The sequence below is a fragment of the Passer montanus genome, unplaced genomic scaffold (assembly GCF_014805655.1).
Source record: "Passer montanus isolate IOZ18808 unplaced genomic scaffold, ASM1480565v1 scaffold29, whole genome shotgun sequence".
NCBI classification, from domain to species: domain Eukaryota; kingdom Metazoa; phylum Chordata; class Aves; order Passeriformes; family Passeridae; genus Passer; species Passer montanus.
The window spans coordinates 8,327,567-8,454,147 of record NW_024367596.1 but is presented as its reverse complement, the minus strand read 5'-3'; the positions used below and the strand labels follow the sequence as shown (position 1 = coordinate 8,454,147).

The window sequence follows — 126,581 nt, the reverse complement described above, 5'->3', positions numbered from 1 at the left end:
GGTTTTGAGTGCCCATGTCTCTGGCAGAGTGGTGATGAAGAGTTATCTGAGTGGAATGCCAGAGTGCAAGTTTGGCATGAATGACAAGATTGTCATTGAAAAACAGGGCAAAGGGACTGCGGATGAAACGGGGAAAAGGTAAGAGGTTGGGACCTGGTGACCACTTGCCACCAAGGACTTAGGAAAGGGCAGCCCTTAATAGCTTTTCTGATCTGACAGACTAAAAGCTAGGTTTTTCCTGCCCTTCAGATGGTACTGCTAACTTTGGATAGATAGTTGTCATGCAAGCTACCATCCTGAAGGCCTCAATACAGAGGGCTTCTCTACAGCTCTTTGAGTATTAAGATTCAAACATAGTTTTAAGTGTAGAGTTCTTGCACCTGGAAACACTTCCCCAAGATGGATTTTCCTAGAATCTGTATCTTTAGCAGTTTTGCTCAGTGCAGTTTTTAATCATAAAAGCAGTAGCAGTGCTCCCAAGAAATAGTGAAAGAATCCCTCTGCCTGCTTTACCTGGACTGTTCCCACAAAGTAGAACAAAGACTGGGGAAGCCACTCCTGCTGATTACAGGTGATCAGTGGTTGTGTGAGTAGGAGGCACATCCTTTCTGAGAGCCCAGCTACCCTCCCTCCCAGCTTCACCTCAGTCAGTACCCACATTATAACTAAAAACAGCTTTTAATGCCTTCTCCAGCTTTCCTGCTTGGGGTCAAGAGATAAAGCAATGGGACTGCCACTTTCGTCTCACTAACCATTTGCAACTCATCTGTATTTCTCTTGGTTGGCTTTTTTTTTTTTTTTTTTTTTTTTGCTGACCCCCAGTGAATTGGGAAGGTAGATAATCTGCTTCAGCTTTGTGTGCACTCTGCTCTCCCTCTGTCTCTTGCTTTGTGTGACTTGTGCATGATATAACTTGGATCTCAGACACTTTCCGTGATGGTTCCTGTAAATGGAGCTGAGCTGCTCTTTGCCTTTTCTCTCAGAACCAAGCCAAGAGCTATTGCTTCACTGTCACCTTTAAGCCATCTTTCCTGTACCTGAATTGAGCTGGTAAAATGGATGAGCCTGAGATGGCTGATGGACCCAGTGAGGATTTACTCTAGTGAAAATATCAACTGCACAGGTCTTGAAGAATCAGTGCACTGTCCCAAAGCTCCTGTGCCAACTGCCTTTGCCAGTAAATATGCTAGTTTTTTGAGTTACAGAAGTAAGATGAACGAGGATTCTTGGTAGGTGGTTCTGTGATTATCCAGTGGGCATCTTCAGCTTGGAGACATTACTCTCCAGAAGCATTCAGTTATGAGGTGACCAAAAGGACAGTTGCTATCATTTGCTTTTTGGGATCTAGCTTGTGGCAAGGCCAACCCTGAGTAATGCTGCCTGAGACCTGGAGCAATCTTAGGTAGAGGGCTTTCTCAGCTGTTTTGCAAAGAAATAGAAATCAGTTGACTAAGATTGGTTGTCATCTGGGCAGCAGATTAGGAAAGACTAACTCCTCCTTTTGAAGCACAAACCAGACCACTGGTGGTTGTGTAACTAGACAGCCAGTCAGCCTGGGGTCAGTCTGCTTCCCCTTTGTGTGGGTAGTGGTGGTTCCTAGGAGAGCTAAACCTGCTGTAGTTCTCACACTATGTTAGCATATTGGCATGGTTGTCCTGTTGCTTCCAGCAATTGAGGCAGCCTAGATACCATAGTGATACACTGCTGCACCTGCTCTACACTGCTGCCTCTTCTATTGCTCCTGCCTCCTCTCAGTAGCTGGGGTGTTTTGGCTGGCCTAGGACCTGTATTTTCAGGAATTAGTATCTGACACAAGTTCAGTGCTGGCAGGTTTGGCTGGTGCACATACATGGACAGGTGGTAGCTCTTCAGATTTTTAGGAGAGATACAGACTTGTATGTCACAATATCATGGTTTTGGTGATTTGGTTCAGAATCAAACCACCAGCTGGCAGTGTGGAAATGAAGAGTGGTGAAGAGATTTCTGAACAGGAAGACTCTGAACCTGGCATTTCCTGGCTGTGTGGCAGTGGGATAGCTTTGTGGACAGGAAAGTGTTTTTTCTCCTTTGGACTGTGCTGTGGGAAGACTTGGGCTGGTAGAGTTGCCTTTGCAGTACTGAGTGCTGCTGGCAGGCAGACCCAAGCATTGTGTTGCTGGCTGTGACAGAAGGGTGCTCTTCTAAGTTCTCTCCTCTTTGGGGAGAGGAGGGAGAAAATTCTTTCAAACAAGCTTCCTGAAATATTATTTTTGTGGTGGTGAAACAAGGAAAGTCTGAGCCAAGAGGCTGCTGTCTCCTAAATCTCTCCCTGCCTCCCCATTTCCTGGACACCTGCAATGGCAACATGCTCTGTAGAGTAGTTTCTGCCTGGACAGATTTTGACTGCACCAAGATACGAGAGCTGCAGCTTGTGCTTCTCTAACCATGTTTTGTGTTTCTAGCGGCAAACAGTCAATTGCCATTGATGACTGCACTTTCCACCAGTGTGTGAGGCTCAGCAAGTTTGATTCCGAGAGGAGCATCAGCTTCATTCCACCAGATGGAGAATTTGAGCTCATGAGGTACTGTGGGTGGAGGGTGAACAGGCTGGTGTTGGCATCTGCTTGCTGCTACAGTAGTGTTGCTGCTCCCAGGCAGACTTGCAGCCCTTGAGCACTTAAGAAATACACACTTACCACCCCCCTTTTCAGAGTGGAATCTGTAGGGTGTCCCACAAATCCATCTGTTACAAATGTGGAAGCCCAGCTGTGTTTAGTTTTCTTTGCCACAACCATAGTGTTGGATTGGGTTTTCTTGCTTTTAAGCTTCTTGTATCTGTTGTTTTTAGTGTTTAACACTGGTGTCCTTGAACAAAGCTGTTGGCAGGAACCAGATATAAAACTTGAGACACAAGAAACCATTGCTGCCCTGGAGCAGCACAGATCTTAACTGCTATTTCCTTCTGGCGTGTCTCCCTTTCTGGCTGATATTTTTAAGCTGTTTGGCATATTCAGAGGCTATCTCTTTAGGAGGGTGATAGAGTTTGAGGCGTAAGGGAGTTAACTCCTCCTCAGAGCTGACTGTAGCTTCCATCCCTGCAGATACCGGACCACAAAGGACATTATCCTTCCCTTCCGTGTGATCCCACTGGTGCGGGAGGTGGGCCGGACCAAGCTGGAAGTGAAGGTGGTGATCAAATCAAATTTCAAACCTTCCTTGCTGGCCCAGAAGATAGAGGTAAGAGAAAAAAACAAACAAAACAAAAAAAACAAACAACTGTGGTATCTTGTGTCTGGAGGTCATGCCTCTAGTTTATGTCCACTGCGGTAGAGTCCTCACAGATGAGTCTTCAAGCTTGAACAGGGCTTAAAAAGTGAACTGATTTATCTCTTAGATGTGTGGTGCTGCTGTTTTGTGGGAAGGAGGTGCTGTAGAGTAGGGAGGTGGAAGCTGTTTTCATTTGCACAGCTGCCTTGGCAGGGGCCTCATTCCATCCCTGCAGCAATTGTTCACTTAATTCCTCAGCCACTGTGAAAATATCATGTTCTTCTGTCTGCATGATCTGATGGTATGTCAGACAGGCAGCAGGCTGTGAGCTGTGTAAGACAGGCTGGGGATGGCTTTACAGCTTAGCCCCCATCTGAGAAGGCTTACTGCTGCAAGGCTGGGCTTTCCAGAGCCTGCTGCAATGCCTGGCATCCTTCCTGAGTTCATCTTCCCAACATTAGCCAGGAGTCCTGCAGCATGGTGATCTCTGCCGTGTTCCTTACTGACTTTGTGTATTATGGAACTGTGAACCTGTGCTTCAAAGCAAGAAACTGGAGAGCTAGCCTAGGATGCCTTGTGATAGCTGATGTCCTCTGGGCCTTGAGCTGGGAGAGAGAAGGCCCAAGGGGTGCAGGGCAGACTGTGTGAGACTGCCCAGAGTGCCCAGGCTGCAGTCTCCTTGCCCCCACTTACAGACTGTGCCTTGCAGGTGCGGATCCCAACGCCCCTCAATACCAGTGGAGTGCAAGTCATCTGCATGAAAGGGAAGGCGAAGTACAAGGCCAGTGAGAATGCCATTGTCTGGAAGTAAGTGAGCGTGCTGGGGCGGGCCTGCAGGGTCTGTTTAGTGCCCTGAGATTATGTAGTGATGGGAAACATAAACTCTGGCACCTGCTCACTTCTGAGCTTTCTCCAATAGGATAAAACGTATGGCTGGAATGAAGGAATCCCAGATCAGTGCGGAGATTGAACTGCTGCCCACCAACGACAAGAAGAAGTGGGCTCGGCCTCCCATCTCCATGAACTTTGAGGTGAGTACCTGTCTGCCCTTCAGGATGCACCCAGCCTTGGAGAAGCTTTGTCAGTCCTCTTGGGAGTTGCTCAGGTTTGAGCATCCCCTCTGACAAGCTGACAGGTGAGGTCAGCCAGATGGTGAAGCTGATGGAAGCAAATTGCCCTTAGAGCCACAGGAGTGTGGCACCATGCATGCAGGGAGCAGGGAAGGGAACAGTGGCTCTTGATGTCCATTTCTAGATGCGTTGCCCGGGGGTCCTCTGGCGTTTGTGTACGGAGAGCACCTTACCCCCATTCCAATGCTCTCTGTTGCTTTTCCCTCTAGGTCCCATTTGCACCCTCTGGGCTGAAGGTGCGCTACCTGAAAGTCTTTGAGCCAAAGCTGAACTACAGTGACCACGATGTGATAAAATGGGTGAGGTACATCGGCAGGAGTGGGATCTATGAGACCAGATGCTAGCCCCAGCAGGCTGGCGGGCTCCCTCTTCTCCAAGCCATGCTCTGCCTCTCCTCGGTCTTCAGCTCCATTCAGAGATGTCTGCCTGGCCCCTCGACGCAGATTGAAAGACCCTGTGGCTCACCCCGGGAGTGGACTCGCCTGCCTGTGTTCAGTCACCACCCACGCTGCAGATGAAGTTCAGAGCCCAGTCGTGTGCAGGGTGCAGTCAGCCTCCTGCTCCCCGTCCCAGGGTGGGCAAGGGCTAGTCTAACTCCCATCCTCTCGTGATCTTTCTAGGGAATGTCCACCATTAAACTCCTCTTCTGTTGGTGTCTCACTACTTGCATCATATCCTAGTATTTTTGAAGTTCTTGTGCATATGTACTCGTAGAATAGACCTAAACATAGACTGGACAAATCTGAGTTGAAGTTACCCTGGCTTCTGTACTAGCTATTGCTGTTGTGGTAGATGTTGCTGGCCAGTCTGAGATGTCTGGGGTGGTGAGTTTGTTGGGCCCCCACCACAGGAAGATGGTGGGCTCACCAGATCTTACCACCTTATTTCTTGCAAAGTTGTCAGTATAGAGTCCTGCCGTGGGAAGGTTTGTGACCAAAAAGGATGATGAGGGTTTAGGCTCTTGCTGGTGTGTATGTGGGTGGCACAGCATTTCAGGTCCTTGGAGCATTTACCCCTACCCATTGCTGGCTGGAGCCAGTCTGTCCTTTCCAAACAAATTGGAGACGTGGCCCCGCTGTCCCAGGGAGTGTGGGCCAGCTGAGCTCTGTCAGGATGTGAGCAGGGTCTGTCCTTGGGGAATCTCAAATGCAGTTGGCAGTAAGAGCACCCTGACCCAGCCTGCCCTCTCCACACTCTACCAAATGCTTCTGGGCCATAGGAATGCTGCTGCAACCCACAATCCTGCTTCTGGTAGTGTGGTCTCCATTTTGTACACTTTGTGATTTGTCCAGCTCTGAATCTAATAAAGTATGTAGAATGGAGAAGGCTGCCTGCGCTGCTGTTTGGGACTGGTGCTGCAAGAGCCTGGGCTGTGCCCTGGGCCTGTGCCACAGAGTCTTGGGGCTTGCTTGTGCTGCTTCCCCAGCCCTGGGCTGCTTGGGGGCTAGTAGGTGAAAAGGACAAGTGATGCTTTTGTTTCCAGCTGTGCCAGTGCTGCAGCTCCCTGGAGAAATGAGGATGCTCTGGGCTTTCCTTGGGCTGCAGCTGGGATGAACTGAACTCAGTGGTGTGTCCCAGCCCCTGTAAGTCAGGCTCCTGTGCCCCAGCCAAGCTCAAGAGAATCTTGGTCGTCTTTCCTTGCACTCACCTGAAAAAACTCAAAAGCCAATTTCTCCTTTTGACTTGGCTTGTGGAGGCAGGGGCCCCAGGTGGGTGCTGTGTGGGGTAGCTGAGGGGATCAGTAACTGCTGAGCAGCTGGACCCGGCCCTTGGCTCAGCCCCTGTGCCTTCAGTCTGTGAGCAGGTGACGATGTCCGTGTGGTCATTGTTCTTCGGCGGATGAAAAAATTCAAACCCAAACCTGCAGTGTCTTGATTGTGGTTTAAAAGCAGAAACTGTTTTTAAAAGAGGGAAGAAAGAATTCCGAGTGCTCCCCAGACCCTTTCCCTGTGCAGGCAGGGGCTGGGCGGGGTTGGGCCCGTCCCGGTGCCGCCGGCAGCCCCGCTCCTGCCCCCCTACTGCGCAGGCGCGGTCGGGCCCGGGCTACAGACTACATCTCCCGGCGTCCCTCGCGCCATGGCGCCCGCCCGCCTCCTTCCCGGCAGCGCCCGCCGTCCCTTCCGGCTCCGAGCGGCGGCGGCTCCGCGGGGGGGGGGCCCCCCCCGCCATGGCGTCCTGCGCCGACATCCTCCGCTCCGAGTTCCCCGACCTGGACGGCGAGCTCTTCGCCTACGTGACGGGTGAGCGGCTCCCGCCTGCCCGCTGCGGCTCGGCCTCCCGCGGCGCCGCGTGTCGCGACGCCTCCCCGCTGTGGCGGCAGCGCCCGGACGGCGAGCGGCGGCGGGAGGGTGCGGTGCGGGAGCGGGCGGGTGCCACCTGTCGCCACGGCGGCGGGGAGTGCAGCGCCGTGTGCCCGCAGGCATCCTGCACGGCAGCGGCGCGGACTTCGAGTCGGTGGACGATCTGGAGGAGGCGGTGGGCGAGCTGCTGCGGGAGGTGTCGCAGGACACCAAGGACGACGGCGCCATCAGGGAGATCTGCCAGCGCCTCTTCAACACCCTGCAGCTGTAAGGGCACCGCGGCCCCCCGCACCCCCGCGCCCCGCTCAGCGCCTCACCCTCCTCCTCCTCTCCGCAGGGACGAGGGCCAAGCCCAGCGCTGCAGCCAGGTGCTGCTGGATGCCCCCATCCAGCTCTCCCAGATCACCGATGGATACGGTGAGTGGTGCCCCCGGCTCACTCCTGCCTTCGGGGTGCTGGGTGAGCTCTCCTGACCTTGGCGAGGGGAGCCTCAGGCTGTCCCTCACAGGCACACGTTTGTCATCGTGCAGCGGTGCCCACGGGGGAAGGTGGAGGTGGAGACATGCCCCTTGGTCCCCTCATCCTGTCGGGAGAGGGATCAGTCCTGCCTGGGCATGGGTGGTCATTAAAGCAGGGCTTTGCAGAGCCACACGTGCTCACCCAGCCCAACCCCACCGGCTCCTTGCAGGCGACGCCAGCGCGGATCTGCTGCCGGGGCTGCTGCTGAAGAGAGGCCAGACCTCGGTAAGTGAGGGCTCTGCCCTTCCCTGTGGGAGCAGCTGACACGTGGGGCTGCAGGGGCCCTGCCCTGCTCCAGTCCAGGTTGCCCTTGGAGAGCAGCCAAGGCAGGCAGCAGCCTGGCTGGGAGTATAGCTGCAGGGGGTACTGCTCCTCCTTACTGGGCTCTCTGTAATTTGGGAAACTCTTGACCTTGGTCTGGTGAAGAGGCTCCAGATGTGTTAGCAGCTTATTAATCTGACAAGATCTATTTTGCTGTAATTTCTTAGTGAACTCTGACTTTTGTGAGGACCTTTGGCTCCTACAACAAGGCCTTTGATTGAGAAAATAGGATGTCCCTGAATGACATCTTGACAGATCAGCGAGGAGTAAAGCCCTGGGTAATGGCAGGAGAGGGGGGTGGTACAGGTGGGAATTTAGCAGAGAGCTGCTGCAGGGACGTTTTAAGCTCTAGAGCCAGCTGTAGATTGTTGTGCTTTGGGAAATAAGATCAAGAGCAGAGAAGTTTGGAAGCAGTTCCACTCCACAACCTGAGGAAATATTTGATAGAATGTGTAGCTGCTCAGGAGCAGCCTGGCATGCTGTATGTGTTGGATGTGCCAAAGTCTGAGCATGGGTGAGGTGCAGGCGTACATCCACAAAGCAGGCTGGCAGTGGCTGCACAGTGTGGGCAGTGTCATTGCCAGGCTGCTCCCTTTCCTTGGGTTAATGTGTTGGGGATGAGAACCCTTCACTTGGAGGCTGAGACCTAACACAATTCCCACATGTCTGAACGGGAGTCTTAGGCAAAAACTGGCAGCTCTGGCTGGTTTTGGCACCAGAGTTGTTGCAGCTGGATTCACTTTCCAGCTCTCGTGTCTGCAATTCAAAAAAGGTTCTTCAGAAAAATTGGAGACCATTCAGAGAAAGCCTTGAGAGGCCTGTCAGGCTTTGGAGGACATGTCTTACTGGGAGATTCAGAAAGCTGGGTATGGTTTACAGAGTGACTCTGTCTGTAGGTGTGGAGTCACAGCTCTAGTAACAGCACTCTTCAGTCTGGCGTGCAGGTCTCTAACGTGCTCCAGTGCCTGCAGAGTTGCCTAGAAATACCTAGGAGTGTTCTTGGTCAGCCACAAATATTTGACTCTGTGCAGGAATAAGCTGGAGTGGGCTGAAAGCCTGGCCAAGACCAGAAGCCAGGTTTAAACACTTGGCGCCTTCTTGCCTTCAGGGTTAATTAAATGCTTTTTGTCTCTGATCCACTGCTCAAGAAGAGTTTGTTCCAAACTGGCTAACGTTTAACGTGTTGGGAAGGGAAACACCTCATGGTGCTCTTCAAGAGTGGGTGCAGGCTGTACCAGAAGAGGCACTGGGATGGCAGGTTGCTGCTGTTGAAGTGACTTGGCTGATCCCTGGAACTACAGAAACTGACTGTATGAGAGGGTCAGCCAAAACCTCTGCCTTGCTGAAGCAAAACTTGTGTATGAGCTGTTATTTAGGACTTCGTTCCTGAGGTAGCTTCCTGGCCTGGTTAACCTCCTCAAAATACGCTTGAATCTGTCCCAGTTTCCCTGTCCTTCCTCCCTCCCTTTCTTCCAGGCTTGAGAGGTTGATTGATCTTTTTTCTCCCAGAGCTGGGCTTTTGGGGATTTTGCTGAAGATGCTGTCTCTTCTTCAAACTGTGTTGTGTGTCCCAGATGGTGAATGCCAAGAAACTGGAGAAGGCGGAAGCCAGGCTGAAAGCCAAGCAGGACAAGAGGCTGGAGCGGGATTCCCTGAAGTCATCTGGCCCTGTGTGAGCTGCAGGGCACTTTGAACATGCCCATCCTGCTCTGCTGGGCATGGCTGGGATCTGGCTGTTCCAGAGCTTTCCTGTTGAGCCCCCTCTCTGTGTTCTGTCTGTCCTCAGTGTCCTTGAGGAGGCGTCTGCCAGCCAGGCTTCCAGCAAGAAGGAGACTCGCATGGAGTCATCGGGCAAGAACAAGTCGTACGACGTGCGCATCGAGAACTTCGACGTGTCCTTCGGGGAGCGGTGAGTGCGGTGGGCACGGGGGACACACCCTGCCTGGGGTTTTGGGCCATGGGGGATTGAGGCTGGATTGGAGAGCAGTTGAGGAATTACAGCGGGTGTGGCAGAGCTCAGGAAGCAAGGTGGGCACTGACCCTGTTGGCTGTGGGCAGGAGAAGCCTGTGATTTTTGCTTGGCTACAGCACAGCCTGAAATACACCAGGGGCAGGTGGCTGTCAGTTGTCCCCTCTTCATGGGACAGTCTGACCAGGGACCTCCTGTTCCCTTGCTTCAGTGTCCTGCTGACGGGAGCAGACCTGAACCTGGCCTTCGGGCGGCGCTACGGGCTGGTGGGCAGGAACGGGCTGGGGAAGACCACGCTGCTGAAGATGATCGCCAGCCAGAGCCTGCGCATCCCCTCGCACATCAGCATCCTGCACGTGGAGCAGGAGGTGGCAGGGGATGACACACCAGCGCTGCAGAGTGTGCTGGAGTGTGACACCACTCGTGAGAGCCTGCTGCGGGAGGAGAGGGACCTGACAGCCAAGATCAGTTCTGGCAGGTGAGGTGATCCCCTGGATTTCCAGCCCTTCTGTGGCCTCTTGACCACAAGGTCTCATTGTGAGGTCTGTCCCTTCCAAAGACATGCTCTGGCAGGGGTGGGCTGTATCTTGCCCACCTTAGTCCTGCCTGGGGAGATCAGCCTCCCCCAGCACTCAAACCCTGACTTGGTGAGTCCCACACACTCCTCCTTTTTCTGCCCCAGGGGAGAAGGGACAGAAGGTGCCAGGCTATCGGAGATCTATGCTAAGCTGGAGGAGATTGAGGCGGACAAGGCCCCAGCAAGGTGAGACAGCCCTGTGAGCACTGCTGTGTGTTGGCATGGCCAGGGCTGAGCAGTGGTTTGGGGTATGGAAGAGTCGTGCTGTGGCCCTGGGATCCAGCCTGTGGGGATGGGGTTTTCTCTGCTTTTCTTCTTGTCTCTTCTCTTTCACAGCTCTGCTAGTTTAGGAATAGTTGAGCTTTCTACTGAAGCTGGAGGGACTTTTTTTGCTCCAAATGGCTTGTATTGTTGCTGCTGCTGTTGTCTGACCTCCATAGGTTCTTGGTGTCTGGGAAGCATTTTTGGGATGGTAATGATGTGACTCTCTTCCTGGCCAAAGAGATGAAAACTCCTTGCAAATCTCCTGGGACTTCATGTGGAAGCCGTGCCCTGCTGGGCTGCATTTCCTAGCCACATGCTTCTCTTGGGTGTGCAGGGAAGTTTTCCTGCACCAAAATGGCTTTAAAATATGTAGCAGAGTTCCCTTGCTGTTTGTGGGTCTGAGACCTCAGACTGTGCCCTGCTGTTGGATGCTGTAGCTGGATTCCAGTTCTCTCCCCTTCTCCCCAGGGCGTCCGTCATTCTTGCTGGGCTGGGCTTTAATGCAAAGATGCAACAACAGACAACCAAGTAAGTTTCCAAACTTTGGGCACTGAGGCAGTGATGTGGCTGGGGAGATGTTCCAACTGAGCCCCCAGGCACTGCTGTGGCTGTAAGGAAAAGCAAGGGTTTATTCTTGCCCATCCAATGTGGTCTCCTTCCCTGGGGGTGCCTGTGGTCTCCTGCCACCTTCCTGCTGGACCTCAGATCTTGTGCTGTGCTTGAAATCTCTGCAGGGACAAGTTGCCTCTGGGTGACAGCAGAGCCAAAAGAGCCATGGGGGAGCAGGTCCTGCAGGCAGGCAGCCACAGTGGTTCTGTGTTGAACAGTAACCCCTCTCTGCATCTTCTCTCCTCAGAGAGTTTTCTGGAGGCTGGAGAATGAGACTGGCCTTAGCCAGAGCCCTGTTTGCCAGGTTGGTGTCCAGGCCTTCATGCTCTGGGGTTAAGCCTCCTTGCTGTCTGTGCTGCGAGGTGCAGGGGTGCTGCCTGGGGGCCCTCTCAACCCAGGCTCTTGAGGTGGGGGGTGTTGGAGGCACTGCAGCTCTGTGTGTGTGATGAGGCACTCTGCACTGACCCTGTGCTCCTTCTGATACCCATGTCTTGTTTTCCCCAGGCCAGATCTCCTTCTGCTGGATGGTAAGTTGATACTGTGAGTCCCCTTCTGACACTGCTGTGCCTGCCTGTGCCCTTCCTGGGGTTGGGAACATGCCATGGCCTTTATCTGCCTGCTCAAAATAGCCCTGTAATGGGCCGGCCTGGCAGCACAGTTGGCAGCAGTGGCACAGGGAAATCTGCCTGGGCAGCAGCTCTCACTGTGCTCAGCAGAGCCTTGCCCTGTGCTCCAACCATGTGGCCTGCATGTCATCCTGCCCCAAGTTTTGTTCCCTTTCCCTTGCTAGTCCCTGGAATGCACCCTGGCTGCCAGTTTGTGCTGGGGGAAGTCCCTTCACTGCAGAGCATGCCCAGGTTGGGTAGGGAATCTGGGTGAGATGCTGCTGTGAGGAGCCTCCCTGCCTGAGCCTGAGCCCGAGCCTGGGCCCCTGTGCACACACATCATTACACCTTACATGAATCCCCTGAGCTGGGCAGGGAAGGTCTCCACGCAGGCTCTTTCCCACAATGCACATCACTAGCCTTTCCTATGGGAAAAAAATAGAATCCAGCCATCCCCATCCCTCCTGACCTCGGTGCCTTTTCCCCTTCCCTCAGAGCCAACGAACATGCTGGATGTGAGGGCAATTTTGTGGCTGGAGAGCTACCTACAGGTAGGGGGGTAGGAGAAGACCTGGATACCAAGAAAGGGTGAGGGAGGGAGATGTCCTCACCTGCCTGGGTGGTGGGACCAGCCCCTGTGCTTGGTGGTGCTCAGGCCTCCCTCTTGCTGTCTCCTCCAGACCTGGCAGTCGACCATCCTCGTGGTGTCCCACGACAGGAACTTCCTGAACGCCGTGGCCACGGACATCATCCACCTGCACTCGCAGCGGCTGGACATGTACCGTGGGGACTTTGAGAACTTCATGAAGATCAAGGAGGAGAGGCTGAAGAACCAGCAGCGAGAGTATGAAGCCCAGCAGCAGTACCGTGAGCACATCCAGGTACTGGGAGAAGCCAGTGGAGCTGGGGCATTCTCCCAGCCTTGTCCCTTTCTCTCTGCCTTAGTGGTTGCATTGCTGTAGGTTTGGCAGTGGAGCAGGGTGCTGGTGCTGAAGGGGATTTGGGGCTCTCTGATGCTTTTCTCTCTCCCAGGTTTTCATTGACCGCTTTCGCTACAACGCCAACCGGGCGTCCCAAGTCCAGAGCAAGCTCAAGCTGCTGGAGAAGCTGTGAGTGCCTATCCTGCTCCTCTCTGGAGGTGGAAAATGGGCACTGCTCATGGGGAGAAATGGAGATTCCCAGGGTACCTGGCAGATACAGTTGTGGTTTGGGCTTTTTGGGTGCCTGTTTCTGGTCCAGAGGCTTTGGTTAGGATGAGGTGTCACAGAGCTAGAGACTCAACCTGGGCTTCTGGTGTGGGAGCAGACCCACAGTGCAGGGCACCTTGGTTATGTTTCCTCTTCTTTCAGGCCAGTGCTGAAACCTGTGGACAAGGAATCTGAGGTGATCATCAGGTAAGGGTCCCGTGAGCCATTGTTTGGAGGGCACCTGGCTCCATTTCTGACATGAACTTCTCCAGGGTGCTGTCCCAGCTGGGACAACCACCCCTTCACGTGGGCCAGTTTTATTCTGGCAGGGAGACCAGACAGGTCCCCTCATTCAGGCTGGGTTCCCTCTTGGGGCCAGGGCTGCAGATCTTTGTTGCTTTCTTCTGCCCATCCTTCCCTGAGGCCCTGCATGATAGGGAGCCCTCCTTGTCACATGGGGGTTACAGAGGTGGTTCTGGGTGGTTGGGAGTCTCTGAAGTTCCTGGCATCTCTCACCTCTTCCTGCCTTCTCAGGTTCCCTGACGGCTTTGAGAAGTTCTCCCCACCAATCCTGCAGCTGGATGAAGTGGACTTTTATTATGAGCCAAGTCACTACATCTTTCATTCCCTCTCTGTCTCTGCCGACCTGGAGTCCCGCATCTGTGTGGTATGTGGGATTGCAGAATAAGGGAGCCTGCAAGGGCCTTGGGAGGACCCTGCTCAAAGCAGGGATAGCTTTGGTTATAGGTCAGCTTGCTCAGGTCCTTGTCAGTTGAATTTTGGATATTTCCAGGGAGGACTATTTCTTCCATTCCACTGGGTCCCAATCAGAGCATTTGATCATCCTAATTTTGAGGAACACTGGGACATTTTTCCTAGTACTGTTTGGAACTTGTGATTTCATCCTTTCACTGGATACCTCTGGGAAGAGACTGCATCCATACAGGACTCCTGTTAGATGACAGCAGCATGTAGTGGGGGCCCTGCTGCATTGGATGGGGCAGCAGACACTATTGCAGATGAGGCTGGGACTGGATAATCCTTAGGCTTGAGGGTTGGGGAGGGAACATCTGGCACAGCTGCCAGTGCTGTTTGTCAATGACAGAAATGCAGCTTCCTGGTACACCATTTGTGCTCTGTCCTGTTCCCCCTCATCATCTGCAAGAGCTGAAATTCTCTGCTCATTGCCCCCCTCTCTAAAGTGCCTTCATGGATTTCACATTCTCCAATGCTGCTGCTGCTTCTGTAGGTTGGGGAAAACGGAGCTGGCAAGTCAACCATGCTAAAGATCTTAATGGGGGAGCTGGCACCAGTCAGAGGGATCAGACATGCTCACAGGTACCTGGTTGGAAGGGCTGGGGGGCTGGGAGGAATGGTGCAGCTGGGGGGCTCCTGGGCTGTGCTTTGGAGCAGTGGCTGCTTGAGTGACCAGGATGGGTCCAGCACACCCACACATGTGCCCCCTTATGGCACTGCAGCTATGAATGCTGTGGTTGTAGGGTCTGGTACCAGCTTCCAGTTGTTCTTCTCATTCTGCAGAAACCTAAAGATTGGTTATTTCAGCCAGCACCATGTGGATCAACTAGACTTGAATATCAGTGCTGTAGAGTTACTGGCAAGAAAGTTCCCAGGTGAGTATTTGTTGATCCCAGAGGTCTTCTGTGCTGTGCATGGAGGAGCATTGATTTGTCCATGCTCCTGGGCAAAAGGCTCTGTCCCATCAGTGCTTAAGGGTCATTTTCAACACTGGGATAACTCCCCTCATCCAGCCAAGTTCAGGTCATCAGCCATGAGAAGCAGGGGTAGCTGGTAGTCTGCAGATCTCAGGCTGGTGCCAAGTTTTGGGGCAGATGAGCTTCTTTCCTGCTTATAGGATAAGCACTAGATGCCCCTTTCCCAGTTGCCAAAACCTCTGGTTCCTTTCTGGTTCCTTTCTGGTTCCTTTCTCCATTACTTGACCCAGGGACTTGGGAGCAGCATCACTTGGTGTCAGTCACCAGCCCTGCAGCCCCTGTCCTGATTGTGCCAGTCAGGTTTTCCCTGCAAACCCCTCACATGGGAGGGAATTGCCTGGAAGTGCTGCTGATCTCCCATTTGCTGGTGTGGCAGAGGCTGTCCATCTGTGACCCTGTGTCACACCAGGTGTGTCACAGCTGTGTTGTGACATGATCCTGCAGGGAAGACGGAGGAGGAGTACCGGCATCAGCTGGGGAGCTACGGCATCTCCGGGGAGCTGGCCGTGCGTCCCGTGGCCAGCCTGTCCGGGGGCCAGAAGAGCCGCGTGGCCTTTGCCCAGATGACAATGTCCTGGTAATGTTCTCCCAAACGCTGGTAATTTTTGCATGCCTTCATCCCTGGAACTTGCTTCAGCAGGAGGAAGGCAGGCATCCAGGGGCTTTGTGCTACCCCACAGCAGCTTTGTCCTTGGGGGTTTTTATGGAGAGGGAGGTGTCACCCTGGGGAGACTGGAAGGAGGCAGATGGTTTTCTTCCACTGCTGTGGGCTCACAGGGATAAGAGGTGTCCCTGGGACTGGGCAGTGCCAATCCTGGGGCCAGCCACATGCCAATGGCTGTGGCTCTAAGCAGCTAAAGCAGCAGTTGGTGCAGACCCAGCCTGAGCCTGTTTCACTGCATCCTCAGAGCTGTCTTCTCTTCCAGTCCAAACTTCTACATCCTGGATGAGCCAACAAATCACCTGGACATGGAGACCATTGAGGCACTGGCAAAGGCTCTGAATAAGTTCCGGGTAAGGTTCTCCCAGCAACATCTTTGTTTTTCTAACACCTCCTGCAGCCTCCAACTCAAATTACTTGTTATCTCAGCCAGAGGTGGATGGTGAAATACCAGCAGTGACTTCAAGTCTAGGATAGAATTTGGGAAATTAGTCACATTTCTGCCTTAGCCATCCATCCTGGTGGCTTGTTTACATGATGGCTTTGGCTAGGAGTGGCTGAGAGAGGCAGTAACAGCCCAGAGAGCACCTTGTCCCATCGTCACCTACACTCTGGCTTCTCACATGCTGTGTGCAGCCAGCCTTGCCTTGAGGCCACTCAGTTCTTCCTTTGGCACGTTTTATGCCTGATCTCCAGAGACTCAGCCTCCAGATACCACTGTGATCACCCTGGATCTCACTGGTTGGGGCAGTTTTCCTATGACAGAAGAGTTTAGCTGAGGCTGCTCAGGGCCCTACCCAGGCACCTTTTCACTGTTACTGACTTTGTGTGGATTCTCCATCCTTCAAGTTGTTGGACACCTGGAGAGCCAGTAACAAACCTTGAACTTGCCTTCCGAGAGAGGAGATTAAATGTGTTACTACTGCACATGGCTCCTCCACAGGTGATCTGTCTGTCCCCCTGAAGGGAGGAAAAGCTGGGATGAGCTCCCTGCCTGTAAAATACTGTTCAGTTTTCCCTGGAGCTGATGGAAACCTGAAGTGCTGGGCACAGGCCAGAGAGAGGCACAAGATCCCCATGCCACCAGTCCTGGGCCCTGGGTTATGCTCCACTAAGTTCCCCGTTTTCCCAACTGTGTGTTGACAGGGTGGTATAATCCTGGTGTCCCACGACGAACGCTTCATCCGCCTGGTGTGCCAGGAGCTGTGGGTGTGTGAGAACGGCACCGTCACACGCATCGAGGGTGGCTTTGACCAGTACAGAGACATCCTGAAGGAGCAGTTCCGGAAGGAGGGGTTCCTATAAGGGAGGTGGGAGCCGGACTGCGCCAGGGGCTGGAGGGCAAAGCTCAGCCACCTCGGCTTCCATCCCAACTGTGCCTGGCAGAGCGCCGAGGACGCTGCTGCCCACATGGCCCGTCAGCCATGCCATCCAACTGCCACCTGAACTGCTCTCCCCTCCCGGGGCCGGCTGGAAGGACAGCGCGGGAGCAGGAGCCTGGTGTGCTGGCCAGGGGCACGCCAGGGGCTCTGTCACTGGCCAGGGCTGTGCCTGGCACCGGGCACACTGGGAAGGCTGTGCCTGGAGCTGCTGCTGTGCCGAGAGGAGGGATGGCAGAGCATCCTGACCCTCGGTTTAACTCCGTGCTCTGCAGGGCAGAAGAGCTGTTCTCCGTGTTTCTTCGCTTCACCCTCTGCCTTTTTCTTTCTTTGTTTTTTTTGTTTACTGCCTGAGCACTAGTCCAGCTCCATCACATGCCACTGTCCTCCCTGCTGCCTTGGAGGGAAACGAGGCATTTGCTGCTAAAAGTGACCCCTGCCTCTTCCCCAGCCCCCGATGCTCGGGCTTGCTTACGTCTGTAGTGCCAAGGGAGCCAGAGCCCGGTTCTGCTGGGCGTGCTCCCTGCTCCTTTCCCTGTGCTGCTGCCGGTACCTCCTCGCTGCCTGCCTTGCCTTTGAGCCGGCTCGGGGGTGGACTGCCCTGGGGTGGGCTGCCCAGCATCCCTCCCTGCCCACCCACACAGAGGCTGTGGTGTAAATAAACCCAGGACGCAGTGGGTGCAAGGCTCTCCTTTCCTTGGGGGGGCTGTGGGGCTTGATTTTGGAGGGGAGGGGGGGATTGTCCTCCTCAAGCACAAGGCTGGTGAGGAGGAGATGCTTTCCAGATTATTCTCTCTGAGTTAAATGCCAGCTCTGTGGTGCAGGTGAGGCTGGGACCTCCTGGCTGAAGTGTGCCAGTGTCCCACTGGGCAGTGGGAGGCCTTTCAGGGCATGGGGCTGGTGTGAGGCTGGGTTGGATGTCAGCCCTGGAGGGTACCGGGCCCGGTTGTGGTTTGGGGGGGAAATGGGCCCAGGGTGGGCAGGAGGAAGGGGGCAGAGCTTTAAATTACATTGAGCAGGGAATGGGGATGTATTTCTGGGTGTCAGAGAGGAACCAGGAAACATCAACACCTTAGGAAGCAACAGGGTAATACCCATAAATCGTCTCAAAAGAATTATTAGGCAGGGCTCCTCCCAAACTACAAAAATGCCCCCAGCTGAAGTGTCTCCACACCAAAGCATGCAGCATGGGTAACAAGTGAGAGGAGTCGGACACTATGGTGCAATTAAAAATCTATTATATAATTGCTATCAAAGAAACTGATGTGCCACATAACTGGAACACTACAATGGGGGCCTACAAGATGTCAGAAGAGAGGATGGGAAGGAGGGTCAGGGGCGTTGTGCTCTCCTAAGGAAGGGACAGGTAGTGCAGAGCTGCCTCTGAGTAACAGCCATGAACAGGCTGAGAGCCTGTGGGTAAAAATCAAGAAGAGGACCAGCAAAAGACATCCTGTGTTTGGCATCTACTACAGGCTGCCTGGCTGGGGGGTCTGCTGATACAGCTGCCTTGCTTCACATATGTTGGCAAACTCGGTGTATCTTCAAGTCCTGCATCCAGGTTGTTTATGAAGATTTGAAGAGCATTTGCCTTAAACTTGAGCTCTGCAGAACCCTACCAGTGACTGGTCACCAGTCTGATGCCACCCCATTCACCATAACCTGGCCCATGAGGCTATTGCTCACCCATCACATGACATATCTGTCCATCTGTGTACTGGACATTCTGTCCAGAAGAATCCTGGGAGAGACCACATTGATTGAAAGCTTTACTGAACTCCAAATTTTCTATCAAGGCTTCCCTAGATCAACTACTTGAGTCGCCTTGTCCTTAAAGGAAGTTTCTCAAGCAGAACTTTCCCCTCATGAACTTTTGCTGGCTGTGACTGATGCCTGTGTTGTCCTTCAGGTATTTTTCTGTAACTCTCAGAATAATGTTCTCCATAATTTCACCAGGCACTGAAATGTGACTGACAGGCCTATAGCGCCCAGGAGCATCCCTCTAGCCCTTTCAGGGAAAATGTTTGCCCATTTCCAGTCAAGTGGGATCTCTCCAGATTCCCATGGCAGTCCAAAAATCATGAGAGGTCTCATGATGACATCCACCAGCTCTTTTGAGTACTCTTGGATGAATTCCATAAGGCCCCGTACAGCATCCCTAGAAAGGGATTCAGCTGGAGCAGCAGATCCTGCACAAGTTTGGAGTTGAGTGGGAGTTTATCATTCTCACAGCCATGGTCCTCCAGCTCAGGGACCCCTAGAGCCCATCACTGGTGTTGAAATTTGAAGTGAAGAAGGCATTAAACATCTTTGCCTCATCTATGTACCTGCTTGTGGGGTGCCCATCCTCATCTAGCAACGAGAAAACCTGAATTCTGGAGTGGCTTTTGCTGTTGACATATTTTAAAAAGAGGGAGTGACTTTTTACACAGGCGGATAGGGATGAGAGAAGGGGGGATGGCTTTAAAGTGAAAGAGGGGACTCTGGATATTAGGATGAAATTCTTCCCCGGGAGTGCGCGGAGGCAGGCGCACAGGTTGGCCGGAGCAGCTGCGGATGGCCCGGCCCTGGAGCCGTTCCCGGCCATGTCGGACGGAGCCCTCCGGCGGGGTGGGTCCCGCCCGGGCCCGGCGCGCGGGGACCGTTCGAACGCGGTGTTCCCCCCGAGCCCCAACATTCCATGAGCCGCGGCCCCGCGCGGGCGCTGGGCGGTGCCTCGGCGTTGCCGTTGGCGGCGGCGGCGGGTCCGGGCGAGTCCAGCCGGGCTGCGCTGCCCTGCTCGGTACCGGGAGGGGCGGACGCTCACCGGCACCCCCCCGCACCGGGACGGCCGGCGCGAGGCCCCGCCCCCGCCTTCCCCGCCACCAGGTGGTCCCGCCCCTGCGGCCGGGGCGGCGCTCGAGCCTCGCTCCCACCGGCGGCGGGCACTGCACCGGGACTGCTACCGGCACCGGGACTGCTACCGGCACCGCCACCGGCACCGGCATGAGCGCCGGCGGGCAGCCGGCGGAGCCCTGCCCCCGCGGCGGGCCGTGCTCGGCGGGGAGCAGCCCCGTGCCCAGCCCCGCGTCCCCGGCGCCCGAGGAGGTGAGCGGGGCGGCGGGCAGCGGATGGTGGTGGGGGGCGGCTGCGTGCCGGGCATCGGGGGTGCGGGGGTGCCCTCCGGAGCGGCGGGGGTCGTGTGTGTGTGTGCGCGGAGGGGGTGGGCTCTGTGGCTGTGTGTGTGTGCGGGGGGGTCTCCTCTGTGTGTGTGCGGGGGGGGGTCCCTTCTGTGTGTGTGTGTGCTGGGGGGGTGCCCTCTGTGTGCGTGTGCAAGGGCGAGGGGGTCCCCTGTGTGTCTGTGTGTCCGGGCGGCTCCTCTCTCTGCGCTGTGTGTGTGTACGGGGGGGTTCGCTCTGTGCGTGTGTGTGTGTAGGGAGGGGGTGCCCTCCGTGTGGCTCTGAGTGTGTACGGGGGGGGTCCTTCGGCGTGGCTGTACGGGGGGGTCCCCTCCGTGTGGCCATGTGTGTGCTGGGGGGGGCCGTGTGTGGCGGAGGGCCTCGTGGGGGAGCGCTGTGCGCGGGGGGTGCTGGTGCCGGAGCGGGGAGCTTGCTGTGGAGGGCTGGGGGGCTCCGTGTGTGTGTGCGGGTGTCTGTGAGTGCGCGGGGGGGCCGCTCCGTGTGTGCCCGCGGGGGCCGTGCGTGGGAGAGGAGCCCTCGGGGGGCGGCTGTGGGCACGGGCGGGGGATGCCGCCCCGGGGGGGGCGGTGGCGGCCCTCGGGGTCCCCGTGGGGGGGCCCGGGGTGCTCGGCTGGGGCCCGGGCCTCCCCCCGCGGGACCGAGCCCCGAGCGCGCCGGGCGCTGCCGCGGGAGCGTCCCCCGCCGCGGAGTCACCGCCCGTGGGTGGACGGACATCCCGGCCCCGGGCCCCCGAGCCGCCGATTCAGGCTCCGCCAGCGGCTGCCCGGCTCTGGGTGTCCCGGCATGTCGTCACGGTGTCGTCGCGTGTGTCCGGCCCTGCCTCCCCCCCCGCCCAGCCCCGCCGCCACCCCGCCCGGCATCTGCGTTTAAAGGGAAGGGCTGCGTTTGCCTCGGCGGGTGATGAAGAGTTACGGGAAGGATGGGTGTTTGGGTGACCTCGATGTTCTGTGCCTGTAAAGCTGCCGGGTGGTCCAGGGCTGCCGCCAGAGCCGGCTGTGATATCGGCTTGGCTGGGATATCCCGGGAGTTTAATCCACTCGTGGTGTTTCTTGCAGCCACTTCAGAAACGGCGGAGAACTGTGGAGGATTTCAACCAGTTCTGCACCTTCGTTCTGGCCTATGCAGGCTACATCCCGTACCCTGAAGAGGTAAGGGGGTTTGCACACTGTTCCTCTACAAAGACACTGGTTCTCCTGGTCTCCCTGCCATGTGCAGGCTCAGCTCCTAATCTCTGAGAATCATGGATTGGTTTGGGTTGGAAGGGACCTTAGAGATCATCTAGTTTCATCTCCCCTACCATGGGCAGGGGTGCCACCCACTAGATCAGGTTGCTCAGGGCCCATTCAGTCTGGCAGACACTGCTGGAGAGTCGTTCTCTCCTCACTCCAAATATCTGTGCTCCAGTCTCCCCTGCTAATCCTTCATCTTCCCCTCTTTCCACTAGTATGTGCCCTGGACCCACGGAGGCAGCATGAGCCCCCAGAACAGCACGGGGAGCACTCAGGACAGCGATAGCTCAACCTCGTCTCACTCCTCTGATGGCCACATCCCCATGGACAATAGGAAGAGCAGGAATGCTGTGGCCAGGGGGGCTGTGGGCAGTGGGCTGCTGATGAACAGCCCTGCCTTTTCCACTGCCTTCTACAACGTCCGGCCCCAGCAAATCAAACGGAAGAAACCGCCAGCAAAGAAACGCATCTTGGAGCAGGAGGTGAAGAAGAAGGTGCCGCTGAGTGCTTGGAAAGACTTTGGGGCAGAGCAGGATGGGGTGAAGCAGCTGGCTGCACTGGCAGGACAGCTGTCTCCTGTGAAAGAGGAGCTATTGGAGCCTTCCCTCAACCTGCCTGGGGACCCCCAGCCCAACTCCCTCCTGGAGGAGGGAGTGACAGAGGAGAAGGACTTGATGTACGGAGCACAGGGAACTGAGAAGCCAGCAGATGATCCTCAGCTTAAGGAGCATGACTCCTTCTCTGGAGAGAGGAAAAGCCCTAGTCCCTGTAATAGCTTGGACCAAAGCACAGGGGAAGATACAAGCAGAGAGGCCTCCCAGCTCAGTGGTAAGTGTCTGGGGGATGGCAGAGGGTCCTCTTGTGCTGCATCCATAGCCAAACATTGTCCCTCCTTCAGCTGGAGCCACCCTTGCTGGCCACAGGGAGGGTCTGTCCATAGCCTGAGCTTCTCCCAGCAAGAGAAATACTTTTGGGATGTGGGGGACTGAAGAGCAGAGGGCAGGAAGCAGACCAGCCCTTTGGTAGCTCTGTTCTGCAGAGCAAGTGGTGCAGACCTGAAACAGGTCTGAAGTGAGGTGCAGGCCTGCCTTACTCATCTGATTTTGATTTTTTTTTCTTTTTCCCCCTTTTGCAACTTCAACAGCCGGGTTTGCAGAAGTTCCCAACACCAAAGCAGAAGGTGAGTGGGGGGCTGTCCCATCTGACACCAGTAGAATGGCTGGTGTGGCACAAGCAGACGTGCAGCTGCTGAGGCCGTGTCTGAGCGTGTCTCTCTCTCTCCCTGAGCAGATGATGACGCCTGGGATCTGATCACTTGCTTCTGCATGAAGCCCTTCGCAGGGAGGCCCATGATCGAATGTAACGAGTGTGCTACCTGGATCCACCTTTCTTGTGCCAAGATCCGCAAATCCAACGTGCCTGACATTTTCATCTGCCAGCGGTGCCGGGACGCCAAGCAGGAGATCCGCCGCTCCAACCGAGCTCGGACAGTGCCCCGCAAGCGCCTGGTTGACTGATGCTCCTGCAGAGCAGGAAGGCCGGGGGTCCCTTTTTAACCTGAAGACTTAGACAATCAATGCACTGGCAGGGGAGGGGCTGGGACGCAGGGCTGGACTGTCCCCCCACACCTCTGGCCCCTGAAAGCTGCCCTGCGTGCTCTCCCCGAGGATCGGATTGGCCATAGAGCTCGGTTATCCCAGAAGTGTGCAGGGGGTGGGAGGGTGGTCCAGATGCTCGTCCCTGTGGGTGGTGTGTTAGTGTTTGTGATCTCCTGGGGCCCCACATGCACTAACTGTTGGATCCCACCTCCTCCTCACAGCCCCTCCAAAGAGCCCTGCCCATGTGCCTTCTGCACTTTCCCTGGGGGATGCAGGCCCCGCTCCTGTCCTGGTGACACTCAGCTCAGCCCCTACCTGCCAGTCCCTGTGACTATAATTCTTAACTGGGTTCTTTCCTACTTGCACATCTGGTTACTGTGGGACCACAGCTGGGGGCAGGGTGTGGGACAGCCCCCTGTCACACAGCAGCCCCCAGGCTTGTCCCTGTGCCTCTCTCCTCCTGTGGAAAGCCTGGGCCCCAAAAGTGCTTTATGTTTTTATAGTTACTTTGTATTATAGTTAATTTGTATTATAGTTACTTTGTATTATAGTTAATTTGTATTATAGCGAAATTCTGGTCCTTGCCCTGTGGAGTGTGACTGGAGTCTTATGTATATAATAAATACTTTTGCCATAACAGTGGTGGCTTTGGCATAGGTCAGTGACCTTGATTCTCATGTCCCTTGGGGGACCCAAGTGCTCCCCTGCTTCCCTTCTGCTGTGGCTGGGAGGGGATCTGGTGTAGGGACACCTCTCAGCCCTGCTACTCCCCCAGGTAAATCCCAAGCTGCAAAAACAACAGGAAACAAGCAGACCAGTGCATCTGTATTTAATTTGACAATGACCACCTCCCCACGCTGCTGCAGTTTACAGGGATGCTCCATGGGTAGGTCCTCAGGAGGTGCATGGCCTGGGGGACAACCTCTTCAGTGGGAATCATGTTCCACAGCCTGCTGCCATCTCACAGGGAATGTCGTGGGTTATGCCACAGAAGCAGCAGGTCTGATGGCTCAGGGAGGAAGAGTGTCCATGTGCCTTTGCTCTGATGCTTAAGGCACATCACTGGCTCAAAAGAAGAGTTTTGCTCTTGGGCTCTGACAAACCTTCCTTGTCTCTGTCTCCACTCTGGAGTGCAGTTAGAAATCAGTCCCGACAGCAACTGAGGTACGAAAGGTTCCAGTTTTCTCCACAAAATAAGCCTCTAATTCTAACACAGAGATACTGGTTTCATTTGCAGATCCACAGATGTGTGCCAGCTTCTATCAGGCATGCTGTTGGGACAGGTAGGGGACAGTGAGGGTGACAGGACAAGAAGGCTCTGGGGTCTGAGTGCTGACCTGGCTGGGGCAGCAAGAAGGCACTGTTTGGGGGGACCCTTACCAAGCAGGGTCCTGCTGGTACAACTTTTCAGTTCTATGGCTGTGAACAGTTCAGGAACAGCAACTAACCTGGGTATAACTTCTATGCTACGGAACAAAGCTGGAGTTATGCAACCAAGCAAGTATCCAGTTGAGGTAGGCAGGAGTGGTCTACTCCTCCTTGGCCCAGACAGAGCTGCCTGCCTTCTGCTCCAGGTGGGGAATCACTGCCTCCGTGTAAAACTTCTCCAGCTTGGGCACTGTCTTCCCCCAGAACTCGCTGTCAAACTCCACGGGGACCACAGCTGTCTCCTTGTTGGTGTGCACCACAAAGTCAGCCCGCTGCAAGCCAGTGGTTCCCAGCTGGCACTGGACCTGGGTGAAGTAGGGATGATTCTTCTTCAGGGCATAGGAATCCCCATCCACCTCCAGGCAGAAGTCCTTGTCCTTGCAGGCCTCACGCACCGTCCTGTTCCTGTGCTTGTAGGGACACTTCACCTCCAGCAGCCCCAGGTCCTTCCCTGTGGCTGGATCCTTGATGATCCCATCCGGGCTGGCAGCAAGCCAGTTCTTCTCGGGGTGAATGAAGAGGCCACAGTCCTCCACTTGCACTGGCCTGCCCTCCCTCTGTGACTTCTGCTTGTAGGCCTCCACAGCCACCTTCTCGTTGCGGATCCCCCAGGACATGGCTGGGGTCTGCACCTTGGAGCCAGAGCTCACTACCTCTTTTAGGTAAGACTTGGGCACCTCGTCTGTCTTGCTGTTGGCAAACTTGCTGTTGGCAATTTTGGGGGCCACGGAGGCAGTGATGCGGTTCTCCCGCCACTCGTACCACTTGGGGTTCTCCCGCTGGCCCCGGGTCTCCTTCTCCACCTTCGGGATGTCCTGGCCCTTCACACGGGGCAGGAACTGGTCACAGGCCTTGCTGAGGTCAGCCCCAGGCTGCTTCTTCTGCGGGTACAGGTCAGCTCGGGCAGGCCCGGCGGCTCCCCTGGCATCAGGCGCCTTCTGGGTTGTAGAGCTCCAGCTGGGTGCTCTGCTCTTGTCCCCAGCTTCTCCTCGGGCTCCACGGGATGCTGTGGATCTCGGCTGAGCAGAGTCTGCCTTTGTCCCCCGCCCCTGCGTGGGGGTGGCAGCCTTGGCAGCCGAAGTGCCTCGGGGCTGGCTCCCTGCAGCCCTGGCCCGGGGGGCTGAAGTGGAAGGCGGGGGCGCAGCGGGAGCAGTTTTGGCGGCGGTTGTGGCCGGTCGGGGGGATGATGTGCCAGCAGACTCCTTCCTGGGTCTCCCCATTGCTACAAGTCAGACGATCTTACACTGCGAACACGGAACAAAGCTTAATGCAGATCTTCACAACACTGACTTCCCTGTTCTCAGCCCTCCCTGCGCCTGCTCCGGGGCACACCGTGTCCGTGCCAGAGCTGCTATTCCCACACCTTCCCTGGGCTCACGTGGCACGGAGGAATGGCAGCTGTCCCAGCCGGGGGCTTGCTCTCACCCCCTTCCCGCATCCCCGGGAGCCGCCCCCGCAGGAGCCGCTGCTGCCCGGGCACCGCGGGCCCATCCGCTCGGCCAGCGGGGGAGCCGGGCAGGCCCCGGGATCCCGGGCGCGCTCCGGGACCCCTCCGGTACCGCCGCGCGGAGCTCCCCGCCCGCCGCCGCCGCTCTCACCGCTCCGCCGCCGCTCCGGAAGCGCGTCCCGCCTTCCCCACGTGCCGCGGGGCGGCGGGAAGGAGGGAGGGAAGGAGGGAGGCAGGGAAGGAGGGAAGGAAGGAGGCAGGGAGGGAGGGAGGTGCGGGGCCCGGCGCAGGCGGCGGCCGAGCCCCCGGTCCCCGCTAGAGGGAAGCAGCCGCTCGGCCATGCGCCCGCGGGATGTGCCCGGGCATGCCCGCTCCGCTCGGCCCGACATCCCTCCGCCTTCCCGCACCGCTCCCCGGCGCCCCCGGGCTGGGGACAGACCCCGCAGCCCCGGCCGTGGGCGAGGCTCCGAGCCGGCCCTCGCGGAGCCCACCCGGGCAGAGCCTCTGCAGCTCCGCCGTGAAGGGACAGGCTGACCTGGCGGGACCCCGCCGAGCCCCCTGGCCCGAGCTGACCTGAACCTCCGCGAGCAGGCGATCGGGAGAAGGGCAGGCAGCTGGAGCGGCGATACCCACCGTGCAGAGCCGCCGTGCCGAGCCGTGCCGTGCCGCTCCCAGGGCTGGCACAGCCCCACCTCCGGGCTCGCACAGGGCTCGGCCCCCGGGCAGGGAGCGGGGCAGGCGTCACGGCGCGGAGTTTCGGGTTCCCCAAACCCGGGCACTTTCGGTTTCTGCAGAGGCTGCTGCAGCTCCCCGGGCCCGCCCCGCGCCCGGGAGCCCCTGTTGTTTTCGGCTGCCGAAAGCCAATCCAGCAGCCGCCGGTGTGTGGCCTGGGGCTGTGTCAGAGCCAGCCCCGCAGGGGCTTCCAGCCCCTCCATCCACCTCTGCCAGCTCCTGGGAACATTTCGGTCAGGCAGGCTGAAGTGCTGGCAGCATTCCCAGCCCCTCTCCCCAAGGATCCCAGATGTCTCCACCAGCCATCTCGGCTGATGTGTCGTTTCATTTCCTCCCTCCAGGCCCTCTGTAACTCCCCACAGCTGGGCACACCAGTATTATGCAGGTTAAGCCAAAATGTGCCTGATTTTGACCAGAAACACCACTGGCACCTTCCTCCTCCATGGCTACCCATCCCCAGGATTTGGTTTAGTTCCTGGTTATTAGGAGCAGCTAAGCAGGACGCCCCTGCCCCTCTCCCTGCAGGCAAGCCTGTGCAATCTTCAGCGGGGTCTGAGGAGTTGCAGCTGCATTGAACGCGGTTCCTGCCAGCCTGGGTTTTGGGTTATTTCCCAAAATAACTCAACTCACACTGAATTCACAGGGCTTGTCAGCTACTCAGGACCTGAGAGCATGTGTAAAATCTCTGTGGTCTGTGTCGCCTCCAGCAAGCCCTATCAACGGGTGATAATTCAGCTCCAGGAAGAGGTGATTTGGGGATAAATACCCAGATCCTGATTGGTCCCCTGGGCTGTGCTGCAGCTGCTGGTGAGGTGTTACTGGGCTGTGAAGGGGCTGAGTGGAGCCATCGGGCTGAGCTGAGCCTCCCTTTGCAGAGTTTAGCATGTTTTAGCTCAGCGCTCTCCGAAGGGCAATGCCAAGCTCTCCAGGTCTGTTTGTGTCGGTGATGAGCTGCTGTGGGGAAGCTGTGACAGTGCAGAGCAGGGACACAAACACCTGATGCTGCTGGGAGCAGACTGGATGGAGCCTTCTGTGTCTCCTGCCGAAGCTGCCAGCACGCTGGGGAGGCTCAGCTGTGTCCCCAGTGCCACACATGCCATTGTCACTGACCTGCTGCCACACCGGGGCCACCTCTGACGCTGGGGGCTGGCCGAGCTCCATCACCCTGGCTGGTGGCACTGAACCAGTGCTCGCATTTGGATGCTTTTATTCGCCTCAGCTTGGCCTAGAAATGATATCTCAGAGAAAAATCAAAGCTTGTGGGTTTTTTCCTGGGGCTGGAGTGGCTGTGGTGATGGGAGCAGGAGTGCCCTGCACGTCGCAGGCTGTGTGGATGAGTTGTGGTGTGTGTGGGGCCTCCAGCAGCTCCCAGAGCTGGTGGCTGTCACGGGGGGATAACACATGGATTAGCATCCTTCTCCTGTGGTCGTAAAGGAGAGGGAAGGGGAGCAGCTGCACACTTCAGCTCTCCTCTCTGCACTGGGAGGGGAAGGAACATGTCATGGGCCATCTAACATGGGGGAGGAATGGCTCAGAGTGCTCTAGCAAGGGCCCTAGGGATGCACAGAGTGCCTCTTGGCCAGATAATTGTTGACTAAAGCTGGGGTGAGGGGTCGGGAAGGAGGAGTGTGTCTCACACTGCCGTGTGCAGCCAAGAGCAGCTTCCACTGAGATTTCCTGTGAAACCCGTGTCAAGGGGCTGCAGCTGCAGTGGCATATGGGTCAGCTCAGAGGTGAGATCCAAAAATACCTGCTGAGGACTGGGGACTGCTCCCCTTGTGGTGCTGCTGGATTTTCCTGCCCCAGTTTGTGCCTGGGCTGGCTGCAGGCTCGGTGTGGCTGTGGCGGTGGGTTCTGCGGTGCAGGAGGTGGGGGGGACTCCTCTCTGTGCTCTATAAAAAGGAGCTGCAGCAGCACGGTCCTATCTATAGCACAGGGAGCTGCCTGGGAAAGGCAGGGCAGGGATTAGCCCAAATCTGATGGATTTCTCTGGTCCTGCCTGGGAACGTGGGGCTGTCAGTGGCTGAGGGATTCCCAGTGTGCCTGGGCTGTGAGATCTCCCTGCCAGCAGACATGTCCTGACTTTGCTGGGATTTCCTGACTGTCTGCACCTTCCCCAAGGGGGCTTGTTGTCACACTTGTCTCCCAAAAGCCGCTCTGTCCTTGAATCCCCTCTCGTTCCTGCTCCTCAGGGCTGTGATTTCACTGCAGCACATGGAGGCTGCTGAGGAAAGCCCAGTGGTACCCCAGGGCATCTGGGTTTGGGGTGGGTATTGAGCATCTACCTGCTCCCAGTCATTTTGTTATGGTCTCAGGGCAGCTGAGACCTTTCCTAGTGAAGCTGGTTGTGACACTTGTGGCCAGCATGATTTGTGCTGCAGGGTTCAGCTGGTTGATGGGGGCTGTTTTGCCTCCTGATCTGTTGGGGGGGCACACAGGGGGTGTTTACATGTCCCAGTCAGACAAACCCCGAGGCTTTTCTTGCTGTAGCATCACCAGGGGTCTCACCAGTTTGCCTGGACATTGCTATTCTGTGGGTACAGAGCAGCCCACAGCCATGGGCTCTGCTCTTGGCTGGTGCCTGTCACTCTGTGGGGGTGTTGGCTGTCCCCTGAGACCCCCATGGCTCCCGGTGAGAGCATCCCCCCACCCCCCCAGGGTGCCGGTATAGGGAGTGTGTCTCTTTAATGAGGCTGGGCTTGGAGCAGCTCTGCTGCTGGCACAGGGAGTGAGGGATGGAGCGAGGGCGGTGAAGGAGCCAGTGCCAGAGAGGGAGCCTGCAGCAGGGAGAGGCGGGGAAGCAGCGCTCATCCCCCGGGTACCGCAGCCGCCCAGACGGGAACAGGGAAACCCATCCCCAGGGAAGAGGGCTCTGCAGAAGGCAGGGACCCAGCGGGTGCTGAAAGGAGCCTGCAGCCTCTGTGTCATCCTCATCCTCCTCCTCCAGGTAAGGACCAGGGGCAGGCAGGGCAGGGCCCATGCTGGTTTGGGACCCCGAGGGTGTCTCACAATTCCTCAGTGTCCTAGGGCTGTGCATCTGCTGTCAGGGCAGCTCTGGGTCATAGGAGGGGTGAGAGGTGGAGATGAGACAGCAGGGCCACAAAAGTGCTGAAATCACCATCCGGCAGGGAGCAGACAGGGCTGGCTCCAGTCACTGCTGGGAACACGCTCCAGGTCATCAGCAGCCGGTCCCTGGTCCATGATTGTCCCATGCTGGGGGACACTGGGACCCTTCTGTGGCACTGCCCTGCCAGGGTTTGCCCTTGTCGGGGGAAATCCATGGGGCTGAGACTTTTCTTTTGGGGGGCTCATGTGTTAGGGTGCATTGAGGACAAGTAACTCCTGTTCCGTGACACAAGGATGGGTTTTTCCAGGGGTTTGGTGGCTCTGGGGAGGCGAGAGCAGCAGCTCAGGCCCTGGAGGTGGTGGTCCTGGATGTGATGCTGGAGTCAGGGTGTGAGTGCCAGCTTGCACGCGCGTGTGCAGTGGACTCTGCTCCCTGTTCCCACTCCCCAGCAGACAAAGCAGGGGACTCCACAGGCTGGAGACGGTGCTCTGCCCCATCCAGCATCCCCTTCACTCCTCTTTGGGCTCTGCAAAGTGGTGTGTCCCATGGGTATAGGACAACAGCACCATCACCTCCTGGCTCCATGGCCTTCTCCATGCTCCTGGAGTTGGGATGGATCCTGCTCTCCTGCCTTTGTGCCCTTTGTGTCCCATGGGATGTCTGGCAGGGAGGGGAGGCCAGGGAAGCAGGGGGTAACGCAGCTGAGCAGCAGGGGCAGCAATGGCCCCTCACTCCAGGCACTCTTGCAGAGGTCTGGGCTCCTCTCCTTCCATCCTTTCCACTGAACCTGCCTGTGTATCTGTCACCAGTGGAAATTTCCACGGGGTTTGCCTGTGTCGGGTTTGGCCTCTTCCTTGCCCTGGACCGCGCTGAGCCCCGGCTTGGGCGGCTGTTGCTGCAGCAGGTGAAACTCTGGCAGCTCCCCAGGCAGCTGAGGAGGGTCTGCTGGGCTCAGGCACCTGCCTCTCTTTCCAGCCTTGCTGGAAAACTCAGCCTGCTCACAGGCAAGAAGAGAAACATTGATTTATTCTGACCTAGGGAAGAGTCAGCTCCGTCTTGCCTTCACAGACAGTTTTTGGCTGCCAGCACAGAGAGCTACCCCCAGCCTGCTGTAGCCCTTTTATATTGGGGGTGTTGCTGGATAAACCAGCTCCTGCAGGCAGTAGGTGGAGGGGAGGAAGAAGAGAGGGCTGTGAAGGTACTGGAAATAATGCTGGGGATGGGGAGAGGGCTGGGGACCTGTTGGTGATGCCACATTGGCATCTGGGGACAAGTTGCTGCCCCAGGGAAAGAGGATGGAGAGGCTGGGCTGAGGAGCATCAGGTCTGGTTTTATTCATTATCACAGGGCTTAGAGCAGCAGCACAAAGCGTGGCAGGGCCAGATGGGGCCTGTTTACTCTGTGAGGGTAAATGTAAAGAGAAGTGATAAGGGCACCGGGACGGCTCCTCAGCGAGCCCCTGGTAAACAGGCTGGCAGCGACCTGGCGGCACGGCAAACAGCGGGCACGTTGCTGGGCACTCAGCTGGCTGCCTTGGGAACAAATTAAACGGCTTTGGGCAGAAATACATCTTTAATGGCTCAGTGTGGCTGGGCTGGAGGCATCCTGGTCTCCAGATCCCATCTGGGTGCTGTGGTCGGGGCAGGAACCAGCTGTTGATGTTCCCAGCTGTGGAACTGCGAGCGTGGAGGAGCAGCAGGATGTGCAGGGACCCTGTGCCACCTCGTGTGCTGGGAGCACAGTTTGGAGGGTGCAGCAGTGTGTGCAGCATCCTGCACAGAGGGTGGAGGGCTGGTGATGATGGGGTGTGGTTGGGCGGCCAGGATCTGCCAGCATAACCCTGCAATGCCAGCTGAGCATGCAAATGGCTCTCCTCTGGTGTAATGGGCTGATTTTCCTGGGACGCAGCCACGTTGCTAATGCACTTCTGCACTTCTGCACGGCTCCCTGTTTTGTGCCAGCTGACAGTTTGGTCCCGGTGCAGCCTCCAAGGATGTAGCCCTGCTCCACTTTCAAGGATGCTGTGTGAGAGGCACTCTGTGACCACACGCCGAGGGCACCCCGGGCCTCCCGTCACCAAAGCTCTTGTGAGCTGTTCCCAGGATGAAGGCCACAGGAGTGGGGGCACCAGATGGCTCAGTTGTACCTGGCATTGTCCTTGCCCTGGGCACACTGCGTGCTGCAGCACCAGCACAGGGCGTGGGGCAGGGGCCTTGCTGCTGCTGGGCCACAGGAGCTTGGGGCAGGGCAGAGCTGCAGACCCACGGGTGGAGCAGACCCCACGCACACTGTCCCCACTTCCACACAGCCTGGGCTGAGGCTGACAGGAATCTTTTACACAAACACTTGATGGCACAGGGTGGGCTGGTCTTGTAGAGGTGCCTTGACTCCAACAATTATTCGTGATGCTGCTCCTGGGTGTTTTTCCCAAGGGAAAGAGAGGTTCGGAGTGGGTTCATGCCATGGCTGGAAGGTATCCCCAGCCACCTCTCTTCCTCCCAAAGGGTGGGACCCTGGACACATCCATTTCTGGGCAAAGAGGGTGATGATCATCCACTTGTCGGGCTCCACCCTGCAGTGCATTCCCTCTGTGCTGTTCTTCCGTGCAGCACTGACCTTGTTGTTAATTATTAAACCCCCAGCAAACACTGCTGGCTGCTTTGTCCTAGTTACACTGTGGGCTTCTCACCCTTCTGCTTGGCTTTTTTATTTTATTTTTTTTTTTAACAAATTACCCTGGTAACCTCTGTGGGCAAATGGAGATGGGAGTAGCAGATGCTCCTGTCCCAGCCAGTGCAGGACATGGCCTGGAGCTGCTCTGGGGTGGCTGAGAGATGGGCTGCATGACATTGGCCATTATCTATTCTGTTCAGGAGTCTCCATTTGTCTGCCAGGACTTGTGGCTCGCATGTGACCACTGCCCACAGGAGTTTTGTTGCCCTCTCTGTGGGCTCCTGTGGCTCCAGACCTGGTTTGCAGGTGGGCTGGGGTCCAAGGAGAGAGACCTGGGTCCAGGTCCATGTGTTCTGTGCATGCTGAAGAGCAGCCTGGGATGTGGGAGGGCTGGGGACCTGCTCCCTCTCGCAGGCTGGGGAGGTGTAAATGTCTTGTGGGCAGAAGCCCCTTCCAGCAGACCCTGTCCCTGGGCATCCAGTGCCTTCCTTCCCTCTGCTCACAGCTGCCCCCTGAGGGACCATGCCAGGCCTCTACTCCCTCCTGTCCTGGGAGGCTCTGCCCCTGAAGAGCTCCACGGTGAAGGCTTGTGCCAACGGGTACTCCCTGAGCATCACTGCCCACCTCACGTACACCAACCCCCACAAGGAGCCCGTGGAAGGTAAGGGAGGGCAATCAGGTGTGGCAGGGCCTGCACGGCCCCCTGAAAGCTCCTGTGCTGGAGAGCATCCTGTCTCCAGCCCATCTGTGTCCTGATCCCCAAACCTTGCTCAGTCTGGGGAGCAAAGACAGAGGCCAGCAGCGGTGGGGCCACTGTCACACGCTGTGGGCAGGAGGAGAGTGAGACCGAGCAAACAGATTGCCAGCACAGAGGAAGAGGAGGGTTTCATCCTCGCTCTGGGTGGCTCCTGTGTCTCACTGGCGTGCTGTGAGTCAGACAGGTTCTCAGCAGGGCTCCCCTGGGCTGTTCGTGCAGCAGTGGCCGTGCCTGCTCTGCCTCGGGGCTCTCTCTGCCTGCAGGCATCTTCATCTACCCGCTGGAGGAGTCGGAGGTGGTGGCTGGCTTTGAGGCGGCAGTGGGCAGCCGGCGGGTGACGTTCCAGCTCCAGAACCGGCACCGGGTGCAGGACTGCTGCCTGCAGTGCAGCCCCAGCCCCGGGCGCCTGCGCCGCTGTGCCAGCGGTAGGTGCCCTGCCCTGGGTGCTGCTGCTCCTGGCCAGGAGGCTCAGAACGGGCAGGGGGAAGTGTGGGGGGTACGAGGGGCTGAGAGCCCCTGCCAGGCCACCCCAGTGCTCCCTAGGTGGGGTCTCTGGGGCTGGAGATCTCAATGTCTCCTTTCCCCTCCCTGCAGCTCTTCTGGGGCTCTGCCATCATGGGCACAGCCTTTGGGACACCTGTGCTCTGCTGTCACCTTTGGGAGCCATTAGGGACACTAATGACCTCCTCCACAAGCCCACATGCCTCACTGACCTCCCCCCATCCCTCCTCCCTCTCTGGCCCAGGCCACCTTGTCTTGGATGAGGACGTGGAGCGCTCCACCTTCATCATCGTCACGGGCACACTGTGCCCATCGGAGAGCCTGGCTGTCACCCTGAACACAGTGCAGGAGCTGCCCACGCTGCCAGACGGGGCCCTGCGCCTGCTCCTGCCCCCCGTGCTCACACCCCACGTCCCCGCCGACCCCGAGAGCGAGCCGGCAAGCTTGTGTGACGACAGGTTGGCCCTATGGTGATTTTCATGGCTTCCTCAGTCTCTGCCATCCCGGGGGGCGATGCCAACGCTGGGCCAGCCGGCCGGGGGGCAGGAGCCATCACCCCCTCTCCCCTTGCAGCCCCACAAGCTGTTTTGGGGGGCCAGGTGCCCGGAGCCAGTCACCCACTGTGGTGCCTGTGGACAGCGTGGATGTCTTTCGGGGACGGCCCTGCAACCCTTTTCCTTACGAGTTCTCCTTCGAGCTGCTGGTGAAGGGCCCCTGCTTGCTGGCAGGTAGGGGGTGTGGCTGGGTGTTATCAGCTGGTTGTGTAAAACCTTCTCAAAATGTGGGTGATGTTCCCTGGTCCCTCCCTTCTAGGAGGATGTGAGGGCCTGTTCCTGGGCATCCTCTTGCCCTTCCTCCAGGTGAAGAATCCCTTTTCCCATTCCATCCCTGGGTCTGGGACCCCTCAAAGTCACCCTGCCTGTGCCTTTGGGCAGCTCTAGGTCAGCAGCCTCCTTCCCTGGGGTGATGTGATGCACTGTGGAGAGCGTGGGTCAGGAGGGGAACATGGATTGTTGGTGGGGATGTGCTTTTTGCTGCTGGCCCAGTCAATCCCATTAGCTCTGTCAGGAACAAGCCACTGCTGTGGGGTCTGGTGGGTGGGGGGCTGAGGAGGGGCTTTGGGGGGGGACTGACCTGCTGCCTTCCCTTCTTTGCAGGGCTGGAGAGCCCCTCACATGCCCTGAGAGCTGACGCCGACCCCTGGGCCAATTCTGCCACCACCACCTGTGTCACCCTAGCCGAGCCCCACCGCTATGACAGGGACCTGGAGATCATCCTCTACCCTTGTGGTGAGAGAAGATGGTGCCCTTGGAGAGTTTGAGCATCACCCCAGAAACATCCAGAGCATCCCCCAGCCCCTTGCAGCACAGGGTAGCTCGAAACTCTCCTGTGCCCCCCAGAGCCCCACAGCCCCCACCTGGTGATTGAGGATGGCACCATGACGTACCCCGAGTACGAGGCGCACATCCGGAACCGCCGGGATTACGTGAGGATTGCCAGGAAGGACAGCAGTGGCGAGAGACAGGTGACAGGGCAGAGCTCCTGCTGCCCCGCCAGGAGGAGGAAGGGGAGGTGGTGGGGTGGGGGTGAGGCAGACCTTGCTGCGGTCCGGAGGGTGTGAGGAAGCTCTGACCCGCCTGGCTCGCAGGTGGCTTTCGTACAGAAGCGTTTCCACAAAGACATCTTCCCCAACCCCGTGCTGATGCTGAACTTCTGCCCGGCTGTGGAGGGCGTCCCCGCGGACCTGCAGAGCGTCACCCGCGAGCTCCTCTTCCTCATCGACCGCAGCGACTCCATCAGCGGCCCTGACCTTGACAAGGTCAAGGTGAGGCACGGCCATGGGTCCAGGGGGGTCCCTGCATGGCCAGCCCTTAGCAGCTGTCCCTGGTCCCTGCTGTCACCTCAGGAGGCTTTGCTGGTGGCCCTGAAGAGCCTCCCGTCAGGAACGCTGCTCAACCTCGCCAGCTTCGGCACCGACGTCAAGCCACTCTTCCCATCCAGTCGCCTCTGCAGCAACGTGAGCACCACGGGCAAATCCTGGGGATCCACTAACCCCTCTCTGTCCTCCTCCCAGCTCCTTGACTTGGGGTGGGGGCTGGTGAGCCAGGGCACCGCTGCAGGGCCGGCTCTTTGTGCTGGCAGGAGACGTTGCGGCGTGCCTGCGAGCACCTCGGCGGCCTGCGGGCAGACCCTGGTGGCACCAACCTGCTGGCAGCCCTGGGCTGGGCGCTGGCACAGCCCCTGCACCACGGCTACCCTCGCCAGCTGTTCCTCTTCACCGGAGCAGCAGCGGGCAACGCAAGCAGGATCCTCCGGCTGGTGCGCAGGCAGGCCAGCACCGTCAGGTACGGCACCGGCCCCGGCAGCTCTCGGTGTTCCCTAAATCCCCCGCGCTGTTCCCACTGATTTCTCCTTGTGCAGCCGCAAATCTTACTGTGCCTGCCCCAAGGGTGTGCTTCCCCCATCGCATCCCTCAGCTCTCAGCTCTTCCTGGGGTGCCCCAGCCCAGCGCAGAGCCAGGGCAGCACTCTGGCTGTCAGATCCCCCTGCCCATCCCTGCTGAAGGGCTCACCGCTGGCTTTGCCAGCCCCCAGCCCCAGCCCAGCCATGGCTTTCCATCCCCTGGATGTCCCGCAGGTGCTTCAGCTTTGGCATGGGCCCGCGGGCGTGCCGGCGGCTGCTGAAGGCCATGGCCAAGGTGAGCCGGGGCCGTGCTGAGTTCCTGAGCCCGGCCGAGAGGCTGCAGCCCAAGGTAAGACCCAGGCAGGGGCAGGGGGCACGGGGACACCGCCACGTGTGACACTGTCCCCTCTCCCCACCCCAGCTGATCAAGTCCCTGAAGAAGGCGATCGAGCCGGCCATCAGCGACATCACCATCGACTGGTACGTCCCCGACAGCATGGAGGCCCTGCTCTCGCCCGCCGAGCTCCCGGCCCTCTACCCCGGTGACCGCCTCGTCAGCTACTGCGTCCTCTACAGCATCGCCCACTTCGGGGACAGGCGCCCGCTGGTACGGCTGGCGCTGCCTGGGGGGTGGCGTGGTCCCTGTGCTATGGCTGTCCCCCAGCTGGGGGCTGATGGTGCTCTCCTCTCTCTCCTAGGGCCAGGATGGGGCTCGCCAGAGCCTCCGGGGTTCAGCCTTCCTCTCCCAGCAGGAAGTGCTCAGTCCTGCAGAGAGCCATCAGCCACGCCAGAGCAACCCAGGAACGGGGGATGCCTCCCTGGATGTTTTTTCTGGAAGTACAGAGGTGTCAGAGCGGAGTGAGTGGGGTGCAGAGCTGGGGCAGGGGGCAGGCATGGGAGCCATGGGCTAACAGGCTGTGTGCTCACCGGGCAGGTGGTGATCCTGTTTCTGGGGGAGACATCTGGAAGCGGATTTACCAGCCCTCGTACATCCAGGAGCAGTATGTCCTGACACACTGCTCTGTCAGCACTGACCGCAGCCAGGGGCTGCTCTCCCGCAGCTCCACCAGCAGCGAGTCCACCGGTTCCCGGGATGTGGCCCCCGAGGGTGGCTCCTCAGCCCCTGGTGCTGATGTCACCTCCCAGCAGGGCCAGAAGAGCCTGTCCCTCTGCGAGTCCTCCACCAAATCTGCCCCGCTGCCCTCTGCCCCAGCTGGCACCAAGGTAAGGGTGCCAATGGGTGCAGGGGCTCATGGACTGGGGGTTGTTCATGGCTTAGCTGGAGCCTCGCTGCCCTGTTGTGCCCAGGCATCTGCCCACTGGGCTGGGAAACAGAGTGCGGCAGCCTGAATTTTAAGCAAGGATAAGCAATGGATGCCATGAGGATGTTCCTGGGTGGTTTTGCCCTACTGAAGTGGGACAGCTGGGGACCAAGCAGCTGTTTCCTCAGTGTCCCTAGCCAGCAGTCAGCTGAGTGTCTAACAGACCCCTGCGCCAGGTCAGTGACGCCTTAAAGCTGCAGAAACCAAATGAAAATAGCTGGGCTGGCGTCACGTAACAAATCTGTTGAGCCAGAGAAGAAAGGCTGGCTGGCTGGGCTTCAGCCTGGCTCCTGCAGCCCTCAGCCAACACTGCCAGACACTTCATCAGCAATGGGCCACAGTCCTGCTGCTTCATACCTGGGTTTAAAACCCAGCTGGGTCTCTGGGGTGGGGGAAGGCAGCTGCCCCGGTGATGATGGCCCCAAGCTTGGTGAGGCCAGCTGTCACCCAGCACCAGGACACGCTCCTTCCCAGTGGCACGGCTTAGGTAACCCACTCCTGTCACACAGCAGCACAGCTGGTGCCCTTTGCTGCTGAAATGTCAAGCGTAAGTGATTTCCCTGCAGAGTAAATGATCCTCCCAGCTCCCTGCTGCCGGGGCGAGAGGTGGCATGGGTGCCATTGCCCTGACGTGGCTTTTAGGGGAAGCATCTCAATGCAGGGAGGCCACTCTGCACTGGGGAATGCATCCCACTGTAACATCATCCAGCCTGAGTATCCTAGTTAGCCTCACTTCCACACACACACAAATCCCTGGCAGCTCCAGCATCAGCCTGAGTCAGTCCCCAGGGATGTTTGCAAACTCCTGTGTGGGTGCTTCCCGTGCCTATCGTGCCAGGGCAGCATCCCTGGGAAGTAGCTGGTGCCAGCCTGCAGAGCACTGGGGCTGACGACAGCCGAGGCTCCAGCCAGCAGCAGGAGAGGTGCAGGAGCCCCATGGCAGCCCAGGGCAATCTGGGCCCGTGCTGAGCTCGCCCACAGCCTCGTCCCCACCACAGGTGACGGTGGCCCTGAGCACAGAGGAGCTGGCGCGGCAGAAGAAGGTGCTGGCACGTGCTGCCCTGGCTGGGCGCAGCTTCTCCACGCCCCACGGGGAGCTGGATGCCCATCGGCTCTGCCAGGCCCTGGAAAAGGTGTCCCAGAAGAGGAACCAGTCCCTGGAGGGGCGGCTGGATGAGCTGGGACCCCAGCCACGGCAAATGCAGCCCGGTGCAGTGGAGTCAAGTGTGTGCTGGCTCTGGGGACGAGGGCGGTGGGGGGGAGCCAGGTGCCCCCGCCTTGCTGAGCCCAGCCTTTGCCCGTGCCCAGATAACCTCCTCTCACCCACCCACCTGGACTGGGACATGCTGGTGGAGCCCTCCTACCTCTTCAGTGCCTCGCCAGCGCCCGAGCCAGGGCAGCCCAGCCTGGGTGATGCCAGCGTGCCCCTGCGCTGCCAGGTGGTGATCCACGCGCTGCGAGCCGGCAAGCCCGTGTCCTGGGAAGTGACAGCCTCGCTGGAGTCACTGCTGCAGCCCCGGGAGGGGCCGGGCAGGGAGGACCCGCCGCGGAGAGTGGCCAAGGCCTGGGACAAGCCCCTGCATCGCCTGGCAGCGCGCTCCGTGGTGCGGGACAACGAGAGCGTGGCACAGCGGGAAGCCAAGCTGGAGCAGGGGGGGTGCTGGAGCAGGGTGGGTGCTGGAGCAGGGGGGGTGCTGGAGCAGGGGGGTGCTGGTGCCACTCCCCAGGGCAGCTCCAGCATCCCCCCGTTGCTCCGGGCAGGTTTTGCCCGCCGGTTCCGCCTGAAAGCCGTGCAAACCAGCAAAGCCTGCAACATGCCTTCCCTCTACACCCGCCTGGTGCCCGTGGACGGTGCCACGCAGGCAGCCCTGCCTGCAGCCCCCGAGGTGTGGGGCATAGGTATGGACAAGGGCCTGCTGAGAGGGAGAGGGGACAGCAAGGGGACAGGGTTGAGGTGGCATCATCCCTTGCAGCTGGCTCAGGCAGCCGGACACGAGCTGCGGCAGCAGGGAGCTGGCACCACCGGAGCTCCTCAGCGGGTCAGGGGCAGCAGCAGGGTGTGGAGGAGCAGCATGAGGCCCCTGGCACTGCAGGTACTGACTCAGACCTTTATGTCAACTTGTGCTCCCCAGGGATCTGCACTGGGGTCTCTGGAGACCCTCAGCTGGTGGCAGTGTGGGGCTGGTCCTGCCTAGGGTGCTGTGGGTATCTGGAAAGAGGCATCTGCCCCATACTGGGGAGGGGTGTGGGAGGACAGCACAGCAGCCCCTGAGAGCAGCTGTGAGGGTCCCTGGTCCCTGAAGCCTGGGGCCCCACAAGATTTTGCTCTTTTGCAGAGCGAGACGGGATTGCCAGGTCTCCAGGCAGCATCTCCTCCCCTACCTTTGGCTGGGAAAGGCAGAACTACTCAAACGGTGTGTCCAGGCTGGAGGGGAACAAGGGCTGGATGAGGGTGGGAGATGGGGTACCCTCCACAGCTGGAGCATCCACTGTGTCCTCAGTACCCTGGGCACATGGGCTGAGCTGCCCTCCCAGCTACTGGGCAGTGGGACACACCTCTGGGTGCATCATGTTCTCACTAAACTCTTCCCCCTTGCAGGGCCTCCATCCAGCCCCTCCACCACCTCCATGGGCTCCCAGAAATCCACAGAGAGCATCACAGGCTCCAGGTGACACTGTGGGATGGAGGGATGCAAGGGGCCAAAAAATGGCATGTTGTGCGGAGAGGGGGACAGTGTCACTTTTTGGGAGCTGCTGGTCCCTTGTCCTGTGCCAGCTCCTGCTGCATAACTGGAGGGGGGATTTGGCGCTCCAGCCCCTTCCCTGCAGCAGTGTGGTGTCCAGCTGCCTTTCAGGAATTCCCCCCAATCCTGTTCTCTTGCCTGTGACCCCGCAGGTTTAGCCTGAGCAGGCGCAGGGGCCCCAGCCTGGTGCTGCGCCCGCAGTGCCTCAGCCCAGACAGCGAGCGCTCCAGCAACCACGCCAGCCACGACTACCTCCCGCTGGTAAGGACCTGCTGCCTGTCCCCTGTCCCCATCCCAGGGGGGACCTGCCCTGCTGGGGGCCAGCTGAGCCACCCAGGTCGTGCCCAGCAGCACGAGCAATGGAAGATGCTCCCAGTAGGTGCCTGCTCAGCCCTGCTGTGTCTTTAAATGTCTCTGGGGATCTTGGTTGGCTTTTTGGGGGTTATTACTGTCCCTGTGCCCCAGGGACACTCCTGCAGCCCCCAGTGTTTGGTGCTGTGGTGGTCTGCACCCCTGCCTGCCCCCCATGCTCGTTTGTGTCCCCTCCTTGCAGGTGCAGCTGCAGCAAGCCCGGGGGCCGTTCCAGCTCACCGAGAGCTTCTCTGAAGTGGTGCAGATCCCCCTGGACCGCCTGCGCCGCGCCTCCCCCTACGCCTCCCACCGTGCCAGCCTCAGCCCCGTGTCCCCAGGGGCCAGGAGCATGCCTGAGGCAGGGCCCGGGGCTGAGGAGGGCGAGGAGCCCATCACGGCCCCGCAGCCCAGCTCGCCCCCGTCCCGCAGCACGTGCTCCGAGGTGCCCAGCGCAGCCGCGTGGGCGCAGCCGGACAGCGGGCACGGCTCCGAGTCCGACACCGGGCCCCACTCGGCTGCCCCCTCTGAGGCCGGAGTCAGCTGTCAGGACGTGGGGCCAGAGGATCTGGAGAGCGCCAGCTGGGCCACGGCGGTGGCCTTGGCGTGGCTGGAGCATCGCTGCGCGGGGTTCTTTGAGGAGTGGGAGCTGGTGGCAGCCAAGGCGGACGCGTGGCTGCAGGCACAGCGCCTGCCCGAGGGGGTGGACGTGGGCTGCCTCAAAGGGGCAGCCAGGCACTTGTTCCTGCTGCTGCGTCACTGGGACGAGAACATCAAGCTGAACATGCTGTGCTACAACCCCAACAACGTCTGACGGCCGCCCAAGGGGCCAATAAAGACACCTGGCTCCAAGCCACCTGCACTGGTGTCTCTGTTATCAGCAGAGAGCTGCTGGCTCCACTCAGGCCATGCCAGGACTCACCAGCCTCCTAGGAGGGGGTCACCCCCTTCCCAGCCATCTCTGGTGGGAGGGAGCGGGCAGGGGAACAGGAAAAATTGTACTGGAGGGACTCCTGGGTCCCATCAAAGCAAATGAAGCCTTGAGGCAAAGCAGTTTTGCAACTCCTCTCTTCTAACCTCACCCCAGAGGCTGCTGCCTAGCCCTGGGCACCCCTTTCCTACAGCTGGGAAGCGAGAGTGCTCATGGCTCTAAAAGATGCTCTGCCTTCCCTCAGGTGCAGCAAGTCCAGGGACAGCTGTTCTGACATCATCACAGGACAAGGATTTTGGGGAAGGGCACACAAAGCCCCCTTTATTTGGGAAGTTCTGCCTTTTGGGATTCCCCACACCTGCCCCCTTTGCACAGTTCCAGGGCTCATGGCCCTCTTGGGATTGCTGTGGGCAGCCTGGGAGTCAAGTGGGAAAAGAGCAGGCAGATGGGGCAGCTCCAGAGGCCAGTTCCCACTGGCCAGCCATCCCCACTCTCACTGGGCTTTCTTGGACACTGCTGTGGGTTTCCTGCTCTGTGGAGGGGTGTGTGACACTGGCGTGGGGGCTGTGCCGTACCAGAGCTGGAGCAGGATGAGTCCATGGCAGACGTGCAGGGAGAGGGAGCTGCAGACTGTGGAGGGGTAGGTGTTCCAGCAGAGCTCGATCACGCCCAGCAGCAGCACCCTGTGCAGGGGGAAGGCTGGGGGTCAGCCTGGGGGACACAGCAGCCACCCATACCCCCAGACCCCCAGCAGGTGGGTGCTCCCCTCCCTGCCAGCACGTACTTGGGCATGTGGGCGAGCTTGGTGGTTGGGGTGCACCAGAGCAAGTAGGGCAGAGTGTGGAAATACCAGACGTAGAACTGGTAGTGCAGGGAGCGGCTGCAGCAGACACCCAGGAAGTTGGAGGAGAAGAGGATGAAGACAATCCATGCACTGGCATTAAGGGGGCAAACACAGCAGGCTGGAGGTGTGGTCCCACAACAGCTCCCCAGCACAGCTCCTTTGCCCAGGGCAGGCTGGTACAGCAGCACTGCATGACCTGGACCCAGCCAGGTTTGTCCCTGCCCTGCCTTCTCCCTCTCTCCTTGCTGCCCATCCTGCCAAAGGATATTGTTCACAGTCAAGCGAGGGGATGCGGGTTTCCTTTTGGCAGGATCCTTCAACAGAGTCAGGATGCTCTCTTTGGAACTGAGAGGGAAGAACAAACATTGATCTCAGCTGCTGAAAGTCTCTCCCACCCCAGTGTTCCCCTGTGAGACACAATGCCTGGGCCTTACATTCCCCAAAAGAGAACAGTAACTGCCCTCCAACTCACACCTGCAATCCCAGCACTGCAGCACTGTAGGTGGTCATGGATCTGTTCCTGCACATGGGATTGCAGGGATCAACACCCATGGGGAACCCCAGGTCTCACCTGTGCCACCGGTGCAGTGCAAAGAGCCCCAGGCCTGCCAGGTGAGCCAGGAGCAGAGCAGCATGGAAGACTCGATTCTGGAAAACCTCTTCTGGGAGGAAGCGCCAGTTCACCGTCCATTTAAACTGGAACTGGCGGCCCAGGTCAAAGGAGCGGGTCAGGTACCCCACGGGGTTCACCAGCAGGAAGGGCAGGCCCAGCACCACCTGCCAGGGACACACCAGCACCATCACAGAGCCCTGCACCAGGTCACTGTTAGCCCAGCTACCTCCTGAGAAGCCCAGTGCCACGTGTGGTGACAGGGACAGTCAGCCCAAGATGAAAGTCACAAGAGTTAGATTATTTATCAACACCAGCTTGCTGTGAGAGGCCACAGATGCTGGTCCCACTGTTTCCACCCACAGCTCTGCAGCCTGGCAGGGCAGCCCACTATTCCCTGCTGCTGCACTGGCACAAACAGGGACCCACCTGGAGCAGGGCACAGATGCAGAGCTTGGGGATACAGCCCAGGAGACCAAACCGCTGCAGGAGGAGAAAGAGGAGCCCAGGGGCGAAGAGCAGGATGTTCATCTTCACGGACACAGCCAGGCTGAGCAGGAAGCTGCATTACCACTGCGGAGCCCACACGGGAGCCCAGGCAGCCCCTGGGGCTGAGCTGGCTCTCGCACCCAGCACCCAGCAGCTCCCAGCCCCTCACCTGAAGAGGAGGCAGCCCCAGGACCAGCGCTCCTCCAGGAAGAGGTTGATGGCGAGGAAGAGGATGGCCATGGCCACAGGGTCATTAAAGAGCCGCAGCACAAAGATGGAGTGGATGCGGTATGAGGCGCAGCACATGAAGAAGAAAACATACGGAGGGACCTTGCAGGGGACAGAAACACAAGAGGGTCATCAGCAGCCTGTCCTGGACTGCCTGCTGCTGCTGCTGCTGAGCTCCTCCACACCCCAGCCCTGAGCCTGGGTCTGTCCTGCCGGGGTGAGGGCTCAGCAGAGCCCTGCAGGGCAGGTCCCGAGGGGGCCGGCAGGAGCCCTGGCCTCAGGGTACCTTGCTGGTTCGGCAGTAGATGCGGAAGACGAGCAGCAGGTTGAGGAGGTAGAGGCCGGCGAAGAGGTACTGCGCCAGGCGGATGTCGGAGCCGCGGCCCGTGGCGTGGTACAGCCCCAGGAAGATGTACACGAAGCCGGCGGGGTAGCTGTGGGGAGCAGCAGTGAGGGGCCGGGCCCGCGGCCCCGGGAGCCGCCGGGCAAGGATCCCCGTCACTCACACGAGCGGCCCGGTGTCGCCCCGCAGCTGCGTGTAGTCCAGGGTGCCGTTGGCGAAGCCCTCCACCTCCTGCATGTAGGCCTGCCAGTCGATCTCGGTGTCTGCGGACGGCGGCGTCAGCCGGGGCTCGGGGGACACTGCCGGGGCTGTGGGGGCTGACCCACCTCCAGGCCCGCCGGCCCGACCCTGGCACGCTGTCAGCGCGGCTCTTCCCTGCCGGCCGCATCCCGGAGCCCCGGCCCAGCCCCGCGTCCCCGCTGGGCCCGGCCACGTCCCCCTGCCCGGGATGCCGTCACCCGAGGGGCCGGACTGTCCCCGTGCCCCGGCATCCCGCCCCCGCGCTGCCCCGGGACAAGCCCCGCCATCCCTCCCACGCCGGGGCCGAGCCGCCCCCGTCCCCGCACCGCCATCCCCGCGGTCAGCCCAAGGCAGCGCCGCGCCGGGCCGGGCCCCGGCACTCACAGGGGACCCTGCGGATGACCCAGAGGTTGACGCCGCCCTCGGCCAGGCAGAGGCAGGCGGCCACCAGCGGCGTGTAGCGGGGCTCCAGCAGCGCCGCCCGCCGCTCCCGCCATNNNNCCCCCCCCCCCCCCCCCCCCCCCGCCATGCCCGCCGCAGCGCCGCCGCCCCCCGCCCCGCCGCCATTCCGCTCCGCGTTTCCGCCCGGAGCGCTGAGCGCGGCGCACCGGCGCGGCCCGGAAGGCGCACGTGGGGCGCGGGCGGCACGTGGCGCCCGGTGCTCCCGCCCCGCAGCTCCCGCATGGAGCGGCGGCGCGCGCCCGCCGCGCCCCCCCGCTACGGGCGGCGCCGGTTCTGGGACTCGCTCTACCGGCGGGAGGGCGCCGAGACCCGCGAGTGGCTGGGGGGGCTCTCCCGCTTTCTCCCGCAGCTGGAGCCCGAACTGCGCCCCGGTGACCGCATCCTCGTCCTCGGTACGTGCCCCGTGCCCGGCGTGCCCGGTGGAGGGCGGGCGGGCGGGGCTCGGGGGCCCGCCGGTGGAAGCGCTGGCATTGGCCGCCAGGGGGCGGTGTGGCACCGGGCCGGTACCGGGAGCTGCGCCCAGCCCGGCCCGGCGGGGGGGCCCCAGTGCCGGGGCTGCTGGCGGGCGGCGGGGCGGGTGTAGCCGCCCCGTGATGCCACCTGCGGTCTGATCCGCCGGCGGGATTAGGCGGGTGTAATCACCGATCCTGTTAGCGGATCAGCCGCTGCCAGCTGCGTTTAATAGCCCCCAAATCCGCCCCCCTCCCCGAGAACCCACTCTCCCCCCCGGTGAGCGGCCGAGCCCCGGTGGAGCGGCTCCGAGGGGAGGGCTTGATAGCGGACAGGACGTGTCTCCCCGTGTCCTGTTGAAACACCAGTTCTTCCATCCCTCTCGCCATCAGAGCCGGTTAACCCCCCCGCCGAAGTTCCCTAATTCCCACTGGAGTTATCCAGCAGGCTCTTGGGACCACGGCTGGCTCCTGCCCCCCAGCACCGCGGGAGGGATAACTGGGGGTGCCCCCTGCCTCTTTCCTGCCTCCAGCCTCCCCACGCCTCCCACCCCAAGGTGCGGGGATCAGGTGTGCAGCGCTGCCCCAGGACAGGAGCCCAAAGCACCCACCTGGCAGGACAGGGGTAATTAGTGCCTAGCCCAACACTCATTAATTGGCGTTGAAGCCATGACTGCCCCTCCCCAGCAGCCCCAGCCCACCCGCACCCTCCCCTGCACCGCGGGGACAGAGCAGGGGTGCCAGCACCACCCCGAGCCCTGTGTGAGCTGTGCCCCACACACAGGCTGTGGCAACAGCGCCCTGAGCCACGACCTGCACGAGCTGGGCTACACCGACGTCACCAGCATCGACTTCTCGCCCGCCTGCATCGCGGCCATGCGCGCCCGCCACGCCCGCTGCCCCGGCCTGCGCTGGGCCGTCATGGACATCCGCGCCCTCGCCTTCCCCGACGCCTCCTTCGACGTCGTGCTGGAGAAGGGCACCCTCGACGTGTTCATGGTGGAGGAAACCGACCCGTGGCGCGTCTCGCCCCAGGCGGCCGCCGCGATGCGCCGCGCGCTGGCGGAGGTACGGGGCGGGGGGGCAGAGGGTGGACCCCGTCCCCCCTGGGGGTGGGGAAGGTGCTGAGTGCCTCCTCACCGCCCTGCTTCCCTGTGGGTGTTTCTGTGCTCCCAGCCGGTGCTGCCCCTCAGCTGGGCTGCAGCTCCCAGCACTCCTGGGGGTGGCAGACTGCCCCCTCCTGCAGCCCAGCATTTCCTCCCCAGGGAGGTGGATGGAGCAGGATGTGTCCCTGGGTCCTGCTGGGGGAGTGGGTGACCCCTCTCTTTATCTGCATGCTAAATACAAAGAGTTGGCCGGAAAAATGGGCCCCATCCTGGCGTGGGTGGCTGCAGGGGACCCAGGGGGACGCACCGAGGTGGCCCCGAGGTGGCTCTGCCTGCCCAGGGCAAGGTGATGACCGTGGGGCTGAGAGAGCTCTGCCCACCCCCCCTGGCCCAGCTTCGATCGCCTTAGCCGGGGTCCCCATCATCTGGTCTGGTGTTGCCATGGCAACTCCCATCAGCATCGACAGGGCCGTGGCGTTGCCACGGGGACGGGTGATGCCTCGGGGCCCTGTTAATTGGCGGCGGGACCGGATTGAACCTGTCCCGGCGCGGGGGTGCGGGTCCTGGCAGCCTCTCCCACCCTGCGGGAATAACTGCCAGGATAATTAATTGCTGCACCTCCCTGGCACCCTGGGCTTGCAGGCACAGGGTGCTGGGAGGGTGCTCATGGCTGTTGACAGCCCTCCCGATCCTCTCTTGCCTGGCTGAGCCTGTGAGGGAGTGCAACCCCCGGCAGGGCAGTGGGGCTGTGCTCGCTATCTGTGCCTGCCCTCCTTGCCAGCGCTGCTGCCTGTCCTTGTCATTTTGCCAAACGGCAGGGATTTAATTTTCCCTTTTTTTTTTCCCTTTTTAATCCTCTGCTCAATCCCTGCCCTCCCCCAGCATCGCTGGGTACCAGCTTCCACCCGCAGCCGGTCCCTGCTGTCCTCATCCCCAGGGGGATTCGCTGGGTGTTCCCACTTGCTCCCTGCCTTGGAAGTCCCTTCAGAGGGGTCTGTGTGTGGTACCTCCCTCCCCACCCTCATCCCCCTTCACTGGGGGGTTCACAGCCTCTTCCTCTCCCGGGGGCATGTAAGGACCTGAAAATCCGCCCTGCCTGTGGGGACACCCCAGGGACACCCTGTCCCAGGAGCTGGGGACAGCGGGTGTGGCGGGAGCGGGCAGCAGCCCCCTCGGCCCCCCTGCTCCCGCTGACGGATGGGAAGCTTTCCTGATGGGAAGGTTTCCTGCGCTCGTCTCCAGGCAACGGCCATTATTGCTCTATTAACGAGGGATGGGATGTGGACATGCGGGATGCCTCGCTCAGTTCCAGCCGGAGATCCCTGCCTGCCCCCACCTCCGGGGACCCCCTCCCCGCCCGTAGCTTGGGAAGCTGTGGGGTCTTCCCAGGGCTGATTTTCAAAAGCTTAGCAGGAGGGATACTGAGCCGGGTGCCCAGAGAGGGATGTAGGGACTTGCCTTCCCCTTTTCCTGGCCAAAACCGGTAGGGTTTGGTTCAAAAGCCACCGCCGCAGCAGGGGAGGACACGCAGGCTGCCTGTCCCCTCCACCGGCCCCAGCCAGAGCTCCCCAGCTGGAGCTTCCCAGCAGGATTAAACCAGAGCTCGGGAAACCCCCCCTTGGCCTCCAGCCCTGTCCCCTGCAGCGGTGACTCTGTGCCCTTGCCGGGGGGGTCTGGGGGTGTCCCTGCCTGGGGCAGGGTGCCGGGGAGGGGGCTGGACGCCCGCCCGCCCCGGGCACTGCCTTTGCATGCTGAGCACGCGGGCGCTGGCCGTAAAAGCCTTTTGACATTGGATAAAGCCAAGCAGGAAAATTGATGTTCTTTTCCATCCTGTTAGCGGGGCTTAATTCCAGCAGGGAGAAAATGGTGATTAAAAGGGTTGAGTCCTTTCCCACCCCCCGCATCCCCCTCTGATTCTGGGTGTTGGTGGTAGTACTGGGTGGTCTGGGGAGGGGTGGGTGGGATGGATGTCCCCTGCTGTGCCTGGGGGGGCCCTGTGCTCCAAAGGGTGAAGCTTTTCCCATGCTGGAGTTGGGTCTCTACGCTGTCTGCTGTGGGTGGGAGTGAAGAGTTTTGGGGTGCAGGGAGAGGTGGAGCATGGGGACCCCTGTTCCTGATTGCCCCACCCTGTGGGTGGTCTGGGGGCAGATCAGACCCAGGGTGTCTCTTGGGGGGGTTCAAGGTTAGGACAAGAGATTTGGGGGGGCGTGATGGGAAAGGCAGGGAGGGGTCTCCCTGGGAAGGGAGCCAAAGCAGTGAACCTCACTGTGGGGTTCTCCTGGGGCTTCTCCTGCCGCAGGTGAGCCGGGTGCTGCGCCCAGGGGGCTGCTTCATCTCCATCACCTTCGCGCAGCCCCACTTCCGCAAGCCCCACTATGCCCAGGAGGCCTTTGGCTGGTCGCTGCGCCACGCCGCCTGCGGGGACGGGGACGGTGCCCTGCACTACTTCCTGTACACCATGCGCAAGGGACAGCCCCTGGACCCCCGCGACGCGGCCCTGGGGCGCCGGCTGCACCAGCCCCCCCCGGCCCCCGCCCCGCCGCCGCCCCCCGCGCCCCCGGACGACGACGAGGACTACCTGCTCGCCATCCAGCTGTGAGCCAGGGGGCTTTCCCAGCCTCCCCCCACCCAATAAAGCCTTAAGATGCTCCATGCTCATGGGTGGGAGGCAGGGAACCGCTGCGTCCCCCTGCAAGCTGCCCGGTGATGGGGGTAATGGGAGGAAAGAGGGGGATACTTGGCCTCCTCCAGGGGAACAGGGATGCTCTGGTGATTCTGTGCCCCCTCCCTGGCCTTTCCTTGCTGAGCTGGAGAGCAGCCAGGACTCCAGGCTTTGCAGGCAGTAATGAAACCAAAGCGGGTTTAATTTCACCCATCCATCTTGCAGGGAGTGGCTCCCTGTCCCCCATCCCTTCCCCTTGGCACGGCCAGCCGGGCTGAGGGCAGAATGGGGGTGCTGGCACTGGGATTGGGGGTGCCACTGCTCCACCCCCCCCACCCCATCCTGCACCAGGACCCCTGCCCCAGCCTCCCTGGCCACGGGGGTGTGCAAGGGCACTGTGTCCTTGTCCTTGTCTCCCCCCAGGCAGCGGGGGGTCCAGGCTGGCATGTGCCAGCATGGGGCAGGCGGTGCCACAGGGCAGGAGGGCAGCACATCTGCCTCTGTCCCCATCCATGCCCACTCCTGCCTGTGGTGACAGTCCCAGTGTGCTGCACACGCCTGGCCCCTGTCCCCCTGAGCCTGGGGCCAGCAGCACGGTGACACGTGTGTGCCAGGGCGGGTGACGGGTGGCCACCATGCGCTGTGGGACTGGCTGTGCCTGTGTGCTGCCGTGGCAGGTGCATGGGTGCCACTGGCAGTGTCCCCAGAGGCTCTGTGGGCACTCTGGGGTGGGCAGGAGGGACCCCTCCTGCTGGCACTGGCACCACCGAGGCGCGAGCTCTGGGCTGCTATTTCGGGCAGGAGGTGTAAGTGGGTCAGCCAGCAGCTCCCCCTGCACCAGGAGCCCGAGAAGGGCTCCAGGGTCAGCCCCCGTCCTGGCCATGCCACCCCAGCCCACAGGCACCCCAAAAAGCAGCTGGCACGAGGAAGGGACAGAAAGGAGCAGGCGACTGCCGGCTTCACCTGGGTACATGAATGTATTTTATTCATTGCATTTTGTTCACCAGTACAGTGAAAAATGGCATTTAAATTTACAATGGATCATTCGTAGAACATCATGACACAAGTATCTTTTTTTTTCTTTTTTTTTTCTTTTTTTCCTCAGTTTTTTGTGGGTTTTTTTTTTTTTTTGCGTCGTTGTCTCCATAAATGCCACTCGTAGGTTATTGAAAAAGATGACAAGTTTCTCATGCACATCAGAACCCCCCGAGAAGCTTCTTAAAAAATAAAATTAAATTAAAGTACAAAATTAAAAACAACGACTCAGGCCGGTCCCTGCCCTCCCCACTCTCCCCCGACCCCACCACCCTCAGGCGAGGGGCAGTGCTGGGACCCCCCGGCACCTGCAGCTGGCCCCGGTGGGCTGTGCCCGGTGCTCGGGAAGGAACTGCAGCAGCCGGTGATGCTGCCAAACTCTCCGGTGCTCCTGCTGCCTGCCAGCGGGGGTCGGGCCAGGGGTCCCTGCTCCCCTCCCTCCTCCTGTGGCTTTCCTCGTGCTCCCTCCATCACTCTCGCCCCCCTTTTAATTTTTGCCCTCGTTTTTTTCTTCTTTTTTTGTCTTTTTTTTCTTATGGAAAAAAATATGAACCTTTTTTTTTGTTGTTGTTGTCGGTTGGTCGGTTGTTTTCGTTTGTTTTCTCGATGCAGTTACTTTGACATCTCAACGTCAGCAGATCGTTTTTAACAAAGATTCGGATATAAAAATACAAATATGAGGAGTTTCTGTTTAAAAAGAAGCGTGCCGGAGTGGTGGGGCTGACCCTCGGCCCCCGGGCCGGCCGCCCGGGCCACCAAGCTCATGCAAAAAACGATGGAGCAAAAAATGTCTCTGGACAGCAGCGCTCCCCCCCCGCTCATGGGGCCGGCTGGGCCCGCGATTCGGGGACCCTCCGCCACGGAGGGCTGGGGGGACGCGCCGCGGAGCGGGGGGCCGCACCCCTTCCCCGGGGAGGGGGGTCTTCGCCCAGGGTGGGGGGCTCGGCGGCTTGTCCCGGCCCCGGGGGAGGCGGAGGGGTAAAGTGCATGGCTCGGGGGGGGGTGGTGGTGGCGGCAGGGCCCCCCCCCGGGCCGGGGGGCGCGGCGGGCATGGCCTCCCCCTCCTCCACGGCGCTCCAGCCAGCATGCGGGGCGGCGGGCCGGAGCGGGGCTCGCCCGGCGGGTCCTGGCGGCGGCTCCCGGCTTACACCCCCGGCGGCGACTTCTCCGTCATGCCCTTGAGCACCTCGTCTATCCGGTCATCCTCGATCACCACTGCGGGGACAGGGGGGGCGCGTGGGCGAGGGGACGCGGCAGCCTCTGCCCCTCTCACCCCCGCCCGGCTCCAGGTGTGCCCCCGGGTGCCGGGCAGCGGGGCGAAGGGGGTTCAGGTGGGTACAGTCGGGATGGAGGGGGGGGATCGCCCCCCTGCCCGGCTTGGGTAGGGGCAGCGTCCCCCCTGCAGCCAGCCGGCTGCCTCTGGATGGGTGATTAGGGAAAGGGGGGGCAGGAATAGACCAGGAAGGACCCCCCCTCCTCTCTGCGGCAGGCGCTGATGAGAGCAACAGGACTGGAATGGGTAATGACCCAGCGGGGGGGGCACCGCCGGCTCGGCGGGGGTGGCAGCCAGACCCCCCTCAGCACCGCCGGCTGCGCAGGACACCCACCCTCGGCACCGGCACGGCCGGGGGAGCCGCACAGCCCCCCAGCAGCACCCAGGCTGCACCAACCCCCATCAGCGTCACCATGGGGGGCTGGAGAGCCCCCCGTCATGTCACCTTCCAGAGAGACCCCTCTGAGCATCACCCAGTGGGCAGCCCCCTCCCCGGCAGCAGCAGCAGTCGTGGGAGGATGGACAGACCCCCGTTAGCATCACCAGGGAGCTGCACACACACACACACACACACACACACACACACACACACACACACACTCACACTCACACCTTCCCCTACCCCACACCGTGACCGCCTGGGCAGGGACCTCCCATCAACATCACTGGGGGTGCAGGGCAGACCCCCACCCCAAATCACTGCTGGGGTGATCAGTGATCCCCCCCATCACCCTCCTGGGGGTGGATTAACCAGAACCCCCAAACCCATCACCAGAATGACTGGGAGAGCAGATGGACCCCCCAACACCACCGAAGGAGAACCATCCCCCATCAGCCCGGGGGTGCTGCTAGACCCAGCCTCCAGCACTGCAAAAGGGGGCAGTGGGGCAGGCAGCTCACCCCCCCGTGGGGCTGGGGTCTATCGGAGCTGGGGGGGAGCTCTCCCCTCCCTCCCTATCCCTGCAGCTTAAGGAGGGCTGTTTGCCTATGGAGCACCCCCAAGCAGGTGGGATGGGGGCTGCAGGAAAAGGGGGGGCCATTTTTAAGGGTCCCCAAGGCATTGTGGAGGATCGATGGTGACAGATCAGGGTGCAGGCAGCAGAGGGGGGCAGTTCTTTGGGTCCGGGTGGAAGCAGGGGAGATGCTGCTGGGGTCTCTGCAGCAGGAGGTGAAGTACGGGGGGGGCAGGACACAGCTGTGCTCACGGAATCCCGGGGGACAGTAAAGTGGCAGGGGGATTCGCTGAGCAGCATGGCCAGAGGCTGCTGGGGGTCTCTGCGGCAGGCAGAAATGCGAAGGGAGAGAGGTTCAGGGGGCCGGGAGGGCTGTGCCTGGTGATGCTCGGGCAAAGGCTTGTTTATCCAGAATGAGCAGGGGGCAGTCCCAGGGGTGCTGAGGAGCAGTCCCGAGGGGTCCCGGGGCGCTCTGGAGGTGCTGGGACAGTCCCGGGGCAGCCCCAGCGATGCTGCGGGGCAATCCCAGGGGCAGTCCCGGCATGAGGCGGGGGCTGCCGCAGGGCAGCGCCGGGGGAACAGCGTGGTGTCTGGAGCAGGGGATGGGGAGCCTGTGGATCTGGGGGCGGGTGTCAGTCACAGAGCTGGGGAGTCTCAGGGTTGCCGGGGGACAGTGCTGGAGCTGATGTAGGGCAGACATGGAGATTCTGGGGATGCTGGCGGCAGTGCTGGGGTGGCAGGGGACGGTGCTGGGGATGCAAGGCAGAGCCGGGAGTCGCAGGAATGCAGTGGGGCAGTGCTGGGGATGTTGCAGGGCAGAGACAGGGATTGCCATGGGGCAGAACTGGGAATACAAAGGCAGAATCGGGAGTCTGGGGATCTCGGGCGGCGATATTGGGGGTGCCAAGGATGCACTGCCCAGTGCCGGGAACGCCGGGGAAGCAAGGGCAGAATCCTGGATGCCAGGATCCTGGGGTTGTTATGGGAAGGTCTGGGGATGCAAGGGCCAGCGCCGGGGATGCCGCGGGGCAGTGCCAGGGATGCTGCAGGGCAGATCCGGGGACGCTGCAGGGCAGAGCCAGAGATACTGCAGGGCAGAGCCGGGGATTCCAGGGCAAAGCCAGGGATTCCAGGGCAGAGCCGGGAATGCAAGGACAGATGCGGGGGTCCCGGGGATGCCGTGGGGCAGCGTCAGGGATGCAGGAGGCAGTGCCGGGGACGTTGCAGGACAGATGCGGGGGTCCCGGGGATGCCGTGGGGCAGTGCCGGGGATGCAGGAGTCAGCACCAGGGATAAAAGGACAGATCCGGGGGTCTCGGGGATGCCGTGGGGCAGTGCCGGGGATGCAGGAATCAGCACCAGGGATGCCGAGGATGCTGCAGGGCAGCTCCGAGGGTCCCGGGACAAACCCGGGGATGCTGAAGGGCAGATGCGGGGGTGCGGGGGCTGAGGCGGGGCTGGGGGGCAGAGGCGGGGGTCGGCGGTACCTCTCTTGGCGCGGCCGATCTGTCCCAGCTTGGGGGGCCGCTTGCCCTGGTTGCCCCCGAAGAAGGCGTTGGTGTCCTGCAGGCGGCAGCTGAAGGGCAGCTCCCCCGCCTCGGGCTCGGCGCCGTAGCGGCCCACCTTGTCCTCGCCGTAGGGCAGCACCTGCGACATGGCGGGGCTCCGGGGGGAGCGGGGCCCCCCCCGGCGGGGGGCGGCTCCGGAGCGCCGCGGCCCGGCCCGGCCCGGCCAGGACAGGGACGGGGGACCCGCGCGGCCGGTGCCCCGGAGCGCCCGCTCGGGATGGGGACCGTAGCGCGGCACCGCCCCGGGCCGGAGCACAGTGCTCCCCCCGGCACAGCCGTTCCGAGGAGCTCGCCTCTACTCGGGGGTGCCCCCAAGCACGGGGTGCCCCTGCGGAGAGGGGAACCCTTGTCACAGCCGGGTGTCACCGGGTCAGACAGCTGAGGACCTGCAGACACAGCTGGGCCCTCCCCCGGCATGCGGAGGGGATGAAAGCAGAGCCCCAACACCCTGCTGCAGTCCCGCAGCACCCCACGGAGCAGAGAGCTCAACCCTCAGATTCCGGGCAGCTCCCACCCTGGGTCTGCCTCAGCCCCTCGCTTGTGTCCCTTGCCCAACACCCACCCAGGCACCCATTCAGTGCTGGGCTTCCCCCTCGCAGCCACACCAGCTCTGCTCCAACCCCTGCCAGTCCTCTTGGCCCCCGTGTGTGCATGTGTTTGTACACATCCTCCCATTCTGTATCTTTGCAGGAATGCAGGCGTGCACAGGGGTGCACAGGTGTAATTCCACAGTGTCTGTAAGTGTGGCCACGTGGGGACTGTGCCCTGGGATGCCCCTTGTCCCACTGACCGTCCCTGGAGTCTCTGTAGAAAAAGGGAAGGATTATTCCCTGTGGGAATCTGCAATGGGACAGCAAGGGGTGATCCCCGTGTCCCCCCAGAGCCCCATTTGTATCTATACACCTCTACCCCAGACCCTCTCTGGATCTTTCCTCCTACATTGTTGACTGCCAGGGCAGTGATTGCGTTAATTGGCACTGGTAGTTCTGAGCAGCCTCACTCAGGCCTCCCTCATTCAGGTCACCTGGGGCACCTGAGGGGCTATTTAAGCTCAGGATAAGGTTGGTGCTTCTTGAGTGAACTGTGGGTGCAGCCATGACCCACATCTTGGACTGATGGTGACAGCAGCTGTGGCTGGTTGGAGAGGACCATCCTGTCTTGGAGCAGTCTGGTTCCTGCTGTTCCCTCACAGCCAGATCCCACTGCTCATGTGGGGGTCCTGGGCTGCAGCAAAGCCAGATCCCTGAATGGAAATGGCACTTCATTCATGCCAGCCCACAGCTTGATAAGAATATCTTGAGGGGGTGAGAGTGGTGTTTTCCAGACAGCCCTGTGGTCCATCTTGCTGTTCCAGCATCTCCATAGCCTGAGATCTTGTTGAAAGCTGCTGCAGAAGAGCATCAGTTGGGCTGGTCCATGAGGGCAGGCAGGTTCTTCTATTTTGGGAAGGCTCAGCCATGCTTTTACCTTTGTGTCTGGATCTGCAGAATATTTGTCCCTGCTGTCCCCTATCAGAGCCAGGTCGGGGCAGTGGTACCTGCCCTCCTGGCAAGGCAATTCTTTTATTCATGCCTTTGCTGGGGAACCAGCTTGAACTTTTTCAAGTGAAAGCTCCTGCTCCTGTGAAAAGTGCCTGGGAAAATAGGCAAGAGGCCCACGCTGAGATGTGGCCTGCTTTTCCCATTGCTGAGCCCACGTGCCACTGCCCGTGGGCAGGGACAGGCAGAGCGTGGCACGCGCGGGGCCGGGGCTGAGCGACAGGAGCAGCAGATGGGCTGTGTGGGATGTGAGTGGCACCGGTGCAGCGCTGCAGGAGGGCTTCCAGCCTGGCAGGCTGCCGGGAGAGGCTGGAAAGGGGTCACCCTGGGAATGGCCCCACATATCCCACACCTGTGTCTGCTCAATGCCTCACGCCGGGGGGAGCTGCTTGACTTGGCTGTGGGGTGGGGAGGGAGCTCTGTGGGGCTGCCTGGGATTTGGGGTGTGGGAAGGACTGTCTGCCCATCCCAGGCAGGAGGAGGGCTGGATTTGTGCCAGCACAGCTGGGCTGTGGGTGGGACAGGGCAATGGTGTGGCTCTGGGCTCTGCATCTCCTTGGGGTAGCTCTAGTCTCTGGTTCCCCAAGGGTGCTGCTTGTCACACATCCCTGGCTAGCAGGGGAAGGTACCAAGGACATGAAAGTGAGTGGGCTGGCAGTGGGGTGCATAAGAGACCCCCCTCATCCCTGCCATTGCATGTAGCATCCTCCCGGTGAGCCAGATGAGCACCCTCCTTCCCCTGGCTCTCATCCCACCTTCCTCATTCGTCTTTTAGCAGCCACGTAATCTCCTTTCTTGCTTCCTTTGCAGCCTTTTGTCCGACACAAAGCCAGCTCCACCGGAAAGAAGAGGCTGTGGGAGTGGGAAGCACGGTGTTCTTCCTGCCCTGGCTCTGTAAACCTGGGCAGCAGCCCTGAGCTGGAACACCTTGGGATGATGCAAGGGCTGGGGGCCAGCCATGCCCCCCCGCTGGAGATGGAGCTGGGACACACAGCATCAGCCTCCAGCTGCAGTGGGGCTGGCACTAGAGGTTGTGCTGCATTGCCCACACTCAGGTGATGCTCTGGGAGCTCACCTGTCCCTGCCATGCCCTAGCTCCACACCTGGATACTGCCCCTGAGCCCTGCACCCTTGTGGGAATTCGGGTGCCTAGTCCAGGTGCTGTGATGGAGGTGAGAGCTTTTCCTGCAGTCACTGATGGTTCAAGTGGTTTTATGGTGGAAAATCACCCCGTGTGTGTGCAAGAAGCTTGTGGTGGAGCACGTCCTGCCCATGCTCTGCAGGGACCCCGAGCAGCTGGAGCTGGGAACCCCAGGCACTGCCATGCAGTCCAAGGCCTGGCAGGAATGGGTCGGTGTCCCTGCAGGCAGTGAGTGGATGCCAGGGAGCTGAAAGGAGGCAGGAAGCACCAGCCACAGGAGGACCCAGGGCTTTCCCTGCTGCACGTCTGGGAGGTGGTGCTGTCACCTGGGGCTGGTGCCACAGAGCTGGGGGCTGCCAAGGCATGCCAGGAGGCCAGTGCGGGTGCCTCCATCTGTGTTGCTTCCAGCCCTGCCAAGAAACGTGAAATGGCACTTCTGTTTCACAGCAGTGGCAGCCACTGGGGGCCTCACTGAGCGCCTGCTGTTGGCACTGATGCTCTCCCAGAGTCCCCATCCCAGCACGAGGGACTGTCACTGGTAAGGCTGGGGATGTGCCCGTCCCTGGCTGTTGCTGCTGGCTCTCAGTAGCTGCAGTCCAGATGGGGATGCCACTTTGTGTGCTGCCTGTGTCACAGTCCAGGCGTTTTGGGGGGGCAGACACACACACTGGGCTGGGTACAGGCAGTGGGGATGACCTTGTGAGACGATGGTTGTGGTGAAAACTGTCCCCACAGGGCAGAGATGCTGGGGGACAGGTGTCCTGCTTGGCAGCTGTCCTGTGGGTGAGCCCAGGGCAAGTGTGCAGGAGTGGCATGCTCCTCATCTTCTGCTGCTCCTGCAGCCGCTGCTGTGGGAAGATCAGGCTATCCCTGGAGGGACAGTGTCTCCCCTGGGAAAAAGGACAGGTCGTCATTACTGAGATGAGTTTGTCTGTCTGTGCACAGCCTGGCTTTGAGACGGGGGTGCCCTGTCAGGGCAGGCGGAAGGAGGATGGCACTGTCCCCATTCCTCACATGAGCTGCGTGGGACACAGCTGCGATCCTGGCATCTGAGCAGATGGAGCACCCCCAGCACACTGCCCGGGGCAGGGGCTTCACCGAGGGTCCCCTGCCGAGACCTGGGAGTGACAGGGGAAGAGCGGGAAGGGGGGGAGCCAACCCTTCTGGGCAAACAGCCCTGCTGGGGTGTGAGGCTCCATCCTCGCCTGTCACCACATATCTGGTCACCATGACAACAGACAGGGAGGCAGGCAGAGCGGGCTGGCAGCCCCGGGGGGAGCGGGTGGAGGCCATGGGCATGGGCTGGCACACAGGGGCACCCTGTGGGTGTGAGGAGGCAGCTGTCAGGATGCGTGGCCTGTGTGACACCAAGGGAGGCTGGGCAGTGCTCAGCCAGGCACTGTGAGCTCCCCACTGTCCTGCTCCTGACCAAATACCCATGGGAGGCACACAGTGGGTTTGTCTGGTGATGTGGGCACCGCAGCGTGGCCGGGCAGCCCCTGTGCCAGCCCCTGTGCCAGCCCCTGTCCCAGCCCATGCCGTGGATCTGGCACGGCAGGTTCTGGCTGGTGGTGAGCTGAGTGGGTGAGTCATGGTGCTGCCCGGAGCCATGCCAGGCTGGCCTGGCAGCTGGGTCTGCAGCCAGGCCACTGCTGGGCTGGGGGCCTGCTGGCAGTGGCAGAGAGCCGGCTGGGGTTAGAGTAAGGCTCTGGGAGGGGCAGCCTCCCTCCTTGCTGTCAGCACAAGGGATGTGTTCCCTGCCCTGGCACCTTTGGGGGCAAAGGGGGTGGGGAGCTGCAGACCCCATCTGTTGTCCCATCCTTGCCTGGCTGCTGGGCCCAGGGGAGCGAGGTGAGCAGTCTCGGGGAGCAGGGGCACCCCCGCCCTCCCCGGCCCACGCGCCCACTCGCGCCAGCAGCTCTTGGCATGCAGGGAGTGTGTTCCTGGCAGCCCGGCCCTCTCCCATCTGGTATTTATCTCCTTCCCGAAATCCCTCCTGCTGCGGGGGGGATGCCCGGTGCTGGGGGGGGAGTGAGAGGGGGAATCTGGGCCCCACTGCTCAGTCTGCAGCCCAGGGAAGAGGCTGGGCTGAGAAAAAGGCGGGGTGGGGGAAAAGAACTCCCCTACACATCCCCACAAAAAGGCATGTGGGTCCCAGGAGGCTTTATGGGGTCCTCTGGGGCCTCCTGTCTGGTTGTGAGTCCTGGGGGCAGCCCTGCCAAGCTACCTTTGCCCCAAGCAAGCTCCCAGCCTGGCTGCAATTGTGGCCACTGCCCTGGGGAGGGGGCACATCATCCCCCTCCAATCCCAACACTGCTGCCTGGATGACAGTGGCCTGCCAGCACTGTCCCCCACCCCCAAACCCTGGGTGCCCCAAAGCTGCAGGAGCCAGGAGAGCCCGTGGGTTGCCTGGGCAACTGCAGCCAGGCAGTGATGGGGAGCAGTCCAGGGGAGCAGTTGCCATGGAGACCCGAGGAGCACAATCACCTTGGCAACGGTCCTGTGTGTCCTGCCACCCCCCATCCCGGGCTGCAGCTGGAGGAGATGCACCTGGGCTCCATTGTCAGCCTGGGCCAGCTCCTTGGATGAGGAAGGAGGGGAGGCAGCGGTGCCCACCCCTCCAGGGGGAGAGCCTTGGCTCCAGCACCCACCCAGCCCCAGCGTAACGGCGCAAAGGAAGAGGGGAGGCCAAGCTCAGCTCCTTGGCTTTATCACTCCACACACCACTGCAAGTCATTCCCACACCCAGTCCCGTCTGGGAGGTCAGCAGGACAGCTGGGTGCAGCGGGGCTGGACACGAGGGCAGGCTCTGTGGCACTCTAAAGCTGCTCTTCCTGCAGAGAGTGACAGAGGGACACAGCTCCCATCTTGGTGATACAGCAGCTGGCAAAGGGACTCATCACTGCCAGCCCCCGGGTGTCCCCAGTGTCATCTGGGCAGTGGCTGGAGGCACATGGATTGGGGTGGCAGGACAAAGGTGGCACTGAGGTATGTCACTGCAGGGGATCAGGGGAGTTTGGGTGTCTGCTGTGTCCCACCAGCCCTGGTCTTGCCCTCATAATCTTCCCCATAAATCCACACACTAGAAAAAAGCCACAAGGGAGAAGCCCTGTGTGGCTTTTAGGAGGTCATGGCTCAGAAAGAGACACAAGTCCAATAGCTGGCAGCCAAAGTAGTGCCCCAGTGTGGGGCTGGGGTCTCGGCTCCTCAGCTCAGGCATTGTGTAGATTTTCCCCAAGCCTTCATGTTAAGGGGGGTCCTTCTGGCAGACAAAGGGAGGATGAGGAGGCTGTAACTCCCCCAAAACAGATTGAAGGGCGCACCAAGGCCCCTCCCTCCCAAAAGGAATTGCACAGCTGCACGTGAGGAGACAGCTGAGATTTCTGCAGGCCCCGGGCTCGGCCGGTTCACGCTGCCCCTCCCTGGGCACCCCCAGTGCTCTCAGGCCTGGTAGAGGGGCACCACGCGCTCAATGGGCCCGCGGCAGATGGGGCACAGGCGGGTGGGCAAGGCCTGGAAGCAGCGGAAGCAGCAGCAGATGTGGCCGCAGCCCAGGAGCACGCACTCGCGGGGCCGCGACAGGCACACCACGCACGAGTCCTCGGGCGCCCGCTCCGCCGCCTCCTCCTCCCCGTCCAGCTCCTTGTCCTCCTCCCGCGGCCGCTTGGGGCGGGAGCGGCGGTAGGCGCGGCACAGGGCGTGCAGGAGCACGGCCAGCCCCGCGGCCGCGCACAGCAGCGCTGCCCCCTTCCAGAGCCCGCTGGCCGACTCCAGCTCCGACAGCACCGTCTGCCAGTCCCCCAGGCACAGGAAGAACTCGCCTCCCTGCGCCGGCGGCTGCAGGTGCAGGGAGCCGTCGGGCTGCAGGGACAGCTCCCCGATGCCCGTCAGGCCGGCCCCCACCCGCAGCATCTCCTCGGTCTCCAGGATGCCCTTGGGCTTCTCCCCGATCAGGTACTGGCCCAGCAGGTCGCGGAAGCCGTGGGATGGCTGCTGGAAGCGCTCGTACACCATCTCCAGGGGCAGGCAGACGGCTTGCAGCGGGCTGTCCACACTCACCTGCGTGGCTGCCTCGGGGCCCGGCGAGGCCAGCACGAAGGGGACCGTGTAGATCTGCTCTGAGAGCACCCGCTCGCTCTCGCTCCTGCCAGGGCAGAGGGTTAGGTGTGGAGAATCACACAATCAGTGAGGCTGACCTCTGAGATCATCACGTTCAGCCTGTGCCTGAGCGTCAGCCTGTCAGCTGGACCATGGCACTAAATGCCATGTCCAGTCTTTCCTTAAACACCTCAAGGATGTCAGCTCCACCGCCCCCCTGGTGGTGAAGCCTCCAGCTCTCTGGACAGCTCATTCCAACGTCTAATCATCCTCCATGTGAAGTTCTTCCTAATCTCTAACCAAAACCTCCCCTGGCACAGCTTGTCTTGTCATGGCACAGCTTGGGGCCATTTCCTCTTGTCTTGTCTCTGGTTGCCTGGAGAAGAGGCTGATCCCCACCTGGCTACAGCCTCCTTTCAGGGGCTTGGAGAGAGCAGTAAGGCCACCCCAGAGTCTCCTCCAGGCTAAACATCCCCAGCTCCCCCAGCTGCTCCTCATGAGACGTGCTCCAGCTGCCCTTCTCTGGACCTGCTCCAGCAGCTCAGTGCCTTCCTGAGCTGAGTGACCCAGAACTGGGCACAGGGCCCGAGGTGTGGCTCAGCAGTGCTGAGTACCAGGGGATGGTCACTGCCCCGCTCCTGCTGGCCACAGCACAGCAAAGCTCTGAGCTCTCAGTGCTGAGCTAAGCATAGGGACTAAAGTCTAAAACCAAGTTATTTTCTGCCTCTCACGTGGCCCCAGACAATGGGGTTTGGACTGCAAGCCCCCTCCTGCGGCCCCTTCTCATCACTCACCAGCTGCGGGCCAAGCTGTTCCAGATCAGCCGATGCTCCTTCAGCAGCAGTTTCTGGATCACGCCCTGCAGCCCCTCATGGTAGTGGCTGGTCAGTGCAGCCTGGGCTGGCAGCACGATGCCTAAGGACAAGGGATGTGTCACGGCCAGAAGGGGAGATCCTGGCCCTTGTCCCTCGTGCAGGGCACAGTGTGTCCTCACCTTCCAGGGCAACATAGGGCAGGCAGCGTCCCTCAGCTGCAGACACCAGGGCTGGCAAATTGTCATCGACCTGGAGCTTTGGGGCCTCCTGGAAGAGCACGGACTGAGTGTGAGTATGGGCAGGGACAGGGCAGTGAGTAGGCCAAGAAAGGCTCTGTGGGGATCTCTGGCCTGCAGGATGTGGCCTGCTCAGATCTGCGTGTCACAAAGTCACCAGAGGATGGAGCAGGCTGCAGGCACCAGGGTGTGCACCCAAATCAAAGCGTGGAGGGCAGCAGGGAAGAGACAGGAAAGAGCATCTAAGAGACAGGGCTACCTGTATGCGTGCCACGACTCTGGATTTCCTCCTGTACAGGTAGTAGAAGAGGCCAGAGAAGGCGAGGCTGGAGCCCAGACACAGCAGCTCCCCCGGCGTGATGGGTTTGTCCATGGTGCCAGGCTTGGGCGACAACGCCTGCAAGGTGAGCACGTTGTCTGGGGAATGGGGCCGTGTCACCCATGACAGGGAGCGTGTCACCCATCCCCGTGGCCCTGCTCTGGAGGCACGGGTGTCCCTGGATCCCTGTCCCCGGTGCTCTGTCTCATTGCCTCTGACCCCAAGGCAGGGATGCTCCTCCGCCCCTGTCCCCACGCTCTGCCGCCCCAGGGCCAAGCCTGCCCACGGGGGCACTTCACCTCCAGCACCCACGGGTGCCCGGCACCCGCCTCGACCCTGCATCCCGGGCCCGGCCGGGGCCCAGTGCCGCACCCGGGACCGGGCCGAGGCCCAGCACCCGTGACCCAGCCCGGGGCCCGGCCCAGGCTCCCAGCCGGGTCCGGCCCCCCGCTCGGTCCCGGCCCAGCCCCCGCTCGGTCCCGGCCCGGCCCCGCCGCCGCGCCCGGCCCCGATGCCCCCGTACCCCCGAGGCGCCCAGAGCCGGACCCCGGCCCTGCCGCGCTTCTTCCTGGGAAATGTAGTCCAGCCCTCGCCGTGAAGCGCCGGGCCTGCCGTGACCGAACTACCCCTCCCAGCATCCCTCACGCTGAACTACAGCTCCTGTCATGCCCTGCGTCGTCCGCAGGCAGAACCACGACTCCCAGCAGCCTTTGCGAGCGCCGCTGTCCGCGGCCGGGGAGTCCCGCGGGGTCCCGGTGCCGGGGGTTCGGGAGGCCGTGCCGTGGGGCTGCGGCCGCGCTGTGCGGGACGGGACCGGCCGCGGGGGGGGCCCGGAGCTCGGAGTGCAGGCTCGGGGCAGGCAGGGAGCTCCCGTGGCTCTGACTCGTCCCCAGCAGCCTTGCTGTGTTCTCCCCCGCGCGTCGCTTCCCTCAGGGAACGTCCAGGCGGGCAGGTGGCCCCGCTCCCCGGGCGGGTGCCTCGCCTCCCGCGGCCCCGGCCTTGCAGTCACCCCCCAGCGCCGCCCGGATCCCGCCTCTCCCCCCGCCCCGGCGCCGCCAAGCACCCGGAGCTGCTGGAGTAAGTGGAAACTGCTTTTAATCGTTAAATAAACTTGGCGACAGCCACCCACAGCTGAAGGCACCAGAGTCCCCGCCGCCGCCCGCTGGTCCCAGCAGAGGTGGATGGGGAAGCCAAGCTGGAGCGGGAGGGGACACGGGAAGCGCGGAGCCGGGCGGCCCCCAGCCTCCATCTCCGGCGGGCTGGGGGCAGGAGCGGGGGGATCGTGGCTCGGATGCCTTCCCCGGGCCCCCGCTGACCTGCCCGCCCGAGGGGGGGACGCAGCGCAGGGGACGCTGAGCTGGGCCCGACTCAAGCACATCAAGGCTGGGGGGCAGAACTGCGTTTTGGGGCTGCTGCAGCCTCTCTGCCGGCCGTGCCCAGCCCCGAGGCGTGCGTGCGGCTGCGGTGGGTGCCTGGTGCGGGGCCGTGTGTGCCGGGGAGGGTGCACAGTGGGGTGTGCAGTGTGAGCACAGCGGGGGACTGCTCTCTGCCCCTGGCCAGCTCCAGAGGTCTGGGGAGGGGGAGCACAGCAGAGTACCTCTGCCCCCAGCACCCTCCCCGTCCCTACCACACCTCACAGTGCTTGCCGGGGTTCATGGGGGAGCCCAGGGGGCAGCCGAAGTGTTCCACAAAGTCCCGGGAGTTGCTGAGGGTGCCGATGACGCGGTACTTGTCGGGGCTGTGGGGGTCGGTCACCAGCCCTTCGTGGGAGCTCTCGGGCGTCCGGACGGAGCACCAGACCTGGCGGAGCGGAGCGGCCTCAGGGATGGGACAGAGCACCCCCCGGTGCGGGACGGGGAGCTGCGGGGCGGCTCCGAGCAGCCAGGGAGGCACGGGGAGCCCATCATCCTGCTCCGCCCTACCTGCGCAAAGCCCACGAAGAAGAGCTGGTGGTTGGTGAGCCCCAGGGCTGGCAGGCGCTTCTCCTCCCCGTTCTTCTGCAGCCAGGACTTGTAAGCCTGCGGGAGAGCTGGCCTGAAGCTCCGGGAAGGGACAGACAGTTCGTGTCCCCTCCGGATGGCGGCACTCACGTTGTAGGCTGCCTTGAGCCCGCCGTTGTCGGCGATGTTCTCGCCCAGCGTCTGCCGCCCGTTGACCTTCTCGCTGTGCACGGTGTAGCGGCCGTACTGCTCCGTCATGCACGCCGTCCGGTTCTTGAAGGCCTCCAGGGAGGAGTTCTGCCACCATGGCCGCAGGTTTCCCTCTTTGTCGTACTCCCGTCCTGCAGGACCGAGCCGTGGGTTGGGGTGGGACGTGGGGAAGCCATCCCTCTGCAGCCCCTCAGTTGTAGGGGTTCCCAAAGCAGAATGGGGTGTGGTGGGGGAATGGGCACCGGGGGATGCCAGGGGGACCTGGCACCTTGGGTCCACGCCCAGGGGAGAAGGTATCCTCCAGCCCCTGCTGTGGGCAGGCTCTGCCCGGGGCTCAGCCATGCGCTCGGGTCCCCAGGCATCCCCCAGTGCTTTCCCGCTGTCCCAGCCCAGAGCTGTGACCCCACATTCCCTCATTGACCCCATGTCGGCTCCGGGGCTGAGGTGAAGGTGCAAAGCAGAGTGGATGCGAGAGGGACCCATCCCGTGCCCTGGAGGGAGGAGGATGGGGAGGGGGCTGGGGCTGCAGACACGGTGTCCTCACCAAGCGGATGAAGCGAAAGCTGCACAGAGAAGCCGGGGGAAGGTATCAGCAGGTGGCACCTGGGGAGACAGGACGATAGAAGGGGGTGGCCAGGGGGGCACGAGCACACATGATGCAATGGATGGCAAAGCGGGACCCCTGTGCACCCAGGGCACCTCTTCCCCATGCCAGGGGCAGGGGCTGGGGGGGACAGGGAGGTGACAGGGGTCAGGGCCAGCGCTGCCTGTGTGCTCTCACCTTGGTCGTCAAACGCATGGGTCAGCTCGTGCCCCATCACCACGCCGATGCCACCAAAATTAAGGGCTCTGTGGGGCCACGGGAAAGAACCAGGTAAGTACAGGATGTGTTAATGATGCCATTGCAGCCACCCCATCTCTGTCTGGGCACCCAGTGACGCTCTGCTGGGAATCACTCCTCTTGGGGACACTGGTGGCCCTAAGGGGACTCGGGCGGTCTTGATTGCAGCATGTAAAGCCTTGAGGGACACTCAAACCCTTCAGGGCTTTTATTTATGACTGTGGGGGGACTCTGTGGCATGTTGTCCCTGATCCAACCCGTGGCTCCAGGAGGTGGCCCCCATGCCAGACTCACTTGGGGTGGTTGCGGGCGTAGAAGGGAGCCTGGAGGATCCCAGCAGGAAAGACGATCCCGTTCTTGGTGGGCAGGTAATAGGCATTGACAGTCTGTGGGGTCATGCTCCACCTGGCAGGGAGGTGGGACAGGGTACAGGCAGGGGTGTGTCCCTCTCACCCCAGCCCCAGCCTCCTCCTGTGCCACTGCCCAAGGCTGACACTTTTCCTCCATGCTGTTACCCCTTGCCTGGGGATAAGCTACAGCTACCACAGGTGACCTGTGCTACCACAGGTGACCTCGTGTGCTGTGCTACCCCATGAGGGTGACCTCCTCCCCACTGAGCCAGTGCCACCCAGGATCACACCTCCCCTCCTCCCCGCCCTAGCCCACCCCTTACTGGTCGCGGTTGGGGGGCTTCCGGAGTTGGTCGGCCATCACTTTGGCAGAGAAGTTGTAGAAGTTGAGCATGTTTTGGAAGAAGGAGTCCTCAGAGACCTCGTACTGGTGAGGAAGAGGAGGGATGAGGAAACTGAGGTGGTTCCCCACACCATGGCCAGGATGAACTCAGTGCTTGGGTGGCTTTGCATAATGTCCCAAATAGGGACATCGCTCAGCAGTGGGAACCCCCCAAGCTTGGCATGACCAAGCTTCTCCCCCACAAGCCGGGTGCCCCCTACCCCATCATAGACATCGTCCAGCTCCTTGTTGTCCAGAATGAAGTCAGGGAAGCCAATCATGTCATAGATGGCGTCCGCCTGCATGGGGAGAGGCCCCAGCAGTGAGATTGGGGGGGCTTATATGGACAGAGTGAGGTTTCCCATCCACTTCCCTCCCTGGGGTCACCTTCTCCTTTGCAGCCTGCCTGGTCTTCTCGTCCATCCAGTCCAGCTGGTCCAGGGATACCTCGAAGGCTGCACGGATCTCGCTGATCATCTCCTCAGCCTGGGGAGGGGAGGGAATGAAGGGCCCCTACCCCCCGCAATGCCTCGGTGGGGACAGGGTGGACAGGGTACAACCTCCCCGGGGGTCTGATTTTCCAGCTCCCTCCCTTCCAGCCCTGGGGCTTGGACGGAACTGGGATTCCCAGGGATGGTGATGGGGAGGGGATGGGGACAGAAGTATTCTCACGATGGCCTTGCTGTCCCGGTCAAAGGTGGCTTTGACGAAGAGGGAGCCCAGCGCAAAGCCCAGTGTGTCATCCGTGTTGGAGATGCAGGTTTGCCAGCGGGGCGTGCAGGACTGTGGGAGCGAGATGAGGGTCCATGAAACCCTCAGCCCACTCCCCTGCTCCCCTGCCTTCACCCAGGCTGGCTCTCCCTCATCAGAGGGGAGATAGGCAGCAGCAAAACCCCCATCCCAGAAGATAATCCCTGGGTTCCTGCTGAAGCATCCAGGTCTTAGCATCCCAAGGGCATCTGAAGGACAGAGGAGGTCCTGGCTGCTTCCAGGCTGAGTGTGGGGGGGGTCTGATCCCAGGGCTCTGTGTTACCTTCCTGGTGCCATAGAGTGTCTCCAGCAGCCTCTCCTGGGCTGTCTCGAAGCGCTGGTCCAGGCTGGAGGCTGTCTTCTGCACCAGGTTCCAGATCAGGTAATTGTTCAGGATGCTGCGGGGGCAGAGAGATGCTGCAGCTCACACGGTCTATGACTTCAAGACACTGATGAGCCCAAAATGTGTCCCTGCCGTGGGGCCACAGCCAGGGACATGAAGGAGCCTCACCTCCTGTCAGTGTCATTGATGAGGTCAGAGACCTGCTGAAGGTAGGTGTCCCCATACACCACCACAGGCTCCGTGTCCGCCAGCTCCAGAGGGGCCAGGGCGTAGGAAAGGTAATCCAGCCAGTCAATGGCAGGCGCCAGCAGCTGGAGGGGACACAGCAAAGTGGCACCAGGGGGTTGGCATAGCAATGCTGCATCCTGCTCAGCATGCTCAATTCCTGGGGCAGGAACTGTGTTTTGTGGGAGGGACTCAAAGTCCCTCACCACTCCAGATCCTTCTCTGTGCCCCTCCTGCTGCTCTTAATGCTGCAGGACAAGGAGGGGACCCCTGGACCCCACAATACAAGCTGGCAGCTTCCCCCAAATGGTAACAACTGGGGGGTGGGCACTGCTCTTCAACACGCAGTGCATGTCCCACAGCAGATGGGGCTGCCCAGGGTGTCCCAGAGCGAGGACAGCAATGGACACAGACCCCTTGGTGCCCTCTGGACAAGTCCCCATATGTGCCAGAAGGGTGTCCCCAGGCTGCTCTGGGCCATGCCCACCTGCAGCTCGGCAATGCTCATCTTGTGGTAGATCTTCTCGTCATCCCGCCGCTCAGCCTGGGGCACGGTGATGTTGGCCAGCTGGGTTTCAAACTCCAGCACCTGCTGCATCTGGAGGCGCGTGGGCTCCGGGGTGCCCCCCAGCAGTGTGCCCAGCTCCACCATGTAGTCCAGGTACGCTGCCAGAACCTGTGGAACCCCAAGCCCTGCCTCAGTGCCAACCACAGCTCATCCCACCTCCCTGGGTGGGCACCCCACAGGCAGGATGGAGATGCCAGGTGTGTCCCAGTGCTGCTCGCACCCCATTGCCATGGGTTTCCCCTGACTGCTGTTGGCAGCATGCCCAGCACCCAGCCTCACCCTCTCGTTGGCAGTCTTGTTCAGATAGTAATCCCGGGATGGGAGGAAAAGCCCCGACTGGTCCACCTGGGGGGAGAGAGGGGCAGTGTAGACATTCTGGTGTCCCCCGGTGTCTGCCACCCCTGGGAGCCAAGGTGCCAACCTGGATGATGTTGCTGTTGGAGCTCTTGGAGTCTGCACCCACATACACCGTGAAGAAGGGGGTTGCCCGGTATGTGCCTGACACGCTCTTGAGTACCTCCATGAAGCTGGTTTGGTTCCAGGAGCCAGTGATATTCCATCCCCCAATCTGCCAGCAGACAGACCCAGCACCTCAGGGACGGATGGGGTGCATCCCCAAGGTTTACTCCCTCCCTGGTTATATGAAGAGCTAAGCAAGAGATGTGCTGGGCTGAGCCCTGCCAGCTCAGCTCACGTGTGGGTGTCTGCCCACCTTGTCGATGAGCTCCATGAGGGGCTGGGAGCCCAGCTCCTCTATCCTCTGCTCCTTGAGGCAGGACAGGTAGTACCGCTGTGTCTTCCGCTCTGCCTCGCTGCTGGAGTTGAAGGTGGCGTTTTCTGTGGGAGGCTGTGGGTCAGCCCCAGTGACACGGGGGTCACCCCCTCAGTGTCTGCGACCCCTTGGTGCCCACCTAGGAGATGCTTCATGATGGCCTGGTTCTGGTCCCAGATGCTGTTGAAGGTGCTCCACTTGGAGCGCCCGTTGGGCAGCGGGTTCCTCTTAATCCAGCCCCCGCACGAGTACTGGTAGAAGTCCTGGCACGGGTCCATCTCTGTATCCAGGGCCTCCAGGATCTTGCTGGCCACCCGGACACAGGCATCCGTCAGGCACGTGCTGTGAGAGGGATCTGGCAGGGAAGGCATGCCTGGGGCTGGGCGAGTGTACTGGGGGAAACCGAGGCACGGAGCGGGGCCAAGCCCTGTCTGTACCCCAGGATGGGCAGAGCACCTGGAGCAGGTACCCTGGGCTGAACCACCACTCCTCATCCTCCCGGGTGTGGGGACACCGCTGGCAAGTCTCCCTACCTCTGCGGTACTGAATGGCCAGAGTGACGATGGCGACGCTGAGCAGCAGGGCCAGGGAGACGGCGATGGCGCAGAGCACCAGCTCCAGCTGGCTGCGCGAGGCCAGGCGGCTCAGCAGCGTCCCCGGCCCCTTCCGGAACCCCACCTGGGCAGGGGCAGGACCTGCCATCGCACCATGGGGGGCCGAACATCACTGCCCCCCTTCCCTCCCTGCCACTCCCCAGTGCCTGGCGTGGCTGCACGAGGAGTGAGGACCAGGGCATCCCTCCCCACCAGCCCTGGCAAGCTGGTGGTGGGTGCTGGCAGCCCCCCGCAAGCCACAAGGAAGGACGATCGTCCAGGCACACTCTGTGCTGCATTTTGGCTGACTCCCAGCACATCCCTGGGGACGGCCATGTCTGGCTTGGCTCCCAACCCTGCTCCCACTGCCCGCTCGGTTGCAGGCAGGCCCCAGAGGGTGAGGACGGGGCTAGAGAGGATGGAGAGGGGAAGGGTGGAGGAGCCAGGGCAGACCTCACCTCCACGCTGTCGGGAGAGGCGCTGCCATCCCCCGCTGGCTCCGGCCCCTCCTCGTCCTGCAGCGTGGCACGCTTGTAGTTGGGCATCTGCTGAGGGAGGGAGCGGGCTGGGCAGGGGCGTGGGGGTGGCTGTTCCCCGCCCTGCCACACCCTCTGGCTCTTATGGCAGGGCCGAGTGCCTGCTCAGTGAGTACACAGTGGGGCTGAAGCAGCCCCTGACCCCCCTCAGTGTGCCTGGGCCTCCCCCAGAGGTTGTCCCCAGCCCTGTGTGGCCCTGGAGAGCTTGGGGAGAGCTGCTAATGAGGGGCTTGGGGGGCCATCACCGGAGCATCCCTCTGCATAGCCATGGCATCAGCCCTGCCGACAGGTGACACATCGCCACGGAGACATGGTCCCCGTCACCAGGCAACGGTTTCCTAGTACTGCTGTCTCACCCCTCCTCCCCTGACTGGAACTTTCCATGCAGATGTGCACCGGTCTGAAACATCTGGAAGTGCTTCCAGCCCCATCGTGGCTCTGGGGGTGACCAGGATGCAGGACAGAGTGTGCAAGGGGAGAAGGGGCACTGCAGTGTGTACCAGCCAGCAGGGCAGGGTCCCCCTCACTCCTGGCCTTGCCAGGCAGCTTGCACAGATCCAGCCGTGAGGGCTGCTGAGGACTCAGCCAAGAGGGAGGTAGTGGAGTTGAGCCAGCAGCATTGGTGGGGGGGATAAGCTAGAAGAAAATGCTGGAGGTTTTGGTGGAAGAGAATCAGCAGTGCCGCTGGTTGTGAGCTATCCTTAGGCTTCAGAGTTAAAGCCTGGGTGGGTTGCAGCTCATCCTCCAGTCTGTGCTGCAGACTAAAGTGAATGCCCAGCCTGCAGGGTTGGTGTCATGGGGCGGGAAGGAGCTGGGGTGGGATGGATGATGGGCAGGGGGAAAGCAAGCAGAGTGCCTCATGCCCAGCTCTGCCCACTGCCACACTGCTGGGATGAGGAGGGGGCACTGCCAAGGGCTGCAGCAGGAGGGTGGGATTGGCAGGAGATGGCAGGAGCCCCCCACCAAGTCGGGCTCCTGCAAGATGCTGGCATTAGGAAGGATTGCTCAGCATCCTGTAGGAGCTTGGCCAGCCTGGCCCCCCCACCACCCAGCTCTCCTCAACATGCTCCTTTCCTCTCCTGGGTGGTCCTCATCCTCGGCAATAGCCAGCACCCCCTCTCCAGCATCTTCTGTGGCATCCTCAAGCAGGAGCCTATTTCTGGGGCTCCTCCTACCCCCTCTGTAGGGCTGAGACCCATGGGGACAGGGCCCCCTGCCCCCTCAGAGGTGCTGTCTTGGGGCTCACCCTATGACAACATTACCATACTCAGTGGAGTGGGGTTTGTGGGGCCATGGCTGAGCCACCCCAGTTCCCTCTGTCCAACCCCAGGCAGGGATTTGGAGGGGGTCCCTCTTCCTCCACCATGGGGGACAGGACCCTCTAGCCACTCAGTTCCCTTAGCCCCGGCACCACGCAGCCCCTGCATCCCATAGGCTCTCGCTGCCCCCTGTAATCCACCAGTCCCCCCCGCCTCCCTCCCTCCCTCTGGTTCCCGAAGCCCCCGCAGCCCTTCCAGCTCCTTCAGTTCTCCAACCCGGGGCTCTCCTGTGCCCCGACCCCCTCCTGTCCCCCTCGCCGAGCCCCTCGCCGCTGTCCCCCGTCCCCCCTCCTCTTGCCCTCCTCCCTGCCGCGCCGCTGCCCCGGGCACTCACGGCGTGTCCAAGCTCCTGTAGGGCCACGTTCATCCTGGCCATCCCGGGCCGCCTCCCGCCTAGCTCCGCTCCCCGCCCGGGCCGCGCTGCCGCCGAGACCGGCACCGGGGCTGGGCAGGGATGGGGCCGGGCGGCGATGGGGCCGCGCCGGAGGGATGGAGCCGCAGGGGCTGAGCCCGGCGGTGCGCGGACCGCAGGCACCGGGCGGGGGCGACGGGGGCCGGGAGGGGCTGGAGCTGGAGCGGCGACCCCGGTGCCCAGCCCAGTGGCACCGCTCAGCTCCGCTCGGCCCGGCCGGCCCGGCGGGGTGACCGCCGTGCGCGCGGGAGGAGCTCCGCACCGGCACCGGCACGGGCACCGGCACCGCCGCTTGCACCCCCGGAGAGCCGCAAAGGCACCCGCAGCCGCCCTCACCGGCACCGGCGCTCGGACCGGCACGGGCAGCGCAGCTCGGGCTCACATGCGGCTGCCCGCAGCGGGCACCGGCACACGCAGGCAGGGACACAAGCAGCGGCTCATGTCTGCAGCGCTCGGGGGGCACAGCAGCGCCGCACGGTACCGGTCACCGGCAGCGGCCGGTAATGGGGCACGGCACGCCGTGCACCGGCACGCGGGCACGCCCCCAGCGCAGCACCCGCGCTGCTGGAGGCACACTGACACCCGGTACCGAAAGGACGGCACCCCGATGCCACCCCCAGGCCCACGCCACACGCACCCAGGGGGCACAGCCGTGGTCAGAGCCTTGGCAGCGAGCACAGGCCGGGGCGGTGCACAGCTGCACATCCCGCCCCGACAGCTCCCAGCCCGGTGTGACCCCCTGTCCGGGACAGGGTCCCCGCAGGTTCAGGGGTGAGAGTGCTCCCCAGGGTACCAGGCGGGACCGGGTACCAGTTTGGGCAGCGGCCTGTCCGTCCAGCCAGGGACACGGCGTGCAGGGGTGTGTGTGGGCACAGGCGGCGGGCACCAGGCTGCCCACGGGTGTCTGTGCCCTGCGGGGGCCGCGGCAAGCCTGCCAGCAGCGCTGCTTCACCTGCCCAGCTCGGGTGGCAGCGCTGCCCGTGCCAGGGCGGTGGAGCCCCGCTGGCAGCGCAGCGGCCGGTGTCAGGGTCAGTGCCGGTACCGGTGTCAGGGTCAGTGCCGGTGCCAGTGCCACTGCCAGCGTCAGTGTCGATGCCCGTGTCAGTGTCCATGTCGGTATGGTGTCGGTGCCGGTGTCATCGTCAATGTCAGTACTGGTTTCAGTATCAGTGCCGGTGTCAGTGTCGGTTTCAGTGGCAGTGTCGGTGCCGGTACCGGTTTCAGTGGTAGTGCTGGTGTCATTGTCGGTGCCGGTACCAGTTTCAGTGCCGGTACCGACACTGCCACTGATACTGGCACCAACACTGACTGCCGGTGTCAGTGTTGGTGCCGGTTCAGTGCCGGTACCGGTTTCAGTGTCGGTGCCGGTACCGGTGACAGTGTCATTGTCGGTTCCGGTGTCAATGGCAGTGCCGGTACCGGTTTCAGTGCCGGTACCGGTTTCAGTGCCGGTGCCGGTACCGGTGACAGTGTCATTGTCGGTACCGGTGTCAATGGCAGTGCCGGTACCGGTGACAGTGTCAGTGTCGGTACCGGTGTCGTTGTCGGTACCGGTGCCCCCAGCACGTGCGGCCGCCCCGCCCTTGGCCCCGCCCCCGGCGCGCGGCGGTGCCGTCACGGCGTTGCGCAGGCGCGGTGCGGCGGAAGCACGGCCGGGCGAACATGGACGCGGGCGGTGGCGGCGGACAGAGCCGGGTGCAGGGCGGCCCCGGGGCGGGCGGCGACGAGAAACCCACGCCGCCCTGGGGCCGGGACCGCCGGGACCCGCCCTCCGGGCCCGAGAAGGAGCAGGAGCTGGTGAGTGCCGCCGCGCCGCGGGCCGCAGCTGAGTCACGGCCCGTTCGGGCCCGCGTCACCGGCGGGGCAGGACGTCATCCCGCGTCACGGGGTTGGCCGGCATCCCTCCGGGAACCGGACGTCATCCCGCGTCACGGGGTTGGCCGGCATCCCTCCGGGGACTCCCTCCCTGGCGGCAGCGAGGGGTTCCCTCCGGCGGCCCGGCACTCCTGGGGGGCCCGCCTGACGCGGCCGAGGGCTCCCTTGCTGCGCGGGGGTCGGGGGTCCCAGGGCCGTGCTGGAGAGGGAAGCTGTGCTGTAACCAGGGGGTGTGTGTGACTGTGGGCACTATGGGGGGATCCCCCTTTGCCCAGCAGGGGTGACCTTGGCTCAGGGGTCCCTGTGGGCTGAGGGACACAGTCTGTGGGTGAAGGGGCTGCTGTCGGTGGGGTGTGCCCCGCTGGGCTGTGACCTGACGTGCCCCTCTCTGTGGGGTTGTTTTTATACAGCACAGAGTAATAGGGGAGGTGCATCTCACACCCCGGGAATGGGTGGTTTCTTTGGGATGGTCTCCCCAGTAATGTGAGCATTGCTCCACCCTGGCAGAACTGGGGCAGGGTGGTGTCCTGGACAATGAGTGCATCACTTTGTCCTGGTACCCTGTGGCTTGGGGTGACATCCCTGCCTCTGTCACACTGAGACTTCCTGTGCTCTGCACCCTTAACTTTGCTTTCTCCTGTGCATTTTGGCAGTCTGAGGAGGACAAGCAGCTGCAGGATGAGCTGGAGATGCTGGTGGAGCGCCTGGGGGTGAGTCTGTGCTGTGTCCCTCAGCAAGGAGTCCTGGCCAGGATTTGACTCTGTCTGTCTCTTGCTTATGTCTGTTCCTAGTGCAGTGGAGATGGGGGGATTTTACCATGAGTGGAGCCCCTGCTTGTCTGCTGTGATCTGTCCCCCAGCCTTGCTGCCTGTCTGACCTGTGCCCGAGGCACCTCTGTGTCCCTGGTGTGAGAGAGGCTTTCTGCCCTGCTGTGCCCTCCTTCTCCAGCTCTTGGGCTGCAGGAGGCAGCCCAGGGTGCGGGGCTGTTCTGCCAAGAGCCGTGGCTGTGTTTGGGGAGGGCTGGTGAGGTGGTGGCTCAGGAGCCAGCCCCTTGCTCCCTGACAGACAGCTTCCCTCTGCAGGAGAAGGACACGTCCCTTTACCGCCCAGCCCTGGAGGAGCTGCGGAGGCAGATCCGCTCCTCCACCACCTCCATGACCTCCGTTCCCAAGCCCCTCAAGTTCCTACGGCCCCATTATGGCAAGCTGAAGGAGATCTATGAGAACATGGCTCCAGGAGAGAACAAGGTATAAACTCGTGGCCCCACCATCCCATGTGACTCAGGGGACAGTGCTGGGGCAGGCAGTCGCAGAGCCCTCTGGGCCCTGGGGTCTAACAGCACTCTGTGTGACTTGCTCCAGGGGATTATAACTTGTCAGGATTGTACCTTTGCCCCCTGTGGTGGTTTGCAGGCACAGGGAGGGTGTCGTGTCCCTGGCTGCCCCTGGTTCCCTGTGCCTGGCCTGTGTCTGGAGCTCTGCACTCTTTCTGCAGCGCTTTGCAGCAGACATCATTTCAGTCCTGGCCATGACCATGAGTGGGGAGCGTGAGTGTCTGAAGTACCGACTGGTGGGCTCCCAAGAGGAGCTGGCATCTTGGGGGCATGAATACGTCAGGTAAGCCTGAGGGGAACCAGAGGGGAAGGGTAAGGGCTCAGGGGAATTTCCTGGAGCGCTTTAGCTCTAGCCTGTCTGGGGTGTGTCTTGACTAGCTGGTCATGTGTTCAGCTGCCCTTATCACACCTGCACTTGTGTCACTTCATGCTCTATTCACAATGGTTTTCTAGCTGCAGAGGTCTTGCTGCCATGGCCTCTGAAATCTCTGGTCTTAACCTTGTTTCTCCTCTGGCCTTGTCCCCCATAAGGTCTGCAGAATGCAGAGCCTCCATAAACAGCACACAGCCCTGGCTAACTGGGAGCAGCTGCTCCCCATTCTCATGGCTTAGTGAAACTGGTTTTTGTAGTGGTGATGTCCCTTTGTTCCTGCAGACACTTGGCAGGAGAGGTGGCCAAGGAGTGGCAGGAGATTGATGAAGCTGACAAGGCTCAGAGGGACACACTCCTCACCCTGGTCAAGGAGATCGTCCCCTACAACATGGCCCACAACGCAGAGCATGAGGCCTGTGACCTGCTCATGGAGATAGAGCAGATGGACATGCTGGAGAAGTACATCGACGACAATGCCTACTCCAAAGTGTGCCTCTACCTGACCAGGTGAGGGGGCTTGGCCGGCCGAGGTGCTGGACGGGGCCTGATCCCTGTTGGGCCAAGGTTGCCTGATCTGGTTGTCACCCTGGTGTCTATCTCCTCCTTGAAGCTGTGTGAGCTATGTCCCGGAGCCCGAGAACTCGGCTCTCTTGCGCTGTGCCCTGGGCATCTTCCGCAAGTTCAATCGCTACCCTGAAGCCCTGCGCCTGGCTCTGATGCTCAATGACGTGGAGCTGGTGGAGGACATCTTCACTTCCTGCAAAGATGTGTAAGCAGAGATGTTCCCTGCCCTCTGCAGCCTTTGCTCTTCCTGGTGGGGCAAGGCTCCCCATCTGGGCAGAGACAGGTTGGATCTGTCACTGTTAGAGGTGTCTGGGGTTTTGGATTGAGGCTCTTGTCCCTGAAATGAGGATGGGCAGGAGTGGGTCATGTCTGTATGCCCTGGGCAGGGCAGGTTGGCTCACTGCTTGGTGAACCTGTGTTTGTGCTGGGGCTTGCTGGGTTCTGGACTCTCAGGAAACCCCTCCCCTCTGCACAGAGTTGTCCAGAAGCAGATGGCCTTTATGCTGGGCCGCCATGGGGTCTTCCTGGAGCTGAATGAGGATGTGGAGGAGTACGAGGACTTAACGGAGATCATGTCCAATGTCCAGCTCAACAGCAATTTCCTGGCCTTAGCCAGAGAGGTGAGTGTCCCAGCTGGGAAAAGCACCCTGGGCTACCTGCAGTTGTGGCTGCCCTGGCTGCCAGGCTCTGTGGCAAAATTGAGAAGAAATCCATCATCCCTATGATCTGGGCCAGACACCTCCTGGAGAGGTTGCCATGGTAGGATGTGCTGGCCAGGAGGTAACCCCCTTCTCCCTTGTCTTTGCAGCTGGACATCATGGAGCCTAAAGTGCCAGATGATATTTACAAAACCCACCTGGAGAATAACCGTAAGGGCTTGTGTTGTGGCTTTTATGGTCCCTGCCTGAGTGGAGCTCTTGTGGCTGCCAAGCACCTCTGAGCCTGTGTGGTCAGATGTGTATCTGAGGTGGGCAGATGGCCTGCCTGTGGTCTCTGGCCTGTGGATTTGGGGTTCTCCTTCCTGCTGATGGGACAGGTCCTTGTTCCCCTATGGTGTGGGATGGCTGCATGTTGAGAGCTGGCAGGGCTTCTGTTGCTGCTTTCCTCACCCTGTTGTTGTTGCACAGGGTTTGGGGGAAGTGGTTCCCAAGTGGACTCGGCCCGGATGAATTTGGCCTCCTCCTTTGTGAACGGCTTTGTGAATGCTGCCTTTGGACAGGACAAGCTGCTGACAGATGATGGCAATAAGTGGTTGTACAAGAACAAGGACCATGGTGAGTTAGCAGGGCTGGAGGTGCTTCTAGGCTTGGGGTTACCATCCTGTCCCTTTTAGGGCAAGGGTGGCTCGGCTGGCCTATGTCCCTGGCTACCATAAGCCCCAGACAGGGCACATCAGTTCAGGCCTGACGAGGGCCTTTCTTCCCTGGAACCACAGGGATGCTGAGTGCTGCAGCCTCGCTGGGCACAATCCTGCTGTGGGACGTGGATGGGGGGCTCACACAGATCGACAAGTACCTGTACTCCTCAGAGGATTACATCAAGGTCAGTGACAGATCCTGGCTCTGTGTCTGCTTGGGGCAGTCCTGCTGTGAGCTGGGTGTGCAGCTGGCTGGGGAATGGTCCTTGCTTTGGTCCCCTGTGCAGCTCAGCTCCTGCACAGAGAAGGGTTGGATGCCCTGTGTCCCAGGCTTTTGAGCAGCTCACAGTGAGTTGCTGGTCTCTTGGGGACTGCCTGAAGCACCCTTGGGGCTCCCCTTGTCACAGAGCTATGACCTTTGGATTTCTCAGCTTGATCCAGAGTGGTGTTGTCCACTTTGTACCAATTTGCCCATCCTGGGGACTGGGTGTGATGTGTGAGGTGACATCAGTCACTGGCTGGCAGGGGGCTTTGTGTGTTGGTGGCTAGTGTGTGATGGTGCTTCTGCCTTGCAGTCTGGAGCCCTCCTGGCCTGTGGCATCGTCAACTCAGGGGTGAAAAATGAGTGTGACCCTGCCCTGGCCCTCCTGTCCGACTATGTCCTCCACAACAGCAACACCATGAGGATTGGAGCCATTTTTGGGTAAGGGCCTGGCCCCAGCCTCCCCCTGCTGCACAGGGTGGAGCAGCTCCTCCCTCACACCCCTCTGGACTCTGTGCAGGCTGGGACTGGCGTATGCGGGCTCCAACCGCGAGGATGTCCTGACTTTGCTGCTGCCTGTGATGGGAGACTCCAAGTCCAGCATGGAGGTAGGGCATGAGGCAGGGTTTGCCTGTGATTCCTGCTTCCCCATCCAGTGCCCCAGAGCTCCTGGGAATACAGGCGCTGTCCTGCAGCCAGCTTGAGCTCCAAGAGCAAGGTCACCTGTCTTTGCCCAGCACTGTGCTGTGCCAGAAGAGCATGACCCTATTTTCCTTATCTGAGCTGCTGCCACAATGGGATTGCAGCAGATTTAGGAGGGTAGGAAACCATCAGGTCTCCCAGTAGCCCAGATTTTCTTAGGAAGTGGAGACCAAGGATACCTAGTGCTACAGACCAGCTTACTCTGAGCTTTCCCTGGGTATGACATGGCTCCTTCCCTCATCACTAGGTGGCTGGTGTGACTGCCCTGGCCTGTGGGATGATATCAGTGGGCTCCTGCAATGGGGATGTCACCTCGACTATCCTCCAGACCATCATGGAGAAATCAGAGACAGAACTGAAGGATACCTACGCCCGATGGCTGCCACTTGGCCTGGGCTTGAATCACTTGGGTAAGGCTGGACAGTGCCAGTGGCTCATGGGGTGGGAGCATCCCTCCACTGCTGTCCTTGAACCACTATGCTTTTCATGACAGGGAAGGGAGAGGCAATTGAGGCCATCCTGGCAGCGCTGGAGGTGGTGTCGGAGCCATTCCGCAGCTTTGCCAACACGCTGGTGGATATCTGTGCTTATGCAGGTGAGTTGGGCTGGTCGAGGTGGGGGGAGGCAGGAGCAGGTCCAGGGTCCTCTGCCTGCTGATCCTGGCCCTCCATTTTCTGCCCAGGCTCAGGGAATGTCTTGAAGGTGCAACAGCTCCTGCACATCTGCAGTGAGCATTTTGACTCCAAGGAGAAAGAGGAGGACAAGGACAAAAAGGACAAGAAAGAGAAGGAGAAGAAAGAGAGCTCAGCTGACATGGGTGCTCACCAGGTGGGGAAATGTGGGCTGGGGTCTGTGTTCCTGGAACTGGCTTTGGAAGGGTCCCTAAGGCCCTTGTGGTGTCAGAGCAGAGGGAAAACAGCTCCTATCAGGATCCCCTGCTCACCCTGTCCCCCTGGGCTCGGGGTGGGCACAGAGGCTTAAGAACCTGTGTGCTGGGCTGGGTGCTCCCTGCATGGCGCTCAGTGCTAGCAGAGGGAAAACAGCTCCTGTCAGGATCCCCTGCTCACCCTGTCCCCCTGGGCTTGGGGTGGGCACAGAGGCTTAAGAACCTGGGCTGGGTGCTCCCTGCGTGGCGCTCAGTGCCGGTGTCCCTGCAGGGCGTGGCGGTGCTGGGGATCGCGCTCATTGCCATGGGCGAGGAGATCGGCGCGGAGATGGGCCTGCGCACCTTCGGCCACCTGGTGAGTGACACCAGGGGACAGCACAGAGCCGGGAGGGGGCCTCGGACTAGAAACTGGGCATTGCCTCACATCTCAGTACACCTTGCTGCACTTGGTGATCCGAGTCTAACACCCAGCCCCCCTCTGTGCAGCTGCGGTACGGGGAGCCCACCCTCCGCCGTGCTGTGCCCCTGGCCCTGGCTCTTATCTCAGTCTCCAATCCCCGGCTCAACATCCTCGATACCCTCAGCAAGTTCTCCCACGACGCTGACCCCGAGGTCTCCTACAACTCCATCTTTGCCATGGGCATGGTGGGCAGTGGTAAGCCTGGGGACAGCCTGGTTTGGGGTTTGTTTGGGTGGAAAGCTGGAGTGACCCATGCCTTGTACACTACTGTGCCTGTGCCTCCTTGTCCCCAGGTACCAACAATGCCCGGCTGGCAGCAATGCTGCGGCAGCTGGCCCAGTACCACGCCAAAGACCCCAACAACCTCTTCATGGTGCGGTTGGCCCAGGTGATGATACTGTGCTTGTGTGTGGAAGGGGAAGTTTGGGGTCCCTGGGTGTGGGAGGAGAGTGGTGTCCTGGGGATGTCACCCTCCTGAGGGCAGGGCTGGGAGTCCCAGATAACTCCATCACTCTTTCATGTACTTTCTGTGCCACACCAGGGCCTGACTCATCTGGGCAAGGGGACGCTCACCCTGTGCCCGTACCACAGTGATCGCCAGCTCATGAGCCAGGTGGCTGTGGCTGGGCTGCTGACCGTCCTCGTGTCCTTCCTGGATGTGCGCAACAGTGAGTGCTGTTGGCTCTGTTCCCCCAGTTCTCTCTGCCTCGCAGCGTGGGCATTGCTCAGCCCCTTTACTTCTGTCTTCCCCGCAGTTATCCTGGGCAAATCCCACTACATTCTCTATGGCCTTGTTGCTGCCATGCAGCCCCGCATGCTGGTCACCTTCGATGAGGAGCTGCGGCCTCTGCCCGTGTCGGTTCGGGTGGGACAGGTAAGGGGCAGCCAGGGCTGGGCAGGGGTGTGCTGGTGTCCCTCTGTGTCCCTGGCACTGATCTCACTCTTCTCTCACAGGCTGTGGATGTGGTGGGCCAGGCAGGCAAGCCCAAAACCATCACTGGCTTCCAGACTCACACAACACCAGTGCTGCTGGCACACGGAGAGCGGGCAGAGCTGGCCACAGAGGAGCACGTGCCTGTGACGCCCATCCTGGAGGGATTTGTTATCCTACGCAAGAACCCCAACTATGATGTTTGAGCCAAGGGGAAGCTGGGGGGTGGGTAGGTGGTTTGGGAGGGGAGGGAAAACCCTAGTTTGTTTTTGTTACTGAGAGTCAAGGAAATAAACTATGTGGAGACTAGTGCTGCCCTCTTCTCCTTGTGCTGGGAGCGTGGGCTGGGCTCTCATCCTTTTGGCCGTGCCTGTGGCCCATGGAGGCTGTGCACAGTGCAGATCCCAACATGCAGGGTATGAGCACAGAGTGGTGGGGTGCCATGCCCCACAGCATGCAGCTGTGCCCTGTGGGTGTGCCTGGCACAGCCGCATGTGCTCAGAGTGTGCCACTCCCCTTTAGCCCAGCGTGGCCTGGCTGGGACTGCCCTCCTGGGGGCTTTTGGCTGGCAGCTCTGAACTTTCAGCTGCCCTGCCAGCTCTGCTGGGCTCTGCCATCATTTGGTGCTGCTCCAGAGCTGACATTGGGGTTAAAAGCAGCCAGGGAGGTGGGGATAGAAGCCACATGGGAAGTATTTTTAGCAAAGAGGAAGGCCCTGCCCTGTTTCCTAAACTGACAGTGTCTGGGTCCTGCTGTGCCCAGCTGGGTGAACCGGGGAGGCTGTGCCTGGGTGGGAGTGGGATGGGTCGGGGTAAGGTGCTGCATCCTGCGGGGTCCAGCGTGGGGACCCGGTCCCCTGTGGGCGTGAGGCACTGGGGGGCTCTGGGCGGGTGCAGCTCCCGGCCGGGAGAGGGTGGGTGCAGGATGGGCGCAAATCCCGTGTCAGAGCAGGGCCCGGGTGGCTGCATGTCCCGGGACAGCGCACGAGGGTGCAGCCACGGCTGTGCCCAGAGCTGGATGGGGCACAGGCGGGCGCACGCCGGGACAATGCCAACTTCTGGGCGAGGCCGGGTCCCGGTGGTGCCGAGCACCGACTGGGTGCGGGTGCCGCTGGTGCCGCTCCCTGGTGGTTGTGGGGCCCGGCGGGTGTCAGGCTCCCGGTGAGCGTGCGCCCCGCACGGGGGGGGTGGGGGGGCGCCGGTACCGGGGCCGCGCGTGCCGCCCTAGTCCTCCCCCTTCCCCGGGCTTCGCTTCGCCGGGCCTTGTCGCGCCGCCGCCGCCGCCACCACGTGGGTGCCGCCCCGCCGCCGCCACCCCCTTCCCACGCCCTGTCCCGTGCTTCGCTCCGCTGCTGCGCCGGGCCCCCCCCCGCTAGTCCCGATGGTCCCCACATCCCGGTGATCCCGCGGCGGCGGCGTCGGTCCGCGCCCACGTGCCGGCCGGTGCACCCCGCCGCCGCCGCCGCCCCGGTTCGGCCGCCGCCTCGGCCTGGGGGCGAGGCCGCGCTTGGGCCTGGCGGGGCCGGCCGCTCTCGGGCCACCGCCGCGGCCTGTCCCAGCTCCGCCGTCGGTGATTCTTGTCGTGTCCCCCGCTCCCCCGTGCCTTCCCGCCTCCCCGAACTACTGCTCCCGTCCCCCGGGCCCTCGCTCGGGCCGAGCTGGGCCTTCCCGGACCCCCCCGGGCAGGGACCCCCCGCCCCGCCGGCGGGCCCAGCGCAGGCCGCGGCCCGGCCGCTCCCGGCGCAGGAGAGGCGGCGGCGACTCCGATTACAAACAGCCGCGGCGGTGCCCCGCTGTCCCCCGGGACGGAACCCGCATTCCCCAGCCCTGCTGGGCTACCGGGCCGGGGCAGAGCCGGGGCCGGGCCGCGTTCCCCCCGCGGGGCCCGGCCTGATCTCGCTTTCTCTCTCTCCCCTCCCTCCTCTCTCCCAGTCAGTCGGATGAACGGTCTCTGCAGGCCCGCTCAGCCGGCCCAGGTTTTTCCCGCGGGGGGGTGAGTATCCTGCTCGCTCCCGGTTGTGTCTGGCGGGGGAGACCAGGTCTGGCTGTCCCCGGGTGTCCCTGTCCCCTGTGAGACAATCCTCCTCCTCTGTTTGGGGGTGATCGCTCTCAAGGCCTAGCTAGGCTGGCTCAGGTACGGGCTGTCCGTGCGAGGTGCTTGGGTCCCCGCTGAGAAAGGGCCCGGGGAGAGCACTGGGGGTGCAACCCAGCCCCTGCCACCTCCTGAAACCCTGGCAGGGCCCATCTCCACCGGGGTTGTGGCCCGGGGGATCCCTGTGATGGGGTGGCACCCCCACACCAAGGCGCAGCCCTGGGGGGATTGGGGAGCCCCATTTCCCAGCGTTGGTGGGACGTGTCTGGCAGTGCCCGCAGCGGGGCTGGGGGCCGGCAGTGCTGACGCGTCCAGGCGTCAGATTACAGGAGGCACCAGGGCTGCTCCCTTGGGTGTCTGGCCGGCAGCTGGGTGCCGTGGGGTGCAGGGGACCCCCGGCAGTGTGCGGGGCACTGCCTCTCCTTCCTGCCCCGGCGGCCTTTGCACTGGGGCGGGGAGAGCGACGCTGGCTGCCAAGTCCTTCCTGGGGCAGCCAGGAGGTGTCCGGGCTGCCTGGGCGCTGGGGGGCTGCAGGCTCCCCTGGGCAGGGCAGTGGGCAGGAGTGTTGGTGGCGTGGGGGGACATGGGAGCTGCTCCCTGCCTTCCCTGGTAGGCGTTTGTGGTGTACGCTGGGGACCCGGCGCCACCGGCAGGAACAGGTTTGGCCGGCCGGGGGAAGCGCTTAGTAGGTCAGCCGGGGTGGAGCTGGGCACGGCTGACGCCGGGGTGCCGCCGGCCCACCCAGCCCCCCGGAGTTCGTGGTGGCCTAGGTGCTGGTGGCAAATCATGGACGCTGGTGCCCGTTTTTGTGTAGGGCCCAGACAGGCTTTGTGGGGCCACCTTGGGTGGGTTGGTCCTGCTGGTGGGCATGGTTGGGTTTGGGGCGTGATGAGGGGTCTGCTCTGAAGGGTGTGAGGATCTGCTCAGGCTGGGTTACTTGGCAGTACCTGTCCTATCTTCCCGGTGTCCCAGTGGGGCAGGATGAGGTGGCTGGGGGTCTGTGCCTTGGTGGGATGCTGTCTGTGGGGCATGGCTGATGCCTGGCTTTACACTGGTAGGCTGTGGGGCTGGAGACTTGCAGATTTTAGGGCTGACGTGGACAGGGGACAGATGCCTGGGGTGCTGCTATCTCCAGCTTATGCCCACTGTCCCTGTTCCTGCAGATAGCGAGGGGATCCTTATGCACAACCCCATGAAATGAACAAAGCTCCACAGCCCACAGGAGGAGCCCCGACTGCCCCGCACCCTGCCCCTTCTCCCGGACTGCCGCAGGTAACTGTCCCCTGCAGGGCTGGGGCACCCACATTTGCCTCCCCAGTTGGTGCCAAGGGCTGTGGTACCATCTCTTTCCCTCCCTGCCTTCTTCCAGCCGACGTTCCCACCTGGTCAGACGGCACCTGTGGTTTTTAACCCGGCACCGACCTCACAAATGAATACGCCTTCTCAGCCGCGCCAGGTAAGGATGTTGTCCAGAGCTGCAGAGGGTGGTAAGGGGTATCCAGCAGCTTTCTGCTTCCCAGCTGAGTAGCCCACACTGCCATGGAGCCCAGGGGTGTTAGGAGCAATGTGGTCCCCCTCAGGCCTGGTGTGTGCCTGTGAAGGGGGAATGAGCCTGTGATCTGGACCACGACTGCCAGCTGAGGACCTCCTGGCCCTGGGGTGGGAGGGCAGGCGCCTCCAGTGAGGATGCCCACAGAGTGACTGCTCTTCTCTCCTTCCTCCCCTGCCCCAAACCTCCCTTTCCTCCTCTCTCAGTTTCCAGCAGGGCCTCGGGCTATTCACCAGCAGGTACTAACCCGCTTCCCCTCCCTGCATGCTGAGCACCCCTTCCTGACACTGCACAGAAACACCCACCTTGAGCATGAAGGGGCTGGGGAGCATGTGGGGACCCTGGCCTCTGGGGACTGGCTGGTCTGGGAAAGTGCGGGGTGCCTGCTCGACTTTGGGTAGGTTTCTCTGCAGTGTCTCCCCAGTTCCCTCCGTGCATGAAGCCTGCAGCATGTGGCTGTGCCTGTGCTAACTCTGGCCCAGGCTGTTGCCTGTGCCCTTCCTCATCTTCCTCTTCCTCCCAAGCTTTGCTTGGTCTCCCAAGGCCCTGCAGTGACGTGCAAGGCTCTGGACCTCTATCAGCCCTCTTGTGTGGAGGAGCTGCTGGGACAGATCTGGTGACATCCTTGGCTGTGCTGTCTGGGAGCTCATCAGACCCATCCCTGCCCCTTGGGAGATCCCTACAGGGGACCTCAGTATAATATTTGGGATCTGGGCGCAGGGCAAAGGGCTCCCTGACCTCTTGTCCGTTCCTCTGCTATCCCTGTCCCAGTGCCAGTAACTCCTGTCTCTCTCTTTCCCCCTTTCCCTCTGTATGCGTGCGCTTGCTAACAGGGAGGATTCAGGTCTCTTCAGGTAACACTTTCTCCTTGCCCCGGGGTGCGTGCGCGGACCCTTCCTTGCCCCCTCGTCGCTGGGCTGGAGCTGCTGCTCGCGGGGATGCTCTTGCCCGGCAGACAGGCTGGGTCGGGATGCACGGCATTGGCGGGGTGGGAATACCGAGCTCCACATGTTGTCCGGCTCTGGCATGGCGGGACTACAGGTCCCAGCATCCACCGCGGGCGCCGGGAGCCGGTGCAGAGCACGCCGGGACCGCCGCCGCCGAGCTGCGTGCGGCCGTGGCCGGCCCCGGGCGCTGGAGCTGCCGGCCCCGGGAGGGCTGGGCCGGGGCCGCGCCGGGCATGAGCTGGGTCGGGTGGACCCAGGCGGCCCCGCAGGTGCGTGGGGACAGGATGGTGCCGGGGTGGGGGTGGCCTTGTGGGCTGCCGAGGTTCTGGTGCAGCCCGGCAGGGCGGGGGGGGCCAGTGTCTCCCCCCGTGTGCGGTGGTGGCGGGTGGAGGTGCTGGAGCTCCTGCTGATGCTTTGCCCCATCTCTCCCCAAGCATTTCTACCAGAACAGGGCACAGCCTCCTGCCAGTGCGTCCCGCGTGCAGAGTAACACGACGGCTCGGCCCGGCCCTCCTGCCCATGTGTATCCAGCTGCTTCCCAGGTGATGATGATACCCTCCCAGATATCCTACACACCTTCCCAAGGAGCCTATTACATTCCCGGACAGGTGAGGGCTATGCTTTGGGCTCTGTGGGAGGGGGTTGGGATGGGCACTGGTGGCAGGTGTTGTCTGGACTTGGAGCCCAAGTCTGTTTTGGGGGGGTGGAAGGGGTCCTGAGACCCTGAGCACCCAGTGATCTGAGCAGGGTGCTGCTGTCTCTGTAGAGAGGCAGCAGGCAGTACTGGTCCCCTTCCCAGCAGTTCTCTACTCTGTCTACTCTGTCTACTCTGCCTGTCTCCTGCTCATTGCCCTGGTGTCCAACTAGTTCACAGTCAGGTTTGGGGTTACGTCAGTGTTTTGGTGGTATGTCTGTGCTCTGCAGGGGACTTCACTGACTTTTTTTTTCTTCTCTCCTATTTCAGGGTCGCTCCACGTACGTTGTCCCGACCCAACAGTACCCGGTCCAACCTGGCGCCCCTAGTTTTTATCCTGGAGCCAGCCCCACAGAGTTCGGGACTTACGGTACAGACAGAAGGGTTTCTCTGCTCCCTGGTGCCCTTTCAGTCCCAGCACTTCCCCGTTTTTTTGCTCCCCTGGCCTCTGTGTGTCCCGCCGAGCTGAACACAGCTGACTGGGGCTGACTCTGTGACTCCACTGCAGGCTGTTTTGGGGACAGTTGCTTGTTGCCCAGCAGCACATCGTGTCCTGCTGGTCCATTTGTAGCAGTCCACTCACCCCTGTCCTGTTCCAAATTGGGGCTGTTTAATATTTAACTCTGCTGGCGGAGGGCTGGGGCAGACTTTATCCCCTGCTCCCCCTCCCTTGCTGTCAAGGTGGTGAGCAGCTGAGTGCTTGCTGACCCCCCTCAGCTGCGGCTCCCCAGGAGCGGAGCCGGGGTGCTCCGTGCCTGCCCCCTCCTGGTGCCTGGGGAGTGTGATGTGAGCAGCCCCTCCTCCTTCCCCCTGCTCGCATGTGGCCACCCGGGCTGTGACTATATTTAGGCTTGGTTGGCCCCGGGAGGCCCAGCAGACACAGAAATGTGAGCCGAGGCCTCCGGCCTGGCCCCGGCACAGCAGCAAAGCATAACCAGGGCAGAGATGGGCTTCTCCTGAGCCAGGTACGTGCCCGGCCTCCCTCCCTCTTGTCTCAGGGCCCAGCCAGCCCCTCAGAGGAGGGAGGTGGCCCCTGGCTGTGGCTGTCTCCTGTGCTTGGGCCAGGACACTGCTGCACCTTTGTGCACTGCCGTGGGACGCGCCCTGGATATCTCTTTGGGGTTCCAGGACGGGTGTACCCCCAGCCTCTGCTTTGGGGCTGCTGTGGCTCTTCCTGGGGAAGCTGGCAGCGCTTGCCTCTTGCCCACAGGACTGGTGGGGTGACCTGATGTGGTATGACCCTTGACAAATGAATCAGATTGGGTCTCCTGTCTGGTCTTCAGGTCTAGGCAGCTCAGGGTCTCCTTCCTTCCCCCTAAGCCCAGCCCATCCTGATGTACGAGGTCCATTCAGCGTCCCTGGGAGTCCCCTGAGCAAAGGGAGGGTCCCTGAGTCAGGGATGAGACAGTCACCAGAGCACCTTGGTTGACTTTCAGGGTCAGTGCAGCAGGGAAGGTGCTGGAGCCAGAGGGGGCCAGGACCCAGTTGTGCCTGTCCCAACACACCCATATCCCTGTGGCACTGCTCCAGGGTGATGCTCATGGATGCCCTGGGAGGAGTGGAGCACCTCTTGAGGACTGTGCCAGCCCTGGATGGGGTCCAGCTCTGCCTGTCCCTCAGCATAGCTCCTTCCTCTGGGCTGGGCTTGCTAGGGACTCGATCTGCACAGGGAGCCTGAGCCCCTCAGCCTGGGTGTGAATGGAGGCTGCCTGGTGCCGCCCTCGGGCTGGTGCTGGCCCTGGGGAGATAAGGGCTCAGGCAGGAAGGCAGAGGCAGGACGGCTGTACCTGACATGGCCGAGTGTCCAGGCAGGGCTCTTGGTGGCGTGGAGCTGGTGGGCATGGTGGATGCCTGCGGGGCCCGGCTGGGCGTGGGGGTGGCGCGGGGACGCTCTCTGCTTCACAGGGAAGGAATTCAGTCAGGCCTGTCAGGCGGGTTGGGACAATCCGGGCCGGATGCGATGGGGGTTCGCTGCAGAGCAGCAAGGGCTCTCCGGGCTCCTGGCAGACCCCTGTGTTTGGGAGATCAGGGAGTCCTCAGGACAGGCTCGGAGGATCTGGGTCGGCTGGTCTGACGCTGTCTCCTCTCCTTCAGCGGGTGCGTATTACCCGGCGCAGGGGGTGCAGCAGTTCCCAGCGGGGGTCCCCACTGCCCAGGTCATTGTGAGCCAGCAACCACCGATCCCCCCAAAACGAGAACGCAAGACGGTAAGGAGCCATCTGCCTCCAGGCATGGGGGTACTCCTGTGTGAGAGGGTGTGCTCAGGGCGTGCAGGAGGGGGATGGTGTCAGCCCCAGGTGCTGGTGGTGTGTGGGATGGGATGTGGTGCAGCATGCCAGGGAAGAGGGTTGGCACAGGGTTATTTCCCCACAGGCTGGAGGGCTCAGCGAGGGAGCTGGGGTGCACTGTGGGTGCTGGCGACCTTGGTCGTCCCGGCGGGCAGCGTTGTGCTGAGTCACAGCTCCCGGGAGGGCGGGGGTGCCGCGGCTGCCAACTGCTGTCTGCTCCCGGAGATGCCGGTGCTCAGAGGCCTCGCACGGGGCCTATTTATAGCGGGGAGCCGGGTGGCTGCCGGCATGGCCCCGAGCCGGGAGGCAGCGGTTGCCACTGGGAGGTGGGATGCTGGCGTTTGCTCATCAGAGATGGGTTGAGCTCTGCACTTGGTGTTCCGGGAGCAGGTCGTGTTCAGAAGGTAGAGAGGACAAGACTCGTGGCTGTGCTTTGCCCTGCGCTGTAGTCCCAACCAGACCCGTGTGTCCCCCTCCAGTCACCCCGCAGCAGGGTGCCCTATAGCTCGTGCTGCACCCGTGGCAGACATGGGGCAAGTGGGGCTTGGGCATATAGGGTGTGTCTGGGGTGGCACAGAGCTCACTGTGGTTTCTGTGTACTGAGGCTAGTCCCCTGTATTGTCCCCAAAATAAGGGGAGGTCCTTGCAGCCCCTGTGCTAGCACAGTGGTATATTGGGGTCCCCCCACTTCTGGAGATGGGCAGTGGCCTGGGGACCTGCTGGCTCCAGCTGCCTGTTGCGATGATTTGCAAGGCACTGGAACAGGCCAGTGTCTGTGGGACACTGTGCTCTCTGGTGAGGGGATGTGGCACCCACTGTTCCCCAAACTATGTGGCCAGGACAGGCATTGCAGTGACTGAACCTTCCTTTTCCCTTTGGAGAAGGGTGTCCTGTTGGGTGTTGGGCTCATGGAAGGGGGGTGGCCTGTGTGTTGTGTCCTGCACTCTGCCAACAGCTTCTCCCCTCTGCTCTGATTCTTGGACAGATCCGAATACGAGACCCCAACCAAGGTGGCAAAGACATTACAGAAGAAATTATGTCTGGAGCAAGGACCTCATCCACCCCCACCCCTCCACAGGTAAGCGGACCCTCTGACATCACAGCTGTGGCAGAGGGAAGTGCACATGCCCTCTTCAACTCCCTCTTTGTCCCCTCAGGCTGGAAGCGGTTTGGAGCCCCAGGCCAATGGAGAGACCCCCCATGTAGCAGTTATTGTCCGGCCCGGTAAGTGCCCGTGCCAGGGCTGGGTGTGCCAGCTGGCATGGCTGCAGCAAGGTTCCCTGGTGTTGGCTATGCAGGATGTGACATGCAAGCCCCACTGTTCTGTAGTCCTCCTGAATGCTTGTGGGGTGAGAGGCCATCCGTGCATACCTAGGGACCTTGTTGGATGCAGGAGAGTTTACGAGAGGACTGTATACTCATCTCAGCTGTCCTCTGGACACTGGAGGACTCCTGTCCCCATCCAACATTTGTGACGTGGCTTGACACATCTGTCCCTATGTCTGCTGAGGATAGAGGGATCTGGGGAGGAATGTGGGACAAGCAGAGAGTCAGAGAGTCATCTGTTAATGCCATCCACCTTGCAGATGACCGCCCGAAGCCTGCGCTGGTGGTGAGCAAGCCCGTCTCCCTGGAGCCCAGCAAGTCGGCGTCCCCGTCTCCTCCCCCTCCCCTGATCCCCGAGGTGGAGCCCGTGGTGCTCTCGCCCGTGACGCTGGTGCCAATGGAGCCTCCTGTGGACACGGACACGAAAGCGGAGCAGGGCGAGGCGCCACCTGACCCGCAAAAGACGTTAAGCGCCATCACTACAGTGCCAGGGGCCGCGGAGCTGCCCCTTGTGCCCGCGCCCAACATGGACACGGTGGCTGCGGAGGAGGAGGAGGAAGAGGAGGAGGAGGTTGCTATTCCCCTCCCGGAGCCCAGCCTGCAGGAGCCTGTGCCCCCTGAGGTGCCGCCGGTGCCCGTTGTTCCCTCGATGCCAGCTGTGCCCTTGGTGCCGGCTGCGCCGTCGCCACCACCCGTTGTACCACAGGCTCCTGAAGCGCCTGCCAAACCCGCCTCCCCCAGCCCCCCGCCGCCCCGGGAAGAGCCCTGCCCCGAGCCCGCTGCTGAGGCCAATGGGGTTTTGGAGGAGACGCCTGAGACGGTCCCTGAGGCGCCCGTGTGCCAGCCAGTGCCGGTCTCTGAGCCGGTGCCTGTGCCCACCCTGGACTCCCCCACTGCTCAGCCTGAAGAGCTGCCCCTACCCAATGGTGTGGAGGGCACCAGCAAAGTGGAGCCGAGTGAGGAGCAGCCTGAGTCAGATGTCAGCCCTATCTCAGAGTCTGAGGAGCCAGCCCAGCCTGGCACCCCTGCCTCCCCACCTGCAGAGGAGGAGGAGGAAGAGAGTGAAGGCCCTGGTGAGACCCAGGAGCGAAGCTTGAGCCCAGCCCCTGCCCCTTCGCAGATCTCGGAGGCGACCGCACAAGGTTGGGAATGCTGGGCTGCAGGGTGCCCCAGGGTGGGTGTTGGGTGGTGGGGGGCAGCACATGGCATGAGGTACAGGGAGGGTGTTGGAGAGGGAGATGTGGTGAGGGATGGAGGATGTGTGGCTATGGGATGCTGAGAGGGATAAGGTGTCTGTGGATGGTGGGATCAGGGAGATGTCTGGGGAGTACATCTATGTGGTGATGTGTGGGGTGGATATAGAGGGCTGTGTGTGGGGGATGTCATGGGGAATGGAAGTCTGTTTTATGTGATGCCTTACACAGGGGTGTATAGTGATGTATCAGGGTTGTATCTGAGGATTGCCCCCAGTAATTGAGGACACTGGGAGGTGGAGGATTGGCAGGGAAGATGTAGGGCATGCTGTGTAGGGGTATACAGGTACACAGGGGTGTGTACCCATTGAGGACAGTGGGGAAGTGCCCTGGGGATGTGTTGGGGTTTCTTGTTTTTCCTTTAAGCACCTTGCACAGCAGTGTTGGGGTTACATAGGAGTGATGGGGAAGATGGGTTCACAGGATGTGTTTGGTGGGGATGCAGGGGTGCTCTAGGAGAGCAGCCTGGGGGCAGATACGTTTCTGGGAAGCACAGGTATGGGCTGGTGTATAGGGGTGTCAGGGAGGGGAGTGTGTATGGGACCAGAGATTTGTATGGGAGTGTCCCTGTAAGGGCTGCCTGTAGAGCAGCATGTGCAGGGATCCTCTGACAGGATGAGGGAGCATGCACTAGGGCAGTGGTGTGGATGGTGGGCTTTGATGAGGCACGTGGTAAATGGGGGTGTCTTTGGGGATGGGAGCTGTCATGGGGTGGCAGGACCACATCCCTGTGGATCCATCTTGAAGCTCACCTGCTGTTACTGGGGCCTTGCTGGTGACCCCGTAGCTGTTGTCAGGGTGCTGGGGTCTGGGAGGGTTCCTGTCTTTCACCTTCCTGCCTCTCCTCCCAGTCGCCATGTCGGTGCCAAAGAAGAAACGAAGGATGAAGGATCTGAACAAGAAGGAGGCAGTAGGTGATTTGCTGGATGCCTTTAAAGAGGTGAGTGTCCTGGGGTGTCTGGGGATCAGCCTGTGTCCCATCTCCTCCTGTGATGAACTCTGCTTTGTGCCATCGTGTCTGGGCCACTGATGCTCTGTGATGGTAATGAGGATCTGAGGTGGGGTGGACACCGAGGAGTGGGGTGAAGGGGACAGGAACAGGCTCGTGTGGGTGACTGTTGTCCCTGTCCCCCCTGCTGCAGTCTCAGATTGGTGATAGTGCCTCGGAGGCGGAGAACAAGCCCCCCGTGTCTGCCCCTGCCAGTGAAGCAGAGGATGTGGCTCCTGCCCGTCCACAGGAAGAGTCGGAAGAGACGTGGGAGGAGAAGGAAGACAAGTTGGCCCCGGAGAAGGGCAAGGCTGCTGGCCAGAAGTATGGCTACAAGGAAGGTGAGCTGTGCCTGGGCACAGTCCTCTGCTGGCAGCCACCACCTCTGGACCCAGCAGTGGGGAAGGTGTGGGTGGCATGGTCCCGCTGTCCTAAATTTCACGTTCTCCTCCCATCTTGTCCCCAAGCTTGGCATGGGGTGCAGAACAGAGTTCCCAACAAAAGGGTCTTGGCAGGAGGCAGGGAGCTGGTGGTATCAGGCTTTCTAGGCATGCACGGTTATGCTCATGGTGTACCAGGCTGGGGCAGTTCTGTGGTTGTCTACATCTCACCTCGCTTGTCCCTGTGTGGACCCAGACCTGCCACAGCTCAGGGTGGAGAATATGGGACGGGCCACATCAGAGTCTCCTTCTTGCCCCCCACTGCAGAGCAATGGAAGCCATTGAACCCTGAGGAGAAGAAGCGATATGACCGGGAGTTCCTGCTGGGCTTCCAGTTCATCTTTGCCAGCATGCAGAAACCTGAGGGGCTGCCCCAGATCACAGATGTGGTGCTGGACAAGGTCGGTGCGGCCCTGGAAATTGGGGAATTATGGGTGGTGGTTAGGTGGGGATCTGACTCCTCTTTGTGCCTTGTGAAGGCGGGGCAGGGACTTAATTTTGTGCTCAGGGTCCTGTTGCTGCATCTGCAGTGACCCTTGAGCCTGGGTTTGGTGGGTGTGGGGGCACCTCTGGGGCCTTTTTTCCAGTTCCTTGTCCCGGCGCTGAGGCTGGGGGATGGATCCATCCCGCTCCTCTGCCCCCGGGCATCCTCAGCCGTGTGTACCTTCGCAGGCCAACAAGACCCCACTGCGGGCAATCGACCCCATCCGCATCAGTAACATGAACTGCAGCCCTGACTTCACCCCCTCCTTCGCCAACCTTGGCCGGCCTGTCATGGGCAACCGGGGCCTGGTGAGTATCTCCTCACTTCATTCCTGCCATCCTGCTCTGCCTCTCTGTGATGATCAAGCTTTCGAGCCACTGTGTCTGGGCCACTGATGTCCATGATGGAATTGAGGATCTGAGTAGGTGGACTAGAACTTCTGGGAGCCAGCTCACGTGGTCCCAGAGCAGAGAGCTGAGTTTCTTCTCCATGTGTCAGCCCTCAGGGTTGGGTCCCCGTCGCTCCCAGCAGAGCCAGAGGAAGGAGCCCCGCAAAATCATTGCTACTGTGTCCCTCAATGAGGATGTCAAGCTGAACAAGGCCGAGAAGGCCTGGAAACCCAGCAGCAAACGTGCTTCCGAGGAGGAGGATCCTGAGAATATCAAGACACAGGTGGGAGCTGGCGGGGGCAGGCACTCAGAGGGCCTGGGGGAAGGGTGCCCCGCTCTTGCTGACCTTGCTGCTCTTGCAGGAACTGCTCCGCCGTGTCCGCAGCATCCTCAACAAGCTGACACCCCAGATGTTCCAGCAACTGATGAAGCAGGTGATGGAGTTGTCCATCGACACGGAGGAGCGGCTCAAGGGTGTCATCGACCTCGTCTTCGAGAAGGCCATCTCGGAGCCAAACTTCTCTGTTGCCTATGCTAACATGTGCCGTTGCCTTATGGGGGTGAGCAGAAGCTGGGTGGTCTCCTGCTGACTGGGCAAGGTTTTTTTGGCCATCTCAGCTGAGCTTAGTAGTGTGCAGGTCCTTCCATGTCGAGCGGGGAAACTGGGGGGTGTGGATGGAGGACCAGGTTCAGAGTCTCAGCAGGGCATCACAGTGTTATTGGGTGGCTTTTCCCTGATTTGAGTAGTGCCACCTTAGTTGCCCGGCTCTTGGGGGAGACACAACTCATGCTCTTTCTCTGGGTTGTACCTCTCCCTGCAGCTTAAAGTGCCCACAATAGACAAGCCCACAGTGACTGTGAACTTCCGCAAGCTGCTGCTCAACCGCTGCCAGAAGGAGTTTGAGAAGGACAAGGATGATGACGAGATCTTTGAGAAGCGGCAGAAGGAGATGGATGATGCCAGTGCTGTGAGTTGTGGTGGGAGTCTGCTGCTGAGGGCTGGCGTGGGTGTCCTTGGGCTGGCTCTGGACACTGAACTGGCCTGCTGGGCTTTTCGTGCAGCCCGAGGAGAAGGCGCGCATGAAGGATGAGCTGGAGGAGGCGCGGGACAAGGCCCGACGACGATCCCTGGGCAACATCAAGTTCATTGGAGAGCTCTTCAAACTGAAGATGTTGACAGAGGCCATTATGCATGACTGTGTGGTGAAGCTGCTCAAAAACCACGATGAGGAGTCTCTTGAGTGCCTTTGCCGCCTGCTTACGACTATTGGCAAGGACTTGGACTTCGAGAAAGCCAAGGTACTCCTTGCCCTGCCCTACTTGCCTGTTCCCTTACCTTTAGGAGGAATGTGACCATGGCTCTGTCCCTTTATAGCCCAGGATGGATCAGTACTTCAATCAGATGGAGAAGATTATCAAAGAGAAAAAGACATCATCCCGAATCCGTTTCATGCTGCAAGATGTGATTGACCTAAGAAGGGTAAGGTTCATGGAATGCAATTGCCTGCGGACTGCTCTTTGGTCCCTTGGAGTTGCTGGCCTATGTCCTCCTGCGAAGCAATCCATGTGTCCCCTGTAGGGGAGGGGTGGGTGTGTGAGTTGTGGCCAGCCCCAGAGACACCATGCTAGCCCCTGCTCTTGGTTATCATGGTAGTGGTAGTGGGCACACAGTAATTGGCGGCTGTTTAATGCAGGGGGGCTCTGGAATCTGAGCCTTTTTGTGCCAAAAGCTGCCACAACACATGGAGAGCAGTGATGGTCGAGGCAGGAGATCAACCTGAGACTTTGAGAGTGGGATGGCTGGGAAGGGGGAATCCCTTTCCCTCCATCTTTCAGCCATCTCAGTTCCCTCTTCCCTCCTTCCCTGCCCTCTGCAGAATAGCTGGGTGCCGCGGCGAGGAGACCAGGGCCCCAAAACCATCGATCAGATCCACAAGGAAGCAGAGATGGAGGAGCATCGGGAACACATCAAAGTGCAGCAGCTCATGTCAAAGGACAAGAGGAGAGGACCCCCTGGGCCATCCTCTGGTGGTGAGTGTCTGGGCTTGGGGGCACTTGAGTTTGCTATGAATGGGTTACTCCTGCTGGACTCTGCTCAAGGCTGGTCTGCACCTTACGACTGTCCCTCTTGTGCTCAGGGCGCAGTAGCCTGGTTGCAGATGATGGCTGGAACACGGTGCCCATCAGCAAGGGCAACCGGCCCATTGACACCAGCCGGTTAACGAAGATCACCAAGGTGAGGCTGGGGCTGTGGTGTGGCAGCCGAGCTGGCTGCCTGGCCAAGGTCCTGCCGTGGTGGGGGGATCAGGTCTGACTGTCTCTCTCTCTCCACCTGCAGCCTGGATCCATCGACTCCAATAACCAGCTCTTTGCACCGGGTGGGCGGCTGAGCTGGGGCAAAGGCAGCAGCGGAGGGTCTGGCGCGAAGCCCGCAGATTCAGGTGGGCAGTGTGGGACTGGCTGCGTGCTGTGGGACGGATGGGAGGGGTGATCTTCCCCTGGCAGTTCCTCTACAAGGGAGTTGCCGAACTCTGAGACTTCCCTCTTTTCACGCCCAGCATCTGATTCAGGGCGACCAGCCACGAGCACCTTGAACCGCTTCTCAGCGCTCCAGCAGTCAATGCCTGCCGAGAGCCCAGAGTCCCGCCGTGTGGTGCAGAGGTGAGGGGCCAGCCCTGCCTTGGTGGGTGGGGGTGTGGGGTTGAGGGAGAGCCCCTGATTCAGTCTTGTGGTTGATCAGTGTATGGGCAAGTTACAGTATCTGGACTTGCCCTGTGGCAAAATGGGGCCTTTAAGGGAGCTCAGAGTCAGTGGTGAATCCTTGGGGCAAGGAAGGTTGACCTCACCCTGGGTATCCTCCTTACTGTTTGGTGTGTGGGTGACCACCCCAAGTGCTTGGTCTGGCCTGGGGGTCCTTGGGTAGACATTAATGGGTGGGAGTGTGAGGTCCCCAAAGAGAGCTGGAGTTTGGATTTGTTTGAGAGAGGAGGAAAACATAGGGGCACTTTGCCACAGTCTGTGTCAGAAGGAAGATGTGGGTAGGACAAAGGCAGGCAGTGCTCAGCCAAGGAGCAGAATAAAAGGATAAGGGTATGAGTTGGAACAGGGGAGAAATAAGGGAAAAGTTTTCCCCCATGAATGGTCAAGTGCTAAGAGAGGGTGGGGATTGGAGTGGCACAGCCTTACCTTACAGAGATCTACAGTCTGGGGTCAGGGAGGGTGGTGATGGGTTCTTCACGCTGTGTGTCTTTCTCTCCCCAGGAGCAGCTCCAGCCGTGACAGGTCGGAGAAGGCTGGGGACAGAGGGGACCGGGAGTCACGTTCGGAGAAGGGCAGCGACCGTCTAGAGCGTCTTGACCGGGGGGAGAGAGTAGACAGGAACAGGTCTGCCCTCACCAAGAGGAGCTTCAGCAAAGAGACAGAGGACAGGAGCCGAGAACGGGAGAAGCAGGGCGGCCCCGAGGCCGTGCGCAAGGCTGCGAGCATGACGGAGGAGCGGGACCGGAGCCGGGAGACCAGTGAGCTGGGGAGGGCCCATATCCCAGGTCTGGCTGCACCTGCAGTTCTGCCTGTCCCAGGTGGTGCCTGATCCTTGCTCTTCTCTTGCAGTTAAACAAGAGCCAACACCTCCTGCAACATCCACCAAGCCCGCTCTGTCGGAAGAGGAACTGGAGAAGAAATCCAAGGCGATCATAGAGGAATACCTGCACATCAATGACATGAAGGTGAGAGAAGGGGGTGGCCAAGCACCCTAACACACCATACATGTTTCTCTGACGTGCCATATGCTTCTGTTCCTGTGTGGTAGCACTGTTGGGCAGGGTTCTGGTGGTGCCTGGATGTGGAAGGGGGGAGCCAGAGCTGGCTGTAGGGCAGTACTGACACCCCCTTTTTCCCTGCAGGAGGCCCTGCAGTGTGTGCAGGAGCTGGGCAGCCCCTCCTCGCTCTACGTCTTTGTGCAAAATGGCATCGAGTCCACGCTGGAGAGGAGCACCATCTCCCGTGAGCACATGGGAGCCCTGCTCTGCCAGCTGGTGAAGGCAGGCACGCTCTCCAAGGAGCAGTACTACAAAGGGTGAGGGGCTGGGGCAGCCTGGCTTTGAATTGGCCTTGCCTTGAGGAGGACTCAGCAATGACACATCCTGAGGTCCCTCCTAGCCAAGGGTATGGGGACTGCTGGATCCCAACAGCTCCCTCTGCCCTTCAGGCTGCGGGAGATCTTGGAGATCGCAGAGGACATGGAGATTGACATCCCACACATCTGGCTGTACCTGGCTGAGCTCATCACACCCATCCTGCAAGAGGAAGGCATCCCCATGGAGGAGCTGTTCAGGTGAGGGCTGTGCTCCTCTGCAGGGCTGGCACAGGAGTCCTCCTTGGGGCAGGTAGCTCACCCAGGTCTCTTGTGCCCCACAGGGAGATCACAAAGCCCCTGGTGCCCATTGGGAAGGCCACCACGCTGCTGGTCGAGGTGCTGGGCTTGTTGTGCAAGGGCATGGTAAGTGCATGGGGGTTGTGTGGCTGCTGGCTGCTGTCTCAAGGACTGGCATTCTGCTTGGGGGCCAGGTGGGCATGTGGGGATTGAACCTCTGGTCGAGGTGCTGGGCTTGTTGTGCAAGGGCATGGTAAGTGTGTGGGGGTTGTGTGGCTGCTTGGGGGCCAGGTGGGCGTGTGGGGATTGAACCCCTCTGCCACAAGAGAAGATGGTGAGGGGCATCCCTCTCAGTGTCTGGATCATGGGTTTGGCATGGCCACACCACAGTATCTTCCTCCCTGGAGATGGAGGGCATGCCGTGCTGATGCCGACTGTCTGTCCCACAGGGCCAGAAGACCGCAGGAAAGCTGTGGCGGGATGGGGGCCTGAGCTGGAAGGAATTCCTGCCTGAGGACCAGGATGTCAACAAATTTGTCACAGAGCAGGTGGGGGCTTGGTGATAGCAAGGGGCAGAGATGGGCTGTGGGCAGACCTTGGGCAGTGTGAGAGTGGCAGTCCCCTGTGCTGCCTTCAACAGCTCTCTCTGCCTGCTTCCCCAGAAATTGGAGTACACGATGGGGGACAGCTCAGACATGCCAAGCCGCAAGGAGCTGACCTCAGAGGAGCTGTGCAAGCAAATTGACAAACTGCTGAAGGAGAACCCGAACAACCAAAGAATATATGACTGGATTGAGGTGAGGGTGGGGGCACAATGCCTGAGTGTCTGGAGGCTCCCTCTTGGCTCCTGCTCCAGCTCACAATCCTTTACCCTCCCCCTTCTAGGCCAACCTGAGCGAGCAGCAGGTCTCGTCCAACACGTTTATCAGGGCCCTGATGACGTCTGTGTGCCACTTGGCCATTGTCTGTGAGTACCAGGGTGAGGAGGGAGTGGTGGGGGTGCCCCTGCCTGCACTGCCCCTCTCACCACGCCCCATGCCCTGCAGTTGAGAACCCGTACCGCGTGGACGCCATGGTCATCCGCAACCAGGCCAAGCTGCTCCAGAAGTACCTGCGGGATGAGCAGAAGGAGCTCCAGGCCCTCTATGCCCTGCAAGCCTTGGTGGTGAAGTTGGACCAGCCTCCCAGTGAGTATCGTGGGTGCGGGCAGGTTGGGGAGAGGGTGGCAGATGTGTTCCTACCTCAGCAGGGTGGCTGGTGGCTGGAGAATAGCAGAGGCTCCCCTTTGTCCCCCCACCCCAGACCTGCTGCGGATGTTCTTTGATGCCCTGTACGATGAGGACGTCATCAAGGAGGAGGCTTTCTACAAGTGGGAGTCCAGCAAGGACCCGGCCGAGCAGCAGGGCAAGGGGGTGGCCCTCAAATCGGTGACAGCCTTTTTCACCTGGCTCCGGGAAGCTGAGGATGAGTCGGACAACAACTGATCAGATGTGAGGAGGAGGAGGAGGAGGAAGGGGGGAGAGAGAGCGGGGCACCCTGGGGAGTGACTCCATCCCTTCCCACCCCTGGCCCCCATGGACTTGCTGATGCCAGGGCTGAGGGACCTGCTGTGCCCCTTGCAGCCCCCCTCTCTTTTTTTCAGTTCTCCTCTCTCTTCTTCCTCTATCCTGGTTCTGTTTGTAAGGCCTGTACGAGTTTGTCATGATAATAAACAGATGCTGACTGAGGCGGTGGCTGCCATGGGTCCCCTTGGGGACCCTCCTCGCCCCCCTCCCAGTGCAGGCACACCAGGTCTCTGGGAGTGGGGCAGAGCACCCCTGGATTCATGTCATGGAGAGGGAGGGATGGGATGGGGACATATCTTTCCCCTCCTCTCCCTCCTCCTCTTTCTCCTCCCCGCTTCTTGATGAAATATAGAGAGATTATATATATATAAACTTATTAAATTTGGTTTGGGGACAGGAGCGTGATTTCTCCCCCTCCCCTGTCCTCTCTCTATTCCTCCATCACTGCCTGGACCCCCTCCCCTCTATGGTTTTTAAATTTTAAATATAAATCATTCCCCCCCCAGCTCCTGCTCTGACACCTGGGGAGGGTGCCGGGGAGGAGGGGGGGTGGCCCCTTCTCTCTGGGCCAGGCTGAGTCCCCTCCACGACCCCAAAAGCCCCCATCCTCCTCCCAAACGTTTAAGGCCACAATTGGGCAAGCGACAGGGCGGCCCCTCATCCGCGTCCCCTGTATTTATAGAGCGCCGGATGTGTCGAGCCGCATGTGTAATTATTAAAACAAGGATTCAATTACTGGTCACGTGAATTTGTAAATAATTTTTTTTTTTTGCCTTTTTTTTTTTTTTTCTTTATGGAGTATTTAATTGAAGATTTAAAGGCATCTTTTCACCTTAAAACTGGAAATAAAAGAACATTGCTAAATAATGCCCCGTGTGCCGCTGTTGCCGACCCCCTCCCTCCTATGTCCCTTGTGCCTGGGCTGGTGTGGGGGTGCCAGCCTTGAACATGGGCAAGGACCAGCCTCCCCTGTCACTGCAGGGCAGGTGGGTACCCCCCGCTCCAGGCCTGGAAGGGTGAAAGGGGCTTGGATGTGCCTGGAGCCAGGCCCCCTGGACTCCCCTTGCTGGCACTGCCCGCAACAGTGTCTGGAGGTGGAAGGGACAGCCCTGCCAGCAGCCTGGCTGTGGAGCAGAGCCCTGATGTCCCCAAATGTCTCTTTTCCCACAGGCATGAGTGGCAGAACCTGTGTGGTCTCCTTGGGGCAGGAGATGGGAGGTGTTGTGCCAGGTGCCCCCTACACCTTCCAACGTGGGAGGGCATTTTTCTATCAGCCCCTCCTGGCCCTGTCTTGCAGTTGGAGATGGGGCACAGCTGGCCCCTGCTGGGGTTCCCATCTGGGGTGTCCCTGCTGGGGACAGAGGCTGGTCTCCCTTGGGACTGGAGGCTGGTCTTTGCTGCCTTGGGCTGCCTCTTGCTGAGTCACCCTGGCCATGGCCCAGAGGGTACAGAATAATTAACTGGAGGCTGTTCCCCAGATTAGAGGCTGATCTGTCTGAGCTGCAGCCCTGGCATCACTAATGCTGGGAAGCATTTGGCAGGGAAAGGCCTCGGGATGGCGACTGGAAAGGAGCTCCCCCTGACTGGGAATGAGTGAGTGAGGAGGGAGAGAGGCCCTTGGAGCTGTTGGGGTAACCTGCTTGCCAAGGCAAAGAGAGGGTGGCACTGCAGCAGTGCCCTCCTGTGCCAGGGGAAAAGTACCACAGCACTAATTGCCATCAGTAGGTTTCAGAACGAGCACGGCTTGACCCATGAGCGCTGGCCCGGATCTCCTGCAGGGGCCGTTGCTGTCAGACGCGATGCTCCAAAGCCCGCAGCCACCTGTCCCCAGCCCAGTTCCGCGCGGGTGGCAGGCTGTGTGCTCCCTGCGCACCACCGGGCCCTCGGGGCAGGCAGCTCCGGGCTGAGGCTGCCCTGTTTCCGCAGGGTCGCAGCCCGTGTCCCCCCGGGGGTGTACGGGGGCCGGGGCCGGGAGGGGCGGCGCTGTCCGCGGTGCTGGCACGGCGCTCTCCGCGGTGGCCGGCCTTCTTCCCCTCCTCCTCAGCCCCCTCCTCTTCCTCCGTCCATCCTCCTCCTCTCCGCGCCCCCTCCTCTTCCTCCATCCCCCTCTTCCTCTTCCTTCAGCCCCCCTCTTCCTTCATCCTCCCCGGCTGCCTTCATCCCCCCTTCACCTCTCTCCTCATCTCCCCTTCCTCCTCTTCCTCCCGGCCTCCCTCTTCCCCGTTCTCCCCTTCCTCCCTCTCCCTCATCCCTTATCCCCCTCCGCCTTCTCTTTCTCAGCCTTCCTCCCGCACATTCTCCTCCTTTTCCTCCTCCTCTTCTTCCCGCCTCCCCCTCTCCCTCCTCTTCCTCCCCCAGCAGTGACGTCTCTGGACGTGCAGCTCCCGGCCCGGCTCGGCACCGCTCGGGGCTCCGCTGCCGCTCGGGGCTCGCTGGCGCGGCCCGGCCCGGCTCGGCAGCGGCTCCGGCGGGGCGCGGGCGCTGTCCGGGGCCGCCCATGCGGCCGGGGGGCGATGTGGGCGGCGCGGAGCCGGCGGTAGTGCCCGCACCGGGGCCCCCCCGGGAGCATGGGCTGCATCGGCTCCAAAACCACCATCGGTGGGTGAGCGGCACCGGGATGGCAGCGGGGACCTGCGGGAATGGGGGCTCCCGGGCTGTGGAGGGTGTATGGGGAACTTGAGGGTGGGGAGGGGGTGAGCGGGGCTGCTGGGGGTGACAGAGAGGGGTGTGGGGCACTGGGGAGGCTGGGGGATAGGGGAAGGTGGAGAGCAGGGAGCTGAGGGGGAGCCAGGGGATGGCGTGGTGTGTGTGGGGACTGGGAGGCTGTGAGGGCTCTAGGGTACAGGGAATTACGGAGGTGAGAGAGAACTGGGGTATCTAAGTGTGTTGTGCATGCAGAGAGCTTGAGGGCTCTGGAGGACTTTGGTACATAAAGGGGGATGTGGGTATAGATGGCTGGGGGTTTGGGAGCGGGGGGTGCTGCTCTGGGGCAGCTGCGTGGCCAGGGGAGTGCAGGGAGATACGGGGGGTGTGGATGGGCAGAGTCTGGGGAGATTGGAGCGGTTGGACTGCAGCTCTGGGGGAGCTGGGGGTGCAAGGGGACTGGGAAAGGAGTGTGGGATGGGGGTGCTGGTTAGAGTCCTAAGAGGTTTTTGGGGTGGGTATGAGAGAGACAGAGTCCTTCAGGGGGGTGTTGGAGGCTGGGGTTTGCTGCAGTGTGTGGGGTGCAGCGGGGGTGCTGCAGATGTCCTGGGGGTGCTGCAGGAGGGATGGGGGCTGCGATCAGAGGGAGTTCTGGAGGCTGGGCTCACGGGGGCTAGGACAGCGTTGAGAGTGTTGCAGACGTGCCGGAGGGGCCCTGGGGGTGTTGTTGCTAGGATGTCACCGCAGGGTGCCCCTGCCCACAGCTGGGAGTGGGGGCGATCCTCTCTGCAATTTCCCAAGGAAGCCAGGGTGTACCCTCAGAAGTGGGTGGGAGGCAGCACTTTTGAGCTCCCCTGTGTCCCACTTCACAGCTGGTTTGTGTCAGCCAGGCCCACCTTGATGCAGGGGAAACGAGGCTCTTGAGAGATGCCCTGTCTTGGCCCCTTTGGGACTGGCCTTTCATGGCAACTGCATTGGCAGGAGCCCCCAGTTCTTGGGAGTCAGTGCCTGAGGGTGTAGGCACCTATCCATTTGAGGTGCCAGTGCCTGGAGGTCAGGCCCTTGTGGCAAAAGATGGGTGCAGGTGCTTTTATGGACCCTATCCCTTCTTGCTCCTTTCCCTCCCGACCCAGCAGGGAATTGGAGATGGGGATTTTGGAGATAGTGGAGGAGCAGCATCCCCCTGCAAGTATGGCCCAGTGTTGCCTTTGTTCACACACCCAGCACCTGGTCCAGTCCAGCCTGGCCCAGCTGCCCCCACCCCTCCCAGAGCAGCTGCCAAGCTGGGACAGGTGCCTGGTGCCCAGTGCCAGGCTGGGGACGTGCGTTACCGCTGACACAGGCGGAAGAGTTGCCCGGGCGTGAGTCACCAGTGCTGCAGCAACGAGTTGTGTCTGGTCTCAGACTGGACAAGAAGCTGCCACCACAGGGTCGGTGGGTGGGGGACTGAGAGGGCTGCTGGGGAGGCGGAGGTGCTGAGGCTGGCCTCGGCTCTTCCTGCAGTGGCCGTGGACACAACGCTGTGTGTGGAGTGGAAGGAGGTGAAGGCACTGTCCCCCCTGAGTGTTGCCCGCCCGCTGCCCCGGCTGGTGCGCCAGGCCTCCTTCGACAGCCAGGACTTCCTCCAGGTACCACCGAGCCCGGCCATGCCCGGCTGAGGCAGCCAAGTGCCCGTACCCCATGGCGGGGCACCCGTCCTGGCCATGGCCCTGCCAGCTCGCAGTGGCTCGGGGCTGCTCTGACGTCAGCCATGAGCCGGGCTGTATCCTGGGAGAAATCAGTCCACGGTGCCTCGTTGCCATGGCAATGCAATTTGTTGCGCGCCTCCAAATCCCACATCGCTTCCCCCGTGGCCACGGGCTCAGGGCCTGGCACGGCCGGGATGGCAGTGGGGACATAGAGCTGGATGTCCTGGCATGGTGTGTGCTGCCAGGGAGTGGATGCCAGGGAGCCGGGCTGAGGTGGTCTTGCACGTGTGTGTGCACAAGCTGGGGCGGGCACACACGAGTGTGTGACACCATCTGGCACAGGGCACGGACACATGTGAGCGCACACAAGCGTGCAGGTGCACGTGTGTGTACAGAGGAGTTCAGGTGTGAGTGTGCAGGTGTGGTCAGTGTGTGTGTTTGAGTGGCTGCCTGTGCGTGTGTGGGCACACGTGCAGGTGTGTACACAGTGCCAGCGTGCAGTGACATTGTGGGAGTGTGCCCTGCTGTGACCACCCCTCTGTACACACCCATGCCTGTGATGTGTGTGTGCACAAACACCCCAGGCCCCCCGGGGTGGGCACCAAGCAGGGCCAAGCCCTCTCCTGGAGCGTGGGTCTCCCAGAAGGGAAATGGTGCCAGGGCTGTGACCACGCTGCCCGCTCTGGCAGGTCAATGTTGAGGACACTGTCGAGATGCTGCCCAAGTCACGGCGCGCGCTGACCATCCAGGAGATCGCTGCCCTGGCCCGCTCCTCGCTGCACGGTAACTGCTCATCTGGGAAAGGGGGCTCTCCTGAGGGGAGGAGTCTGGGCCTCTTGGGGGCCCTGGGTATCATCTGTCTGGAGTTTTGGGGAGACCAGGGGGTTACTGGTGGCACGGGGGTGCCATGTCCCATGGACTGGAGGTAGGGAGTGCTGGGTCCCAGGGTTGTGGGCTCTGTGGTGGGGACTTGGGGTGCCCCAGGGCGTGCTGACATCAGGGCACATCCCATAGGCATCTCGCAGGTGGTGAAGGAGCACGTGACAAAGCCTACGGCCATGGCCCAGGGCCGTGTTGCCCACCTAATCGAGTGGAAGGGCTGGTGCAAGCCAGTGGAGTCACCTTCCGCCCTGGAGAGCGCCTTCAGCTCCTACTGCCACCTGAGCGAGGGCGAGCAGGAGGCGCGATTCGCTGCCGGTAGGCACCGCGGGCACGGCCGGGGGGCTGGCCCCACTGCGGCACAGGGCTGGGGCCGTGGGGTGGTCCCCATCCATCCATCCATCCATCCATCCATCCATCCATCCATGGCATCCACCCATCCATCCATCCATCCATCCATCCATCCATCCATCCATCCATCCATCCATCCATCATCTATCCATCCACCCATGCCATGGCATCCATCCCTCCATCCATCCATCCACCCATGCCATGGCACTGTGAGCACAGAGGTGCCAGGGCAGTGGGATTTTGGGAGCCCCTCCCTGCGTGGGTTTGATCCGTGCCTGTCCCGTGCCAGGTGTGGCGGAGCAGTTTGCCATTGCTGAGGCCAAGCTGCGGGCCTGGTCCTCAGTGGATGGGGACGACTCCAATGACGAGTCCTACGATGAGGACTTCCTGCCCTCCACAGAGAGCTCCCAGCCCACCGGTAAGTGCTGTGGGGAGCGGGCCAGTTGTCCCGCTGCTGGTGTGGGTGTCCCACCACTGAGGGACAAAGGAATGGAATGCCCACTGCCTGGCACATTCCCCAGCCCTGTCACTCCCATACAGGGCAGTGCCCCTGCCTTGCACCCTGGCAAACAGTTCCTGAGCCAGGGATGGGGAAGCCCTTAAATGCAACACCTCCGTGGTGCCAGAGAGTGTTTTGCTTTTCCTTTAATGGTTACCAGTGCAACAATTTGTGGGCAAAGCAAGCACGGGACTTCTCCCAACCTGCGGTGCACAGGGCAGGGGGCAGCTGATATCCCTGGTGCCCTCAGCTGTGGACTGAGCCAGACATCCCGATTTCCCACAGAGCTGACAGGCACGATGCCCGCCAGCGCGCTGCTGCGAGACCTGCTGCAGGGCCACCTGTGCCACCTGGGCGTGCGGCACGGCTCCTGCGAGCCCGAGAGCGACTCCTCGCACACCCTCTCCCCTGAGACTCTCTGCTCCAGCCTCTGCAGCCTGGAGATGGTGTCGCCCTCCGAACTCACTGCCAAACTGCTGGGCTCCCTGGGGGGAGAGGACCTGCTGCTGCCCAAGCTGCCGCCCCCAGCCAGCCAAAGTGCCTTGCGGGGCCTGGCACGGCTCCGGTGCCAGGACTCCCTCTACTCCGTGTCCTACGCCGAAGCCTGTCTCTCGCCCACGGAGGACGAGGTGGTGCTGAGCAAGGACTTCCCGCTCCGCCGGAAAATCTCGGACGTCGCCTCCTCCGGGGTGGCATCGCTGGAGGAGGAGGAGGAGGCCGAGGAGCCCTGATGCCTCCTGGGGTGCCCTGCCTCTCCTGGTGGGGGTCCAGGTCTCCTGCTGAAGCCCTCTGGCCAGACCCCACGCTGGGTGAGGGACAGGCCCTGCCGCTGCTCCCCCTCGCTATCCGGGTGCAGGAGGGGTCCGGGGGCCACTGCAGCCCCCCCAGCCAGTGTGCCCCCACTGTGCCCCGGCCCTGCTTGGCCACATCGTTGCCCTCCTGGATTTTTGCATGAGAGCAGGGAAGGGGCGCAGGGAAGGGCTTGGGGAAGTCTGTCCTCTGCCCTGATGCTCAGATGTGCCCCCAAAAACTGACAAGACTAAATAAGTGGGGCTGGTTGTCCGCATGTTCTCCCCCAAACCACCCTGGGCTCCCCTTTTGGGCACAGTTCCCTCTCCCCCAATGGCATGGCTGAAAATCTCCAATCATCCTGTGGTGCCTCTACCACCCCAAGCCAGGGTGGTGGTGGGGGTTTCGGTGTGGGAAGGGCTTTTCTCCTCTCTCCCTGGCCAACTTCTATTGGACCGAGTTTAAAACTGTGAACTGCTGCCTTGGAGCATGGAGCTGCTGGAGGGGTGCTGTGGGGTGCCAGGGGTGCTGGGGGGCTGCGGTGTGCTGCGGTGCTGGGACTTTCTACACTTTTCTAATTGCATGGGGCTGACACAGGAAGACTGCAGGGCCAGGTGGGCGCAGGCCCCCAGGCTGGGGGCTCTGGGCCACCAGAAGAGCAGTCCCACTCCAGCCCTGCAGCAAGGGGGTCAGCCCGGCCAGGGGTCCCCAAGTCTGCTGTGAGGCAATGCAGGGTGGAGAGAGGGGGTAGGACGTGGGACTGATGTCCCTGTCGACAAGTCACTCACCCCTAGCAGGGAACCAAGTGCCTACATGAAGGGCAGCCAGCCCCCCCTGTCCTGGCTGGGGGTGGCACCCCCCACCTCGAGGACCCCCCCAAGCCCACGTGAGGGGTTCCAGGCACGTCGTTTGGGGGAGGAATGCCAGTTTTTGCCAACGCTTGCGCGCCCCTTCCCGCATGGCACGTGTTCTCGTGGGGCCTCTCTCCCCCTGCATGCTGCTCCTCACCCAGCCCCGTCACTGTCCCCTGTCCCCACACCCCGGGATGCCCCCCCAGCACCCACCTCTGCTCCCCTGCATCTCCCAGCACCCCAACAACCCCCGCCAGGCACAGCTCCTGTTCTCCCTCCCTGCCAGGGGGTGCCTGCTGCGGGGCTGGCACCACCGAGGGGCTGCGGGGGCCACGCTGCTGGCACCTGCCACCCTCTGCCACCCTCTGCCACCCGCTGCCAGGGCAGGGGATGCTCCTGGCGGTGCCGGGCTGGGGCAGCGGGGTGCCTGTGGGTGGCTGGGGGCTTTGCTCTGTGTGTGTGTGCATGTGCACACCGGGGAGCGCATGGGCATGGGCACGCGTGTGTGCATACCTGCGGGAGCTGCCTGAGCCCCCCGCCCCGCCGTGGAGTATCCACGGGGTGCCCACACCGCGGCACCCCCTCCTCCATCCTGCCGGGTCTTGAATAAAGTCAATTGTGCGAGCGCTGCACCGGGCGCCTCTTCTTGCAGGTGACGGGGACTCGGGGGTGGCAGGGACACATCATCCCCCTCCGCGGCCCCACCGGGTGCCGGAGGCCTGGTCCCTTATCTCGCATTCCTGCGGACAGGGTGCCTAATTATGGGCATCTGGCGGCGGTGGCTGGCGGGCCCGGACCCTCCCCACGGCAGGGCCGGGGCGCGGGCAGCAGGCGCCATGGCATCGCTCAGCTCAGCCTCCACCTTCCGTGCCGAGCTCCTCAGCGCCTACGGGCAGGGCCACGGCGAGCCCCGCTTCGAGGGCGACCGGCGGCATGCAGCCTTTGGGGCACAGGAGGCATTTGGGTACCCAGGTACCGGGGGTGGAGGGCAGGGCGGGGGGCCCCAGGGTGTGGTGGCCCTGCTACCCTGGGGGAGCCCTGCTCCCTTGGGATGGTCCCCCCAAGGGTTATCCAGCTGGCCTGTGCCTGGGGACAGCGGGGAATCCTCCCCCCAGCACCGGCTGGGAGGGCTCAGAGGGAACCCTGGCTGCCCCCCGGTGCCCCATGGCTCTCTGCACTGCCCTCCAGCTCTTACTGCCCAAGTGCTTTTGTGCTCCCGCTCTAAGTCCCCAGTAACTCCAGTGTCCCTGCTGTCCCCAGGACCACCATGCTGCCTCCTTCTCCTCCCCAGACCCATTTGATTCTCCTTTTGTCCCCAGAACCCCTATAGCTTTTCCTCCCCAACCCAGACCATCACCTCCCCTGTCCCCACACCCCTTGATGTCACCTGCTAGGCCCCCACTTTCTTGTACATCCCCAGTAACTCTAGTGTCCTTCTCCCCCCCAGACCTTTGTGGTCATCCCCAGTGTCTTCACCCTCCTGTGTTATTCCCCTCAGGTTGTCCAGTGCCCCTGGAATCTGCCAGTGCTCTCAGCTGCCTCCAGGCCCCCAGTACCCCTTTACCCCTGGGACCCCCAGTTCCCCCTGCACTTCCCCAGCACCTTCAATATCCCCCACTCCCACCTGCTACCCCCGGCCCTCCCTCCCCCAGTGTCACCAGACTCTCCCACAGCCCCCAGTGCCCAGCCCCGGGGCACTGTGGCTCCATGCCCAGCAGCCCCCCAATGCCCACAGAGTCCCCAGGTGCCATGTACCCCTGCAGCCTGGGCACCTGGGTGCGTGCCCAGGGTGACACCTACCAAGTGGTGGCCGACGTCAGCCAGTTTGAGCCCCCTGACATTGTGGTGACCACCTCCAACTGCCATGTCGCCATCCAGGCAGAAAAGGTGAGGCACCCGAGGGGACAGCATCCCCTCTGGCCATGGCACAGTGCGGGTCCTGTCCCGTGACACCCCCTCTGTGGGTGGTGGGGATGGGGTGGTCACTGGGAACAGCCCTTGGCAGCACTGGGGTAAATGGGAGCTGTGCCTAGTGATGGGACAACAGGCAACTCCTGCTCTACTGCACCTGTCCTGTACTGGTGTAACTGGAACTGTCCTCCCTGAGAATGGGACAGCTGGGAACTCCTGCTCCGCTGCCTTCTCTGCTGGAGGTGGCAAGTGGGAATAGTCCCGGCTGGCACTGGAGTAGCTGGAATTTACTCACAAGCCCAACTTGGGCAGCAGAGGCCTGCTTCCTGCTGGCAGTGGAGTAACTGGGAATTACCCTGGCGTCACTGGGATCTTTCCTGTTGAACTCCCTGCTGGAGTCAGGGTGTCCGGGCTGCCCATTAGGAGCACTGGGGTAACTGGGAATGTGCCGTGGAACCCACCGCAGGTGGCTGAGGACGGCACGGTGTGCGACACCTTCACCCACAAGTGCCAGCTGCCCGAAGACACGGACCCGCTGTCGGTGAGCTGCGCGCTGACCGAGGCTGGCACGCTGGTCATCACCGTGCGGCGCCGCGCCAGCGCCGGGCAGCGCCCGCAGCCGCGGCACCGCAGCGAGGCCGCGCTGTGAGCGGCTCTGCGCGGCAAAGGGCGCCTCGCCCGCAGCCACGCCAACCCCAGCACTGTGGTGGAGCTCAGCCGCTGCCCGCTGGCTGTGCCCTTCTCCACCTCCAGCCCCACGGTGCTTCAGCTCTGTTTATAAAGTGCTTTTATTAAATTAATATAAAAATCTCTGTATTTACATGGGGAGAGGTGCACGGCAGAGAGGCAGCAGGACCCCCTGTTCCCAGCTGTGATGTGCTGAGCACAGGGGGCAATGCCCACCCATGTCCCCGTGGACACCCCAACCTGATGCCCCTCTCTGCCCCGTGCCACCCTGAGAAGGGACATTGTGGTGCTCATGGAGGGTGTGAGGGCAGTGGCCCTTCTGGGGGCACCGGGGGCTGGGGGGGTACAGAGGTAGCAAAGTGGGAAGCCCCAGGAGCTGGCAGGTCGCTGGGGAGCAGGGGCTGGCTGGGGGGCATTTGGCTGGTCCCCAGCCCAGGGAGGGAGCAGAGGCACTGGATTGAGAGTGCCCGCTCCTGAGCTGAGCCTGGCTCAGCGGGCTCAGGGCGGGCACACCCCAGCACCTGCCAGGGGGCCCTTGTGGCTTCTGGGGACACAGCGGGGTGGATCTCCAGGGTCTCACTGACCCTTGGGGGTGTTGTCATCATCGTCGCCGCCAGGGCCAGCCTCGCGGGGCATGTGGTGGTGCTGGTGGCGGTCCCAGAGCTGGCGCAGGGCGGTGGTGTCGGCCTCGGTGGTGCTGGCGGTGCTGTCGCGGAAGCTGGCGAGCGGCGGGCGCACCTTCACCCCCTTGCCCGTCAGGGAGCCCTCGATGGCCTTGCGCAGCTGCGGGGACCCCAAAGCCATGGGCAGACAGCTCCAGGTGCTGCCCCGTGCCCCTCCAGCCTCCCTGTGCCCTGCTCACCTCCTTGAGGGACACCATGCCCACCAGCCGCCCGATGCTGGTGACGAATGCGTGGTCCAGGCCCAGCAGAGAGAAGATGGTGTGGGTCTGCAGGAAGAGGGGGCTGAGTTGAGGCTCTGGGGGTGGTGGGTGGGGGTCTGCGGTGGGGTGTGGGCGCACCTTGTGCAGCGAGGTGTGCTCCACCAGCTGGAAGGGTGCGGGGTCGATCTTGGCGCTGCTGAAGTCCACCAGCTGGTCCAGCTGCTGTTCCTCCCACTCCAGGATCTGGGGAGGTGCCATTGGGCAGGGTAAGGGGTACGGACCCCCAGCAAGTGCCAGCAAGGGCCCTCCCATCCTCCTTATACACGGAGTTATGGAGAAACTTGGGTTATCCACCCCCTACCTCCCCACGCCCGCCCCATGCTCTGGCACCCCTTGGGATATCTGGGATCCCTCTGAGCAGGAGGGTCCTGCCTGTTTCTGCCCAACCCCTCACCTCCGTTGGGGTCATCTTGTCACCCAGAATCATCTCCTCCTGCAAGAGAGGTGTGTTGGAGCGGCCCTGAGGGGGCAGGCGGTGCCGCTGCGGGCAGGGAGCAGGGGTGCTGCAGGTGCAGGGGTGCTGCAGGTGCAGGGGGTGCAGGGGGTGCAGGGATACAGCGAGGGTGCAGGCAGCACATGCAGGCAGGGCACAGGCAGGGTACAGGCAGGGTACAGGCAGCGCACGGGCTGGTCAGCTAACGTGATTGGTTGACAGGACATCGGTCACACCCTGATTGGCCACACTTGGACAAGGCAATCTTGTGATTGGTGGAGAGAATGCAAGGTGTGCCGTGATTGGCTGAGCAAAGTGGGGCAGATCCCGCGGTTGTGATGGCTGGAGGCTCCAAATCCCGATTCCAGGAATGTTTGGGATGGGGAGGATGCACACCAGGATTGGTTGGACAGAATCTCAGCTGTCCAAGATGGACTGCACAGACATAGGCCCAACGTGATTGGCCAAGCAGAATCTTGCCAGGCCCCTGATTGGTTCAGAGAACTCCTGCCAGGCTCTGATTGGCCTGGAGGAGCTGTGCCCAGGCTGCGATTGGCTGCAGCTTACCACAATGGAAATGCGGACGCGTTTGGCCTTTTGATAGGCTGTGCCCTGGGCCTGGCCCGCGGGAGAGACAGCAGTTAGGGGATGGGATGGGATGGGATGGGATGGGATGGGATGGGATGGGATGGGACGGGATGGAATGGGATGGGATGGGATGCGAGGATGGGACGGGATGGGACGGGATGGGACGGGATGGGGTAGAAAATGATGGAAAGGGATGGGAAGGGACAGGCAGGGTTGAACAGGAATGGAAAGGGATGTGACAAAAATGGGCAGGGTTAGGAAGGGCCAGACAGGGATGGCAGGGCCAGGCAAGGCCATTCAGGGATGGGAAGGGATGGCAGGGCCAGGCAAGGCCATTCAGGGATGGGAAGGGATGGGAGGGCCAGGCTCTCACCTCGGTGGGCTCTGTGGCGGCGTTGGCACAGAAGAGGCTCTTGAGGGCGATGCCAGCGTGGTCAGCGCTGCCAGCTGCGGGAGGAGAGGGGGTGTCAGTGGCGGGGACACGGGCGGGCCGGGGGCCCATGCAGACTCACCTGGGGGGCTGTCGGCTGGGCTGCTGGGCACCCGCTTCAGCGCCGGCTTCAGGGGCTTGCGGAGCGCGGGGCGGGCAGGGGTCCCCGAGGAGGTCTCTGTGCTGATCTGGGGGGGGATGGCGTGGCAGGGTGACAGTGGCAGGGGCACCCTGCCCGGGCATCCCCCAGACAGCTACACGCCTCACCTGGAAGCGGATGCTGGGGTCGGAGAGCCGGTGCCCGTCCTCGGACAGCGCCTTCTGCCGCAGCGTCATCACCCGGCGCTGGGGACTGAGCTGGCTGCTGAGCAGGGCCCCCACCTGCGTCCGCTCGATGGAGCCCAGCAGGATCATGGACTCTGCCAGGCACAGCAAGGCGCCACGTTGGCTCCTGGTGCTCCCTCTGCCACCCACCCACGGCTGCTGTGGGTGCTGGCAGAGCCCTGCCTGTGTCTCAGTGTCTCACCAGCTGACTCCACCAGTGGCAGGTTCTTCATCTTGGTGCTGTGCAGGACCTGCTGCAGGTCCCGGTACTTGCAGTTGAGGGTGACGTAGCGGATGTCCCTCACCATGATGTCCTCCACCCGCACGTTGTATTTCCTGCCCAGGGACAAGAGCAGTGGCCCCAGAGTGATGCCACCGCCTCCCCTTGTGCCTTGGTGAGGGGTTTGGGGTTGGGACAGGAGACACAAACTCACTCGTGGTGGCCCCAGCCCAGCTCAGGGAGGTAGGGAAGCTTCTTGATACGGATGATGCTGTCGTAGAGGGAGGGCTGGAGGCTCTGGGCGACGGCATTGGCCAGGATGACAGCGATCATGACGGGCAGGATGTGTGAGATCTGCCCCGTCAGCTCGAAGACGATGACGGCCGTGGACACCGTGTGGGTGACAGCACCTGACAGTGCAGCTGCTCCTGCAGCCACCGCCAGGAGAAGGAGGAGAGCCGTCAGGTACTGCCCACCAGGCTAGGTCCCCGCCCTGGCTTCCCCCCTCTAGGGCATCCACCATGTAAGAGGCACCCTTGGGACCACTCCCAGTGGTGGTACCACTCCCAGTTCCAGGGATCATCACCTCAGCTGCGGGGCAGCATCTCCAAAGGACGCCCACCACGGTGTCCCCATTCCAGCTCAGTGCTTACCCACCACGGCGTAGCCCCCCGGCACGATGCGGTAAATGTTGCTGTCCGTGTGGATGCCATCAGGGAACCAGGCTGCCATGCTCTCCCCCACCAGGCGCCCAAAGGCTGCCCCTGCAGGCAGAGAGGGGCTGGGAATGGGCACAGGGCTCTCCCAGTACCCGGCCCAGCCTCACGCCCTCTCCTCTGCCTGCTGCTGCCAGGGAAGGGGACAAGGGGACATCTGGAGGCACCCCCAGGTGCCCAGTGTGGGCTGAGAGGCGGCTCCCTCCTCCCACTGTGCCCACACAGGGTGCAGGGTCTCACCAATGACGAAGACGGGCATGAAGGCTCCACAGGGCACGGGGATGGTGGTGGCCAAGGCTGACATCCAGAACTGTGGGGCAGACACCCATTAGCTGCCCTGCCTGACCCAGCCCTGCCTCCTGCCCCTGCTGTGACCCTCAGCTGGGTGCTGTGGAGCAGCACGTGGGCACCGCACCCTGCAGTGGGGCATGGGCTCCTCCCAGGGGCACCCTGCCAGCTCCTCCCTGGTGGCACTTGGTGGCATCTGGCCAGCACCTCCCTGGTGGCACCTAGGAGCAAGCAGCCAGAACCTCCCTGGTGGCATGTTGGTGGCTCCCAGCCAAGATCTCTTTGATGGCATGCCAGCACCACCCAGCAAACACCTTGGTGGACTCTTGGAGCAGCCACCCAGTGCCTTCTGGTGCCACCTTTCTGGTAACGATCTGGCACCTCCCTGATGGCATCCAGAAAATCCTCTCCATAACCTCCTGCTGGTACCTTGGGGATGACAGGGGAAGTAGGCACCCACCTTCATGAGGATGAAGACAACAAGTGTGACGAAGACGTTGGAGCGGGGATGGAGCCAGGCCTCCAGGATGCCCAAGTATTCAAACTCATCATTGATCCCCTGCTTGGCCCACGTCTGGTTGTCAAAGAGTGTCACCAGGGTGTCCTTCTGGGTGAGCTGGTGATGGGCAGGGGTCAGCTGGGGCTTGTGGTGGCCCTGGGGTGGGGACTGGTGTGCCACCCCACGGCGGGTACCTGGCCAGCCATGAACTGTCCAAAGCCAGGCGGGAAGGTCAGCGTGGAGATGATCAGCGTCACCAGGGCGGGGAAGAGCAGGCGCCTGGCAGGGTGGCACAGGGCAGGGCGTGATTTTGGTGCAGCCCCAGCTCCACCACCCTGCTGCTGGGGACTGCTGGGCACCTACTTCTTCATGAGGAAGCGGTTGATGGTCTTCTGGCGGCGCATGAACTGCACAATCTTGCGGTTGAGGTAGACAAAGAGGGCGCCCCCGAAGCCGCTGGCGATCCTGGGCAGAGCCAAGGGAAGAGGTGTCCTGCTGCCACCACCAGCACCACCCCTGCCACCCCGGGGCCATGGGATGGGTGCTGGGATGGCCGCACTCACCCGATGACGGCGAAGGCCGGCAGCTCCTGCAGGTCGAAGGGGAAGTCGAGGCGGAAGCGAGTTTTGAACAGTGCCGTGATTGTCTCTGGGGGATGGTGGGGCTCAGTAGGGCTGGGCAGGGGACCCCTGTGCCCTCACCCTGCCTCAGGTACCTTCATCCTTGTTCCAGACAGCAAGGACACGGAAGATGAAGGCGCTGAAGGTGGCAGCGAAGAAGCCGCGCCAGTAGTTGCGGACGGCAAAGAAGGTGGAGGTGACCTCGATGCTGAAGAGGACGCCTGGCATTGGGGGAAGCACACAGGGCAGGTGGAGAAACCTAGGCAGGCCCCCGGCGCCTGGCATGCTTCCCACCCTGAGTCCACACTCGTGCAGAGCCCGCGGGGGTCTGGCTGCCCCACGGACACACTACGGGGACGTCCAAGGGCTTCCCTGGCAAAGCACGGGGCCGGTGCCAAGCCGAGCCCGCGCGGGCGAGAGGGCAGCACAGGGACGTGGGCAGCGACACGAGGGGCGGCACTGGGATGGAGTGGGGTGCACACAGATGGACAGACAGACAGATAGGGTTGAAGGCAAAGGGCAAGGAAAGAGTCAGACACGTCACCAACCTACGGGCAGGGCTCAGCGGGGCTGGAGTGGGGAGCTCCCTGGAGCGCAGGGCGGCAGGGGAGAGGACAAGAGCAGATGTTACACATCTGGGAGGGTGCTGCCCGCTCCTCCCTTCCTCCTCCCTGCTGAGCAGCACTGCCCTCTCCCATGCCAGCTGTCCTGGCGGTCCTGCTTGCCTCTCCAGGTGGGCCCTGCTGCCGGGGCGGGAGGTGTGGGGGTTGTGGGGAGGCCCGGGGTGACCCTACCTCCGATGGGGGCGGCGAAGCAGCAGCCAACACCGACAGCACAGGCAGCTGCCAGCATTTCAATGTTTCTTGCCTCATTCTGTGAGGGAGACAGGAGTGAGTGGGCACTGCCCCCCAACCCTAGGCACTGCCAGCTGTGGGCACGGGTTGATCCTCCTGGGGCCAGCCTGCCTTGCTCACCTCGTAGAAGCCCCCAAAGAGGGAGAGGAAGCGGCTGAGCAAGGTTGCACACATGCTGGCGATGTGGACAAAGGGACCCTGAGAGGACAACAGGAGACTGAGACGTTGCCCTCAGCCTCCCTCCCTGGCCCCCTGCTCACCCTGCCCTGGCACTGCCCTCACCTCCTTGCCCAGGGGCATGCCGCTGCCCAGGGCACACGTCAGGCCAATCACCTTGGCCACAAAGGTCTTGAAGGTGAGGTACTCCTTCAGCACGACGCCCCGCAGGATGGTCTTCATCTCGGGGATCCCTGAGCCTGGTGATGTGGGGACAGCCTTGAACCAACAGCCATGAAGGGGGGACACTGCCCCATGGTTCTGGGGGATAACTTGATGATTTGCCACACCCCACTGCCACGGGGAGGTCCAGGGACACCTCTTCCCACAGTACAATTGGCAGGAACAGCCCCATGATTATGTAGGCACAACTCAACCCACAGCCCCACAGGGACCCCAGTTTCATTGCTCCCAGGAGACCCTCTGAAGATCAGGTCTTAACTTAGGAAGACCCCCAAGTCTGCAAGCCTCACAGCCCAGGAGGAAATCCACCCCTTAACTCACAGGACACTCTCTGAAGACCTCTCTCTCACACGCCTTAGAAGATCCCCAACCCCATAACTCAGGATGGCATCCAAACCATAGTCCCTAGGAGACCCTCTGAAGACCAGCCCATATCCCTAGAAAGACTCCCAGGACCTGCAGGGATACACCCAGGCACAGCCCCAGGGAGTGGACACCCTGTTTAGGGTGCAGGCAGCCCCTTGATGCCCTACCCACGGCCTGGGGAGCAAGGATCTGGGTGAAGCCAGCTGAGAAGGTGATGAGCACGGTGGGGTAGGTGACCCAGGCCATGTACTGCAGCAGCACGTTGGTGTCCAGACCCCCGTACATCCATTTCTGAGCTGTGGGAACAGCCAGTCAGAGGGTGGTGGGTGGCAAGGCACACGGCATGGCCCTATGGCATGGCCACCCTGCCCTGCCATGGCCCCAGGAACCCACCGGCACCTCCTACCTTGGAGGCACGTGGCGATGGCGAAATCCATGGCCCAGCTGACCAGTGCCATGACCAGTCCCAGCAGTATGAGGAAGACCCAGTCCTCGCCCACCTTGGAGATGAGGAACCGCTGGCACTGCAAGGCGCAGACTGGGACACAAGGGCGGGGTCAAGGCTGGATGCCCCAGGGATGGGCACACTGAGGTGGCAGGGGCAGGCTGGCAGCAGCAGAAATGCTCGCAGCCAGCAGCAGCGACCCAGCACAGCTGGCACTGTTTGGTGCAGGAGCACTGCTGTGTCCAGCTGTCACAGCCAGCTGACTCCGCACAGTCACACTGGGCACGCACCTCCCACCAGCACAGCCTCCCTGGCACGGCCCCAGCTAGAGGGGCTGTGGGCCCCCGGGCCCTGCAGCGTGCCCGGCTATTTCGGGCCATTGTGTCCCTGCTGCCCGCCGGGCAGGTGGCATTGTCCTCGGCGCCGGTGTCCCATGACAGCCAGGGAAACCCTACCCGCGCCACCGCGGCGGGGTGGGCAGCGTGTCCAGACCGTGCTGTGCCCACCCGTGCCCGAATCCCGGTGACCCTTACCACGACAGGGGGCACAGCGGCCCTGGGTGTACTCCAGCAGCTCGGAGGGGCGGCGGGGCACGGCCGCGTCCCCCTCCTGCAGCCGCAGCCGCGCTGCCTCATCCTTGGCAAAGGTGCCCAAGTCCTGCGTGTAACGCCCATACATCTGGGGGAGAAGGACAGGCAGCAGTGTCAGGGAGGCTGGTACCCCAAGCCCTGCACCCCAGCGGGGAAACTGAGTCAGGGCAGCAGTGGGCATACTGGCATGGCGTGCCAGGTGAGGGAACAGCCATGGCACCCCAAGGCAAAGGGGTGGAGGCAGCTGTGGGAGTGCCCGACTGCCCTCCAGGGCGTGGGAAGGAGCCAGGCAGATAAGGTGAGTGTGGATCAATGGTGATTGTTTTGCCTGCTTGCCCAAAGCAGGCAGCTGAAACGTCGGTACCAGTCTCTGGCCCTGCCCAGGTGCCCCAGGCACTGCAGCGGGGTGGAGGGTGGGGAAGGGCCTCCAGTGATGGGAGCGTGGCCAGCTTGGCCAGGAGACTCTGAGGGCTGGTACTGGGGTTGTGCTGCAGCTCTGCAGGCACCACACTCCGACACTGCTGAGAGCAAGGCTGGGATACCCCCTCCAAAATGCAGCCTTGGCAGGTCATATGTGACATGAGCTGGCTGGTCTCAGCTGGCAGCGGGGAGGCAAGAGGCCAGTGAGGGCCAGGATGTACCCCCGGTTCCAGGAGAGAGGGAGCACAACATCAATCCCTGGGCTGTGAAGAGGGGATCACATAGGGATCACCCCCCTTTCCTCGGGTGCCTCCTGCCTGGCTGTGGCACGTGGCCTGCCCCTGGCAGGGGGTGGCCCTGGCAGTGCCCCTCATGCTGGCCAGGAGCTCTTTGTGCCCGTCCTCCCCGCTGAGCCGGGGGCATTTGTCCCGCGCTGGCGGGCACTGCCAAGGACTCGGTTGCTTGGTTTCCGCCTCGCTCCCCCCCGCACGACCTGAATGCCAAGCGCCAGAGGTTGGCCCGGCACAAAGGGAGGCTTCAGGACCGTGGAGGCCCTGCCAGGCTCCCTCGTCGGGACAACGTGAGCCCCATGCCGATGGGTGCCCACCCGCCGTGCCGTGCCAGCGCAGCGCGTGGCTGCCCAGCCGGGGCGCAGCCGCCCTGCTCCCCGTGCCCGGGGGCAGCGCCGCGGGTGGGCACCGCGCTCGGCACGTGGGCAGCCCACCCCGGCTGCCCGGGTCCCGCTCACAGCCCCCCGGCCCGCTGGCACACGGCAGCTCCCCTGGGGATGGCGTGAAGGTGCGCTTCTGACGGGCAGCGCTCCTGCCCAGGTCCCTTTGGTAGAGAGCAGAAAGCAGCCAGAGCGGCGCCGGGTGGATTCCCTGCTGTCTAATACCCAGGTTGTGCCCAGCAGCGGGAGGGAGGGTGGGGATGCAGGCAGGGACAGGAGGGTGAGCTAAGTTCCATTGCTGACCCTGTCCTGGCATGGATTTTCCCCCAAACTCCTGCTCAGCATGGGCTCAGCAGCTCCTTGCCCTGTGGGAAAGGCACGACCACCTTGAGGGGCCAAATCCAGCATCGGCTGCCAGAGGAGGACCCCGGCCCCGCACGGGGTCTTGAATTCAAAGGCTCCCTTCGGAAAAAGCTTGTTTGCTCTGGAAGATGAAATGGGCCGGCACCCCAGGAGTGCTGTCACCCTGCCAAGCACTTGCCTGCCTGGCCCCACTGCTGACCCACGGCCAGCCCAAACCAAGATGCAAGCACCCCCAGGCTGAGTGCCCCCCAAACCAGCTCTGTGTCTACTCCTGGGGCTGTGCCAGGGGCTGCCACGCTGTCCCCCCAGGTGCTGGGGCACACGGTGGGATGCCCAGTCCCAAGTGCTCCAGCCTGGTTGAGAGGGTGGGATTTGCTCCCCCTCTGCCTCACTTTGGAGCCCACCCCACTTGTAACAACAGGGATGCAAGCAAAGGGGCCATGCCACCCTCCTGCCACCTGCCACCATGTGCCACCCCATGCCACCCCTCTGCCCCATGCCCCAGCCCCACAGGCAGGACATGGGACCCCTGTGGGTGCCCAGTGCTGAGTAGCCACAGCTGCTGTGCCCACAGCCCTGGCATGGCTGTTCGGGCCAGTGGTGGGCTCTCTCCTTCCTCCTCCTCCTCCTCCTCCTCCGCTTGGGTTATTTTTCCACAAAGGCCTTTTGAAACACAAACAGCCCCGGGACTCCGGCCTCTGCCGTGAAGCAGCTGAACAATCACAGTGCCGGGCGGGCAGGGAGCGGGCACAGGGGGGGCTGGCGGGGGGCACTCGGGGACACGGGCACAGGCCAAGGCCACTGTGCTGGTGCTGAGCTGCTGCGCTGCAGGCACCGGCTGTGCCACAGCCCCCGGGGCTCTGCCAGCCCGCGGCGCCTGCTGTGCCCGGGCGATGCTGCGCCTGGGCACTGGCATCTGCTGCTGCCGTGTCCCCGTGCCAGCCTGTCCCACAGCACTCAGCTGGCCTGGCAGTGGTGCCCACCTCCTCATGGCCACTGCCAGCCATCCTCCCCCCCCAGATTTCCCCTAGGGGAGGTTTTTAAAGGTAAAGGTTTGGGGGGTCCTCTGGGCTGGCAGTGGGCAGGCAGAGGCCAGGGGCTGTGTGTCACGCTGCCCGTCTTAGCCGGGCTCTAATCACCCTGAGCTGCTCTGCAGTGAACAAGGGCAGTTTGTCAAGCTTAATCCCCCCCACGGGGCCCATTGCTCCCTGCCACGACAGCCTGGCATGGGGGGGACACTGGGCCTGATGTGCACCCCAGCACCCTTGGCATGCCAGGGGTTCCCACAAACACCTGCCCACCATGGGGACCCCAGGGAGACCTTGAGTTCTGGGCCCCAACACCCACGGCATCCTGGGGCTGGTGAAATCTGGGGAGGGGAAGGGCATGTGGACATAGCTGGGCACAACCCTGCAGCCTGGCTGTGATGACATGGCTGTGAGCACAAGCAGCAAGAGCTGTCCCCGAGCTGTCCAGCTCACACCAGCCCATGCCAGGCTCCAGCTGGATCCATCCTGGCAGGTGCTGGCAGGAGCTGGTGGTGCCTCTGATGCGCTGGGAAGGGCTGGGCACTCCTCCTGCCCAGCACGTGCCCGGGCAGCTCCCAAAACGCAGGTGTGAGGCTAGAGGACAGGAGCCCGCACCCAGCCTCACCCACGAGCCCCAGGCGCTCCCACGAGCCTCAGAGAGCCCAGAGGCCACGGGGATGGGCACCACGGAGCACCCGGGGCACGGGTGCTACCCTGCCCAAAGAAAAGGAGGGCAAAGTCTGCCGGTGCCGAGCGCGGCTGCCCCGATGCCAGCCCAGCCTGCCTCTCCCCTCACGCGCTGCCGCCGGCTCCTCCGCCCGGTGCCCGCCTGGCGTGGCCTCTCTGCTCACCCACCGTGACCAGGGCGCCCAGGGGGGCCCGGAGCTGGCGGCAGGGAGCGGCACGGCCACCATTCACCCCTGTTCCTGCCCCCGAGTGCTCCCTGACTCAGCCCTGCCGGGAAGGACCGGGGGTCAGCGAGGTCGTGGAGATGACGGCACAGCCGGGGCTCCCAGGGCCGGCTGGTGCCCTGCAGCCACCTGGCAGCGCGGCCTGGGGTGGGCACTGAGGGGCAGCGCCAGCAGCAAGGTTTGGGAGCTGGGAAAGGCATTGCCGAGGGTACGCAGAGCAGCAGTGCCCTGACGCTGCCCGTGCTGGGTGGGTAAAGCTCAGCAGAGCCTGCCCCGCACACACGGCCCGCTCAGGCTCCCTGGGGCAGCCGTGGGCACAGCTCTGTGGCCACGCAGTCCCTGCTTCCCTGCACACCTCCCTGTCCGAATGCCTTTGCCAGGGCAAAGTACCGTCCGCCCCGGGCACCGTCCCAAGCGGAGGCCAGGGAAAAGAACCTTTGCCCGTGATGTCTGAGGGCCGTGGGCAGCGGAGTGGCTGGGAAAACAGCGGGGAAGGAAGACACCCCAGGACAATGGGACACCCTGGTGCCACTGGGGAGGCCTCTGAGGCAAAGGAGCTGTAAACACGGGACTAAGGTTGCGGGCAGGGGAGATAGCGTATCTCGGGGCAGAGGGCCGGGACGGGCAGTGCGGGCAGAGCTGCGTGCCCGCCTGGCGCCTCTGGCAGCCCCGCCGGAGGCTTCCAGAGGAGAAGGGTGCTCCCTTCCCAGGGGAGAGGGGGGCTGCCAGGGGAGTGAGGTGTGCGCACAAATCGTGCCCCGGGGGCTCAGCCAGGCGCCTCCGCAGCCGGAGGGGGCCGGGGGTGCCATCCCAAGCAGGAGGCAGCATCCCCGACAGGGCACGGCAGAGTTCTGCCGCCCCGAGCAGGGCAGCGCCCCCCGACCCCCAAAATCCCCGCGTGTTCCATCGCGTCCCGTGCCACACCGGTGCCCGGTGCCCGCCCGGTGCCCCCGGTACTCACCAGGGTCTGCTCATATTGCAGCGCCCGCTGCGCCTCGCTCTCGGAGGCCATGGTGCCGCCGCTGCCGCCGCTCCGCTCCGCGCCGTCCCGGTGCCGGTGCCGCTGCCGGTGCCCGCGGCGGGCGGGCCCGGGGCACTGCCCGGGGGAGGGATCGGCCGCGCTCCGCCTCCGCCGGTAGCGCCCGGCACCGGCGGCGCCCGTTACCGGACCGGCGGCTCCCGGTACCGGACCGGCGGCTCCCGGTACCGGACCGGCAGCGCTGCGCACCCAGCGCCCGGCTGGGTCAAGAGGAGTCCGGCCGGAAACTCCGTCCTGTGGCGGGACCCCATCCACCGTGGCCTTTGCCCAGGATGGCACCCCTGGGCAAGCGGCGGCGCAGGTGAGGGTGACAGCTGCCGTGGGTGACATGGGCACGGGCCACCTTCCCGGGACACCCTGCTCCCTCTTCCCGCAGGTACAGGGGCTGGCGTGGGGCTGGGCGCTGCTTCCCTCTGGGTTTCCCCGCTCAGATGTGGGATGACAGTGCTAAACCCTGCAGGTGGCCATGCCCGGCTGGGGGACAGATTGGTGGGGGCAGAGTGCCTCAGGTCTGTCTCGTCATGAAGGGCAGGGGGGCACCTGTCGATGCCCGAGGAGCGCGGGGCACCTTGGCACCGTGGGGACTTCACCAGGCAAAGGTGTCAGGGAGCTCATCCTTACCGTGATGCTGCTCAGCGTCCCGGGACTGCCAGCCCCAGCCAGAGAGGTGGGCTCCAGTCTTCCTTGCTGAGCTCGCTGGGCAGCAGGGGCTCAGTCCTCTCCAGAGAGGCACACGGGTCGAGCTTGGCACCGGCAATCCTTGGGGAAGGAGCTCTGGCATGGCAGGCTGGCTGCCCCACCACCGCCACGGGCTCGGGGGCGACGCAGGCAGCTGGCAGGGCCACGCTCACCCTCCTGCCCAGGGCACAGGATGGCACTTTTGTGGCAGGAACTGGGTGCAGGGAAAGCCAGAGCTGTGGCACTGCTGGGCTGATGCTGCGGGATCAGGAACGGGCTGGTTCTCACTGCCCAGGTGCCACCCTCTTGTTTGACGTCGGAACCCTCCAGGGTGGGTGACATGGCTGGGCTGGGGGCTGGGAGATCTCCTGTGCCAGTCTGGGAGGGGTCATTGGCCGACATGAACCAGTTTGAGGCAGGGAGGTGACAAAATGGGTTCCCGCTCATTGTATCCCCAGGCACGGAGCTCCCTCTTGCTCGTCAGCTCCTGGCACTGCCCCGTGGCAGCAGGGATGTTCATCCGGAGGGAAAGCCCTGTGCCAGGGCACATGCTCTGCCCACTGCCACCAGTGTGCCTGGCGGTGGGCCACCAGCATGCTGCAAGGCCACCACAGGTGATGCCACCCTGCTGGCACAGGTGCCCGCGTGGCTGTGGGGGCGTGCAGGGCAGGACACCCAGCTCAGCATGCAGCCCTCTGTCCCAGCCCAGTGTGCCCCAGTGCCATCCTTGTATTGCTCTAGCACTGCTCCAATCTAGCCTAGTGCCACCCTGGCTGCAGCCCCAGTACAGGCTAACACTGGCCCATACAGTGTCGTGGCTGTGCCACCATCCCTTGCTGCCATCCCAGCAGAGCCCAGTGTTACTTACCCTACAGCTCTGGCACTGTTCCAGTATAGCCCAGTACAGCTCTGACTGTCCCAGTCATCCCAGTGTATACCAGCAGGGGACAAATGGCCCCAGAGATCCCTCAGCCCTCCTGGTCAGGGCTCAGAGGGGAGGTGGCACATTGGGTCTCCCGTGGGCCCCACGAGGTGTTAGCCCAGTGCAGCTGTACCGGGGTCAGGGGGGTTGTGCTGCCCCAGAGCACGCACAGGGCTCTGCCCTGCACAGCCATGGGCGCCTGTGCCCAGCCCTGGCACGAGCTGGTTATGGGGGCTGCAGGACAAAAGCTTCCATGGGTGGCAGCCAGGCTGGGGCCCCAGGCTGGGCTCTTTTTGTCACCGTGGAGGTGTGAGGAACAGAGTCCTGCCGTCCCTGTGCTAGCAGGCTCCATCACCAAGCACTTGTTGGCAGCCTCCACCCTGGGCAGGGGTTGGCATCGTGGCTCCAGCTGTGGGCACTGTACAGTGCTCTGGTCTTCTCCAGTGCCACCCCACAGCCCATAGGGGTGTCCTCATCCTGGCATCGGCTTTCACACCCCATATCCCCAAATATACATCCCCAACCCCAGCAAGGCCAAGGCCTGCAAGTCCCCCATGGGATGCAAGGGCACAGCCCTGTGCCTGCTGCTGCTAGGAAGAGACAGGAACCAGGTGGGCAATAGCTCTGGTTTTAATAAATACATCTTGACCTCCATCCACTGGCACCATAAATTATGTGAGAAACCCGGCCGAGGCAGGGTGGGTGCAGTGAACAGGGGCCAGAAGGACTTTACACTATGTACAACGTGGGCACGGTGCCCGCCGGCCGGGGGGCTCGGGGTGCCAGGGCAGCGGTGCCCCGGCCTCCACGAGCCTGGCCACTGCCCACTGGCACCAGTGGGTAGGGCAGTGCTGGCATTGCAGTCGTGCTGAGATGGGGTGCCCAGGCTGGGGGCCAGGCCTGTGCACCCCGCTGTGCTCCTCTGTGCCCCCCGCCCTGCACGGGCAGGGGCAATAAGCAGTGGGGCCCCCAGTGCCACCCAGCGCCGCCGCGTGCTTGCCCAGCTCTGGGCAGCAGCCACTGCTCAGTGGCTCCGTGACTCCAGCTTGGCATCGTGGACCTTCTCCCGTGCATCTGAGGGGGCATCAAGGGCTGGGGGGAGGAAAGTGTGGCTGAGATGGGCACAGGGGGTGCCAGGAGGGCACTTGGGGTGGTTGTGCCAGCCCTGGCTCAGCACCAAGGAGAGCAGGAGGTGCAGGGGCTGCCACGGGGTGTTTGGGCAGTGTGTGAGCACTGCACTCACCACGGCACTTGGCACAGCAGGGGTTGTCCCTCGTGGCAGGGCTGGCGCAGGCGGATGGGGGGCACTCCTGGCGCTGGCAGTGCGTCTCCCCGGACTGGGGAGCAGAAAGAGGGGCTGGGCACCAGCGTGGGGGGACAGCAGCTCCTCAGGTGCGCTGGCTGTCCGGGCTGCTGCTCTCCCACCCATTCCCACAGCCCTGGGGACTGGCACAGTGACACCTTCCCTTCCCCTGGAGCTGCCCTAGGCTGGCACACTCACCACACACCAGCAGAGGATACACTTCATTTCTCCAAAGGGGGGCACAGAGGGGTGCCAGCTCTCGTTGTTGAGGTACCAGCGGCGGCCGAAGCGGCACGCCCGCGGCGCGTCCGCCTGCATGGAGTCAGCCAGCTCCGGGACACTCTTCTCTGGGGCTGCAGGAGAGGGCACTGGGAGATGCCCGCCTGTGGCATTGCCCGTGGGGGCACACAGGAGCTACGCAGGGAGAATGGAGGGCAGGAGCGGGGGGCGGGTACCTGGGCACTGCTTGCAGCAGTCAGAGGGGCTGGCGCGCACGGGGTTGGCACAGGTGAGCCGTGGGCACTGCACCTTCTCGCAGTGCACTTCACCTGTGGTGCCCTGCGGGGAGGCCACAGGGCAGTCAGCTCCCCGTGCCCTGCTTTGAGCCTCAGCTACAGTGCCTGGAACTGAGAGCACCCACAGGTGCCAGACCAGGCTGGGGGCAAGTCTGGAACCCACACCCACCTTGCAGGTACAAATGGCACATTTGATGAGGCCAAACGGGGGCACGACAGGGTGCCAGCGAGTGCCAGAGCCTCGCCATGTCTTGTCGCCGTCGAAGTAGCAGCCTGGAAGAGGAAGAAGAAGAGGAAGAAGAAGAAGAGGAAGTCACAGCCCTTATGACTCAGCCTTTGCAGAGCTGCCCCTCAGCCCGTGCCCACAAGGACTCACCCTCGCTGCTGTCCCGTGCCCGCTCCAGCTTCAGCTCTTCCTGCTCTGTCTTCTTCTCTGCAAGGAAGAGGGGGGCCATGAGGGGGTGCACACGGTGCCAGCAGCAAGGTCTCCAGAAGGGACCCCTGCCTTGTTTTCACAAGAAGTCCCCAGCCCACCCCCCAGGTACCTTCACAGATGGGGCAGCACAGCTCCTCGGGGTGCACCTGGTGGGTGCAGTTGAGGGGCTGGCACAAGATGGGGTCGCAGATCACTGTGCGCTTCTGGGGACAGCAGAGATGGGGCTCATTAGAGAGGGGCATTACTGATGGGTGCTGCCCCTTCAGCACAACCCCCAGCTCGTACCTGGCAGCTGCAGATAGAGCACTTCTTGTCGTAGTCAGGTGCCCAGCGGGTGCCATGTGCCCGATGCTGACCCTCAAAGAAGCAGGAGTTGGGATCCTTCTTCAGCTGCTCCAGGTCCCTGCTCTTGGTGCTCTCAGAGAGCTCAGCCTGCCCCAGGGACTCCCCTGGTGCCAGGCGGGTCCCCCCTGCATGGCACTGGTTGGGAATGTGCACCTGGAGGGGGCAATGAGCAGGACATCACTTCCCATGCTGATGCCTGCCTGCCTTCCATGGTCAGGCTGGTGAAGGAACCACCCACGACCACAAAACACGCCAGGCTGTACTGCAGGGACCTGGTACCAGAGTGATGCTGTGCCCTTCACCCTGCTCCAGGCAGTGCCACCGGCCGCAGGCAGCAGTGGGGTGGGGGGGTGCCCTGCCCCAGTGAGGACCTACCCGTCCCCGCATCTCCCCGTTGGGGTGTGCTTTGGTGCTGACTTGCAGGAAGGCAGTGCCCTGGGCCAGGTGCTGCAGCAGGTCGGCATCCAGGTCCTTCACCACGCCCTGAGCCTGTGGTGGCGAGAGGGGCACCAGGGTGGGGGTGAGGTCTGGCCCAGCCCCTGCTGTGTGGTGCCCTGGCCGGGTGCCCACCTCACCTCAGTGCTGTAGAAGCCCTTGAGCAGGCGCTTGTGCTGGTGGGGGCGGGTGCCCATGTCCCCCAGCTCGGCCACCCCGTGGATGTGGGCACTGACGGTGCCGTCGCTCGGCCGTCCCAGCCCCGCCACTGAGATCTCGTAGTGCAGGTGGCAGTGCTCGTCCAGGGAGAGCCAGGCATGCCCCCCGGCACCGCTGAGCACAGGGGGGGACACCAGCTGCCCTGCCAGCGCCACGGGCATCTCTGTGCACAGACAGGGACCGTGGCAGGGTGTGGGTGCTGTGTGGGAGGGCAGCCCCACTGCCCCCATCACCACCCCACGTGTCCCCGGTACCTGTGTAGCGGGCGAGCAGTCCACTGTAGGGCAGGGAGATGATCTGGCCCCGCAGCTCACCCTCTGCCCAGTCTTTGGTGGCCACGTTGAGGAAGAGCTCATTTTGTAGAAGCATGTGGGCATCGCGGGCGCTGGGGCTCTGCCAGGCACCCCAGGCCTGCCACCAGTGGGAGACCATGCAGGTTGGGACAGGGACTCACCCCAAGTCCCCACACCATCCCTCCCAGCCTCAGCTAGTGCTCACCAGCCCGTCCTTGTAGCTGGGTGTCATGTCAAACAGGATGTTCCTCTTGCTTTTCCGCCGGGGTTTGGTCTCCAGTGTGATGCCCACCACCTCGCTGGCAGTGCCCACCACCTGCACCTGTGGGTGGGGTGCCAAAGGGCAGAGTCAGGGTGGCACATACACCTGGGACCCTCGGGAGGCAGATGGGTGCCCACCACTCACCTGGTACTCCAGGGTGCCGTTCTCATGCAGCGCCAGCTTGGCTGAGCCCACAGCCCCGGTCTTGGTCGGCAGCAAAGCGTCCGCTCCGCACAGCACACTTTGGATGGCTTCAGCCCGGGGAGAGAGGCACAAGGGTGGGTGAGACTGGCACGGGGCTGAGCACAGCCATCCCCCTGCAGCCCAGCATGCCTGCCCTGTGCTCACTGTCGCAGCTGCGGCGGGTGGTGATGGTGCCAGCCAGCTGGCGTGCGTGCCGGCCCTCCGTCTCAGCCACGATGCGGAGCTGCCCCTGCACCAGCCACTGCAGCTCCTGGGCAGACAGATCACTCAGCACCTCTGCGAAGTCGGGGTCCTGGCAGGGGGGATAGAGTGCCGTGGGTCAGCCCTGGTGCTCTGGGCACCGTGGCTGCCAGGGCCTGTGGGGGCAGAAAAGGCTTTACCTGCACAGTGATGTTGGCGCGCACCTCGCGCAGCGTCTGTCCCTGGTGCAGGATGCGGACCCTCAGCGGGACCCACGGGGACTCTGGACATGGCAGAGGGGAGTGAACCCACTGGACCAGGGGTCTGCAACCACCTCAAACCTACACCTCTGTGCCTACCACCTCCAAACCCCTGGCATTTTTTGCCTGTTGCCTGCTCCCGTGTGCCTGGGCCCTCATCATTCCTTCCAGCATGCCCTAAATCCTTGCAAACCCACATTGCAAACCTGTGCTTCTTACACAATGACCCTCACACCCCATATGCTCTGCAGCACCCCCAGCCCACCTGCACAGGTGCACACCATCCCCTCCCCACCATGTGCACCCCAAATCACACAACATACAATGTATGCACACCTCACCCTCCACCCCACCCCACAGACAGCCCCTGCACCCACCCTGAGCCGCACACCCAGCCCAGCCACCCGTCCTGCCCCCACAGATGCTGACCCACGCATCCTGAGCCGC

General features: G+C 61.9%; 16 protein-coding genes and 2 non-coding genes across 46 annotated transcripts in view; 11 read left to right on the top strand and 7 right to left on the bottom strand.

Moving 5' to 3' along the window:
• The window catches only part of AP2M1 (adaptor related protein complex 2 subunit mu 1), an 18,000-nt gene extending 12,306 nt beyond the window's left edge, over positions 1–5,694 (top strand). For 3 of the 4 annotated variants that reach the window (XM_039713926.1, XM_039713925.1, XM_039713927.1), the window contains 6 exons: positions 1–138; positions 2,442–2,561; positions 3,081–3,216; positions 3,956–4,053; positions 4,166–4,277; positions 4,586–5,048. The exon at positions 1–138 is cut by the window's left edge and continues 4 nt beyond it. In XM_039713926.1, coding sequence (XP_039569860.1) covers positions 1–138; positions 2,442–2,561; positions 3,081–3,216; positions 3,956–4,053; positions 4,166–4,277; positions 4,586–4,720 — 739 coding nt within the window. In that variant the 3' untranslated portion in view covers positions 4,721–5,048. Of the gene's footprint in view, positions 139–2,441; positions 2,562–3,080; positions 3,217–3,955; positions 4,054–4,165; positions 4,278–4,585 lie in introns of all 4 variants that reach the window. The other variant, XM_039713928.1, reaches the window with a different exon arrangement.
• A 762-nt stretch (positions 5,695–6,456) lies between these two features.
• ABCF3 (ATP binding cassette subfamily F member 3) lies at positions 6,457–17,179 on the top strand. 2 transcript variants are annotated; one of them, XM_039713923.1, is made up of 21 exons: positions 6,458–6,616; positions 6,796–6,943; positions 7,014–7,093; positions 7,365–7,420; positions 9,091–9,188; positions 9,303–9,425; positions 9,697–9,963; positions 10,168–10,248; positions 10,795–10,854; positions 11,183–11,239; positions 11,440–11,462; positions 12,036–12,091; positions 12,221–12,421; positions 12,573–12,649; positions 12,890–12,934; positions 13,262–13,394; positions 13,977–14,065; positions 14,267–14,358; positions 14,905–15,037; positions 15,387–15,474; positions 16,268–17,179. In XM_039713923.1, the coding sequence occupies exons 1-21, from the start codon at positions 6,544–6,546 to the stop codon at positions 16,424–16,426; spliced, it is 2,139 nt and encodes a 712-aa protein (XP_039569857.1). In that variant the 5' UTR covers positions 6,458–6,543; the 3' UTR covers positions 16,427–17,179. The 2 variants fall into 2 exon arrangements, with proteins under 2 accessions (XP_039569858.1, XP_039569857.1); XM_039713924.1 differs by lacking the exon at positions 10,795–10,854 and having other exon boundaries at positions 6,457–6,616.
• Positions 17,180–18,993: 1,814 nt separating this feature from the next.
• LOC120504388 (PHD finger protein 13-like) lies at positions 18,994–23,143 on the top strand. Its single transcript, XM_039713829.1, has 5 exons — positions 18,994–19,587; positions 20,735–20,827; positions 21,124–21,736; positions 22,053–22,088; positions 22,199–23,143. The coding sequence occupies exons 1-5, from the start codon at positions 19,057–19,059 to the stop codon at positions 22,423–22,425; spliced, it is 1,500 nt and encodes a 499-aa protein (XP_039569763.1). The 5' UTR covers positions 18,994–19,056; the 3' UTR covers positions 22,426–23,143.
• A 175-nt stretch (positions 23,144–23,318) lies between these two features.
• LOC120504381 lies at positions 23,319–26,759 on the bottom strand. Of its 5 annotated transcripts, none has more exons than XM_039713816.1 (2): positions 26,744–26,759; positions 23,319–25,178 (listed from the first exon to the last, which is right to left on the bottom strand). In XM_039713816.1, the coding sequence occupies exon 2, from the start codon at positions 25,152–25,154 to the stop codon at positions 24,036–24,038; it is 1,119 nt and encodes a 372-aa protein (XP_039569750.1). In that variant the 5' UTR covers positions 25,155–25,178; positions 26,744–26,759; the 3' UTR covers positions 23,319–24,035. The 5 variants fall into 5 exon arrangements, with proteins under 5 accessions (XP_039569750.1, XP_039569747.1, XP_039569746.1 ...); XM_039713813.1 differs by lacking the exon at positions 26,744–26,759 and adding an exon at positions 25,955–26,316; XM_039713812.1 differs by lacking the exon at positions 26,744–26,759 and adding an exon at positions 26,015–26,315.
• Positions 26,760–28,891: 2,132 nt separating this feature from the next.
• Positions 28,892–40,786, top strand: VWA5B2 (von Willebrand factor A domain containing 5B2). Of its 3 annotated transcripts, none has more exons than XM_039713565.1 (22): positions 28,892–29,060; positions 32,359–32,514; positions 32,874–33,035; positions 33,356–33,569; positions 33,685–33,839; positions 34,269–34,400; positions 34,512–34,636; positions 34,760–34,936; positions 35,018–35,128; positions 35,254–35,456; positions 35,749–35,863; positions 35,936–36,121; positions 36,213–36,372; positions 36,449–36,738; positions 37,835–38,060; positions 38,145–38,489; positions 38,598–38,735; positions 38,810–38,929; positions 39,173–39,250; positions 39,436–39,505; positions 39,733–39,841; positions 40,134–40,786. In XM_039713565.1, the coding sequence occupies exons 2-22, from the start codon at positions 32,376–32,378 to the stop codon at positions 40,740–40,742; spliced, it is 3,864 nt and encodes a 1,287-aa protein (XP_039569499.1). In that variant the 5' UTR covers positions 28,892–29,060; positions 32,359–32,375; the 3' UTR covers positions 40,743–40,786. The 3 variants fall into 3 exon arrangements, with proteins under 3 accessions (XP_039569499.1, XP_039569498.1, XP_039569500.1); XM_039713564.1 differs by having other exon boundaries at positions 33,356–33,581; XM_039713566.1 differs by lacking the exon at positions 38,810–38,929 and having other exon boundaries at positions 33,356–33,581.
• A 366-nt stretch (positions 40,787–41,152) lies between these two features.
• ALG3 (ALG3 alpha-1,3- mannosyltransferase) lies at positions 41,153–44,326 on the bottom strand. Its single transcript, XM_039713641.1, has 10 exons — positions 44,143–44,326; positions 43,998–44,110; positions 43,537–43,636; positions 43,317–43,464; positions 42,972–43,132; positions 42,743–42,863; positions 42,275–42,480; positions 41,972–42,048; positions 41,644–41,788; positions 41,153–41,542 (listed from the first exon to the last, which is right to left on the bottom strand). The coding sequence occupies exons 1-10, from the start codon at positions 44,295–44,297 to the stop codon at positions 41,353–41,355; spliced, it is 1,416 nt and encodes a 471-aa protein (XP_039569575.1). The 5' UTR covers positions 44,298–44,326; the 3' UTR covers positions 41,153–41,352.
• On the top strand, positions 44,262–48,257 carry EEF1AKMT4 (EEF1A lysine methyltransferase 4). The gene is made up of 3 exons (XM_039713642.1): positions 44,262–44,467; positions 45,309–45,592; positions 47,930–48,257. Exons 1-3 carry the CDS (start codon positions 44,296–44,298, stop codon positions 48,227–48,229), a joined length of 756 nt encoding a protein of 251 aa, XP_039569576.1. The 5' UTR covers positions 44,262–44,295; the 3' UTR covers positions 48,230–48,257.
• Positions 48,258–49,250: 993 nt separating this feature from the next.
• Positions 49,251–53,229, bottom strand: CAMK2N2 (calcium/calmodulin dependent protein kinase II inhibitor 2). The gene is made up of 2 exons (XM_039713643.1): positions 53,041–53,229; positions 49,251–50,542 (listed from the first exon to the last, which is right to left on the bottom strand). Exons 1-2 carry the CDS (start codon positions 53,207–53,209, stop codon positions 50,472–50,474), a joined length of 240 nt encoding a protein of 79 aa, XP_039569577.1. The 5' UTR covers positions 53,210–53,229; the 3' UTR covers positions 49,251–50,471.
• A 5,265-nt stretch (positions 53,230–58,494) lies between these two features.
• Positions 58,495–61,780, bottom strand: LOC120504279 (mitochondrial ubiquitin ligase activator of nfkb 1-A-like). Its single transcript, XM_039713639.1, has 4 exons — positions 61,209–61,780; positions 60,893–60,980; positions 60,693–60,813; positions 58,495–59,944 (listed from the first exon to the last, which is right to left on the bottom strand). The coding sequence occupies exons 1-4, from the start codon at positions 61,608–61,610 to the stop codon at positions 59,242–59,244; spliced, it is 1,314 nt and encodes a 437-aa protein (XP_039569573.1). The 5' UTR covers positions 61,611–61,780; the 3' UTR covers positions 58,495–59,241.
• A 566-nt stretch (positions 61,781–62,346) lies between these two features.
• On the bottom strand, positions 62,347–70,525 carry ECE2 (endothelin converting enzyme 2). 6 transcript variants are annotated; one of them, XM_039713635.1, is made up of 19 exons: positions 70,432–70,525; positions 68,701–68,787; positions 68,183–68,344; positions 67,789–67,991; positions 67,590–67,714; positions 67,299–67,445; positions 67,157–67,222; positions 66,797–66,985; positions 66,253–66,395; positions 66,025–66,139; positions 65,664–65,774; positions 65,379–65,477; positions 65,213–65,290; positions 64,933–65,036; positions 64,554–64,664; positions 64,200–64,267; positions 63,359–63,549; positions 63,191–63,286; positions 62,347–63,068 (listed from the first exon to the last, which is right to left on the bottom strand). In XM_039713635.1, exons 2-19 carry the CDS (start codon positions 68,727–68,729, stop codon positions 62,892–62,894), a joined length of 2,214 nt encoding a protein of 737 aa, XP_039569569.1. In that variant the 5' UTR covers positions 68,730–68,787; positions 70,432–70,525; the 3' UTR covers positions 62,347–62,891. The 6 variants fall into 6 exon arrangements, with proteins under 6 accessions (XP_039569569.1, XP_039569571.1, XP_039569568.1 ...); XM_039713637.1 differs by having other exon boundaries at positions 67,789–67,955; XM_039713634.1 differs by having other exon boundaries at positions 67,789–68,004; positions 68,183–68,327; positions 70,432–70,519.
• A 1,609-nt stretch (positions 70,526–72,134) lies between these two features.
• On the top strand, positions 72,135–79,564 carry PSMD2 (proteasome 26S subunit, non-ATPase 2). The gene is made up of 21 exons (XM_039713752.1): positions 72,135–72,306; positions 73,038–73,094; positions 73,467–73,631; positions 73,879–74,000; positions 74,373–74,597; positions 74,701–74,859; positions 75,130–75,274; positions 75,463–75,523; positions 75,782–75,928; positions 76,090–76,196; positions 76,587–76,714; positions 76,794–76,881; positions 77,223–77,385; positions 77,469–77,570; positions 77,658–77,803; positions 78,133–78,216; positions 78,348–78,516; positions 78,615–78,709; positions 78,863–78,989; positions 79,077–79,195; positions 79,276–79,564. Exons 1-21 carry the CDS (start codon positions 72,172–72,174, stop codon positions 79,456–79,458), a joined length of 2,727 nt encoding a protein of 908 aa, XP_039569686.1. The 5' UTR covers positions 72,135–72,171; the 3' UTR covers positions 79,459–79,564.
• An 846-nt stretch (positions 79,565–80,410) lies between these two features.
• On the top strand, positions 80,411–98,505 carry EIF4G1 (eukaryotic translation initiation factor 4 gamma 1). Of its 12 annotated transcripts, none has more exons than XM_039713404.1 (35): positions 80,411–80,541; positions 81,184–81,244; positions 82,507–82,615; positions 82,713–82,799; positions 83,099–83,131; positions 83,726–83,746; positions 84,274–84,447; positions 84,804–84,903; positions 86,628–86,740; positions 87,807–87,899; positions 87,979–88,045; positions 88,408–89,289; positions 90,252–90,340; positions 90,543–90,729; positions 91,096–91,229; positions 91,483–91,620; positions 91,811–91,984; positions 92,064–92,261; positions 92,523–92,669; positions 92,764–93,000; positions 93,077–93,181; positions 93,579–93,732; positions 93,840–93,937; positions 94,040–94,142; positions 94,260–94,362; positions 94,963–95,219; positions 95,311–95,426; positions 95,604–95,776; positions 95,909–96,034; positions 96,118–96,199; positions 96,523–96,621; positions 96,736–96,870; positions 96,959–97,040; positions 97,120–97,260; positions 97,376–98,505. In XM_039713404.1, exons 3-35 carry the CDS (start codon positions 82,541–82,543, stop codon positions 97,555–97,557), a joined length of 4,905 nt encoding a protein of 1,634 aa, XP_039569338.1. In that variant the 5' UTR covers positions 80,411–80,541; positions 81,184–81,244; positions 82,507–82,540; the 3' UTR covers positions 97,558–98,505. The 12 variants fall into 12 exon arrangements, with proteins under 12 accessions (XP_039569338.1, XP_039569345.1, XP_039569340.1 ...); XM_039713405.1 differs by having other exon boundaries at positions 80,457–80,541; positions 81,188–81,244; XM_039713411.1 differs by lacking the exon at positions 83,099–83,131 and having other exon boundaries at positions 91,501–91,620.
• Positions 90,385–90,461, top strand: LOC120504452. Its single transcript, XR_005628028.1, has one exon. It is a non-coding gene; the product is annotated as a small nucleolar RNA SNORD66 (small nucleolar RNA).
• LOC120504445 lies at positions 91,663–91,737 on the top strand. The gene has a single exon (XR_005628020.1). It is a non-coding gene; the product is annotated as a small nucleolar RNA SNORD66 (small nucleolar RNA).
• A 1,375-nt stretch (positions 98,506–99,880) lies between the features above and the next one.
• On the top strand, positions 99,881–105,970 carry FAM131A (family with sequence similarity 131 member A). Its single transcript, XM_039713962.1, has 6 exons — positions 99,881–100,236; positions 101,785–101,909; positions 102,659–102,752; positions 102,984–103,166; positions 103,489–103,617; positions 103,984–105,970. The coding sequence occupies exons 1-6, from the start codon at positions 100,206–100,208 to the stop codon at positions 104,427–104,429; spliced, it is 1,008 nt and encodes a 335-aa protein (XP_039569896.1). The 5' UTR covers positions 99,881–100,205; the 3' UTR covers positions 104,430–105,970.
• A 158-nt stretch (positions 105,971–106,128) lies between these two features.
• Positions 106,129–108,049, top strand: LOC120504305 (heat shock protein beta-7-like). The gene is made up of 3 exons (XM_039713694.1): positions 106,129–106,310; positions 107,074–107,225; positions 107,716–108,049. Exons 1-3 carry the CDS (start codon positions 106,175–106,177, stop codon positions 107,896–107,898), a joined length of 471 nt encoding a protein of 156 aa, XP_039569628.1. The 5' UTR covers positions 106,129–106,174; the 3' UTR covers positions 107,899–108,049.
• On the bottom strand, positions 108,020–120,122 carry CLCN2 (chloride voltage-gated channel 2). Of its 3 annotated transcripts, none has more exons than XM_039713689.1 (24): positions 120,005–120,122; positions 115,595–115,739; positions 115,023–115,154; positions 114,784–114,912; positions 114,134–114,267; positions 113,972–114,049; positions 113,792–113,870; positions 113,093–113,218; positions 112,941–113,025; positions 112,741–112,842; positions 112,572–112,656; positions 112,339–112,494; positions 111,831–111,900; positions 111,528–111,638; positions 111,089–111,302; positions 110,857–110,990; positions 110,598–110,749; positions 110,413–110,518; positions 110,274–110,347; positions 109,880–109,930; positions 109,274–109,312; positions 108,958–109,062; positions 108,799–108,885; positions 108,020–108,719 (listed from the first exon to the last, which is right to left on the bottom strand). In XM_039713689.1, the coding sequence occupies exons 1-24, from the start codon at positions 120,053–120,055 to the stop codon at positions 108,513–108,515; spliced, it is 2,652 nt and encodes an 883-aa protein (XP_039569623.1). In that variant the 5' UTR covers positions 120,056–120,122; the 3' UTR covers positions 108,020–108,512. The 3 variants fall into 3 exon arrangements, with proteins under 3 accessions (XP_039569623.1, XP_039569625.1, XP_039569624.1); XM_039713691.1 differs by having other exon boundaries at positions 112,572–112,586; positions 112,941–112,966; XM_039713690.1 differs by lacking the exon at positions 109,880–109,930 and having other exon boundaries at positions 108,513–108,719.
• A 2,179-nt stretch (positions 120,123–122,301) lies between these two features.
• Positions 122,302–126,581, bottom strand: part of CHRD (chordin) — an 8,561-nt gene continuing 4,281 nt past the window's right edge. Inside the window, 15 exon segments of the mRNA XM_039713688.1 lie at positions 122,302–122,774; positions 122,926–123,019; positions 123,184–123,338; positions 123,441–123,543; positions 123,670–123,773; positions 123,877–123,933; positions 124,046–124,139; positions 124,222–124,434; positions 124,657–124,770; positions 124,857–125,098; positions 125,190–125,346; positions 125,434–125,550; positions 125,635–125,741; positions 125,839–125,986; positions 126,075–126,157. Coding sequence (XP_039569622.1) covers positions 122,707–122,774; positions 122,926–123,019; positions 123,184–123,338; positions 123,441–123,543; positions 123,670–123,773; positions 123,877–123,933; positions 124,046–124,139; positions 124,222–124,434; positions 124,657–124,770; positions 124,857–125,098; positions 125,190–125,346; positions 125,434–125,550; positions 125,635–125,741; positions 125,839–125,986; positions 126,075–126,157 — 1,856 coding nt within the window. The 3' untranslated portion in view covers positions 122,302–122,706.

Coding starts and splice junctions, on each gene's coding strand:
- ABCF3 (XM_039713923.1), top strand. CDS start 6,544: ATGGCGTCCTGCGCCGACATCCTCCGCTCCGAGTTCCCCGACCTGGAC. Junction 9,426..9,696: donor GACGTGTCCTTCGGGGAGCG/GTGAGTGCGGTG, acceptor CCCTTGCTTCAG/TGTCCTGCTGACGGGAGCAG. Junction 15,475..16,267: donor AGGCTCTGAATAAGTTCCGG/GTAAGGTTCTCC, acceptor GTGTGTTGACAG/GGTGGTATAATCCTGGTGTC.
- LOC120504388 (XM_039713829.1), top strand. CDS start 19,057: ATGGCCCGGCCCTGGAGCCGTTCCCGGCCATGTCGGACGGAGCCCTCC. Junction 21,737..22,052: donor AGAGGCCTCCCAGCTCAGTG/GTAAGTGTCTGG, acceptor CAACTTCAACAG/CCGGGTTTGCAGAAGTTCCC. Junction 22,089..22,198: donor TCCCAACACCAAAGCAGAAG/GTGAGTGGGGGG, acceptor CTCCCTGAGCAG/ATGATGACGCCTGGGATCTG.
- LOC120504381 (XM_039713816.1), bottom strand. CDS start 25,154: ATGGGGAGACCCAGGAAGGAGTCTGCTGGCACATCATCCCCCCGACCG.
- VWA5B2 (XM_039713564.1), top strand. CDS start 32,376: ATGCCAGGCCTCTACTCCCTCCTGTCCTGGGAGGCTCTGCCCCTGAAG. Junction 32,515..32,873: donor CCACAAGGAGCCCGTGGAAG/GTAAGGGAGGGC, acceptor CTCTGCCTGCAG/GCATCTTCATCTACCCGCTG. Junction 36,373..36,448: donor TACAGAGGTGTCAGAGCGGA/GTGAGTGGGGTG, acceptor CTCACCGGGCAG/GTGGTGATCCTGTTTCTGGG.
- EEF1AKMT4 (XM_039713642.1), top strand. CDS start 44,296: ATGGAGCGGCGGCGCGCGCCCGCCGCGCCCCCCCGCTACGGGCGGCGC. Junction 44,468..45,308: donor TGACCGCATCCTCGTCCTCG/GTACGTGCCCCG, acceptor CCCCACACACAG/GCTGTGGCAACAGCGCCCTG. Junction 45,593..47,929: donor TGCGCCGCGCGCTGGCGGAG/GTACGGGGCGGG, acceptor CTCCTGCCGCAG/GTGAGCCGGGTGCTGCGCCC.
- ALG3 (XM_039713641.1), bottom strand. CDS start 44,297: ATGCGGGAGCTGCGGGGCGGGAGCACCGGGCGCCACGTGCCGCCCGCG. Junction 43,465..43,536: donor GGCGACACCGGGCCGCTCGT/GTGAGTGACGGG, acceptor TGCTCCCCACAG/CTACCCCGCCGGCTTCGTGT. Junction 41,543..41,643: donor AAGCTCGCCCACATGCCCAA/GTACGTGCTGGC, acceptor CCCCCTGCACAG/GGTGCTGCTGCTGGGCGTGA.
- CAMK2N2 (XM_039713643.1), bottom strand. CDS start 53,209: ATGTCGCAGGTGCTGCCCTACGGCGAGGACAAGGTGGGCCGCTACGGC. Junction 50,543..53,040: donor GATCGGCCGCGCCAAGAGAG/GTACCGCCGACC, acceptor CTGTCCCCGCAG/TGGTGATCGAGGATGACCGG.
- LOC120504279 (XM_039713639.1), bottom strand. CDS start 61,610: ATGCAGGGTCGAGGCGGGTGCCGGGCACCCGTGGGTGCTGGAGGTGAA. Junction 60,981..61,208: donor GAGTCGTGGCACGCATACAG/GTAGCCCTGTCT, acceptor GTGCTCTTCCAG/GAGGCCCCAAAGCTCCAGGT. Junction 59,945..60,692: donor AACAGCTTGGCCCGCAGCTG/GTGAGTGATGAG, acceptor CTGCCCTGGCAG/GAGCGAGAGCGAGCGGGTGC.
- ECE2 (XM_039713633.1), bottom strand. CDS start 70,473: ATGGCCAGGATGAACGTGGCCCTACAGGAGCTTGGACACGCC. Junction 63,287..63,358: donor GGCTCAAGGCAGCCTACAAC/GTGAGTGCCGCC, acceptor GCTCTCCCGCAG/GCTTACAAGTCCTGGCTGCA. Junction 63,069..63,190: donor TCTTCGTGGGCTTTGCGCAG/GTAGGGCGGAGC, acceptor CCGCTCCGCCAG/GTCTGGTGCTCCGTCCGGAC.
- PSMD2 (XM_039713752.1), top strand. CDS start 72,172: ATGGACGCGGGCGGTGGCGGCGGACAGAGCCGGGTGCAGGGCGGCCCC. Junction 74,598..74,700: donor GTGTGCCTCTACCTGACCAG/GTGAGGGGGCTT, acceptor TCCTCCTTGAAG/CTGTGTGAGCTATGTCCCGG. Junction 78,217..78,347: donor TGCGCACCTTCGGCCACCTG/GTGAGTGACACC, acceptor CCCTCTGTGCAG/CTGCGGTACGGGGAGCCCAC.
- EIF4G1 (XM_039713404.1), top strand. CDS start 82,541: ATGAACAAAGCTCCACAGCCCACAGGAGGAGCCCCGACTGCCCCGCAC. Junction 89,290..90,251: donor CTCGGAGGCGACCGCACAAG/GTTGGGAATGCT, acceptor CTCTCCTCCCAG/TCGCCATGTCGGTGCCAAAG. Junction 93,001..93,076: donor TGGACTTCGAGAAAGCCAAG/GTACTCCTTGCC, acceptor GTCCCTTTATAG/CCCAGGATGGATCAGTACTT.
- FAM131A (XM_039713962.1), top strand. CDS start 100,206: ATGGGCTGCATCGGCTCCAAAACCACCATCG. Junction 102,753..102,983: donor GGCCCGCTCCTCGCTGCACG/GTAACTGCTCAT, acceptor CACATCCCATAG/GCATCTCGCAGGTGGTGAAG. Junction 103,618..103,983: donor AGAGAGCTCCCAGCCCACCG/GTAAGTGCTGTG, acceptor GATTTCCCACAG/AGCTGACAGGCACGATGCCC.
- LOC120504305 (XM_039713694.1), top strand. CDS start 106,175: ATGGCATCGCTCAGCTCAGCCTCCACCTTCCGTGCCGAGCTCCTCAGC. Junction 106,311..107,073: donor GGAGGCATTTGGGTACCCAG/GTACCGGGGGTG, acceptor CAATGCCCACAG/AGTCCCCAGGTGCCATGTAC. Junction 107,226..107,715: donor TCGCCATCCAGGCAGAAAAG/GTGAGGCACCCG, acceptor AACCCACCGCAG/GTGGCTGAGGACGGCACGGT.
- CLCN2 (XM_039713689.1), bottom strand. CDS start 120,055: ATGGCCTCCGAGAGCGAGGCGCAGCGGGCGCTGCAATATGAGCAGACC. Junction 112,495..112,571: donor GACAGTTCATGGCTGGCCAG/GTACCCGCCGTG, acceptor GCCCATCACCAG/CTCACCCAGAAGGACACCCT. Junction 110,519..110,597: donor ACCCCAGCATCCGCTTCCAG/GTGAGGCGTGTA, acceptor ATCCCCCCCCAG/ATCAGCACAGAGACCTCCTC.